Source organism: Amblyomma mixtum, chromosome 1 (genome assembly GCF_055824585.1).
Source record: "Amblyomma mixtum isolate Tamu chromosome 1, ASM5582458v1, whole genome shotgun sequence".
Taxonomy (NCBI): domain Eukaryota; kingdom Metazoa; phylum Arthropoda; class Arachnida; order Ixodida; family Ixodidae; genus Amblyomma; species Amblyomma mixtum.
The window spans coordinates 677,792-821,246 of NC_143012.1; the positions used below are offsets into that span (position 1 = coordinate 677,792).

At 49.2% G+C, this 143,455-nt stretch overlaps 4 protein-coding genes and 1 long non-coding RNA gene across 6 annotated transcripts; 3 read left to right on the forward strand and 2 right to left on the reverse strand.

Moving 5' to 3' along the window:
* Positions 1–1,219: 1,219 nt before the first annotated feature.
* On the reverse strand, positions 1,220–2,852 carry LOC149365196 (U3 small nucleolar RNA-associated protein 15 homolog). The gene has a single exon (XM_089588239.1). The coding sequence runs from the start codon at positions 2,827–2,829 to the stop codon at positions 1,303–1,305; it is 1,527 nt and encodes a 508-aa protein (XP_089444365.1). The 5' UTR covers positions 2,830–2,852; the 3' UTR covers positions 1,220–1,302.
* A 7,870-nt stretch (positions 2,853–10,722) lies between these two features.
* Positions 10,723–102,850, forward strand: LOC149365197 (uncharacterized). 2 transcript variants are annotated; one of them, XM_089588251.1, is made up of 4 exons: positions 10,724–10,967; positions 36,426–36,884; positions 51,819–52,092; positions 91,779–91,963. In XM_089588251.1, the coding sequence occupies exons 1-4, from the start codon at positions 10,895–10,897 to the stop codon at positions 91,822–91,824; spliced, it is 852 nt and encodes a 283-aa protein (XP_089444377.1). In that variant the 5' UTR covers positions 10,724–10,894; the 3' UTR covers positions 91,825–91,963. The 2 variants fall into 2 exon arrangements, with proteins under 2 accessions (XP_089444384.1, XP_089444377.1); XM_089588258.1 differs by lacking the exon at positions 51,819–52,092 and having other exon boundaries at positions 10,723–10,967; positions 91,779–102,850.
* On the forward strand, positions 69,484–72,561 carry LOC149365198 (uncharacterized). Its single transcript, XM_089588219.1, has one exon. It carries the CDS (start codon positions 70,101–70,103, stop codon positions 72,363–72,365), a length of 2,265 nt encoding a protein of 754 aa, XP_089444345.1. The 5' UTR covers positions 69,484–70,100; the 3' UTR covers positions 72,366–72,561.
* Positions 102,851–104,155: 1,305 nt separating the features above from the next.
* LOC149365199 (uncharacterized) lies at positions 104,156–115,084 on the reverse strand. The gene is made up of 2 exons (XR_016292805.1): positions 114,971–115,084; positions 104,156–104,424 (listed from the first exon to the last, which is right to left on the reverse strand). It is a non-coding gene; the product is annotated as an uncharacterized LOC149365199 (long non-coding RNA).
* On the forward strand, positions 106,994–109,430 carry LOC149365200 (uncharacterized). The gene has a single exon (XM_089588232.1). The coding sequence runs from the start codon at positions 107,497–107,499 to the stop codon at positions 109,414–109,416; it is 1,920 nt and encodes a 639-aa protein (XP_089444358.1). The 5' UTR covers positions 106,994–107,496; the 3' UTR covers positions 109,417–109,430.
* Positions 115,085–143,455: the final 28,371 nt, after the last annotated feature.

A 143,455-nucleotide genomic window follows, 5' to 3' on the forward strand; every position in this document is an offset into this window, starting at 1 on the left:
GTTTCTAAATAGGCAAAGTCCTGCCATCGTATGACGAGGTGCCAGTGGAGTCAGACCAATGGAAGTTTTGATATTATATAGTAACGCTAAGCCGGGAAAATGCGCTGCTCAGTTTTGTACTGCCTCTAATGCCTGCATTGGGTACTCTTGATGGGAGTTCCAAACACATCTTAACCTCATGCATTCTTCATGCAGGCAGTGAACTTTGTCAGCCCATTTTTAGGACTATGCACTTCACGATTTCCTGTGTTACATCATTACTTGCAGATGCACCTTAGCACGCATTTAATGGCCGCATTTTATGTTCTCACCTTTTTATTTCTTTTACCTTTTTTGCACCACTCTCCTTCTGGCTTTTATCTTCCAAGTTCTCTTCCCAACACAGAGTAGCATGCCAGCGATTTTTAAATGGTTATGGGGGAAAAAAATTCCTGATTTTTAAATCCAATTTCTTCAGCAAATGAGTCTTTTGCTGTCAGAAAAATCGTTAAAGCAAGATATCGAGTTTTACTAAGAATAAAAATTGGATGTAGTAGTCTTCAGTATCCTTTCAAACCCCCAAACGGACACATTTCCTTTCAAAAACAGTACCACAATGGTCATTTAGCACCGTATTGCTATCTGTCAGCAAACCAAAAAATGCTTTGGACAATCCCTACTCGCCTTAAAACGGGCAGGGTGCCAGAAAACACACAACAAGAAAACAGCACAGCCAGAAAACAACAAGGCAGTCTCGTTGTAAGCCAGAAATGACAATTGGCTTATGATCAGCTTGGCTTCTCCACCACCACAAGGGGGTTAAAAACAGTCACTACCTTCTTCATCTCATGTTTCCACTAAAGATGCAAAACTGAATTAATTCTGCTCCTCCCAAAGAAAATGCTTTAGAAAGCAGCCTTGTTTCCTGACGAGCACCCGCCCAAAATTAGTAAGCAGTGTGGCGGTCAGCACAGAACAAACTAGCATAAGCAGTGCTAGCTTCATCGACGAAAACGAGCTAGGTGGCCAACATGTCATGCCTTATATGTGTGCCAACGGACTCCATGCTAGGCACTCACAGTACTGTCGCGGATCACAGCAGATCACCATGTTAATTTCAGGAGGTCTTTTTCCCTCACTTTGCCAATTTCTTGGTGTTCCCTGTTTGCCTCAGGCCCTGCTAGCTTTGCAAATTCCTCACAAATCAAGCACTTTACGTCACAAATTCACAGACACAAAATGCAATGAATGGAACTGAGATGCTTTTATATATACACGAGGATGACATTTCCCCAAAACCAGTGCACTTTCACAACTTGGAGTTCAGTTTGGTTGGACGCTGTTTCTCTCTATGCTGCAGCTGGAATTTGCCAAAAGCATTTCGATAGTTCCTTTCAGTTCCATCATTGCTTGCATGTGTTTTGTTTCTTGCTCCATTACTTTCTGCAAGATCTTGAACCTGCGATGCGTTGCTTGACACGTCGTGACCTCGGGGTAGTACACTTCAACCATCAACGCGGCGACATCCAGCAAGATCCTGGCAAAGCGAGGGTCCGTGAGGTTCTTCGTGACGAACAACATGAGGTCGTCCAACTCCTTTCCCGACCGGCCCGCCATGGCCGATCTGAGGGCTCGCCTCCGGATCAGCTCCTGCATCACGGCGACGGCAATCTGCGGCTCCCTCGTAAACCTGGCGTCTCGCAGGGCGCAGGTGAGCGCCTTCGAGACCTCGAACTTCCTAAGATAAGTGTTGTACTTGGCCATTTTCTGCATCGTTCTCTCTGGGACGACGGCGTCGCCTTCGCGCGGCACGTAGCCCGGGTCACCGTGAGCCGCCGTGAAGTAGGAAGACACGCGCCTGCGCTTCGGGGGGGCGGCTTCTTTGGCGATCTCGTTCTTTCTCCTCTGCACCGAAATGAGCCCCGACGTCATGCCGACCACGAGAACCTTGTCCTGGGGCGAGATATCCATCGAAAGGATGGGGCAAGGGTAGTCGAGCGTGTGAACCACCTGATACGTGGCCACGTCGAACACCTTAACGTGCCGGTCGAGCGAGCCCGAAAGCAACCGCTGCCCGTCGCTGGCCAGCTTCAGGCAGGTCACGGTCTTGTGATGCTGCGTCACCTGCGCGAGCATTCGACCCGCCACGACATCCCACACCCTGATGTGGGGGCCTCCGGCCGTGAGGAAGACGCCGCCTGTGGGAAACATGAGCACAGACTCGACGGGGGCGCCGTGGTTGACGTCGACAACCTGGTCAGCGGTCCTCAGGTCAAACACCTTCGCGTGATGGTCGTACGAACCGGAGAGGACGATGTCCTGGTTCGCCTTGCAGACGGAGCCCGAGCGCACGTAGTCGTCGTGCGCGTCGATGGACAGCACCTTCGCCTGGCCAGGGATGTCCCAAAGCGCGACGGTGGAGTCGTCGGAGAAGCTCAGAAGCTGCGTGCCGCCGCGGGCGAAGGCGACGCGCTGTGTGGGGCGCTTGTGACCCGCGAACTGCCTCAGCAGGGCTCTCGTCTTGACGTCGAAGAGCTTCACGGCACCGTCCTCGCCTCCGGCAGCGATCAGCTTGCCATCCGCACGAAATATGCCGCCGCAGGCCGCTTTGGAGAACTTGGCGAAGCGGCTGGTGATCTCGCGACTGACCGGGTTGAATACCTGCACCCTGGAGGAGCAGGTGATCGCGAATGAGTGAGGCTCTTCGGTCAAGATGTCAACGTTGTTGATGGCTGCGATGTCCTTGATAGTCACAGGCAGAGACAATCGCTTCCAGTAGAGAGTGTCTTCGGTTACTTTAACGCCCGCACGTGGGTAAGAATAAACACGCACAGCTTTGAAATCCGCCATCTTGAATAATACGATTTGGATTTGGACAACGTCTTGGCTGGTCCTGGCCCATCATGCGGCTGCATAGCTGAGAGCAACGCAGATCTGGTGGCATGTTTTCTTCGCTACAATGGTGCGGAAGATACTGATGTGCGTGAATCACCATAAGGTATTCACCTACGACCGCTAAATAATTTATTATAAAATATTATGTAATAAAATAATATAATAGAATTTCTCTGTCACGCTATGTCGGTTTCGGTTTCAACCAAGACCTACTGAACTACAGACCTGCACAGATCAGCAAACTTCCATGTCGGCAAAGTGTGACGGGCGCTGTATGCGCGCCGTGCTTGGGAGGCGCACGAAACCACGGCCCATAGTTCTTTCCTTCCTCCATGCCACGGCCCTTTCTCCATGCCATGGCCGGTCTCGAGGGGGGCATAGAGTTTCTTACTATTACCTAGAGGGAAAGCTGGCGGCGCTGCACTTCAGGCACCATGGACGCCCAAAGCATCATGGGGCGGTGAGCTACTTGTTGCGGCACAGTCGTAATTTTTCGGGAACCCGGAGCGGCACTACTAAGACGTTTCATTTCGAAAACGCTGTTCGTGTGTGCGCAGACGACTTTCGCGCGAACGCAGTGGGCAAAACCCATAGTAGTGAAAACGCGACGATCGACACACGACGCCAATAAAAGGTTTCACTTTCCCGAAATGCCATTAAAAAACCTCTTATAGTATTTAGGCAACAAAATCTTTTTTGAAAACATATTTACTTTTAAAAACGCGCCTGTTAATTACGAAATATTAGTTTTTATAGTGTTCACTACTTGGCCAATAGGAGAGCGAGTCGTCTCTTATTTTGGGCAAACTTTGCACTTAAATGCTTTTCTGCTCGTTTGTTGCAATCATTAGACAAGATATTGAATGTTAGGACGTTTGTAGTTATCAAACAGCCTTATTTTTTGATTATTTTTTGGCCAAAAGTTGCAGTTCCGCAACAAGTAGCTCACCGCCCCATGATGCTTTGAGCGCCCATGGTGGCTGAAGTTTTTTTTTCCTCCATGGCTGAAGTGGTCTCGAGGGGTCGCCATGCAAACTCCCATAGACGGGCTGCCAGCTTTCCCTCTAGGTAATAGTAAGAAACTCTATGGAGGGGGGCGAGCGCGCGCCCCCCTCGAGTACGGCCGTGACGAAACGCGAGGAAAACCATTTGAATCCGCTAGGGGCGCTGCAGTCTGGAATAGAATAGAGTTTAGAAGGGAGCGAGTTGGAATTAAGCGGCATCGGCTGCGCCTGGGGTACTGCCGCATGTCAAGTGCGCAAGTGCGCCCCTATCTACGAAAAGACAGCAGTGCTTTTTCGCCACAAGGACAAGTTGACGCGCGAAGTCATGGAAGCGTATTTTATCCACAATCAAGGAACAAAGTGCGTCAGCCACCCTTCCTTGACATTATGAAAGAAGCCAACAGCCACAGAAACCAAGGCCTTGTGGCGAAAAAGCACTGCTGTCTTTTCGTAGATAGGGGCGCACTTGCGCACTTGACATGCGGCAGTACCCCAGGCGCAGCCGATGCCGCTTAATTCCAACATGCCCCCTTCTAAACTCTATTCTATTCCAGACTGCAGCGCCCCTAGCGGATTCAAATGGTTTTCCTCGCGTTTCGTCACGGCCGGACTCGAGGGGGGCGCGCTCTCGCCCCCCTCCATAGAGTTTCGATTGACAAAGAAGACTATCTTGCCTCCCACATGACATAGTTTCTTTTGAACAGGTTTTTTTTTTGTTTTTTTAAAGCATGAAGTGCTTTTAACTCCCGTTGTCGGTAGTGTGGTGACGTCACGCCGAGACCGAGAGCCAACATCCGGGCACTGAATTCACTCATCCGGGCACTGAAACCAGAGCATCCGGGCTATCCGGGCACCGTACGAGGTTTAACGAGACTCTCCAAGAGAGAGGGCCGCGCTTCCGCGCCGTCCCCAAGGATGGCGCTGCGGTCCCACACTCACGCATGTAAAAGACATGAAGGTTCCCCCTTTTTGGCAGGAGAGAGTATTCGAACGCGCTGCAGATACGTTCTTGTCAGGCCTGCGTCTCGTGGTGTCCGCGTACGCTTCTGCATCGTCCTGCATTTAATTGCCGCCACTATCACAGCTGCTTAAGCAGAGCAATGGAGCCTGATGAAAGGAGAGATAGGAAGCGTCTTGCGGAAAGCGATCGCTTTGCGAGTGATACGCCACAGCAGAAGACTGCTCGCCCCTGCCGACAACGCCATGATTATGCGGCCGCTCCCGAAAGCTACCATGCCGCCACGGTTCGCGGCTGCTTATCTAATGGTGTCTTCGACTGGTCGTTTCAGATCGCTCTAGAGCGCTCTGAGATGCAGCCGCACGTTCGGCTGGTCGAAATCAAGCCCTCTACATTCGGCTGGTTCTTTCAGAGCGCCCGCCTCCAGCTCAGAGCGCTCTGAGGCGCTCCGAGAAAAAAGTCGGAGCGGCCCCGAGATGTGTTCACGTGACAGAGCCACTTCCGCCGGGCAGCGATACAGGCTACAGATTCGGCGGCGTGGGCGGTGCAGACTGCGTGATTGCTGTCGTTGACACCAGCGGCAGCGGCGGCGCCACTGCGGTATGGCGGTTCCGGAAGTTACGTCCTTTTTCTGCTTCCTGCGCTTTCGCTCTGAAAACTTGCTGACCATTCGGCTTGACTAAAGTCACTGGAACTCAGAGTTCCAGTGACTTTAGGCTTGACCGGTCTCGCTATGCGCTCAGAGCTAGAGCGGCTCTCACTTTGCCAAATCCGAACCGGATCGTGGGAGCGACCAGTCGAAGACACCATTAGCCTGCACTGTTGCAGGCGATCGCTTCGACGCAACAAGAAGAGTGAGGTGTGGTGTGGTGTCTTGAACACTAGACCCATTTCATGATTTTGACTAGTACCATCTACAACCAACGCGTTATGCCCGTAAACATTTCATGCTTACTCTACTCTCGGTTACGGGAGAGGCAGAGATTTTTTTCCTGCATATATTCCAAGCTCTGTCTTTCAATAAAATGAGTTGCTAGTCAGCGCTGTTCCCCCTAAGATGAAAACAGCTAAATTATGTTGGCTGCTTTTTTTTTAGTCTGTTATCCTGAAGTGAATCACAACTTACTGACTCAGAGTATGAGAAAGGCGATAAATAATTATTATCGCTTTCTAATGCGATCACCTTGTCTATCAGCCTCCCTCTGCGCACACAGGAAACGAAGAAGCATTACTGCAACATGTGGGTCCACACAAACAGGGAACTTGAATGTAACAGCATGCTTAATTATAATTTTCCACTCTTGCTCGCTCATGTCGACTAGTCTTCTGGTGACAAGTGTTTCAGTTTGGGCATGAAATTAGCGATTATGTTCTCATATAACAATTTATAACTCTTACAAGTGCTCGTAAACGTACCCTGACACTGCGACCATGCAGAGCTGTGCCAGCGATCGAACGAGACGCCGCCGTACGTGGCCGTGGTGTCGCCGTTTCGGCAGCTGACGGCAGTGACCATATACGCCTTAAGTGCTAGATATGCATTCCAGTGAGGCTATAAAAATGATCGAGCGGGCAGCAAAGTGCGCCCCCTCTCAACCAGCTCCGAAAAGCCCCTATAGCTACCACTCTGACAACGACCATAACAGAACAAAGATCCGAAAAAGGGTTACGTGCGCGGACAAGCGGGGCAGGTCTCCACAAACGTAGCCATGAAGAAGTTTATGCAAGAAAATTATATCTGCCCTCACAATGACAATTATGAGAAGGGAGCTGCAGTGAGTTAGTCCGTCAGGAACTGCAGAGCTAGAAGTTGTGCAAGAAAACCGATTTTGAAATAATGCGTGATGGATGGATGGATGGAAAAACTTTATTTTCGTCAGAGAGCATGTGTGGACGATTCCGTGTTAGATGGCCATCAACCCGTGGCTGACGGCGACCTGGGTGGCCCACTCCACGGCCCTGGTCTGGACGACCGGGTCTGAGCTGGCCAGCACGGCCTCCCACTGCTCGAGGGAAGGATCACGCATAATATCCGCCGGTGGCGGTGCTATGCTACAGCTCCATAATACGTGGTCATAGGTTGCCAATTCGTGACACCATTTGCACTCCGGCTGAATGTCCGGGTAGATTTTGCTCAATACGTATGGGTTGAAGAAACATCTGGTCTGCAATCGGCGCCAGACACATTCCTGCGCCTTCACCAATTGCTTGTCCGGGGGTGGGTAAATCCTCCGGTTAAGTCTGAAATGAGTAGTAATGTCATGAAAGGATACCAGCCCATCTCTCGTGGACCTTCCCGGGACGTCCGGCTCACCTACTCGGCTGACGAAACCTCGAGCATTCATGTGAGCCGTCTCGTTCCCAGGGTGCCCAGAGTGTGCAGGTACCCAGACAATTTCCGCCTCTGTAATCCCTCGCTCCGTGGCCCGATTCAACAACCGCGCCGCTGTGACAGATATTCTGCCCCTCGCCAAATTTCGGATGGCTGTTTTTGAATCGCTGAAGATCAGGTCAGCATTACTACTAGTCATAGCTAGTGCTATTGCCGCTTCCTCTGCAGTTTCTGGGGAGCGGGTTTTGACTGATCCAGAGGCGATCAAGTGGCCCCGCCCGTCCACCACCGCAATTGCAAATGCATCCTTGTTCTTATACTCGGCGACATCTACATAGACTGCCCCGTTGTACTTCCCGTACTTAGCATGTAAAGCTTTGGCTCTTGCCTTCCTGCGGTCCTCGTGATGTATTGAAAACTTGAGCTGAACTCGGTTTTGTCACAGTTCTGCTTGCAACTGCCATTCAAACAACAGATGCATACTCCAAAAAATTGGATGATGGTTTAGCATGGTTAAACCTGGTAAAAAGCGATAGCTTCATCTTCCGTCTCTTCTGCACTTTGCCGCCACATGATTTCATTTCAACGGCGGTCTCTGGCTTACTTCAGCCAAGTCGACTCGTCCATCTCTAGCCGGGGCTCACACCGTGCCGGGGCTGCAACGCCAAACGCCTCTTTTATACCGCCTGTTCCGTATTTATCTGTCCGTGTTAGAAAAAATTCTCCTGCGCAAACTACTGGACTATCTGGGCTCAAACGTCGACTACAAGGTAGCTTATGATCGTCTTCGTCTTTCGATAAGTAATTTAACATCTAAACTTGCCTGTATTTTCTGGAATCGGCGAAAAACTGCATTCGACTGCGGCAGAACTTTTCGTCCAGGCGAGCAAAGAAGCCAGTTTGACAGGCTGCGCCATCTGGCGAGCGGTGAGGGAACCGATGTCACGGCTTGGGGCAGGAATGGCTTCGAAGGTGCGTGTCGCCAGCTCGTTGAAATTATTACGATCTTGCGCAGCAGCGCGGTTCCCTGGGGCACAGCACGAACACAAACCACAGGGCTAAAAGGAAGCTCCCGTAACGTCCGGACCGAACCATCGAAAACAGACAGCATTGAAAACAAGATGGAAAACAGAAGTGACCAGCTCCCGTTTATTAGTGTCTTGGATGTTGTTGTAAACATTGTTCTGGGTTATTTTTAGAAAGAAGAATGATATTTCTTTCCGATCGTATTAATTTCAAGGAGCAGACGACACGCACATTCGAAGAAACCGCGCGAGGTGCATTTCGCCCCAAGCCGTGACATCGGTTGCCTCACCGCTCGCCAGATGGCGCAGCCTGTCAAACTGGCTTCTTTGCTCGCCTGGACGAAAAGTTCTCCCGCAGTCGAATGCAGTTTTTCGCCGATTCTAGAAAATGCAGACAAGTTTAGATGTTAAATTACTTATCGAAAGACGAAGACTATCATAAGCTACCTTGTAGTCGGCGTTTGCGCAGGAGAATTTTTCGTAACAGGGACAGATAAATACGGAACACGCGGTATAACCGCCTCGCCTCCTCTCCGTTGTATTGCGCATGCGCAGCTGGCGGAGCGCGGTGCCGACACGGCCGCCGCAGCCACGCTAACAGTACGAAGTGCCTGGAAGAACGAGGCCACGCCCCTCATCCCAGCTGCGGCGGTGCCATGACAACGGCTGTGCTCTTCGGCACCGACACGGCTGAGCCGAAGCCACGCTGACGGCTTGAAACCTGTCGCGGTGAAGCTCTCGCTTCAAAAGCGGCGAGCATATGAACAGGTAGAGCTTTAAGACCTTTTCAAAAAGAGGTCCATGGGCGCCGCCCTATTGGGTACGGGGCTGTGCTCGTAGTACAGGAAAGAGTTGGAGATGAAGCTCCCCCACGTTCTCCGCACAATCCAGAGAACCGGCTTTCCCGAGGGTCGTGAAAAGGAAAATAATGTAGTGTATTTGAGCTTTAGGTCGTGCGCTTTTTTCTTTTTCATCATCATCGTCATCATTTTATTTCGCGAAATCAATACATCAGAACTTGATTGGACCCATAGCCAGCTCGGCTGGTGAAAGGTCCAAATACAAAATATTCACAAAAGAAATGGCAGACATTCAAACTACATGTACAAAAGGACGTGACGTGTTGTCCTGATGTTAAGGCCGGGCACGCCTTGTTTGTCTCTGCAGCTACTACGCCTTGTGGTGTTTGTGCGGTTGTGGCTGAGCATTCTAATCATTCAGAATAAATAATTGAGCGTGTTATGGTACGTTTGAGCCGACACAGAATGATCCGACGCATTCAGAAAACAGGACATGTGCTGACCTATGCTCTGTATACACTTGCTCTTTTCGGTCTTGTGTCATTTTATTAAACCATTAACCAGCTATGCTACAAGTTCTGAGCCGACATGTCTGTTGTTTATTTAAAACTTTTTGGTATGTGAAGTTCTTATTTGTGATGGTCATCAATGCTTTTTTTTGGTTGTCCTCTGATTGTCCTTTCAGGGAATTTTTTCTGGAAATTTGATGAGTAAAATTTGCAAAAAGAGAATTTTTGTGAAGATTCAGAGAATCTTCTCAACAGAAAGGGTCACTTTTTCCAAATTGACAAAGTTTTCAATCTGCTGCAGGGCAAAAGGGCCTGAACTATAGGAATTAATCTTCAGGTCTGACTGAAAGAATTTTTGGTTACAGCATGGGATATCACTGCATTTGCAAGAAGTGACAGTGCCTTGATAGTGACAAGGAAAAAAAAAAATTCAAGTTGTGAAGTGACAAATTCCAGCCGGTTGTGAGCTTCGGAGACGGGGCCAGGCCACCAGCTCAGAACCTTACCGAGAGGATACGGTAATCATACGCGCTGTCTTGTACGTAACCGGCTGAGGATAATGTGCAGTGTCCAGAGACCTGGGCATCTGACATTTCTATGTTGTGTAATGTATGTTTTTTCTCTATATGTCGTACGCACTTCAAACAACTATGCATTTAACTTCCGTTTAAACAGTAAGGCAGCAATGTATGCAACATCTCAAAGTCTGCATGCACAGTATTTGCTGCTTTGTGACGATTAACGACGCTGTTAAAACTTTGAGCTCTTATCATGGACTAACTGTTTTTGGCCTTGAGCATTCATTTGCGGGGCACGTGCAGCAAGACATGTGGAGGAGGCTAGTGCGTAAGTTGTAAGGGACACGTTGTAGGGGTCCCTGTGACTGAGAGAAGAGATGGAGGTGGAAATGTGGTGGAGAGAACCGCAGGCGCATGCCACGCACGGTGTGCGCTACCGTACAAAAAACCAAAAGTAAGATGGAAGTATATTTCATGACTATGGTATAAAGTTATCAAACAGCAGTTCGAGGAACGCGCCAGCACCGAAAGAGAATTGAAAGGCAGTTCTGGGAATCAATAACGGCAACATTACGCGCGGAGCGAAAAAAAAAAAAAAAACTGAAAACGGTGGGCGGCTACCGCGCAAGCGCGAGCGCTCTAAAACAAAACCAAAATTCGCAGAAGCAGCCTCGAGAAAGCTGGCAACCAGCGCAGATACTAAACTGCGCCCTCGCGAGCGGCGGCTGGCAGTATCGAAAACAACATGGCAACGAGGTGATAGAAGCCGTTGGCGGCTGCTCGCAACCTCCCAGAACGAGCTCGAAGAACCTGTGCATCGCGTCGTCGGGGGTACCGAAATGCTATCGGTCCGAACTTGGGTTCAACCATCAGCATGGCTCGCTTTTTGGACTTTGGACTGTCAACGGGATTACTTCTTTGCCTCTCAACTTGGACGAGCGCTCTTGGTGAGTGTCTTTTTCGTTTTTTTCTTTTTTGCTCTACTGCGTGGGCAGCTGACCTCCGTGCCGGCGGCCCGTTCTACGAGTCATTAGCCTTGCATTTCGGACTGGAAACGTATCGGCGATCTCTTTCGTCGCTTGCGCGAGTCGGACGGAGAAGAGGAAAACGCGGCGCGTCTGCTCTTGCGCCTGTCGCGCGGGGTTTATTTGCGGACCGCCGGAGGCTGGGTCGCGCGCATCGACACGTGACGGGTGCGCTCGCGTTATCAGATTTCATTATGTGGCAAAATTTATTTCATCAGACACGCGTCGTTCATCGTTTGGGCACGGCAGTGAGTGTTATCGGTCGGCAATGCCGAAAAAGGCAGACGCGCGCCGTGCGGCGGGCCGTCTGCTGTCCAGAATGAGCGAGCGAGGAAAATATCAAGAGAATCGTGTGGAAAGCATAGCTTACGCTACTTTCGTGGCCTGTCACCCCAAAACATGCCAAGTTTCGTGCTCAAGAACTTGTGGCGAAGTGGCGCTGCTTTCTCGTGCTACAGTAAAGTTTAGGGAGAGTGCGATTACGTCTCACGCCACTGCCCGCACCATGTGAGTGCTGTCAAGCAGAAGTTTATTTTATTACAAAGACTCTTTACAATTTGGTTGGCCGTTTATGGTGGGCTGGCTTGAGCCTTTTAAAAGTTGACGGGCGCAATGGCCCTGCCGTGTCTTTAAAAGAGTTCCTCACTTGACAGCGAACTGCAGATGTGATAAGAGAAAAAGAAAAAATTATTGCTTCTTGTCAAGAGTGGACGCAGTGGCTAGGACGAACATTTTATGCTTCTTTTTCGGTGTCCTTCGACCTTAGCGCATACGCGGCTCACGGTAGTGTTGCGAGCTGCTTGTCGCCCTAGCAACCGTGTTGTGTCATCAACAAGTAAGGGGTTTGGCTGTTTTTAGAGATGGAGGAAACGCGCCTTGAACGACATGTCGCTCCGATCGGTTGCAGTTTGTTCTCATCGCCTGGTGTTCTATTCTTTTGTCGCTTTTTTCTCTCCTCAACAGCTAAGCTTCACTTTCCTCCAAAGTAGTTGTGCCTTTATTTTCCTCGGACCCGCCTTATGTCGTACATTGCGAGCTGCAGGCAAATCGTCAAGTTTTATACACATTTTTTTTTTCTTTCACGGAGTAAGAAGAGGGGCCGGCGCAAGCAGCGCATCCAGCAGCTTTGCGTGCTGTATTGTCCGATTTAGCTGGCTCACAGACGATCCTGAACAGCTTCTCATAGCACTAAACGAATTTAAAGCAACACTGGAGAAGAGAAATAGCTAAGTTCGTCATTGTAAGTGCTTGTCTACAGAGCCGCGAGGAGGAGATGGGGTTAGGAAAACTGTTATTCTCTATTTATAGTGAGAGGTCGACGAGGCGAGCCGGAAGGGCTCGCCCCTTACAAACACTAGGAGGGATCCCTAGTCCAAGATCCCTGTAGCTTCCGCAGCGGCCCGTGCTCTACCTACCAATGCCTGTTGAGCTTGGAGTTCGGAGCAGCCGCGCAGGGCAGCTTCCCAGTCCTCTCTGGTGGGGTGGGTAGGTAGGATTGGAAGGGCATGCATGCCCACACCATGTGGTAGGTGTCCGAAAACTCCTCCTCACAGTGTGGGCACGCGCCCGAGAAAGAAGAATTGAAGTACTGCCGGGCACAATACAGTATTGGTATAGAGGCGGAGAAGCCAGCGCTCCTCCCCCCTGGTGAGGCCTTTACAGGGAGGGGATAGATGCCATGAAAGGTTTGATAAAGAGAAGTGATCTCTCTAAAGGTGGTGGCCGGATTGAAATTGAATTCCGGATCTGGCTGCGGATGAGGCGATGCCCGGTGAGTAAGCGCGCGGGCGGCAGCGTCGGCCGCCTCGTTCCCCTGAAGACCCGCATTAGCCGGAGCCCGCACGATGGTACGATGGGTCGGAAACCCTGTGTACTCGCATGCGTAGAGGATTTTGAAAGCACGGTCTGGAATGTACCCTTGCTGAATATTGCGGCAGGCGCCCCTGGAGCCCGTGATAATGACTCGGGACTCTGGATCTGCGGCGGCCAGTGCAATGGCGATCTCTTCCGCAAATGTAATGTTTGGGGCACGGAAAGTAAGGCCCTGAACTATAGTGTTTTGGTGGTTGACGGCCGCCGTGTACCAACTCCCATCGTGCCCGCCCGCGCGAGACGGCGACCGTCATGGGTGTCTGTAGTCATGTTGTTCGGAAGGGGTCGCACCTGGAGTGCAAAGCGCCAGGCTTCAGGGATGTCGACCCGTTCTTCTGTCTGTGTTGCTTAGGATATGTGTAAGCGCGTAAGAAGGCGTCTTCCCGCAGGTGTTTTGCTCAGGCGCATGTATTGATTATTAAGATGAGCTTCTCGTAACTCCCCAAAGGTGTTGGTCATCCCCAGACCGAGGAGATGCTTGTTGGACGTCGTTATGGGGAGGTCGAGTGCTCTCTTATAAATCTTGCGGAGAACTACTTCCAAGGCGTTCTCATCGCATTTGCGTAGGTGGAGGTAGGGAGCCGAATATAAAATCCGGCTGGTTAGGAATGCATTGGCCAGCCGCAGGGTATCTTTGCATCGTAGTCTCCCCCCCCCCCCCCCCCCTTTTATTGGATACCCGGCGGAGCAACCGACCCACCTGGTCCCCCACCTTACGTAGCTTGTTTAGGGTAGTGTCTATCTTGCGCCTATGATGAATGAAAAGCCCCAGTACCCGGATCTCCTCGTGTTAGGATATCGGCCCGCTAAGTAGGGAAAAGGCAATTTTGGTTGTGCACTTTGAGTTGGGGCGTATGTGCACAATTTCCGATTTGCTCGGGGAGCATTCAAGACCAAAGCGACGAGCGTATTCGTCCACAATAGCTGCCGCTTGTTGCAGGTTGGTCTCGATGTCTCCAACCGATTGTTGTGTTGCCCAGAGGGTGATGTCCGCATACAGAGCGTGCTGCACGCCGGCGACCTCAGCCAACTGGGTAGGGAGCTTCATCATGGCCAGATTAAATAGTAATGGCGAGATGACAGCTCCCTGTGGGGTCCCTTGTGTGCCAAGTTGATATGGACCATGTTCTGTGTCTTGTAGTCGGATATAGGATTGACGATCTCTAAGGAATTGTTTGATATAATGGAAAGTATTGCGCCCACAGTTTGTTTGCGACAAGTGGGATAAGATGATCTCGTGGGTCACATTGTCGAAAGCCCCCCGCAGGTCAAGTGCGACGACTACTTTATCATTGCTGGGGTGCTCGGAGGGGTCGAGAATCTCTTTGTGAAGTTGCAACAGGACATCTTGTGCGGACCGGTGTGGGCGGAAACCGTACATGGTGTCTGCGAAAATGTTTTGCTGTTCCAGGAAAGCCGACAATATGTCGCGGACCATAGTTCCATCAGCTTCCCCACACACGAAATGAGGGTGGTGGTGAAAACTTTTAATTGATGAGATAGAGTTTGGGAGCCACAGAGTGGCCCCGCTACATGGTCGGCGTCCCTAGTCCGGCACACCGCATGACAAGGCCCCGTCTCTCGCCCGTTTCACCAGAGCCCTTTGGGACTCAAGCGAGGAGCAGTTGAGGAGGGCACTCTCCCATGCCTCTCTGGAAGGGGTAGGGGAAGGGGGGAGGTGGGGATTTTTAGTACATGCCCACACCATGTGGAAGATATTACAGGTCTCCCCACAGTGAGGGCATCGCCCATCCGTGTTAGGATCGTAATGTTTTATGATTGCAGGACAGAGTAGAGTACCTGTCTGCAGGCGCCTTAAAGTTCGCTCCTCCGTCTTACTCAGCCCCTTTGCAGGGGCTGGGAAAAGGCGATGGTTGTCGCTATAATGCGTTATTGTTTCCCTGAGTCGCAGCAGCGGCTGGTTAGTCTCCGAGCCAGAAGAGCTGGGATGAGGAGCCCGATAAATAAGCGCTCGGGCAGCCGCGTCAGCGGCCTCATTACCTCGTAAGCCCTGGTGGCCAGGAGCCCAAATGATTATTTTCGCTGTTGGATCAGTGGCAGTCCGTCTTCGAATGCAAGCAGCTAAGGGGGAGATCTCCTCTGCCAAGTAATGATCACGTGCTTTTCGGGAGTCCGTAACGATGATTCTCGAATTGGCGTGGGCGGCAGCAAGCGCTATCGCTACTTCCTCGGCTCGTATTGAATTCGGGGCTCGAAAGAAGAGTCCATCAACGTGCATTTCCTGGTGAACGACAGCGGCCGTGTAAAATCCCGTGGGCGATGGCCCTGCTACGTCTACATAATACACACCGGGTCGGGAGCTGTGTTGTCTCTCAAGAGCCCGAGCCCGCGCTTGTCGTCTGTTTTCGTGCCTGTTGGTGTCCATGTTACGGGGGAGCGGGGAGACCCAGAGCATATGGCGCCACAGTACTGCGATACGCTCCGCCTCCTCTGGAGTGCAGTCGTGTTGGATGTGTAAGCGGTTTAGCAGGCGGCGCCCAGGGGCCGTCTGCATGAGCCGCGTGTATTGGTTCACGAGGTGGGCCTCCCGCAGCTCCTGGTAGGAGTTTAGCACCCCCAATGCCTTGAGTTTGGCATTAGAGGTAGCCACCGGGAGATCCAGGGCTCGCTTAGTTGCCTTGCGGATGACGGCGTCTATTCGCGCCTCGTCTTGCTTAGTAGTGCGGAGATATGGCACGGCGTAGAGGATCCGGCTAGTCACGAAGGCATAAACGAGCCGAAGCGCGTCCGTGCCCCGCAGACCGCCCCGCTTGTTGGAAAGACGGCGGATCATGCGCCCTACCTGTTCGCCTACTCTCTTGAGTTTCACAATGGTGAAGTCCGGTCTGAGTCTGTGGTGAATGAAAAGGCCCAGAATACGGAGCTCCTCCACCTCTCTAATAGGACCTCCTGACAGAGAGATGGGAATTGGTGTCCTATCCTTTGGGTTCGCTCTGACATGCAGAAGCTCTGATTTCGCTGGAGCACATTGGAGCCCACAGTCAATAGCATACGCATCGACTATGGAAGCGGCCTGCTGAAGGCGGGCCTCCATGTCCCCAAGACTCCCCTCAGTGGTCCAAATTGTATTGTCATCGGTATATAACGCGTGTTGAATGCCTTCCACCCGGGCTAGTTGGCTTGGGAGGCGCATCATAGCTATGTTGAACAGGAGCGGTGATAACACCGCTCCCTGAGGGGTACCCCGTGTTCCCATCATGTAAGGGCCGTATTCCTCGCCTTCAATCCGAATAAAGGCCTGGCGATTAGTCAAGAAATCTCTTACATACGCGTAGGCCCTAGCCCCACAATCGGTAGAACTCAAGTTGGCCAGGATGCTTCCGTGTTTAACATTGTCGAAAGCCCCTTTCAGATCAAGGGCGAGGATGGCTTTGTCATTGTACTGCATAGTTGTGGGTCGTATTACATCCCTGTGCAGCTGGAGAAGGACATCTTGTGCAGACATGTGGGGGCGAAACCCGAACATGGTGATTGCAAAGAAGCCCTTACTCTCCAGGTATGGAGAGAGGCGATCCCATACCATCGTCTCCATAAGCTTGTCCGCACATGATGTCAGTGATATGGGCCTCAGGTTGTCCATATTCACGGCCTTACCTGTTTTAGGGGTAAACGTCACAAGTGACGTTTTCCACTCGGGAGGGAGTGGACGCCCGCCCCAGATCTGGTTGATGTATTCTAATAAATGGAGGTAGGCTGAGTCCGGTAGGTTCGCCAACAGGTTCACTGTTGGCGAACCCCGCCCGTATCCCGGCGAATTTTTGCTAAGGCCGCCTGAAGGTCGTGCAACTCAAAAGGGGCATCAAGTGCCCCATTAGGCCTGCCAGAGTACATGTACTCAGATGGGCCAGAGGTTGTCGCTGTTAATGGCTTGGAAATGAAAGTTACTGGTGCTGTTTTCCAATCTATGGGGAGTGGTGTGCCTCCAATCCAGATAGTGTTGAAGTAATCGAAGAGAGTTTCGTAGGCGGGATCTGGGAGGTTGGCAATAAGCTTTACCGTCACCTTGTCCCGACCCGGGGCTGTACCTCGCTTCATTTTAGCCAGGGCCGCTTTTAGGTCATGGAGCTGGAACGGTTGATAAAAATCCGCGTTCTCGGAACCTGCAAACGAGTACGCCTGACCACGGGGACCCTAGTGTATGATCAAATATTTGTCGCGGAGCGCATCGGCCAGTTTGGCCGTGTCTCCAGTGAAGTTATGTATAGCCCTTTGAAGGTGTTTTTGTGTCTCAGTACGAATGTGCCGGATCAATAAGGGCGCGGAAGAGTCGAGTCGCCCCGTACTCCTACTCGACGTTTGCCGAGCTGCAGTGTTGCATCGGTGCACCCAATTCGAGTCGGCGAGTTGGGCCGCCTAGAGAGCCGCCTGTTGGGTGATTTCCGCGATGCGAATTTTGAGTTTCCGATTGTGTGTTTGACGACGCCAGCGGCGGACTAGACTGTGTCGTGCCTCCAAGAGGTGGAGGAGGTGGTTATCCACCGCCGGGCTAGCCTCTTAGAGTTGAACATTTTGCTCGACTGATTTCACGTGAGATACAAGGTGTTGGGACCACGTTGAGTATCCTTGGTCCATTATAGACTGAGGATTAGTGTAGCTGGTCCTAAATTTGGTCCAGTCGGGTAGTTTTGCATGGGCCTGTGGTCTTGTGAGTGGCTTGGAATGGATTGTGGTGGTAATTATGCAGTGGTCGCTACCGAGGGATTCCTCGGTGTTGCTCCAATCTGCATAGCGAATATTTTTCGTAAAGTTGAGGTTGTGAGTTGCGCGGGATCGGTGTGAAGAGTGAGGCCCAAAGTGGAAACAAGCTCCGCCAACTTGCGCCCGCGTTTCTCTTCTCGTGTGTACCCCATAAGGGGCTAGGAGCATTAAAGTCCCCAACGATTATGAGGGGATCCCGATTCGCGATCTTCAAAGCCCGGCTGAAGATATCTGCGTATGTAACATTTGATAGCTTTGGGGGACAGTAAATGTTGAGTATGTGCAATGGGGGGTCCTGTTTGCGTAGCGGAAGGATCGCCACCTGTACATAGGAGAAATTAGCGCTAAGATCTAGGTCAACCTGGAAGGCCGCGTAATGTTTATGTACGCAGAGGCAACTCTGCGCATCCTGCTGGTGCACCGTGTAATTGGCGAGGGTGGCACCCTTTCCTGGCTCCTGAAGGGCCACCACAGCAGGTAATTCTGCGAAAGTTGTAAGGAAAAGGCGTAGATCGGCTCGCTTGGTACGTGCCTTGAACCCGAGGCAGTTCCACTGTACAATTTGAATAGGGATCGAATTGGTTCGCGGATGCTTCCTATTTCTAGGAGCGCCCGCCATGATCAAGGGTAGAGTTGAGAGTTTGGAGAGAGGAGGTTTGAGAGCCAGTGGCTCGAAGGAGAGGAGCGTCCTCTATACTGGGGATGGCACAGGGGACCTCTTCCTCTTCTCACGCGATCCGACGCCTAGACGCTTTGAGCTGCTGGCCCGACGCGTGTCTAACAAAGATTGCAAGTGTGCTGGACACCTGCTGTCGGTGAGATGAAAGGGTTCACCGTTCAAACAGCGTATTTGAGACCAAAGAGGCTGGTGAACACGGCGCTGTTTGTGACGCAAGAATTTTTCTGGTTATTGAGAAGGAGAAAACAAAGCGGACGGAAGTGCGAAACACTAAAACCTGCGTGTGGAGACTAGTCCGACCAGGGAAGACCGTTGGTCAGGTGAAATTAGCCAGCTCCGATTGCAGGACGACTGTTTCACGAGTGCCATTTCACTATGAGGTGCAGTTTTCAATGTATTATAAAACAGCATTAAAAAAAGCGCTCAAGAGAGCTACACCTGTATCATGCATAGTATCGTTCTTTGGTCGTCCATGTTGTTTTCAAACTGGTTCAGTTCTGCACCTGAAAAAAAACAAAAAAACATGCATACATTTTCTGCGGATGCATATGTCGTTTCTTTCGTTCTTGTATGCTGTTGTACTTTCCTATTAAGGTGTCTTCACGATAGCGGCTAGTCGCTTTTCGAGCTCTGTTGTGCAACGTTGTCAAATGTCCGTAAACAATCGCATTCCGCTGCTGTATGGAAGGAAGGTCGCAGGTTCGGTCGCGTCCTTGGCGGCAGCATTTCGCTTGAGCCGAAATGCAAAGAACTTCCAGTTTCATTGCACGTTGGAAAACCACGGCTGATCGAAATTAATCTGGCGCGTTCTGTGCCTCATAGCCGACAGTGTTACAATATTGTCTTCTCACGAATAAATGAATGAATAAATGCGAAGTGCTTTGCATGCGCTGTGCTGCGTAACACGCTGAACTCGGCGAAAGCTGTGCTGCGGCTGTCTTTTGCTAATGTCCCAGACCTATTTGAGTAAGTAAGCGCCGCCGCGGTGGCTCAGCGGCTATGGTGCTCGGCTACTGACCCGAAAGACGCGGGTTCGATCCCGGCCGCGGCGGCTGATTTTCTTCGGAGGAGAAATTCGAGGTCCGTGTACTGTGCGATGTCAGTGCACGTTAAAGAACCCCAGGTGGTCGAAATTTCCGGAGCCCTCCACTACGGCGTCTCTCATAGCCTTAGTCGCTTTGGGACGTTAAACCCCATAAACAAACAAACTATTTGAGTAAGTAATAAGGGAGTAATTACTCATTGACGTCCACCCGAGCGCAGCCATACGGCTACAGAGGAAAGCTATACAGCTTTCTCAGAAACTTCGTAGTTAAAGAAAAATTCGTCCTGGTCCGGGGATCGAACCCGGGACCACCGCTTCACCGGAGCAGTCGCTCTACCAATTGAGCTAACCGGGACGGCAAGCTTATGGTAGGGCGAGAGCGAATTGATCAATAACTCGAAGTGGGAACTGTGTTGACCAAATGTTTAGGGGAATCCCCCAAGGTGGAGTAGATTTGTAATAAGGGAGTAATTACTCATTGACGTCCACCCGAGCGCAGCCATACGGCTACAGAGGAAAGCTATACAGCTTTCTCAGAAACTTCGTAGTTAAAGAAAAAATTCGTCCTGGTCCGGGGATCGGACGCTTTACAGAAGCTTTACAGTGTACGAAACTCTAGTGCAGCTCCTGCATACTCACTTCGTAGGGAAACATTACGGCCACCCAAAGTAAGGACGAATTATGGGCGACAACTTATTGAATATCAAACAGCTAACCTTCTGAACAAAATACAAGAATTAACAGATCTGAGTGCTAATGTCTCTAAGAACACGCTTAAAGCTCTGCTGCTCGAAAATAACTTAGAATTCAATTAATCTGCGATGTTTCTGTCCATAGTTTTATTTTCTGGGAGTGCATTATCGTTTTGAACCTTGCTGGCTGTTGTGTGTTGCTATTATGATTTTGCTATCATGTTGCTAAACTTGCAACAACCATGTTTCAGAATTGTGTACTTGCTTGTGCTTCTTTGTACTAAGTATTCTGTGTTGGCATGTGCGGTCTATTGTTTGCTACATACGCGATTTTTTTTTCGCATAATTTATTTACCCTTTTTTTCCCTCAGTGCTGTGACTTTTTTCTTATTTCCCCCCGAAGACCTTGGTGTGGAACTTTTCGTGTAAAACTATGTTAAATGAGTGTTTGTGCCAAACTGTATGCGGGGCAAGAGCCTACGTCAGGCGTTCCGCCTTTTGCTCTTGCTCCTCTTTCTGTATCAGAAAGGAAACAAATAAATCAAATCAAATCAAATCAAACCCGGGACCACCGCTTCACCGGAGCAGTCGCTCTACCAATTGAGGTAACCGGGACGGCAAGGTAAGGTTGGACTTTGGCAACCAGGGCTCGCTTGCACGAACCCGACTTCACCTTATTTCGTGTTCTTGGCATAAGTGGTTTGTCCAGACGCGTAATCAGTCATCAGCTTATCCGTCATCTTATTACAGAAGCCTGCGCACCATTGCAGACGCACGAATTGGAGTAGGGAATATAAGTTGAGGGGCCAGCTTAAAAGCCAGCGTGGTGGCCACGAATTACAGATAGCAGCGCCGATTCCTCCTTCAGTTACGTTCATAACGAATGGTGTACGAGCTACTGGTCCAACATCACGCCTGCTAGGGAAGGTGGGCTTATGCATCGTTGCCTGTCTGCTGCGCGCTTTACTTGGGTCTTCGTACACCGTTTCTTTGCTGTTGTGACATGTTAAAATTGGTTGCGCTGCTGGTCAACAATGGTAACCGCTGCGCTGGGCCAGTGTACGGAGAACAGAGAACTTATTTTAAATTGTTTCATTGACACATATATCCTTCCCGTTACTTTCAGTTCTAAAAGATACTTCAAAACATGCACTATATGTCTACGTTACAGCATTCTGTACAATGCAGACAATGTGTATCGACGCATCAGGTTTACCTAAAATGCCGCAGCTGACATTTTCAGTGCATAATTTCGTGCATAATAAACGCTGTACATAGTTCTTGCATACTGTTCACGCAATACAGAAGGATCAGTCTGTGCACAGGGAGTACACGCGGTTTAATGCATGCACGATGTATGTACAGCCTTTGTCAAAAGTTTGGAGCCCAGGGGGTTTTCTTTTGAGCCACACTGTGTCGTTCTTAATGTATCTCTAGCGCTCCAAATTTCCTGGTCATGAGAAGATATCTGGTACTGCCTCCTGCAATAGGTAGGACTTCCATGAATGCTCCTGGAGTCCCAATATGAAGCTTAGAAGTGAACCCCCTGGGCTCTAAACTTTTGACAAAGACTGTACCTTACAATCATAGAAAATTGAATTTTTTTTTAGTATTTATGTAAACGCGTGAAAGCAAACCATTATCATGCTATGGCCTTCACTGTCCATGCTAATCTAATATATGCGACACCAATAAAATTCATTTAACATACAGTTGTATAATCCCCGATCTGCCAACTCTTGTTCGGACGAAACCCGATGACTGTTTCGTCAACAGCAGTGGCTAAACCATTATTCACGATCCACGGTGCCGAAATAAGCGGTGGCTCCCGAGAAAGCGAGCGGTTCCCGTCCTATTCGTGCGGGATTCGCTGCACTCTTCGCAGTTTCGCACGTCACGAGCACAAAACCAAACAACACCGTAGTTGTCGCAGCACCAACATCATACGACGCCAAAGTGGCTGTGACCGGTGCCGCAAAGCAGGCGACAGCGCCCTAGATTACGCGACTGTCGCAGTTCGCGAAACACGCGAATGATGCGCGGCGCTTACAATGGCCGCGTGGGTCAGACATTGAAAAGAGATAGAGAGTGAGGCCTTTTCTCCTTTCAGAACCTTGTTGCGGTTAGATCTTGTTCTTCACTACAGACGCTAGCGCCAATTCGTCCTTCAGTTGTGTTCACAACGGATGGTGTGCGGAGTTACGGCTTCAGCGGAGGTTTCGCCAATTAACCGGGACGAAAGCGGCCCGCACTTTCGATGGATGGATGGATGGACGGACGGACGGACGGACGGACGGACGTATGAGGCTGAACCCCTTAAATCGAGCGGTGGCTCAAGCCACCTAGCCATGACTCTTGAAATTTCACTCGTTTTGATTTTAGTCTCCAATCAGATAACTTTCGCTTGGTTACTTCATCATCATCATCATCATCATCAGCCTGACTACGCCCACTGCAGGGCAAAGGCCTCTCCCATGTCTCTCCAATTAACCCTGTACTTTGCCAGTTGCGGCCACCGTATTCCCGCAAATTTCTTAATCTCATCCGCCCACCTAACTTTCTGCCGCCCTCTGCTACGCTTGACTTCTCTTGGAATCCACTCCGTTACCCTTAAGGACCAGCGGTTATCTTGCCTTCGCATTACATGCCCTGCCCAAGCCCACTTCTTCCGCTTGGTTTCAACTGGGATATCATTAACGCGGGTTTGTTCTCTCACCCACTCCGCCCCCTTCCGATCTCTTAACGTTATACCTATCATTTTTCTTTCCATAGCTCGTTGCGTTGTCCTTAACTTAAGCTGAACCCTCTTTGTTAGCCTCCACGTTTCTGCCCCATAGGTGAGTACCGGTAAGATACAGCTGTTGTATACTTTTCTCTTGAGGGATATTGGTAATGTAACACGTTCTGCTGGGCCGATATTGGTAATCTGCCATTCATTATCTGAGAGAACCTGCCATATGCGCTCCAACCCATTCTTATTCTTCTAGTTATTTCCCTCTCATGATCCGGATCAACTGTCATTACCTGCCCTAAATAGACATATTTGTTGTATCGTAAGTAATGATAATTAGCAATTAAACAGTACACGTAGCCTACGGTCGAGCCGATCTGTATTCTCCTACTTCGTCGTCTTCTCTACTCCCGTGCTCGCGAGTGCGTGCAGCGCACCTGCCACACTTCATCTTTATTACATTTTCGCCGCACTTAAAAAAAAAAAAATGTCTAGTGAAAGTCATAGTCTTTGAACCATGCGGGCCGCTTCTTTTTGCGAGTACTTCGGCGAGGCGGCGCAGGAAGTGAAGCCGCAGTTGCCGCTGTGGATGTACTACATGAGGGTTGAGGAGGGGCTGCCGATTTCGGAGTGGGTGAAACCAGGTGCGATGAAGGGCCGTCGATAGGCGGCGAATTCAGCGAAAAGGGCCGCTGGAGCTGGGGAGGACAGTTGCTGCTGATTCTGGGCGAACCGCAGAAAACTTTGACGAGTGCCACACTCTCCCATCATCCAGCAGATAAGATGCAGGTCCACGCTGCTCCACAACCTTCCGAGGCTCCGAAAACCGAGCTGACAGTTTGCCTCGCACAGTGGGCTTGCGAACACGCACGTACTGGCCAATCTGAAAGTCACGACACTTGGCGCCACTCCGCTGGTCCTCATAAAGCTTGTACTGCGCTTGCTTCTCCTCAAGCCTCTGCCGCAAAAGCTTAAGCGCTTTTGTCGGATCCATTGAGAAGCACTGATCCGGCAGTCCTACGATGTTGAGTCTTGTGCGGCGCAACCGGCCATGAAGTAGGACGGCTGGTGCAATTCCTGTCGTGGCATGGGGTGTACAGCGGTAGACACCGAGGTAGTCCACAATAGCTGTACGTAGGTCGCGTCGCTCGCACAGAGCCAGCTGAATATAAGACTTAAGCACTCGACTGAATCGTTCAACAGGTCCATTAGCTTGGGGATGATACACTGAAGAGTAGCAATGGCGTATCCGTCGTTCTCGGAGGAAAGTTTGCGTGGCCATCGATGAGAATTGAGGTCCGTGGTCAGAGACAATCTCTTTAGGGTAACCCTCACGAGCAAAGAGGCCAAGCTGGAATTCTTGAACGGTTTGAGTTGTGATGGCATCAGCGAAGAAAACCTCTGGCCACTTACTATAATAATCCATGAGAGTAATCGCGAAGCGGTAGCCACTGGGAGCTTGGTCGAAAGGACCCACGATATCAATGGCAACCTTATCCCAAGGTTTTTCTGGGAAGGCGACAGGTTGCAGAGGAGCTGCCACCGGATGAGCCGATTTGTCACAGGACTGGCACACGACGCATGTCCGTACCATTTCTTCGACGTGCTCGTCCATTCGCGGCCACCAGTAGAGCTCTAGCAGTCGACTTTTCGTGCGGCTGATCCCGGGGTGTGACTCGTGCGCGATGTCCATGAGGCGTCTTCGCAAACTTTCGGGAACGACGAGCCTGTCACCTCGGTACAAGACGCTCTGCACGACGGACAGCTCCGAGCGCAGGAGATAGTATGGCCGGAGGTTCTCCGGTAGGGATTTCTTGTCCGGCCATGTCGCAGATGTAAACTGAATGGCCTGAGAAACTGCCGCGTCGCTGATGGTTGCCTCTTGTAGCTCTTCTAGAGTCCCGGCTGGCGATAGCAGGCAGACGAAATCGTCGTCACTGGCGTCGAACTCACTGGGCTCACTGCATGATGTGGTCGGTAAGGGAAGGCGAGACAGAGCATCCGCAACAGAGTTGTCATTGCCTGTACGGTACTCTACAGTGTAGCTGTAGCACAAAAGGCGAGCCGACCAACGTGAAATTCGCAACGGCCGATGACCCGTTCCTTTCGTCGACAGCAAAGTGACAAGTGCACTGTGGTCGGTGTGTAGAACAAAAGGCCCTCCCCACAAATACACGTGCCACCGTTCGCACGCCCAAACGCAAGCTAGGTAGGGCCTCACATTCGCCAACAGAGTACTTTCTTTCTTGGGGTGTCAAGGTACGGGAGGCAAACGCAACAGTTTGCAGGGAATGGCCGTTGTCTTGCTGAAGCACCGCCCCAAGGCCATATCCGGAAGCGTCAGTCGTTACGACCACAGGAAGGGCAGGGTAAAAAAAATGCAACATGTCACATGATGTCAACATGGACTTCAGTAGTTTGAAGCTCTAATCTGCAGCAGCGGTCCAAGTGAAGGCTGAGTCGCTTCCACGAAGTAGGGCGCGCATAGTCTCAACGACGTCGGAGTAATGCGGGATAAACTTGGAGTAGAAACCCTCAAGTCCAAGGAGGGAGCGAAGCTCACCGATGTTAGATGGAGTCGGAGCCTTCGTAATCGCCTCGATGGCAGAAGAAAGCAGAAACAGTCCTTCACCACTGACAACGTGCCCCAAGAAAGTGAGTTTCGGAGCATCAAAGACACATTTGTGGTTGAGCTTGAGTCCGGCTTGGGACAGGCGCTCGAGAACCGTACGAAGGTTGGTCAGGTGCTCCTGTCGGGTGGTGCCATGGACTATGATGTCGTCGATGTAGAAGAGGACACCTATGCATCCTTTTAAAATTAAGTGCATCATCGTTTGAAAAGCCGAAGGTGCCGAGGCAAGGCCGAAACACACTCGTTTGAAGCGGAAGAGGCCATCATGGGTAATGAATGTGACAATTCCCGACTCTCAGGGCTAAGTGGTACTTGATGGTAAGCCGAGGCGAGGTCCAACTTCGAAAAACGCTGTGACCCGCCTGTGGTGTGTCCGTGGATTCCTTTTTGGAGTTGCTTAAATGCTATTTGGAATCCACCGTGGTTACTTACGACAACAACCTGTACGTTCAAAAGCGAGGTACTTGCATTGGGTCCTGTGTGGCTCCAGTTCTAGCTGAAATTTTCCTGGCCCAATTTGATAGAAGGCTGGAACAGGAACTAAGCTCTGCGGATCGTGGGGTGGTGAAAATTTACAGATATGTAGACGACTTTCTGGTTTTCCTAAATGTCTCTGTTGAAGAAGCCCTGGACTCTGTTGCAGATGCGGTGGTGGGGCTGTTCATGAATTGTTCTAACTCCCTGATATTCACTATTGAACTTCCGAAAAGTGGGTGCATTCAGTTTCTTGACCTGCGGTTGTGCCTTCGGGGAGTCGACCACTTCTGTTGGGCCTACATGCCGAGGTCGAAGAAGGCGATTCTACCTTTCGCGTCTTCTCATTCCAAGTTAGTCAAAAGGAGCTTGGCGTCGTCATGTCTTCGGTCCGCCTTGTCTAAGTCGTGTCTGCACAAGGTTGATGAAAGTTTTGACTTACAAGTTAGTAGGTTGAAGGAGTCGGGTTTCCCGTTGGACCTAATCAGTGCGGTGTCTGAGTCGTTACTAAAGCACCACCGAAAGAAAAAGAAACCGGAGAGTGAGCTGGGTGCTCAAGAACTGAATCCCTCCAAACAGGCCTTCGAGGTGGTACCTTACATGCACAGGGTGTCACATAATCTTAAGAAGGTAGCCCAGAAGGCTGGTGTTCGCCTCGTGTTTACCGCACCGCATAAGCTTTCCAAGCTGTGCAGGCTTGTTGCCGAAGGGCGCACACAGAAAACTACCTGTGGGGTCAACCACCAGACCAAGTTTGTTCCTTGTGCGACAGGTGTCGTGTATCGCATTCCCCTTAGCTGCGGCCGAATTTACGTGGGCCGAACGGGGAAATGTGTGAATGAAAGGTTGCGCGAACACGCAGCGTCGCTAAGGACTGGTCATGGCTCGAACCTTCCCCTGCACTGCAAAAAATGTAAGGATTGCGAGGGCGGCTGTCTGCCCAACTTGGGTGCGACAAGTATCATTGGGCGCGGTAGAAAGAGAGTGGATAGAGAGATATTGGAGGCCTCGAAGATAATCGCCGCAGGTGACGACTTCTGTGTTAGTTCTACGTCGGTGTTTTTGCTGGAAAAAGAGCGCAAGTTTCTCGGTATCTGTTAGCAGGAGTGGCAGCGTCTTCATGTAGGTTTCGCCTTTTGCATGTGCTGTTTAGGTGCTTCGGTCATCCCGGGGGTTTAGGTTCTTGTCTTTATTCTTGTCTTACGTATTAAAAAAAAAAATTAGCTTTGTTTAGTCCGCTTGTACAGCAACGTCATGTTTTTACTTGGGTTTTTATCTTGTTGACACGTGCTGAATTTTCCTGCATGCTTACCGAGTGAGAAGTGTTTTTCGACCAAGCTTCAGTTGCTAGTGCGCTCTTGTCCTGTCCGTTCTCCCTGTGTTCTGCGTGTTTTTTCTGTGCGCCGTTTTTAGATGGTGGAGAGATCTGCGATATCTTTCACATGGTGTGGGCATGTACTCGGAATCCTCACCTTCCCCCTTCCCCCACCCCCACCCGAGAGGCATCGGAGACGGCCCTCCTCAACTGCTCCACGCTGGAGTCTCAAAGGGCTCTAGTAAAGCGGGCGCGAGACGGGGCCTCGTCGTGCGGTGTCCCGGACTAAGGATACCGACCATGTAGCAGGGTTTCTTGACCCTCAAACTCTCTTTGTAAATTAAAGTTTTTCACCACCACCACCACCGCAGAGCATTTTGCATGGTCGTGAAAGGCCGGTATGAATAAAAGGCATGCATAACGAATTGTTCCCTTTACTCGAGAATCAAAATTACGGTTGCTTTCTGCGGTTTCTCGCGCAAGAAATTCTTTACTGCGCGTCTCGTATGTAATTGCTTCCACCAGGGCTTACACGCGTCAGCGCAGCCTAGATTTACTGCACATGCTACCAGTAACTCTAGCGCAGCCTTGGACGGACGTGCGGAATGGTTGGATCGTAAGGAAAGAAAAAAAAAGGCTGAGGCTTAACTTGGTTAAGCCTGGAGAATGCGAAGCATCATCGTGTTGCGTAATTTGGAGGCGCACAACCACAGCGACGGCGCGAGGTGGGCCCTCGTTTCTCCACTGCCGTGACGTCAACAAGTCACGTGGTGTGGCATCATCGTGTCACATGATTTGGAGGCGCACAACCACAGCGACGGTGCGAGGTGGGCCCCCCTTTCTCCACTGTCGTGACGTCATCGTGTCACGTGGTGTGACGTCATGTATCACGTGATTTGGAGGCGCACAACCGCAGCGACGGCGCGAGGTGGGCCCCCGTTTCTCCACTGTCGTGACGTCATCGTGTCACGTGGTGTGACGTCATGTATCACGTGATTTGGAGGCGCACAACCACAGCGACGCCGCGAGGTGGGCCCCCGTTTCTCTACTGTCGTGACGTCATCGTGTCACGTGGTGTGACGTCATGTATCACGTGATTTGGAGGCGCATAACCACGGTGAAGGGCTGAAGTGGTAGCTAAAGTAGTATGCTTCGCATAAAATAGCGCTTTATGCCAGTGGGTACAATGTTTTAAGGGCATGGTGGTCATCGGTCTGCCTGCTTTCGAAAACACGTTAAGCGCGGCTTCGTTGATGAATGGGAGTGGTGGCGAGATAAGCTTATTTGAAGCTGCCTTTTTCACACGTCCGCTCTGTGCATGCGCGCCTCTCCTGCTGGAGAATAAAGCTTCTGCTGCGCATGCGCAGTTTAGGTTCCTTTTTACGACAGACGCAAGCGAGGTATGGCTGCAGCTGTCATACACGCACTGGCCTTTTCGCAGGCGCCAACTGGATGGTTCCACGTAACGCCTTCCAAATGGTAGACCTCTTAAATTTACTGGGTATTTTTATATGTCGGTGCCTGGACAGAGGGATCTGCAGTTGGCTTTGTCCCCAGCTTTTTTGTTTTTCCAAGTACAGAAAAATATATTGAGGTGAAACGTTGCCCACACTTACTATGCTTACTCTGCTGTTTAGTCCAACTTTAGTTACGGATAAACTAAAATATAGAAACAATAGGTACCGGGAAATTTTTAGATTGAAACTAAGGATGCATAGTCTGCGCCTTGTTTCATTGCTGGTTGGTTCATTGCTATCAACAGATAAATGCACTGCGAAAGACCAAGGACACGAACGAGAAAACACAGGACGAGCACTGCGTCGCGTGTTTTCTCGTGTCCTCGTAACATCTCGTGACAACATTCTGAGAAGCATTGCTCTCTAAAACAAGTGAAAAGTCGTGCGGTGGGTTCTGTGCTCTTCAAGATGCCCATATTTAAATCGCCGTCTGTTGCGTACACTGTAGTTTGCGTAAGAAATAAACCAGGAAGTGCAGGAAATATGGGATTTTATAGCACCTGTAGGAATGTTGGACCGGAATATTCTGGCGCCACGCAGTTGTACCCTGGGACACGACGGAAAACGTGTCATTGAGATGATTGCGCGCCGCCTTCGCATTCGTCGCACACACCTTGCATGTTTTCACTGACATTGTTCCTCCCTGCAAAAGGCAAAAAGATGAACAGCTCAGAAAAAAAAAAAAAACATTCCTTATGATTTTGTGAAAAGAACTAACCGTTCAACCCCATTGGAGAGGGTGCGCATGTTATCTCTTCGCTTGCTTTTATGTTGTTAATTCTAATAACCGAATCGTTTAAGCGTTGAAAAGAGGCATTTTTGTTAACCCAGTGTTTGGCCCATGATGACCTTTGGTACTAATCCTCCATTGAACCCTGCGTCGTTATGTAAAACGAATTATGGTATAAAAAAGGAAAAAATCGCAAAGAACAAGTAAGCCACGGCAGTTGGCAGGACGCTCCTCATATTGTCACGTTGTAGTGACGGCAGTCCAGTGGTCAGGAAGACACCAGCCAGTCTTGGAAAGGAAGCTCTTTATTTGGGCTGACTTGCGCCCGCAAAATAACTGAATCACTCGGCGGCGGCGTAAGCAACAAACGTGCTCGTCGGTCGTCGAACTACGAATGCCCGCTGCTCGCGGCATCGTTCAATTTAAAGCCGGCAAGGAAACTTCGAGATAACAGGTCGAGATCATCTAGAGTAATCTAGAAACAAGTAGATGCAGCTGTTCATGGCTGTGAACAATCGAGATTAGTCCGGTCGCTTCTCGCGTCACGAACAAAAGTGATAACAACCCTTTCCTGCAGCCTTGACAGTGAACGAACAAACACTACAATGATACGTGGCATTACCCCCCTTCCAAAGAAGCGTCGCCTCGACGCTTAAAAAATTAAAAATAAATACGGACAATGTAAACATCGAGTCCATTAGCGTTCATAGTAAGGTTTAAGGCGTACGACATGTACGACTTCCGGGCGTGTGCGTCGTCGTTGAGATGCCGTAGTGCCGTCGGGGATGACTTCATAGTCGAGGTCACCGATGCGACGGAGAACCCTGTACGGGCCAAAGTAGCGTCGAAGCAACTTTTCACTCAATCCACGGCGGCGAATTGGCGTCCATATCCAAACACGATCACCTGGCTTGTAATTCGTGTCTCGTCGGCGCAGATTGTAGCGTCGGGCGTCGGCGTGCTACTGGTCTTTAATGCGAAGCCGCGCAAGTCTTCGGGCTTCCTCGGCGCGATCAAGGTAGGCGGCGACGTCGTGGTTGTCTTCGTCTGAAACGTGCGGGAGCATTGCGTCGAGTGTTGTCGTGGGCTTCCTGCCGTAGACAAGCTGGAATGGGGTAAACCTGGTAGTCTCCTGGACGGCAGTGTTATAAGCAAAGATCACGTACGGCAGAATAGTGTCCCATGTCTTGTGTTCGGCGTCGATGTACATGGAGAGCATGTCTGCGATAGTCTTGTTGAGACGCTCTGTGAGTCCGTTGGTTTGCGGATGATAGGCAGTTGTCCTCCGATGGCTTGTCTGGCTGTAGTTGAAAATGGCTTGCGTCAGATCCGCTGTAAACGCTGTTCCTCTGTCTGTGATGAGCACTTCCGGGGCGCCGTGTCGCAGGAGAATTTGTTCGACAAAAAATTTTGCGACTTCTGTTGCGGTACCACTAGGCAGCGCTTTTGCTTCGGCGTAGCGGGTCATGTAGTCGGTGGCCACGATGATCCACTTGTTTCCTGACGATGAAGTCGGAAAGGGGCCGAGGAGGTCCATCCCGATTTGCTGAAAGGGCTTACTTGGCGGTGGTATGGGGTTCAGGAGTCCGGCTGGTCTAGTCGGAGGCGTTTTGCGTCGCTGACACTCACGGCACGTTTTCACGTAATGGGAAACGTCGGTAGCTAGCCGCGGCCAATAGTACTTCTCCTGGATGCGGTGCAACGTGCGAGCAATCCCGAGATGCCCTGCAATCGGCTCATCATGACTTGCCTGCATAATTTCTTGCCGGAAAGTTTTGGGCACGACAAGAAGATGCACTGTCCTGTTGGGCGCGAAGTTCTTCTTCAGAAGGACATTATTGTGAAGGACGAAGGACGACAGTTGGCGCTTGAACCCCCGGGGAGGCGATGCGGTCTTGCCTTTCAAATAATCAACTATGCTTCACCTTTCCCTCATTAAAATTCCTTTCTCTCTCAACTATGCTTTGCAACTCAGGATCCGAGCGCTGCTGCTGCGCGAAACTGCTGGCGCTCATATTGGCGGGCTCGGGCGTCAAGAGTTTTTTCCATCGTGGAGGCCTCTTCTATGAATTCCGCCACGGTTTTCGGTGGGTTCCGTACGAGGCCGGCAAAGAGTTGTTCTTTAACTCCTCGCATAAGCAGCTTGACCTTTTCTTCTTCCTTCATGTTCGAGTCGGCACGCCGGAAGAGACGCTTCATCTCCTCAGTGTACACTGCAACGGTCTCGTTTGGGTGTTGTATGCGAGACTGTAGCAGCTGCTGGGCTCTCTCCTTTCGCACGACGTTCGTGAAGGTCTTTAGAAGCTGCTCCTTGAAGGTTTCCCAGTTCGTGAGGTTAGCTTCCTCATTCTCAAACCAGACTTTTACTGGTCCCTCCAAGGCGAAGAACACGTACCTAAGTTTTGTGGCATCGTCCCAGTTGTTGAAGATAGCCACACGGTCGAACTGCTCTAGCCATTCTTCGGGGTCGGCGCCAGGCGAAGCGTCGAAGGTTGGTGGCACTCGGGGCTGCTGAAGAATGATTGGAGTCATCGCCTGGGGCAAGCTCATGGTAGACGTTGCTGCTGGCTTTCGCTTCCGGGTAGGGTCCGGCAGAATCCCGAACTCAGGTTCGTCCCCTTGCAGGCGTCGGCTTGCGCGGTGGACTGGACTCAGGTCCTGCGGTAGATGACTCAAAGGGCTGGCGTCACGACTTGTAGGGGGTGTCCGGAACATGGGAGGCTACCCAGCACCTCCACCAGATGTCACGTTGTAGTGACGGCAGTCCAGTGGTCAGGAAGACACCAGCCAGTCTTGGAAAGGAAGCTCTTTATTTGGGCTGACTTGCGCCCGCAAAATAACTGAATCACTCGGCGGCGGCGTAAGCAACAAACGTGCTCGTCGGTCGTCGAACTACGAATGCCCGCTGCTCGCGGCATCGTTCAATTTAAAGCCGGCAAGGAAACTTCGAGATAACAGGTCGAGATCATCTAGAGTAATCTAGAAACAAGTAGATGCAGCTGTTCATGGCTGTGAACAATCGAGATTAGTCCGGTCGCTTCTCGCGTCACGAACAAAAGTGATAACAACCCTTTCCTGCAGCCTTGACAGTGAACGAACAAACACTACAATGATACGTGGCAATATAGTTCAAGAAGGTATACGCTCCACAGATGATGAAAGACGGGGAGATTGTGTCGGCTTGTGGCAGATAGAAGCAACGTACGCCAGTGTCAAGGGAACAGTGAACAGGGGTGTTTATTGAGCGAGCGCATTTAAGCCTGTAACGCCCACATTTTGAAGACATCGGTTAAAAGTTACGAATTGTTCTTAAAGACGAGTTATGCACACATAAAAGACAGACACAGTAAGTCTTTCATATGTGCGCAACTCGTCTTTAAGATCAACCGTTCCAACTAGCCCAGAAAGAAGTTCTAAAAGATATGAAATTTCAGGATTCGTCACTAATGGTCTCTTGATTGCAAAAATGTAAAAAAACGAAAAAGCTAGATTCATTACAAAAGTGATTACATCATTATTAAATGGGAATAATTTCAATATTTTTCGAGTTCTTAAGAACGATAGAAGTGGGCGCATTTACGCTGGCGCTTGCAGTCAATCAAGTGCAAAATTTAAAACTGATTCATCACCTATAGTGTGCATGCAAGCAGACATTCTGGCGTGTTCTGCTGTTAGGGTTAGCTTTTGCATGAATTCACCTCTGAGCAGGCCTCCTGCATGCATCTCTGGCAGGTGACACCTTAAGCTTACTCTGATGAAAAAATATTTTTTGCAAATATGACAAAACTTGACTTAGCAGAAATGAAAACTGTTCGCGTTTTTGCACACCGTATATCGCGGATACGACAAGCATTCCAGGGCTCAAAGGGCAACATTGGGAAAGATGCTTTAATGCCGACTGTTCCGTCGATCAGGGAAAACAACAACAAAAAAAGAAATCCGCTCAGCTTAATGGCTTGCTTGCTCGGGCTCCAATTTCGCACCCAAGTGGCATTTGGCGGTCAGATTTTTTTTTTTACACTTCGTTTGGGTGGGGTACTTGCCTGATTCGGTCAGAATTAATGGGAAATCTCCATCGTAAGCGGTGACGGCGGACCGAAACGGCAAGCTTTCGCAGCATTCCTACCCGTAGCGCCATCTGTGCCCGCCGGAGGAACGAGCACTCAACCATTGAGGCTGCGGCGTAACGCGAGGGGTGAAAGGGGCTGCGCGGTTAGTTTGAAAGTGCTTCTTTGGCTATTTTATCAAAACTGGACGCAGAAAACGTTGTTGCCCGCAGCTGCCCCCCTCCCCGCACCTTGCGCTTCTCCCATGAAAGCTCGCTGTTTTGGCGCGCCGTCGCCACAGACGTTGAAGATTTCCGAAGATTTCCGAACAATTGGTACAAAGTTCGGATAATAAGGGTTGCGGTATTCGTCGACTGTTCCCAAAACGGGGCCCGCAGCGACGCCGCGTACTATTATGCGCCGATCGGTAGGCACTGGTTAGAGGGTTCAGCGCTGCGACGCCGTTCATTCGTATGGCAACGTTCATAGTGCTAACACATGGCCTTCGAGATTGGACGGCGTGGCAAGGCTCAGTCAGGTTCAGCAAACCCTGCTTTGATGACCCATCTCAGAGGCAATGGCCTGTACGTAATTCTCGGCCATGCCATGTATTGAAACGGGTGCTGGTTTATTCCCATTCGTCATTAATCGTAAAAGGTAATTTTCCTACACTTATAACTTGATGATCATCGAGACAATATACTATAATGACTTCGTGTTGCGACACCTGAGTAGAGATCAGTGCAGTCATATCTCCATAGTTTATAGCGCCATACCGCAACGCTGCCGCTAGCGGTTTGCTGTTTCGCACGATTGCTCGTTTTGGATGGTTATTCTTGAAAGTAACGAGTATTCTTAAAAACAGTTAGTTTTATCAATATTCGATTCAGTTTCTGGCTACACTGTTCGTATTCGATACGGCAGGAAAGGTACAAAATGCGCATTCGATCCGGTTTAGAAAAAATCGACTACATACATGGTCTGTTCTGAAAGTAGTAGGACTGTTTTTTTCCTGGGCGAACGGGCGGACGAGAGGTGGTCTGCGCGTGCAGGATCGTTGGAGGGGGATATTGGGAATGCTGTGGAAAATCGGCAGTCGGCTCTCGGCCGTTAAAAAGAGGAGGTCGCTTGTACTGTGAACCCCTGTTGAAACGTCTCGTCACGCAGAATCGTCGAGCGTTTACTGCATCAGCGATACGCGATCAAATTTTGAGTAAATCTTGGTAAAACGGGCAGAAAGACTCACAACATGATTAAGGAGGCCTACGGTGACGCTTCCATGGGTAGATTAGGTGTTTTTGATAGGCACAAGCTTTTCCGAGAAGGTAAGGAAAGAGTGGAGGAAGACGACCGCTTCAGACGCCCTTCGACCAGCAAGACCAACGAAAAAATGTAGCGAGGGAAACATTTACTTAACAGTGATCTATCAGAATGATTGCTGATGACTTGAGCATTCCTCAAACCCAAGTTTTTGGGATCGTGACAGAAAACTTACCCATGAGGAAAGCGTGCGCGAAGTTGGTGCCGGGAGTGTTGTCAGAGGAGGAAAAGGCCAACCGGTAGGATCTTCTTCGTCATCTGAATGAGGACCCCGATTTTTTGTCCCGCACAAGGCGGCAACGCTGTCTCAGCCCCCCTACAGCCTCCACTTGGCCCTGCCTACTACTTTCAGAACAGACCATGTATGAGAGCGACCTCATATCTGCGTAGCTTTGGAGCCCCCTTTAGTTTTCTACACATGCTCGCTTATCGACTCACTCTCCTTTCCAGTCCGCACCGATGCTGCCACAGATGGACATTGCTACATGTATCTGTTCTCCCTCCCCGTGGCACGGTAACTATACGCCATCCCATAACTAATTTGCAGCCCTACCAAAGGCAGATACCTCCTCAGCCAATCGGGAGTGCTCGTTAAACGTGTTGCTCCGCGCCTAGCCGTCTGTGTGTCGTCTGCTCGCGGACTACAGAGATATGGTTAGAAAAGAGTACGGAGGGACACATTCAACGCGCTCTTCTGATTGGCTGAGGAGGTCTCTGCTTTTGGTAGTGCTGCAAGTTAGTTATGGGATGGAGTATACCGTCCAGATGGTCCACTGGTAACCATCCTCCGGTTACGCATTCCTACGCTCATCCCATACCCTCCCCTCTCTAGGGTAGCTACCCTCCAGGTGGTTCCCGTGGCAAACCCCTCCCGTGGCTCACCTTCCTTCTTCCTTCCACGGTGACCACCCTCTAGTTAAGTTTCCCTAAGCTCTCGCCGTGCCCTCCTCCGTCCACAGTAATTGCTTGCTGGCGGTTCCCATAGTAACCACCCTCGGGTTATGCCTTCCTATGCTCTCACCTTGCCCTCCTCCTTGAGCCAAGGTAATTCTCCTCCTGGTGGTTCCCGTGGAAACCACACACCGTTTGCGCCTTCTTGCGCTGTCGCCATACCCGCCTCCGTTCCACGGTAACCATCCACCGGTTGTGCGTTCCTCCGCTCGCAGTAACCACTGTCCGAGTGGTTCCCATGGCAACGCGCCCACAGGTTGCGCTGACTACTACGACATACTGCTGCGACGCCAAACTCGGGAACGGCCGCTGAACAGTTCTCGCTGTAAAAAATTGCGGAACCACCTGACATCTGATATACGACAGTTCTCGTAAGCAGTTGGATTTACCCTTAATTATTACTTTAATACTTTTGCTCTAAGCCGAGCCTTGACACACTGGACAGAATTTTCCCGGAGGTTGAAAGTAATGGTGGCGGAGTGGGCAGCTCCCTATTTGAGGGGAGGGTGAAGGTTCTTCACTTTGGGCGGAGGCTTAATTTAAACAAATTTCAGGCTACTGGGAGGGGTTACAGTAGCATTGCTTTCGCACTAAATGCACTATTGGGACACCCGTAGTTCTCTAATTTTTCCTCTCCCTCCTCTTTTCCCCAAACAGTGAAAACCAATGGGAGCGAGGCAGCCCAACAGGCTGCCGCCGGTGGCAGCTCGCAGCCGTCGTCTTCCTCGTTGGCGGACCCTAGCAGCGGGTCCCTGGTGGTGGGCCTGAGCCGTGCCAGCGAGAGCTACGCCGAGATCGCCTGGCGCCTGGAGCACAAGAAGAACGTTCCCAAGGACGAGGACCACGACCTGGCGTCTCGGCTGTCGGCCTGCGAGCTGGCCTACGGCCCGATGGAGGACCTGTACCAGGTGGAAGTCATGTCCAACTTCATGCCACGCGGCCCCACATTCGTCGTGGGAGGCCTCAAGCAGAACACCACGTACCATTTCCACATGGTTTGCTACTGCTGCCTCCCTCCGCCTGCTGCGGCATCTTCCGCTTCGTCTGATTCTGGCGGGAACGGCACCGCGGGCGCTGAATCCAAGCTGACCTCGAACGTGCTCAAGTTCACCACAGGTTAGTGATTGTATGTACATAGTAGTAGAAGTTGGGACTGATGCATCAGGATTTATGAGATGGAGGAGGAAATAACTGGTCTTTGAGAATAGGGTTAGTGAAAAAAGTTTTGTGAAAAAGGCGTGAGCGAAAATATTTTACGGCGTGGAGCTGAGAAAGAACTACAGTGAATCGCCTAAAATGTACTAAAAGAGCACGGATGTACTCAAGCGTGACTAGCGATTGACTAGTGCTGGTGTCTAGTTCCCACGACTATCGCCAGTGACGAAATCGTGTTGGGTACATATTTATTTGTATCTCAAAGGTCTGCAAGGGGCATTACGTAAGAGCATCGCATACCATCCGTTCCGAAAATTTCCTGGCCCGATTCTCAGGGTCTTTGTAATGTTAAGCAACCGCCAGGTTTCGTTGCCGTCAAAAAAAAAGAAACAGTTCGAGGGAGCCAGATGCAAAGTGCTCAAAAACACTCTCATAGAAAGGGAAGTTGCTCGGGCAGGTAGGCCAGTCATTGGAAAAATGCTTTGTCGAGAGGCGTGAGAGGCGTGAGCGAGACGCTCGGTCGCATTCTCGGAAAAGAAGGGGTGCTGACAACGCACAAACCGACCAGCACTATCGGTCGCCTTCTCCTTCGCCCAAAAAACCGGCAGCCCAGAGAAAAGGCCCAGGGCGTCGTGTACAAAATTCCGTGTTCCGTCTGCCCGGCGTCGTACATAGGGGAAACGAAGAACTTCGCGGAAAGGATGAACCAACACAAAGCGGACGTCCGTCACATGAATCGTCAACGCAGCGCCGTGGCCGAACACTGTGAAGGGTGTGACCACCCAATTGACTTCGACAGCACCATTGTATTGGAAACGGAAGCTAACCCACGCAGGAGGCTTCTACTCGAGTCGTGGCACATACAGCAAACACGAGAGAATGTTAATCGTTCCCTGGGGACTCTCCCCTCATCCTATGTCCATGGGCTGCGGCCATTGACCCGCAGGTCCTCCACACAGGGGCTTAAAAAGCCAAGCTGCGCTCGCCCGTAGTCACACCGTGAAGAAGGGGCCGAGCCGGTCCCGAAACGTCGTGTTTTTCCTGTATTTTACTTGGTTGGCGTCACTTACCTTCTCCTTTGTCGAATATTTCCAATAGGACAGGCTATCCAATGCGTTCTTCATAAGCACTCTCACCGCTTCAAATCTGATGTTTGTTGGTTCACATCGATCCTTTGAATTGGATATATCTTTTTAGAGCCTCACATTGGTCTGGTCAGTAAGAAAGCTCGGATTTGAGCTGGGAAAGAAAAGTTTAACCTCTGTCTTTCTCTCTGGTCGTTTTAGAATTATTGGACGCTTCGTTTTAGAGCGCAGCTCTTTGGCGCCCGTTCGTGCGTTTCTCGGCGTCGCCGTTGACCGTCGTAACCAGCTCCTGCAGCCGGGGCAGCGTGCTGCTCTAGCTGCACGCGCTCCTGGCGCCATTTCTTCCGCACGCCCAAGCCGAAACGCATAGCCGCCGCCGTTCGCCACTGCGTGTCCTCCCACCCCCCTTCTTCCTCCGTGGCAGCGACCGCGCGATAGCGCGCGTTGTTTTCCTGTTGCCGAACCGCCGGCTCGGCATCAGCGGATCACGGTGCGTGCATCCCAAGCCGAATCGCAGATCCAGGTTCACTTGACTCGCTAGCAGCGTCAGCGGTATGCTATCTCTTCGCCGCACAACTTTCCTGTGCGCCCACGCGCTGCCTCCCGCGGCCTCCAGATAACTTAATTGCTCTCTTCGCTCCTCCTCCAATGCTACCCCTATGCGGCGGCAATCAGAGCGCTGGATCGGTGGCTGCGGATCTCGATATGTGCACCGCCCGAGCCGAAACACATGGCCGCGGCAATCAGAGCGCTGGATCGGTGGCTGCGGATTTCGATATGTGCACCGCCCGAGCCGAAACACATGGCCGCGGCAATCAGAGCGCTGGATCGGCGGCTGCGGATCTCGATATGTGCACCGCCCGAGCCGAAACACATGGCCGCCGCCGTTCGCCACTGCGAAACGCCTGCTATAAATAGTTTATTCTCTGCCAGTTCTTTCCGAGCCATGAGCATATATCCATTTCTCCGACCCCAAAGCTTCCTTCATGACAATCAAGAACTGTTAGTGTAGCGTTTCTTGAAGAAATATCTGTGAAAAATGACAAGCTGTCTGTAACTGTACATACATGGCTTGCTCGATTTTTTTGCCTCAATCTGTCGAAAATCTGAAACAGCTGATGAGCTGCGCTCAAATTTCGCATTAGGAAGTAACGTAATCGTCGGCAATTTTTTTTCGGGCCCTTTTGGCCCCATCCTCCCCGCGAGACATAAGCGACAGAATAATATCGAGTGAAATTCAACCGAGTGCAGCCGTATGCCTCTACAGATGAAAGCTATGCAGTGCTGTATTGTCAAATCTTGGCATTAAAAAAAAAAAAACTCTTGATACCATATGGGCGAAAATAATATATGTTTCTGTAATTAAGGGCCGAGAAAGGTGGGAGGGATAATTGGATATCGTTAGGAGAGGTTTGTTTGTTTCAGCAAATGTAATGTGGCTGGAGAGAAAGAACTTTCTGTGCTCGGGCTCAGGAGTGGGTTGATTGTGATTATTGATCGTCATGCCTTTCCTCTGAATTATTCATCTTGGATCAGGGGAATCTGTAGCTTCATATTCCTGTAGTCGTGTTGCGAGGAGCGCACCAATGGATACATGAAACCTCGATGAAAGCATGAAGCCAGTTGGTATACGCCTAATGTCTTCACTGGAAGTTCAGTGCGTCTGCATATAGTGCAGGCCATGGAGGAAAGAAAACTAGGAGAGAGTGCGCTCAGCCTCTGCAAGCCATCCTCCTCTGACGCCGCTGCCGAGTGCCCTTTTGCGCACTGACTCTTGGGAAATAGGCCCTCCACAGTTACCAGACTGCCAACCAGCGGTGCTTTTTAGTGAACGTCCGTGCTCCGAAGTAGCGCAGAAGCGCAGCGCCTGTCTTGCAGCTTTGGCGCAATGCGTACCGAGCTCGAGATTGTGTGAAGGCTCCGCGCCTCAAAACTTCTGTTGATTACACTCTTGAGTTTTTGGGTGCACTGTAGAAAACTGCAGGTAAACTTTTCATCAAAGGGTGCGGCCGCGACCTCGTCACTGTTCAACTGTGGTTCATAAAGAGAATGAAGAGGAATTCCTTTCGTCGTTATACACACATACGGAGCGTTTATTTCAACGCATGCTGTAAGCGGAGAACTCGACAGTAGGCGAAGAAAGCGAGCCTCTAAAAAAGGGCGCAGTGGCTTCCAGAGCGCTCACGGCGGACGGACGTGTTTAACGAGCGCTCCGGCGCGCTGCGCAAGATTCTATTTCTCGGGCAGGCGGACTTCGGCCCGCCCATGGGCCCGCCGTTCTCTGCTATTCTCAAGGCACAAGTCGCGCCGAATACGCTCGCGCACATACGCGGTTCCGAGGTGAAATGCAGCAGTGAAGTATTTCTCTCGCTGTCGAGAGAGAGTGCCAGCGGCTTTACGTCTGCCCCTACGCGGGGTCTCCCGGCCACTGCGCACAATCACTTACAAAAAAGAAATAAACTGCATGTAGTACATAGCCGCGCGCGCGTAGCGTCCTGTCTCGCACTAATCGCGCGCGCGGCACACTGCACTAGCGGCCGGGGTGGGGCGCCCGGCCGCGTATACCGTCCGATGTAGCACCCACGGAGCGTTCGTGTCACGCGTGCACTACCTGGCGAAGAGCAAGCGGGAAGTCAAGCTCGCCTGCTCGATGAACGCACAGAGGCTCACCATTGTTCTGTCACGGGTGTGCGCACTGCCGCGCGGCCACAGGAGCGCTTCGAGACTGTCCGGGATGATTCCCAGAGCCCTGTAGGCCGCGAGCATCTCGCGACGCTGCACTGCAGAAGCGGCACAGCGAAGGAGCATGTGCTCCAATGTCTCCACTGCGCCGCAGTCAGCGCACGCGTCGCTCGGGGATGGTGGCCGCTGTGGCGAGCGAGCAGTTTGCGCTCACCACGGAGTCGTCAGTGAACACAAGCAGATGGTCGCGCAGTTGCTCGTAGAACGAGAGAGCGAAACCGAAACCGAAATCCGGCTAAGAGCTACCGCTGCCTTGTTACGTGAGGGCCTATTTCCCATGATGCTTTCCATTATATTTTTTTATGACTAGGCTTCAAGGTTATGACGTCATGCTCCCTCCTAGTTTTTTCTACCTCCATGGTGCAGGCTGTCAACGCGGGATTTTGGGACCTGCCTCCAGGCAGCTCGCGCCTGCAGCACGCAGCTTATTTTTTCTTTTCCAACGGTGCAGTTGCTACGCGGCCGAGAGTCCAAATGGCCGCGTAATTGAGCACGATATTTTTAATCAGTGGAAAAAGCCAAATTTTTCCTCCTTACTAAACGATGCGCTTGCAGAGCAGCACCACATTTATGCGGCCCAGCAGCGAATTTTTAAAAGAAAAAACGGTTTTCTTCTACTTCCAAGACCTCCCACGGCGAAGTATCGTTGTTTACAGACAAAGTGTACAGATACACATACGAATACACAATATCAGCGGCATAAAACACATCAGTGGGCACAACTAAGGTTTGAACACGGGGCCACATAGTAAGATGCAAGCACACTTACCATTACACCAAAAACCGACACACTGAATGAGGACGTAATTAGTTTTAAATATGCTATCTGGTGCCAAAAAAATGACATGAATACGTGAAATGGAAAAGCGCCTTTGATGAGCTAGCACGCATCTGATCCCATGATGCCAATGACGTTATATACGGCGCATCAGGCTCCATCCATCGGAATGTTTGATCGTATAAATGTGGTAGTTGATGCGGATTGCTTGCTTTTCGACCGGCTGGTGTGCAACTTGTCCTATAGTGTTAAACTGTATTCCACTGCCGATTTCGCCGATGCGTGTGGAAGCATGAATAAAATGCAATGCCCGCTACAAGGAATTTTAAGGTAATAAACTGAACTAAAAAATTAAAATCATACTGAATGCGTATTTCTCACGCAAGTTACCGCTAAAACGCGGATTGCAATTTTTGGCACAATTGCTGCCGTTGCATTCCGCTTCATTAGTGAGCGACACTGCTCACATCTTGTATTTATAGATGAGCGTGCTGCGATGGTCAGTAGCGCTATGGTATGGTCACTAGCATAAAACTGCTGATGAAAATACTATAGATGAAAGAAATTGCAGTATTAATAGCAGATGTGTCGTGTCGCATCATGGGGAGCGGCCATTTTTAATGTAACAGCGCTAGGGAGCTCATGTCGCAGAAGATCCGACTTCGGCGTTATCGGCGTCGTTGACTGCGAGCGAAAAATCCCTGAAAAATTGCCAGAGAAGCAACCTAGGAGGTAGGTGGGCTAGCTAGGCCACGTGACCTCATGGCGTCATCACAACGTGCCCACCGAATTGTGAGGAAGCTGCCCTCCGTGGCAGGTGCCAATTACAGGGCTTTGAAGGGGCTGTGATAAAGTTGCGGTATGCCTGGAATGTTAAGGCACCCCACTTGACGAATGTTGTCCCGCAAGAATTTTTTTAATGCTCTTTGTAGAAGCTGAGTTATCTCTACTCAAAATTTGAATTTCAGCTTCTTCGCGCCTTTCCCTCTCCTATCGTCACTTTTTGCACGCTGGAAGAGGCGCTCCTGCGTCGGCCCCCACCTCCGGGGGCGGAGCTTCCTGACCCGCCAGAGCTACGCGGTTTATTGGCCGTGCCCTTGGTAGCTGCCTGTCGTCTGAAAGAATCTAACCAACAGCCACCTCTCAACATGTGCACGCAGGTGCGAGCATGATAAAGTCGCCGTGTAGTGATGCGTGTAGAAGTGTATTATTTGGCTCAGGTGTTCATGACAACACAATACAGTGATTGAGAGAGTTGATATGCTCTCCTCGGGCGGTGTTTCAGAGCCCCTTTAAATTATTGATTGGTCGCGAGAGGTTGCTGGGAAGAGCAATCTGGATCGGACAAGTCCCACTGGTAGGCGGTGTTGGTGGAAAACATTTATATACAGATACACTTAAAGAGGTTATGTACGAGCTGGCCCAGAGGGGGCCAGCCCTTACAAGTACTATGTGGAGGTCCCTAGTTCGGGACCCCAGTGGCGTTGGCCGCCGCCCGGGCTCGCGCGACCAAGGCCTGTTGTGCCTGCAGGTCAGAGCAGCCGAGCAGGGTCGCCTCCCAGTCCTCCCGGGTTGGGTTGGGGTGAGGGGGGATAGCAGGGCTGGAGGGGCAGGCCCACACCATGTGGTAGATCTCTGAAGACTTCTACGCACAGTGCGGACAGCTGCCCGAGAAAGAAGGGTCGAAGTGTTTGAGAGCTGCCGGGCACAGCAAAGTATTAGTATACAGGCGAAGTCTCGAGAAGCCGCTCCTCCGCCTTTGAGAGACCTTTACACGGGCGGGGATAAAGACCGTGGCCAGATTGAAAAAGTAAAACAATGTCTTTGAAGGTGTAAGCTGGAGGGAATTCGAGTTCCTGATCGTTGGGGTCGGAGGGGAATGTCCGGTGAGAGAGCGCGCGGGCGGCGGCGTCAGCTGCCTCATTTCCCTCAAGGCCCATGTGAGCTGGTGCCCAAACGATACGCCGGTGAGCGGGTTCCCGGTGTAGACGCTGTTTTGGAGAATGCGGTAGGCTAGGTACGGTACCCAGCCCTGTTCGACGTTCCGACAGGCCCCTCGCGAGTTGGAAATAATTGTTTTTGAAGTGGGATCAGATGCAGCCAACGCAATGGCGACCTCCTCCGCGTGCGTTATTGGTGGACGACTGCGGCCGTGTACCATCCCCCATGGGGGGGGGGGGGGAGGCATCGACGCGATCCATAGTGGCGGGTCAGGGCTTCCGCCCGCGTCAGGCGCCGGCCATTATGGTCCTCACGGTTCATGTTCGTGGGAAGAGGGTGCACGTAGAGGACGCATCTCCACTGGGATGGAATACGTACGAGGGGGTACCCAAAAGAAACCGCACTTATTTTTGTTTGAACTTAATTTTTCACATTTTAAGAAATGACCTTCAATCTCCTTCAAAGTGTTAGCAAGAAGTGGCCGGATTCTTTTGGAATAAAGAAAACAGGTTTATTTTAAAACTTAAGGATACAAGAATGAGATAACTGGATTATTGATACGTAGGAGGTTCGGCGGATCTGCAGAGTTGGGAGGGCCTCGCCGACGCGTCTCGTATCGTCGGCGCCTCTCGGTCATCTCTCTTCCCAGGCTGCAGCGGTGGGGCTTTTATAGCCTGAGGAACGGTGGCCCCTCAGAATTGGCCAATCCAAGGCAGCGCTCGACGGCAGTCCGAAAGGGCCAACCAGCGACCGCGCGGCCAACCGCTTCAAATCTTGCCGCGCGCGCTGGCGTCCGGGAGAGAAGGAAACGGCGCCTCGCTGTCTGGCCTCTTGCGACAAGTCCAGGCGTGTTGGTTGAAGATACTTCTCCTTACGACTCCGCTGCCGTAAGGCGCAGCATCATGGCTTGTCAAGGGGGACGCTCGTAGGAGAATGTTAGGATGCGGGGCGCCTCGTGGTCGCTGAGCAGGAGCGTTAAATGTCGTGTGCTGGCGTGTTGGGACCGCATGGCTCGTCAGAAATGTGAATGCTGACACGGCCTTTCCAAAATTTGCGCCTGTCCTCAGGCGCACGTTGTCGACAGCAATTCTTGGGCGAGCTGGGCGTTCTCCGCCGCGTACCTTGTGGCTTGCGTCCAGCCCGTTCTAATACGCCTTCGCTTCCATCTAGGGAGACGATGCGACTTGTGCGAAGTGCCGTGTTTGTCTCGTTCGTTTCGTTTCTTGGTACAGGGAGTCGGGCTTGTTGGATCGTTCCACATCCTGCCGTGCATTCGTCGCGGCGCTGGCTTTATGGATGAGCCAGCTCGTCTTGGCAATGGCTTCTGCATTGTAGTAGTAACTGTAGCAGATGCGAAAGGTGCGCCGTGTCGTTGGAAGCACGTCTCGTGGCCAACTCGTGTCGGTAGTGGCTGCTGCACCGTAATATCCGTAGCTGGGGCGCGGGGCCCGTCGTGTCGTAGGGAGCCCGTTCCGTGGCTCGATCTCGGTGACACCGGCTGCTGTACCGTAGTGTCCGTGGCAGGGGCGCGGGGTCCGTTGTGTCGTTGGGAGCCCGTTTCGTTATCTGCTTGCGGTGACACCGGCTGCTGCACCGTAGTGTCCGTGGCAAGGGCTCGGGGTCCGTCGTGTCGTTGGTAGCCCGTTTTGTGGCCCGCTTGCGGCGGCACCGTGTGCTGCACCGTAGTGTCCGTGGCAGGGGCGCGGGGTTCGTCGTGTCGTTGGGAACCCTTTTCGTGGCCCGCTTGCGGCGGCACCGTGTGCTGCACAGTAGTGTCCGTGGCAGGGGCGCGGGGTCCGTCGTGTCGTTGGAAGACCTTTTCGTGGCCCGCTTGCGGCGACACCGTGTGCTGCACCGTAGTGTCCGTGGCAGGGGCGCGGGGTCCGTCGTGTCGTTGGGAGCCCTTTTCGTGGCCCGCTTGCGGCGACACCGTGTGCTGCACCGTAGTGTCCGTGGCAGGGGCGCGGGGTCCGTTGTGTCGTTGGGAGCTCTTTTCGTGGCCCGCTCGCGGCGACACCGTGTGCTGCACCGTAGTGTCCGTGGCAGGGGCGCGGGGTCCGTCGTGTCTTTGGGAGCCCGTTTCGTGGCCCGCTTGCGGCGACACCGTGTGCTGCACCGTAGTGTCCGTGGCAGGGGCGCGGGGTCCGTCGTGTCGTAGGGAGCCCGTTTCGTGGCCCGCTTGCGGCGACACCGTGTGCTGCACCGTAGTGTCCGTGGCAGGGGCGCGGGGTCCGTCGTGTCGTTGGGAGCCCGTTTCGTGGCCCGCTTGCGGCGACACCGTGTGCTGCACCGTAGTGTCCGTGGCAGGGGCGCGGGGTCCGTCGTGTCGTAGGGAGCCCGTTTCGTGGCCCGCTTGCGGCGGCACCGTGTGCTGCACCGTAGTGTCCGTGGCAGGGGCGCGGGATCCGTCGTGTCGTTGGGAGCCCTTTTCGTGGCCCGCTTGCGGCGACACCGTGTGCTGCACCGTAGTGTCCGTGGCAGGGGCGCGGGGTCCGTAGTGTCGCTGGGAGACCTTTTCGTGGCCCGCTTGCGGCGGCACCGCGTGCTGCACCGTAGTGTCCGTGGCAGGGGCGCGGGGTCCGTCGTGTCGTTGGGAGCCCTTTTCGTGGCCCGCTTGCGGCGACACCGTGTGCTGCACCGTAGTGTCCGTGGCAGGGGCGCGGGGTCCGTCGTGTCGTTGGGAGCACTTTTCGTGGCCCGCTTGCGGCGGCACCGCGTGCTGCAACGTACTGTCCGTGGCAGGGGCGCGGGGTCCGTCGTGTCGTTGGGAGCCCTTTTCGTGGCCCGCTTGCGGCGACACCGTGTGCTGCACCGTAGTGTCCGTGGCAGGGGCGCGGGGTCCGTCGTGTCGGCTGCGCCATGTTAGCAAGAAGTGGCCGGATTCTTTTGGAATAAAGAAAACAGGTTTATTTTAAAACTTAAGGATACAAGAATGAGATAACTGGATTATTGATACGTAGGAGGTTCGGCGGATCTGCAGAGTTGGGAGGGCCTCGCCGACGCGTCTCGTATCGTCGGCGCCTCTCGGTCATCTCTCTTCCCAGGCTGCAGCGGTGGGGCTTTTATAGCCTGAGGAACGGTGGCCCCTCAGAATTGGCCAATCCAAGGCAGCGCTCGACGGCAGTCCGAAAGGACCAACCAGCGACCGCGCGGCCAACCGCTTCAAATCTTGCCGCGCGCGCTGGCGTCCGGGAGAGAAGGAAACGGCGCCTCGCTGTCTGGCCTCTTGCGACAAGTCCAGGCGTGTTGGTTGAAGATACTTCTCCTTACGACTCCGCTGCCGTAAGGCGCAGCATCATGGCTTGTCAAGGGGGACGCTCGTAGGAGAATGTTAGGATGCGGGGCGCCTCGTGTTCGCTGAGCAGGAGCGTTAAATGTCGTGTGCTGGCGTGTTGGGACCGCATGGCTCGTCAGAAATGTGAATGCTGACAAAAGTATTCCCCACTTGCAATGATATGCTTGTCGATTCTTTAATTCCATTTTTCAAAACATTGTTTAAATTCATCTTTTGTGATGCTTTACAGTGCCTCCGTCGTTTTTTTCTTAACCTCAGCAACATCAGCGAAACGCTTTCCATTCACATATTTTTTCATTCTAGGAAACAATTATTCTCGCAATAATTATTCTCGCAATAACTCTACTGTTTTTTTAAATCCTGTTTCAGACGACGAGGTGGTCGCGGCTTTCAACAGCCTTAATAACAGCAAATCTGTAGATAGTACAGGCATTCAGATAAAGCCAGTTAAATTTGTTATTCATGGTATATCAAGCTGTTTGACACATATTTTTAATACATGCATTTCAGAAGGGGTATTTCCACGCAGCATGCAGTCTGCAAAGGTGATAGTATTGTTTAAAAAAGGCGATAAAAACGACCTTGCTAACTATCGCCCAATCTCTATCTTGCCTACCTTCTCAAAAGGTTTCGAAAAATTAATTCTCACGCGTCTTACATCCTTCATCGACCGTCACAATATTTTAAACCCCGCTCAGTTTGGTTTCAGGAAAAACAGATCAACTGAGCTTGCTCTTCTCACGCAAAAAGAGTATATTTTAGAGAATTTTGAAGAAAAGAAACTAGTGCTAGGAGTCTTTTTAGATTTCTCGAAAGCTTTCGACAGCATTAATCACAAAACGTTACTCAATAAACTAGACCGCTATGGTATACGTGGCACAGCCTACTCCCTTATATCTTCTTACTTATCCAGTAGAACACAGTATGTTGAAATAAATGGTTTTTCCTCTGCAGTGCAGCCCGTCATCTCAGGAGTTCCACAAGGAAGTCTTTTAGGCCCTCTTCTTTTTATTCTTTACATTAATGATATTGTCAGCATAGATCCATCTGCAAAATACATTATTTACGCCGACGATACCAGTCTGTTTTTCTCTGGTCATTCAGGTATTGATCTATCGAGCCGTGCTAACACGACCTTAGGCAAAATTGATCAATGGGCATCTAAGAACAGTTTAAAACTTAATGTAAATAAAACAAAAGCTGTACTCTTCCACCCCAAAAACAGATTATTCGAGTTATCCCCACTCATACTCAACGACAGTCAAATAGAAGTTAGCAAATCTGTCAAAACGTTAGGCGTCTATTTTTCAGACAATATGTCATGGGATGCCCATGTAGAATACTTAGCCACAAAGCTCTCACGCACTATAGGTTCCATACGTCGACATCTTTCAGTATTTCCTCTCTCGATTAATATTCTCCTATACAATGCACTTTTTTCCTCTATTTTAAACTATTGCTCACTAGTGTGGGCAACCACAACTGGAGAAAATATCACTAAGTTATTACTGCTGCAAAAAAGAGCAATCAGACTAATTTCTAAAGCTCCTTTCACCGCACACACAGGGCCATTATTTGAGCAACTAAAAATTGTTAAAATGACATCCTTGTATAACTACAGACTTTCCCTACTTTATAGACTAGGCATCACCAAGAAGGACGACACGCTAACATTACTAGCGGTGCTTCAACAACACATCAATACACATAACATCCGTAATCCAGAACGTTGGCATATCACTGGCTGTCGCACAAACTACGGCAAGCAGATGCTTCGTTATAGGCTTCCTGTTTTACTCAATCAGCACTCACGCAATAGTCGGAAAGATTTTACAGTTGTTTCCCTGAAACAATTCCGTCAAATGTTTTTGTGAACAGTTTGTCCATGTCCTCATTTAGTGCTATGTACATGATGTACTTTGATTTTTCTTTTTGTGCTTTTTAACTCAAATTTCTTTCAATTTTGATTTATTGATGTAAAAATTCAATCAGTTCATTTATCCTGCGCTGCCAAATGCCGTCAGAAAGGGGGCAGTCACCCCGTCAAGCTGCTCTCTGAAGCAGCTTTTTCGTGGCTGCTCCTTTCCTTTGTAAAAGAGGAAAAATAAACTATTATTATTATTATTATTATTATTATTAAAGAAAGTAGCACGGGGCAAAGTCGGGAGAGTATGAGGGTTGAGGAATAGGGGTCATGCCATTTTTGGTCCAAAATTGTCGCAGAGACAGGCCGTGTGAGCAGGGGCATTGCCATGATGGAAAAACCAGTCACCCGACCGCCACAAATCTGGCCGCTTGCACCGCACGCACACTGTTGCCCAATCTTTTCAAAACATCCAAGTAGAAAGCCTGGCTAACTGTCTGACCCTGCGGAACAAATTCTCAATGGACGACTCCTCTCACGTCGAAAAAACAAATCAGCATTGTTTTGAGGTTTGGTTTCACCTGACGAGCTTTCTTGAGGCGAGGTGAATTTGAAGTTTTCCATTGGCATGATTGTTACTTTGATTCAGGATTCGATTCAGGAACACTTGAGTTGTCCCCATAGCATTGTCGTTGTACGTCTTTCTTAATATTTCAAGAGTTTCCATTCAACTTTTTCCGAGCAAAAATCTGAATTTCACCGGCGCACGCTGTTCACGAAAATCAGCCATTGCAAAAACGACATTCACACAAAACAGTCGTCACTGTAAAATTCTGCCTAAACTAGTCTGACCTCCTTCAACGACGGCACTCGGCTTACTGACTCTGCAATGTTCGTTCTATGCGCTCCTAGTGGCAAAACGCGGTACCACAGAAGCTTTGCCGACCAAAAAATTTAGTCCGGTTTCTTTTGGGTACCCCCTCGTACGTGCTCTTCCATGAGATTGGTGTGTTGGATGTGTAGTCGGTCGGATGTGTGTTGGATGTGTGCTCCACCCAAAAGTCGGAATTTGTTCACAAACTACCAAAGTGCACAGCCAAAATTTCATTGTCTCTTGAGACAGGTCCAATCCCTGAAAATGCTGAAGTTCCGGGTATTTTATACACCAAGAGAGACGGTCAAAAACAACATTGGCCAAACTCCGTCAGGTGGGGGACCAGGTGGGCCGCTTGGTCCGCCGGGTTTCTAACAAGCGCGGGGGGTTACGATGTAAGGACGCCTTGCGGCTGGCGCATGCATTTGTTACCAGTCGAATTCTATATTCGACTCCATACCTCCACCTGCGGAAGCAAGACGAGGATTCACTCGAAGTCATCCTCCGCAAAATTATTAAGCGGGCTCTAGGCCTCCCCGCGAACCCCTCCAACAAGCGCCTCCTGGGGCTAGGCATGGTGAACACATTTCGGGAGCTCCGGGAAGCCCATTTGACCAACCAATACACACGTCTCTCGAAGACATCGTCGGGTCGCCGCCTCCTTGCCCGACTACACATCCACTGGTAGCAGCACCTGCCATCTCAAGGAAGTGGTGCATCCCTTAACCGCTGCACCACTGCTCTAGGAGTGGTATGACCCGCAGGGATCTATGGATGTCAAGCAGAGAATGCCCAGTTCTGCATATATGGACTTAGATATATCGTGTCGTACGCTTAAGGTGGAGCTTAAGTGTCCTCCCCAATTTTTTCCTTATATAATTGCAGACCGTGCGCGTTTTGTAACGAAAACTTTTAATGTTGCCTGCATTGAAGAAGTGAGTGCAATGTTGGTACTCATGGTTTGGAATGCTTCTAGCACCGTTAAACCTGCATTTAAAGCCGTCTTAATTGTGCCGGGGTGCGTCGCAGAACTCCAGCTTTAAATAGACAAAACTGCTGCGTAAACGGGATAAGAAACGTGTTCCGGTCTAGGAGAGTTTTCTTGGGTGGTCAATGCGTATAGCGCAGTGGTGGCGGCGTCCTTCTAAACGGATCTGGTCCAAGCGCCATGCAGAAATTTCAACTGACGCTGATTAACAGTGCAGGAGTTATGTCAAGCGTGCTTTTCAAACAATGTGAACTATTTAAGCTTTCCATTAAATGACAGCTGCAGCCTTGATGCGAGCAGCTATGACTTCGGTTTGCGGCCCCATAATATGATAATTAACTGAATTATTTTAGCTGAAGTGCTAAACATCACTGACTCCAAATATGGGCTCGTTGAAATGGCGTATATAAACATGGAGAAAGTATTCGCGTCATGGGAGGTAAGTATTGCGCGCAGCGGTGGTGTCTTCAGTGTTGAACTCTGTCATCTCAGTAGCTCTGTATGACTCATTCCAGTTTATGTTCCTTTGGCAAAAATGTGTCGCACTTGCTAGCATCGTGTTACTATATGCAAGCGGGTTTGCTGAAGGTTGGCCTACTTTAGCAAGCTTCTTTGTTAAATGTATTGAGAAAAATCACGTTGTGAACATCATGCAGACATCACAAATGTAACTCCACAGCAAACAGGTTCAGAAACACCCTGAAAGACACCTATGGGTATTATAATTATTGTAGGGGATGCCATAACTGTAGTGCAAAGTTAGACAGGTTGTCGGCAGGTTTTCGTAGGGAATGTTTAGTTTCCCTCCAAGAGTGCACAAAAAAAACCGCGTCTTTTAAACCAATCAAAACCTATGAAGCTATAGAGGAGTCGGAAAAAGGGTGCAACTGCAACGATGTCACCCTTACTATGGGTGTGGCGAGCATACTTTGCACCCTTTCTGGAGGGTGCAAGCTATAGACACGGGAGTGCACCCTTAAGGGTGAAAATTTTTCTACACTGCACCTGCTGCCCCGCGATATAGTTCACTGTAATCGCGATGAGCGCGTGGAGTATATTCACCTCGTGCTCACACGAACTTGAAAGAAGAGCTGAGCCCGGCTCCCTGTAAAATGAACAAGAAACCCGTGAGTATCTTGCCTCCTCCACATAGCCCAGGAAGAGCAAAGTCACATCAGGGCTTGCGGAACCATGGCGCATTCTTTCACACAACGTGCCGACAGAACGGCCGCTTTCAGGGCGTGCGCCAGGCAGCGCTGCGTTGAGGCCAGGGCTGGACCCGCGGAAACAGCGTCGTCTCGACCGCAGCCGTTTCCCATCTTCCTCAGGTGTGAGCGGTGACCAGCAGTGGACGACGTATCAGCGCCCTTGGTCCACGCAGCAGCAGCAGCGGGACCCGTACCAGGGCTCGTACCACTCGGTGTACAAGCAGACCATCCTGCGGGACGAAGACAGCAGCAGCCGCGCAGTGCCTTCCTTCAACGTGCTGCTGGGCGCGCTAACCGGCATCGTCGGCTTCCTCATCATCAACGTCACCGTGGTGATCGCCGTGCGGCGCTGCTCGCACCGCCGCATGCGCAGGAGGAGGATACTCGTGCTCGAGTGAGTCTTTGCACCTATCCCGCCGCAGTGGCAGTTTGCACCCGTGCCCGCGTTTGCTGGACGCAGACGCGCATTTCTTTGTCCGAAGAGGGAGAGATACTGGGAATGTAAAACACGCAAGGAAATTCCGAGTCGGTCACTCAAGCACGACGCTGGCCGATTGCTGTGGTTCCATGATATTGCTAATCTTTCGGCGCTTTTTGCACTGTAGACCGTTTAGGGGAATCCCCGAAGGTGGAGTGTGCTTGTAACACGGAAGTCATTACTAATCCACCTAAGCGCTGCGACATGGCTACAGAGGAAAGCGCAACAAGTTGGGCTAGTTGGTTTTCCGTTGAAGTTAATGCCGCATAAACTTGCCAGAATGTGTAAGCAGGTCAGCGGAATTTGTGTGGCCGCATGAGGGAACACGCCGTGATGGTCAGATCTTTGGAGCGGGAAAACCACCTCACTGCCCTTATTGTTAACAGGGTGATAACCAGCAAGAACCACGTGTCTGCGAAACGTGCCGTCTGTTATCCATTGATCTCCTTAGGGAGCGCGCCGAATCGTTGACGCAAACTCCCGAACGCAACCTCACACTTCATTTTAAGGATTGCCAAGAGCGTACGTGCAGGTCATACCTGCACGAATGCAAAATTCTTATGACTCATCGCGATCAGCTGACCTGTGTAATCACCGAAGCGTTCGCAATCCGCAAAAATGGCGCATATTGCGTCAGCGCATGTTCAGTTAGCTAAAGAAATCCTAGAATCTTACCTAGAATCTCACCGCTACCACTGGCCGATATTTTCTTCTCTTTTTTGTGTGTGTTTGCAACTTTTTCCTGTATATTGCCTTGTTCAGTTATTAGTAGCGCTCATGTTGTCTGCTGTTCTTTCCTGTGTCCCGTTTTTGCGCTATATTCACTTCAAGGTTGTTGGCCGAGTCAGTCGTACATATACTTAAGCAACGGAAGTCCGCAAAAAAAAAAATAAAACGTTTATCCGTCAAAAATGCGCCCGTCCTTGTGCTCTTCTCGTCCGTGCCTTTTTTTGCGCATTTCCCTTGCTTAAGCTTTCACAGAAGCCGCGTAGACGAAGAAAAATTTCACAGCTTACATCTGCGAAAGCAGTATAGCTTTCGTTTCTAGCTGTATGGCAGCACTTAGGTGGATGCTAATGAGTAACTACAGACTAATTGGGAGTCTATTGATCACGAGTCGCGTCTGCTAGGGCGCGCTCACCTTTTGATGGGGGCCATTCTGCTGCATGCCACCTCGACTCCCCTGTGCTGAGAGCAATATGTCGCGGGTTCGCTCCCATCCGCGGCGGCCGCATTTCGATGAAGATCGAAATCAAATACACTCATATGCTGCGTTCTATCTGTGCGCGTTGAAAGAAGCCTAACGTGGTCTGAATTATTCAGCAGTCCTGCACGTACTGCAGTGTGCCAGGCATAGCGTGAAGTGAATTTGTGTAATTCTTGCGACACGTATAACGGAACCGAGGTACTCGTAAGCCGTGCCTAGGTTTCCCCGATGCTAGACTGCAGTTGTGTGGAACACGTAGCAACGTTGTTTCAACGCGACAGTGGTGAGGGTCCCGCGTCGCCGAAAAACCGGCAATTCAAGAGCGGGGGCTAGTTGGTGCTTCATACTGATCAATTCGCGCTAAAAGGCACAGACACACGAAAACACGCGCTTCGTCCGTTTGTGTTTTCGTGTGTCTGTGCCTTTTACGCGCTTCGTCCGTTTGTGTTTTCGTGTGTCTGTGCCTTTTACGCTCTTCGTCCGTTTGTGTTTTCGTGTGTCTGTGCCTTTTACGCGCTTCGTCCGTTTGTGTTTTCGTGTGTCTGTGCCTTTACGCGCTTCGTCCGTTTGTGTTTTCGTGTGTCTGTGCCTTTTACGCTCTTCGTCCGTTTGTGTTTTCGTGTGTCTGTGCCTTTACGCGCTTCGTCCGTTTGTGTTTTCGTGTGTCTGTGCCTTTTACGCTCTTCGTCCGTTTGTGTTTTCGTGTGTCTGTGCCTTTTACGCGCTTCGTCCGTTTGTGTTTTCGTGTGTCTGTGCCTTTACGCGCTTCGTCCGTTTGTGTTTTCGTGTGTCTGTGCCTTTTACGCTCTTCGTACGTTTGTGTTTTCGTGTGTCTGTGCCTTTTACGCGCTTCGTCCGTTTGTGTTTTCGTGTGTCTGTGCCTTTTACGCTCTTCGTCCGTTTGTGTTTTCGTGTGTCTGTGCCTTTTACGCGCTTCGTCCGTTTGTGTTTTCGTGTGTCTGTGCCTTTTACGCGCTTCGTCCGTTTGTGTTTTCGTGTGTCTGTGCCTTTTACGCTCTTCGTCCGTTTGTGTTTTCGTGTGTCTGTGCCTTTTACGCGCTTCGTCCGTTTGTGTTTTCATGTGTCTGTGCCTTTACGCGCTTCGTCCGTTTGTGTTTTCGTGTGTCTGTGCCTTTTAGCGCGAATTGATCAGTATGAAAAACCGGCGTCGGTGACGCGTTTCAGCGTCGTTGACCGTGAGCGAAAAATCCACGAAAATCGTGAGTGAAGCAACCTTCGTGGAAGGTGGGCAACCTAGGTCACGTTACCCTGTGACATCATCACAACTTGCCATCTTTGGCAGGTGGCAGCTAAATTAATGGTTGATCGCGAGACGTTGCTTAGGGAGAGCACCCTGTCTCACAAGCCCCACATGTGGCTGTCTTTGAAACAGCCACCTGCCGGGGAAGTGGCACTTTGCAACCCTGCACCACTGCGCCAGGAGTGATATATGAATGTGAAGTAGTGCAAGGGATTTAACAGGGTGATATGAATACGTTCTGCCCGCTTAACTGCGGCTGACACAGCTCAAAACCGCCGGACACCATCCCGTGATCGCGTACGCTACAGAGCGCACGCCGTCCACGGCGGGCCTTGGTCTGAGGAACAAAGGAACGGCACTCTGGCTGACACAAACAAGGCATTTATTGCTACATCAATAACGCCAGCGCGCAACAAATACGCTGAGAAATCGAGGTCGTCCGGTTCACCAGCATGGTTGCAAGCGAACGTTCGCCCACGGTAGGGCAAGGGGGAAACTCCGAGGCCGGACGGGATGAGCTGGCGGGAGAATGTTCCCACCACGAGGCCTCGCCCCGCTAGCAGAGAGCGGAGCGCACGACGACACGTTCGTACGCGGCAGAATCCCGATCCGAAGAGGGCCGTCTCCCCCGCGCGCACAGCAATCACGCCATCCGTGGATGGATGGATGGATGGATGGACGGACGGACGGACGGACGGACGGACGGACGGACGGACTGATAGGAGCGCCCCCTTCGAAACGGGGTGGTGGCAATTGCCACCATGCTCAGCTTTTCTTTCTTTACTATTTTTTTTGTTTACTGTGTTGGTGGCAATTCTCATTAAGATTCGCCGTCATCTTTACCTACGGTTTCCTACAATCTAACCTTATGCCACTTCTCTGCTTTTCAGCCACCAATCCTCCAATCGCTTTTTGCTAACTTCCACTGCAGATCTATTTACATGACCATTGTTATCATTAAACCCTAGGGCCTGCGACGCCCACGCCGTCCCTTGTTGGTTAAGGTAACTAACCAAGCTAAGGAGGGTGCATCGCGGGGAAGCCAACCAAAGGGGGCCGGCGAGAGCAGGTTCCTTCACTAGAGAATGACCAGTCCCGCATATATGGGCATCGACTCATTAACGCTATTGCTTCATACCCTTAATTAAAGGGGTTGTGCTTCAACGAATACACGAGCTTATGAATCAATTGAGAGAGTTTGGGTGCCTAAAACGAACCGTATATTAAAGAAATTTCAATCGAAATTGAGACCGGAAATCTCTTCCCACCGGCAGCGACTGCCATATTGAGTGCTGTCGTGACATCACAGGGGCATACACGGAGCAACGTCGTCTGTTATCGGTGCTGCAATGCGGGCAGCGAGGTCTCTTGTCCCCTGTGCTTTGGTCGGCAATCGAAGTGGCAGGCGTCCCTCATATGTGAGTGACTGTTAACATATTTTTTTTTTTTTTTTTACGATAGAGGTAGGGTCCGGTCACACTGCGCCGATGCGACGGTCAGTGTGACCGGACGGTCAGACCGGACGGTGCGACGGTCAGACGAAATCAGTTCACACCACCACTAGACCTGATGTCACTGGCTCTGCCTCGTCCGCGCACGGCACATGCTTCGCAAGCCAAAAACGGGCGCGCGGGCTGCACACTGCCGCCTGAGCTGCAGCAGCACCCTCTAGAGAATTTGAGGAGGCCTTAGTACTCCTCTCGTGACGTCACGAAAAGAGACCCAGAGTCGCCGCCACTTACGACGGAGTTTAAAGAATCGCGGCTCGAATCAACTAGCAGCAATAGGCTTCGATTTATCAATCCACATTATTCTACAGTTGAAATGCTGGAATGGAGAGCAGACACTTTGTGCGAAATTTATTTAGAGGCACTAGCCGCAAACCGGGTTTGTAAAGTTTGTTTAAGCACTGATGTTAGCAACTCTATCGCATTACTCTTTCTTGTCTTTCTCAGTAAACATTTTTCTTTATGCATTACTTGAAATAAATTCACCATTGTTTTAAAACTTTTCCGTCTTTATTTTTCTACCTAGTTTAATGGAGTGCAGCGATTATGAAAAATTAAACACATCCGATTACCTTCACAGCTGCAAGTGTATATTTTTATTGGGGACACGTGTATTTGTTCTAATATAGATTACATTTTAAATTAATACGTTCGCTTTTGAGGCAGACACATACACTGCCACAGTCTGTTTATTGATAACACAGCAAGTAGGTTTAGAAGTTGACATAAAATACTCATGCTGCTATTTACAAAGGAACAGCTGCCTTATTCGACAGAGTTTCAGCTTTTGTCTTTTTTTGACTTGGCGTTGGGATCCAATATTTTGTCATTCATCTTGCAACAGTAGTTCTTTAGCAAAATGTTTGTGCTACACTGCAACTGGTCTTTCAACACAAGTTCACACTTGTGGCCATCCTTGCAAGTGTCAGACTCTAAGGAATGGTCACCGGCGAGCAGTTCAAGCGTGAGGTCCGCTACTGAATGACACTGGTTCGACAGGCGGAGGAAGTCCTCATTTGTTTACAGTTGCTTGACAACTACGTAGTTGTAAGCGGTAACGTTGACGAAAATGTAGCTGGGCAAACAAGTCTGCCCCCCCCCCCCCCCCCCCCCCCCCCCTTTCAAGTTGCTTCATGAGGTCATACCGGCCATCGGTGTTGGATACTGATGTCATCCTTTTTTTCGCTGAGCGCGTCCCTGCATTTTGTACAGTTCAGCCACATAAACCAGCGCCAGGACAGTGTGTTTTAGTTCCAACAGTGCATCTTCGGTCACCGCTGCATTTAGGCTAGCACGTCGGTGTTCTGGTCACAAGTGAAGCTCATCCCATCGCTCATCCTTACTTATGGCTGGTAAAGTGCTTTGCAGCCTTAGCTTCTTTTCACATTCATACGCTTGCCTCATCCACGCCTTATACTGGGATCCAGCTAGCATCCTGTACCCTCCAAAGCACTTCTCCAGACTCGGTTTGGATCTTTTCTAGGAGGGCATATGATAGCTTGAACTCTTCGAAGCAGTACTTGGGAAACACCACAAAAGCATAAGTTGTGCACTCGATAGTGGCATGGGTCTCTCTTGTTAGCGTACCGCTGCCCATATCTTTTTTGCCTTTGCACTCCTCCAACCAGGCAAAAAGATTGCGCAGAAAATCAGTCATGTCATTTTCCGAAGGAAACACTGGTTCTTGGAACTTGTCTCGAAGCCTTTTGCCCTTCCAAGGGGTGTTCACATTCACCATCTTCCACCATTTTACCACCATCTCAGTGAAAGTGGCAGTCCTCTTGAAAAATAAGAGGTTGTGCTTCATCCCAAGGGCTCGCAGGGCCTGAGAAAGGTACCCATTTAAGTTTTGCAAAGCTAACTTGGCATTTTGTCGTTAAATGAACAAAGTGCTTTTCTTGACAGTCTGCAGCCATAGCTTAACATCCTCTGGCACTCCAAGTTGTAGAGGTTGCTGTTGGTAGCAAATAATGCAGAGAGCATTAGCTGTCCTCGAGTGAAGCGTTTTTTGAACTCTGGAAAATAGAGACAACGTTGCTGGTTTTTTTGGTGAAGCCAATTATTGCGTATACACTTTAGTATGTGTACCGGGTCTGTTACAAAAAGAGAGGCCTTGCAGGGTCCGATGGATGCGAATGAACAATTTGTTTAGAAGGAGGGGATGAGAAGTGAGACATAGTCCACGTATTACGTTTCTCAGCCACCGGTGCAGATATTCTGATTCAGATTTTTGGACAGGGACAATGTGAGTGACTTTCTTAAACTGGCACAAGAGGCTTTGCACCATAAAAACAAGTGCGCTCGTTGCTGCACCTGACCTGTTCAGAGCAGCACCTGCAGTATTGCCTCCTTTGTAGCCGAAATAAGGCTTGATGTGAATTTCATCCACCATCAGTTCGCAGAACGTTGGCTATCATTCAGGTGAGTGATTCATCCCGCCATGTACCGATTCCCTCTGATGTTCAGTCTGAGGATTCCTGCTTTCGGATCCGCAGATATATTTGTGTACGTGAGGCGATACAGTGAAGAGTTGACAGCGAAATATCGGCTGAGCAACGTCTCCGAACCTTGTTCAGTGAGTGGAGCTTCATGTGCTACATTGTATGATATTGGTGCTTTCATTTGTGGCCGAAAAAGATTTTTGTCCAGCAGGAGAAGAATTTGCTTGCTGATGTCTTTGTTGGCGGATTCAGGACTTCGAGGTTGGCGTTGCTTTTCTCAAAGCTCTCAAGTAGCTCCATCATTGCTACTGTTTGGATGGAGATTTCTGGTTTCCGTTTTTTTTTTTTTTGGTCCCAATATAATCTATGTTGGGTTGGAGAAATTTGTACCTAGTTTCATTATCGGCGTCTTTACGAAGTAAACTGTCATGCTAAGGTCAGCATTTACTGCAACTGAATACTTGATGCATGGAACGTCTTCTTCAATGATGTGCACTAAAATAAGGCGTTCATTCCCTTCAGTAGCATGCCAGAATGCAGTCTTCTTGCTTGCTACATATTCGGTCCAGCCTTTTAGTTTTAGAATACTATCGCTTCCTGCTCTCTGCGGAATACTTCAGCTGGCTCTTCAAGCGCTTTAGAAGCCTCAAGAGGCATGCGCTTCGAGTCTGGGTCATCTGTTGAAGTGGCTTAGAAAGATAAGACAGGCATTCCGGAAACTTTGATGGGATTGCTGCTGGGCTAAGGCGCAGATACGAAAGTCGTGGTGTGCCCTGTAGCCTTGTCGATGTGGGAGGCCTCTCGCACGATATTGGCCTTAGTCAAGTGAAACCTAGAGGGAAGTTAAAATTTTGAAGCGAAAGCTTCTCTACGGGAACTCGGGCTTCAATCGCGGGCCGTGTAAATTTGACCTTCAGCTGAATGCGAACTCACGGTATTGAAACATTACAGCTGCGGCGGAAAATTCAAAGACTGAAACTACTTTTCTTACTAAAAAACCATAAACTGTCTATGAATGCAGACCCCTTCCTCAAACCTAACACTACGCGCCAAACACGAAATCATCATACACAATCATTAACCCCTTACAGTGCTAGGATTAACGCCTTTAAATACTCATTTTTTCCACGCACCATTGAGGAGTGGAACAGGTGTCCGCCAGATCTCTTAACCAGAGCTGATTCTTTTGACTCTATGTTTTCTTCACAGCATTTAATTTGAGAGCCATTTATTTCTACGTTTACTTTTTGTATTTTGCACCTGAGCCTTGTATTTATTGCTCTATTTTGTGTTACAACTTGTATTTAACATTTTTCAATTTTGCTAAACCTGTTCTTTTTTGCATATATTATGTATTCGCCCCTCCTGCTTGGGCCTACTGTAGGCCTGCAGTATGTTCTAAATAAATAAAATAAATAAATTAGAGGTCAAACCGTGAAAAGGAGAAAAAGAAATTGAATCAATATCCATGACTGGGAGTCGAACCCGCGGTTGCGTGAACAGATCTCCTTTAAAGGGGCTGCGAAGCACTGCTTGAAGGGATGCCGGCTATACTTCGGGTGGATTCTTTATGTCACACAGATGCTAACTCAAACAGAATTGCAGGAATCGATGCATTGGGACGGGAGTTGTTCAATGAAGAAGTTTCAAAATGCAAGCAAACAAAATGCTGCCCTCAACTCGATTTTGGCGGGGCTTCCCATTCCCATTTCGCTCTCCCAATGACGGCAATGGGAGAGGACCAATCAAAACAGCCTATCTGGGCTCGTCGCGAAAGTTTGCACATCATTGTTGCCTGTTCGCTGCCACTCATTCTTGCCAAGGCTGGCAGCGTTGTTTTCATGGTTGCAACAACCATGTGGACTCCCAGCTGGCCCAGCTTTTACGGGAATTCGTGCAATGTAACTGGCTTTTCGGAAATGTGCTACTGTAGATGTGTGCCAGTGTTATATCTGGAACAAAAATTCTCCGACAATACTGACCAATCGTGATGCTTGATCGTCACGTCGATGGCGCAGAACGGAACGGTGATCAATGGCCTTCCCTGAGTTATTCAAACTCGAGCGCGAGATACTTTTAGAGCGCAGCTCTTTGGCGTCCGTTCCTGGGTTTCGCGTCGTCGTCGGCGTCGGCGTCGGCCTCGTAACCAGCTCCGCCCCCAATGTAACGCTTTTCAATTGGTCGAAATGCTCGTGACGTCACAGTGCGCGAATTTCAAATGGGGCCAATTGTACTTTGGCTAGTAACCATGCAACCAATCAAAGGGATCGTATAGTGATGCTGCAACTAAGTTGGACTGAGTTTAGTTAATTGCTTAATTAATCAATTAGCTTAATTAATATAGAGGAGAATGAAGAGGTCAGAAGAAAAGAAAAGACGCGCGCCGCAGTGACAACAGCGTCCGCGGAAGAAAACGCTGCTGAAAAAAAAACAGATAAGTACGAAGCCGCGTTCCCTCCACCACCACGCACTTCCCCACTCAGTAAGACGTTGCTCGTTTCATATACGTTGTGTCGAGCATCCTAGACAGTTCCAACAATTGACAGGTTAATGACAGAACACGATGGATAGAAATGCAATAATGTAAATATGAAATAGCCTAATTAACCTTTCTAGTTAGACCGCATAAATCTATAAAACCGAGAACGAAATTGGTCGAGTTGGGGAATCGAACCAGGGTCTCCGGAGTGCGATACGAGCACGCTAGCCACTCCGTAATGTCAGCTGAATGGTTTGGAATGAACAAAGGCGCGTCTAGCTAATACGGTGTCTTCGTTCACTCCCATCTTCCCCCTTTCCCTTACGGCGAGGTGCAGGTGTCCACCCAGATATGCGAGAGAGATACATTTCCTTTCCTCAAAAAATAAATTTACCGTCCAGCAAGGCGTACAGCCGAATTGGCGATGGCGTTCTGTGGACTCTCTGGCAGCGTTGCAAGACGCTGTCGCGTTCCACTCTTACAGGCGAAGCTTAACATGTTAACCACACATCAGTAACACACGCAGACAGCCAATGGACGCGTCATTCGCTGGCAGCACTTGATTCATCATTCACAACCACATTCTTAACGTACGCTCCCTTGCCGCACATGCCAAGGACGTACACCACGATCACATTCTGCGCCATTCCTCTGTACTTTGCTTTGCTGAAACCTGGATGGATCCCGAAGAGCCTCTCGAAATCATAGATTTCCTATACTGCTGTGGTGCTCGCAGAGACCACAACAGAGCGGCGGGAGTCGCTATCTACTTGCGCACAGGTCTCTCTGCAATACCAGTCGAAATGTTTGGCACGCCACATGAACTTGGCGAACTGTGCGCCGCAAAGTTGCCCAACGGCTTGCTGGTAGTAGCTGCCTACTTCGCCCCTACCGCACTCACGAAAGACGCCGTGCACTTCCTGCAACTCGCATTAACCGTCCATCGATCCACACCGATGTTAGTAGTGGGGGACTTTAATGTTGACATAAAGACAAACACCAATTTCCTAACACTTATGCGGGAGAACATCCCGTTCCTCTCGCTCGTAACGCGTCCCACGGCTGTGACAACCTCGCGAGGCACTTGTATAGATCTCGTCTTTGAGAATCAAGCATTGGTGTACCAAGTCGAACATATATCAGTCTATTTCTCCGACCACAAAGCTTCCTTCATGACTGTCAAGAACTGTTAGTGGAATCTTTGTTAAAGAAATACGTGTGAAAAATAAAAAAAAACTCTGTGATAGCGCATACATGTGTTGCTCGATTTCTTTGCCTCAATCTATCGAAAAGGTGAAACAGCTTTTTGCTGCGCTCAAATTTCGCATTAGGAAGTAACGTAATCGTCGGTAATTTTTTTTAGCATAGCGCGTGCCGCTACCGTCCCCGCGTACCGTGCTCTGCCACTGCCCGCTGATGACTAAAGCCCCTCGAGGGGCTTTAATGACGGGAACGTGGCGCCATCTGGCGGCCGTGCCCGGTTATCCTCCCTAACCTGCCTATGCGCACTGGTAAATGTGAAACGAACACCTTTTTTCTTTGTATCCTTTCTTGGGACCGGTACGAACGCTTGTAGAATGCAATAGCTCGATAAAGTCGATTCCGCCAAGCCGTTCTCAGATACGTATTTCATAGATGTGTACAAAGAGGTGCAAAGTCCTTCGATGCAGAACAATAGCCAGAGCCTCTGGTGGTGTTTTTTTTGCTTCCTTTGAAGTGCTTTTACGTAAGGCAAACATGCTGGCTTTGTTGATCTAATACAAAATCCAAAAACAAGGCAAAGCGTATAATTATTTATTAACACAGTTTGCAGTATATTTACTGTTTGTCCAATCATCAAGCTCCCGCCCAGTGATGTCACATCCACTGCTGAAAACCACCACTGTATGGTGACACCATCAGCGCCATGAATTTGTTTTTTCGAACTGATTAAAATATTTTAAACCGGAATATGTAGCGGTACGACCAATCCCAATAACATCAGTATAACTCATTCTATGCAACCAACGGGCAAAACAATGCATTAAGAATGTGTTTCGTGGCCCCTTTAAGGGCCACTCAGCGAGACCACTGGGCTATCGCCGCAGCCAACACGACTCGTGTTAAACTGCACCACACTTCCATCTGCTCCGTCCCGCGGCACTGCCTGCTCACCGTCGTCTTCTACGCAGGGTGTCGAACCGGAATTTTTTCGGGTTCGGTTCAGGTTCGGGTTCACGCCTTTCGGGTTCAGTTCCGGGTTCGGCTCCGGAGCGACATTCCGTTCCGGTTCGAACCGCTCCGGATAGCGTCGAACCGGTTCAAACGGGTTCAGACTATAAAAAATGGCTGAGGCTTAGCTAAGGTTAAGCCTAGTCAGATGCGAAGCATATTGATGGCTAGGCTTGGTAATACATGGCTTTCCTTGGTTGAATACTTGGTCATTTTAATACAACCACTAGAAGCCTTCGTCGTGGGGGAAGACAACGGCATGGCTACAGCGGAACGCCGACTAACCCCGAGACGCGCGTTGGGTGAGCGCCTGGATTGCTACGGAAGCCGCGTCTGCCTGCCCAGTGGAGCGAGCGTTTCACCTACACCGAGTGTGAACGCGCGTTCGAAATGCGCGGGAATGCCGCTCGAGGACATTCCGGCGTCTGTGCGATGGCATCGTTCTCCCACTCCCAGCGCGTGACGGCGATCTGTCGGAAGCAGTGTCGCGCACAACCACAGCGACGGCGCGAGGTGGGCCCCCGTTTCTCCACTGTCGCGACGTCATCGTGTCACGTGGTGTGGCATCATCGTGTCACGTAATTTGGAGGCGCACAACCACAGCGACGGCGCGAGGTGGGCCCCGTTTCTCTACTGTCGTGACGTCATCGTGTCACGTGGAGTGACGTCATGTATCACGTGATTTGGAGGCGCATAACCACGGTGAAGGGCTGAAGTGGTAGCTAAAGTAGTATGCTTCGCATAAAAATTCTGAACGTAGGTTTTTATTCAACCTTGTTTTTCTGCTTACTTTTCTTTGTGAAATCAACATATAAAGCAACACTGCAAAAGTTACTCAATGCGAGATGTTTTACTGTCCGCGGCTAAAGGATTTAAATTTACTCAAGAGCCGCGAAATCAAATGAACTCAGAATTAGTGTACACTGGCTTTGTGAACTAGACTCTATCTGATGAGCTACATAAAAAAAAGCTGATGGATTTTTCATCTACGAAACTTTTAAGCTTCAGCAGTTTCGGAGTCCCCGTCAGGCGAGTAATGGGTCTCTCTTGAAGCTCGTGTCAATTGGGAATTTCTCCGCCGCAAAATGCTTAAGCGGGCGCCGTCAGGACCGCTGCATGCGCCCACTATGAGCGGAAGTTGCCTTGTATTTGCAGGTATATACAGTAAAGACACCATTTTGTCACCCCAAAAGGGGCTTGCCAGTCACCCCCCACTCTGGCACACCTGCAGCATACATCTAGAGAGTTTACCAAAAATATTTTATTTTCATCACCTGCCTTCCCTTCAACTAAGGCATTGTGGCTTTAAATAAACGTTTTCATCATCATCATCATCACCTGCTCTATATCGCCTTTGTAACTCGCATTATATATCTCGACCACCTATAGCTCGTTTCTTCAAAAACACAGCTAATCGTGGCTTGTCGCTAGTACAGTGTAAAATTAAGATTTTAGCCTATGCTGATGTCGCCGTCTATTGCTCTGATGAAAAGAGCATGATAAAAAGGCAGGCTTGCATTGGTTGAGGACACTTCGTGTCTGCACGGACACAAACATGCGACGTCTTCAATGCGACGTTGCGTTGTGACAATGCAGCGATTGGTGCATTGCGAGAGGAGGACCGTAAATTCGTTAAAATAGAATTTTTGTTACTTTTCTGGGACGTTTTCAAAGGCAGCCCATGCGTGGACAGATTTCCATGCTACCTTGATACAGATGGTGAGTGTTTCGTGGAGTTTTTGTCCACTAACCTGTTTCATGATTTTTATTTTCCGAAACCGATAACCACCGCTTCCTGGCAGCTGTGCTTATTAGGTGACTAAATGCTCATCTGTCTTTTATGTACATAGCCGTGAGGGAATTTTGCGCTGACACACTCGATTTCCTAAATATTCGCTTTTCTTTACAATACCTTCACGGCTTCTCCAGAATACAGCTGACAAAGCTCCTGATCGGTCATTACTTCCTCTACGTGCAGCCTTACCTAGCCTTTCTTGACGGCCTTATATTAAGGCGAGTTCAGAGGATGTACATTCAATGGGCCCCAAGAACCTTTCTTAGACTTCAAACGTCGACCATACGTGTCAGCACATGCCATCGAGCCAAGGGTACGTTTGTGCCATGATCAGAGAATTGCTACATCTGCAAGCAAGGAGGGACAATTGAACAACGAAATTATTTGAGACGCTATGTTCGTTTCAGACATAGCTCGCTTCAGCAGCCTCTTAAAAAGGACATTGAGGTCATGCCTTACACTATAAGATTTGTGCCAGTAATGAAGGACACCGGAATTCCGTGTGAACTTTTCCTGTTAATAAGACTGCTTATCGTGTGAATAAGCTGTATGCTTACGCACAATTGCCACTTTCGGCCAGGTCACTGTTCAGAGAACAGTTCATTTCAGCTCAGAACGTACATGCTGCGAAAGTTCAACCTCCTGACTGGTAGCCCTTTCTTGACGTGTGCGTATTCAGGAATTTTTATGTGCAGGCAGAGCAAGGGAGTGATAGTGGCATGAGGCCGTATGCCGACGTCGCGGAATTCGACCCAGTCAAGTAAGGCAAGACGAGGTCAGGGAGGTTTCTATATTCTATGCGGCCACAATAAAAAGAATCTTCAAAGATGGCCGATTAGCCTAAGGCATCAGTAAACGAAGCTTCTCTGTTGCGGCCGCCGCCACTGGCTTGATTCCCACTTAGCGTTAGAGTATTGTATGTAGTTGGTTTCTTTACTGCGTTAGCAGTATAGTCTCCTTTCTCAAAAATTCAAAAATTTCCGTCTGTCTGTGTGTGTGTGTGTGTGTGTGTGCGTGCGTGCGTGCGTGCGTGTGTGTGTGTGTGTGTGTGTGTGTGTGTGTGTGTGTGTCAATGCATGCGTGCGCTTAAGCATGTGTTTGGTGGGCGCACATCCGGGCACTCACTGGCAAAAATTTGACAGACAGTTGCAATTGTCGGTAATGCGAAGTTTAAGCGCAACTCATCACACGCTACCTGGCATGTGGCGTACGCTGCTAGCCACTCTTGGGGTCTTCCCGTGGCTCTGCTACTTGGACAACCGGCTACGCCGACTACGCCGACTACGACGCGCAACTGGGGAATGGACGCATAATAGCTGCGGTCTAAAATGCCCCATCTACCTGCAGCCGATCTACCTGAGGTGGAATGCTGTGAGTGCTGCAGGTGTGCCGTCGCAAAGCGTTCTACAAAAGAACGCGAAAACGCTAGCGAATCCTGCATCTGTGGTGCAAAAACTTGTCTTTGAGTCGTCGCGGTGGTGAGCGGCGAGATTACAATAAGTTGGAAATTTTCGCTGGGACGCGCCGCTCAGTTGCCCATTCGCTTGCATGTGAACCAACCTTAAGCCTCTCTCCTCAGACACAAACAAGCCGAAGCGAGGGTTCTCGCACAGCTCCCGCCCTCACCGTTCGACCACGTTTTTTATGTGGCACTCTCGGTAAAAGAAGACGCATTGCGTTCGCTGCTATTGACGAGGGTGGCGCTGGTGAACTCTCTCATGGTTCGGTTTCACTGCACGTAAGTACCCCTGAAAGCCAGAAATATAAGACAATCGCAGCCGCAGCGCGGAGGTAGGCAGACAACTTAAATTTCCTCACTGTGCGCTTTTCTGTACAGCCTCCACAGAAGAAGGCAGACGACTCATGTACTTACAGGGTATTTGTTTCCTCTACTGTTGTACCGGCAACCTATTCTGGAGTTCCTTAACACCAGTGCTTTAAAACGTGTTAAGTGAATGTACATTTATTTCTTCTGCTGCAAAAACGTTCTTCTCTAAGCTTCATACACCGACGCTGCCTGTCAAGGCATTACTTCATGCTGAGGAGATGTTTGTGTCATGGACGGTAAATTACCGCCTGCTCAATGCGACAAAGACCATTGACCATTGTTTTATTCTGCGCAGTGATGCTACGTTCTTCTGGGACATAATTACGGCGAACGTACACTTGAGAAGGGCATTGAAATCGCACGGATTAGTACCCGTTTTTTGCCAGTGGAGAAAAACTGTGTTTTGCCGTGTGATTGACTGTTTAGTCTCAAGAACCGTATGATTGATCGCCGCCGAATCACCGCCGAATCACCGCGGTCATCGAAATCTTTGTTCCGTGAGCAGTGCGCTTTGGTGAGGGGAGTATATGTTGCCCTGGAAGGGCCGCTTTGCTGGCGCTCCTATCTATATGCATGGGTGTGCCTCTCAGATGTTCAGGGAGGTGGGGACGTGCAGCGGTGTGGTGGGCTCGTTTTACACAGCCTGGTGTTTTGTGGCATGGGCTTACTCCGATTTTCCTTTTCGGCACTATTTCCATGCAATAAATAAAAAATCGTCGCCGTAGCTCAGTTGGCAGAGCACCGAACACAAAATTCGGAGGTCGGGGATTCGGATCCTATTGGCGGCATGTTTTTTTTCAGTTTAATCAATTATCGTTAAAAATAATTACTCTTTAAGCTCCTATTGATGAACACCGCAAATTACTTTTAAAAAAGTACATCCCCTATGCTCCTTGGTTTCGGTTATTGTTGGCTTCCCTCATGTGCGGCAGAGAGGCAGATATAAGCCGCACGTCAGAGAATTCAAGATGCAGCAGTCTGAGGACAGCGTGACGAAGCTGCCCGCTAGCGATTGATATTTTTTTTTATATAAGCAGAAGAATTTCAGTGCATCGACATAACAGAAAACCACTTCATCACAGTTACATTTCATTTCAGTAGCCCCTTTCTAGGCGTTTATCACATCTCAGCGAGCGCATGTATTTCCGCATGGCCTCTTTGTGTAATCACTATTTTCTTTTTCTAAGTATCGTACCCCTGCTACATGCCAGCCTTTCATTGCTTATTTCCGTCGCGTGCCACAAAGAATGTTCGGATTCTTTAAAAAGAAAGCGCATATGTATATTTCTTTGTTTTGTAATAATAGTATTATGTGTGTTCTGAGTCAAAGCGGCGCGGAGTCTATCAGGAACGCTGTAGTGGAGGACTCCAGATTATCGTAAACCAGCAGGGATTCCTCAAAGTGCACTCACATCGCACAGCACACACGCACTTTTTGCATTTCGTCGCTATCAAAATGCGACCTCGCCACCGGTATCGAACTCGCGACCTTGACATTAGCAGCCGAGCACCACAACAACTGAGCCATCGTGAGGGGTCTTATTCATTATCTGCCATCTGAGACAAAGAATGCCTCAGAAAGTAAATGTTGCACAACGTAATTGGATCATTGCGCCTATGCTTCACATATTTATGGTACTCGACACAAAGAAAAGGAAACCATTCTCACTCAGTGCTTTACAAGTTAAAGCTGTGCTAACAGTTCGAGTAAAGCTGTACGTAAGCATGTGAAAGGGGGATACTATAAAATATAACATCTCACGTCAATCTGGCGTAAAATGCTTTAGAATTAGCAAAAGCACATTGCGGAAACGCCAATTAGCTTTCTTCCTAGACACGAGACTTCTTTCAGTTTTTTTGTCGAACTGGATGCAATTTCGACTGGATGCCATTTTCTCACTGCATAGCGCCGACAGCTTTCGCTGGGTAAATCTGCGTGCTGGCATATGCCGTTTGGTCTGAAAAAAAAAAGAAAAGAAAGTATGCCGTGTTGCACAAAATGTGCGGCTGAACCGAGTCCCGAACCGGTTCGGAACGGTTCCTTTCAATCGTTCCGGTTCGGGTTCAGTTCCAAGATGGCGAAAAAAATTTGGGTTCGGTTCGGTTCCAGTTCCGGGCAAAAATTCGGGTTCGGTTCCGGTTTCGGGTTCAGGTTCGGTTCCGGTTCGACACCCTGCTTCTACGTAGCACAAATCCGTGCTTTCGCTTCGATTCGAATGCAGTAAACATTCCCTGTTGTGTTTTTTTTTTATAGTAGCTGTAACTTGGCAAGACAGTTTTCTTTAAAGCCCGCATTCGTTACTTACAATGCTAGCCAGGTGCCTGGTTTAAATACACTTTTTTATAATTCGGCGCTTACTTTATCGTATTTTTCAAAAGTAGCTTTTCTTTGAAGAAGTTTCGAACATCTTATCCCGGAGTGCGGAGACACAACGAAGTTCGCTCGTTGTATTGCCCTAATCAAGGCGTTCTGTTCTTCTTCATTCCTGGCAAACTTGAAAACGTGGCTTTTGGGACCCGATTTGCAATTAGTCCGGCCACGGAACACTTGCTATTTCATATCGGAGCACTTGTTAGGCGTATCCTGTCAGAAGCGTGATCCACATTCCACTCCAGTGATGTACACAGTACCACAAGCGCAGCACAAGGTGTAGACTGCATGCACAACGTCTAGAAAAAAAATTCGCTGTGGCTTAGCTTGGTTAAGCCCGGTAATTACGAAAGCAATATCCCAGGGTGCGCACAGGTCCTTGAAACCCTTGAAAACCCTTGAATTTGAAAATTGCGTTTTCAAGGCCCTTGAAAGTGCTTAATTTTTTTTTAACCCTTGAAAGTCCTTGAAATTTCCTGTGCGAGATGGAAATCGCGATATACACAAAGAAAAATTGGTGCGAAACCCGTGCATAAAGTGGGAAAATGATTATTTTCTCAGCGCATAGTTTTCTACTGACCGTTACACGAAATTTCTTGAAATTTTAACAAGTTTGGTGGAGCCCGTTAGACAGCTGGCCACATTGAGGTGGCGTGATCGCCCGTTCAAAAGTGAACGGCCGTATCGCCATCGACATCACCGGCCGTTGGTTCGGCGTCTCGTGGTTTTGCGTTGCACGTGCGTACGCTGATGTTTACTCTGTGCAGCCGTGCGTTCAGACAGTTCTCTGCGTGTGACTGCAGCAATACCGCGATCCGCAGAAATGCCCGGAAAGTGCAAATTTCAGAGCGCGTGGCTTAGTAACAGCGCCTACAAGGATTGGGTGGCACCAGATGCTACGAATCCACATCGAGCAAAATGCAAGCCTTGCGGGAAGTGCTTCGACCTGGTTACTATGGGCGAGTCTGCACTGAAAAGCCACATGAAGAGTGCAAAGCACAGCGCCTGTATGAAGAGAGCAGCGGCAGGTTCGGTGCGCGAGTATTTTTCCGCTAGCGCGAGCGCGCGACCCGTAGATACTCCATCGCAGTCGTCTGACGTCAATATCGCGTGCAAGGTAAACGAGCTGGTGACAGATGCGGAAATTTTATGGACGCTGAAGTTAGTCACATCCCACTGCTCCTACAGATCGTCGTCGGAAGTAGGCGAGTTGTTTAAACGCATGTTTCCGGATAGCGAGATCGCTAAAGGCTTCTCATGTGGCGAGAAGAAATGTGCTTACATAACCTGCCACGGCCTCAGACCTTTTTTTCTGTCATCGCTGCAACGAGATATAGAGCGGTGCGAGAACTATGTCGTACTTTTTGATGAGTCTGCTAACGAATGCCTTCAAGAGAAGCAAATGGACGTGCACATAAGATTTTGGGACGCGTCCAGAAAGGTGGTAACGAAGTACTACACATCTGTTTTCATGGGGCACGCAACGGCTGAGGATATTAAAGACCAACTTTTGAGTGCACTAGAACCGTTGCCACTGGCGAAGATTCTTCAAATCTCAATGGACGGACCCAACGTGAACCTGAAGTTTTTCAAGATGCTGCAATCTCACCTGCAGGAGAACTTTCAAGTCCACTGTCTTGACTTGGGTACTTGCAGCCTCCACACTGTGCACAATGCTTACAAGGCAGGCGTCATAGCGAGCAAGTGGGGACTCGACACCCTTTTGTCCAGTCTGAGTGCACTGTTTGAGGATGCCCCTGCAAGGAGGCATGATTTTTCAGCACTCACTGGGAAGGCAGTATTTCCTCTGAAATATGTTGCCCATCGATGGGTTGAGAATAAGGCTGTCATCGAAAGAGCTCTGGAACTCTGGAGTGATGTGAAGAAGTTTGTGGAATCCGCAAGGAAGAAGCAAGTGAGTCTGCCAAAGTGTGTGTCTTTTCAGAACATTGTTGAATTCATTCAGGACACATTAGTAGTGGCAAAGCTGAATTTTGCTCTTAGTGTTGCTGCCACACTGAAGCCATTCCTAATGGAATTCCAAACTGACAAACCGATGTTATTTCTTCTGGCAAGAGACTTGGAGACGATAGTCAGAAAGTTAATGACAAAATTTATCAAGTGTTCTACATTGTCTTCAGCAACGGGGATCACTGGCATGCTGCAAATTGATATAGAGGACCCAAAGAATCATACACCACTGGAAAAAGTGGATGTTGGTCACACAGTCGAACAAATCCTGAAGAAGAGCAATGCAAGTGCAAAGGATATATTTCAGTTCAAGATGGAGTGTAAGCAGTTCCTAGTCGCAGTGACGAAGAAGGTCCTTGAGAAGAGCCCCTTGAGGTTCCCAGTGGTTAGAGGCCTTTCCTCGCTTGACCCTCGACAAATGTGCTGCAGGCCTAATGAGTGCCTGGCAGGCCTCAAGAAAGTGTTGGAAGCACTCATTGCGGCAGGGAGGCTGACAGATCAGCATCGAGACTCTGTACTTGCAGAGTACACGGAGCTGTTGCAAGAAAAACATCAACTGCGACTTTTCGAGAAAGCCACCAGTCTGGACACCTTTTTTAGTGAACTTCTGCAGTTCAATGCTTCTTATGCAGAGCTGTGGAAAGTTGTAAAATCTTTGCTTGTGCTAAGTCATGGTCAGGCAACTGTTGAGAGAGGCTTTAGCATAAACCGACAGATCTCTGTAGAGAACTTGAAAGGCCTCTCTTACATCTCGCAACGAATTGTGTGCGATGCAGTGGAAAAAGCAGGTGGTATCTTTAACATTGTCATCACAAAAGATTTGAGGAAGGCGGTATCAGCTGCAAGGCATCATTATAGTGCTTACTTGGAAGCCCAGAAAAGGCTGGAACAAGAACGTGTCAAGCTTGACAGCCTCAATAAAAAAAGGAAGATACTGGAAGCAGCTATTAGCGATCTGACTGCATCAGCAGACGACTATGCTGAAAAGGCGGAAGCAGCCAATGACCTCACTTACATAATCAAATCAAATTCTATGAGAAAAGCAGCAAAGGCTAAGGCTGAGCAATTGTTAAACCTGAACAAAGAGATTGAGGCAAAGCTTCAGGAGGTCTCTTGAACTTTCCTTGGTGTGTCTTGACAGATATGTTATTTTACATTGAGTGCAATAAAGATATTTATTTTTTGAAAATACTTTTGTGTTTCGAAACTACGAAATACAGCTTCGTAGCAAGTCCTTGAAAACCTCCTAGAAGGGCCTTGAAAGTCCTTGAATATCCTTGAATTTTTTTCTGTATAGCTTGTACGAACCCTGATATCCGTACCTACGCCATGGTACAGCTGGTGTGTAGCTGGTGGTGGTGCTTGTGGTTAGACTTGTGGTGATGCATCGGTCATACAATCCAATCTAATCCAATCCAATGCAATCCAATCCAATCGAATTCAATCCAGTCCAATCCAATGTAATCTACTGTAATGTAATCTAATCCAATACAATGCAATCTAATCCAATCCAATCCAGTCCAATCTAATCCATTGTAATCCAATCTAATTCAATCCAAACCAATTCATTCCAATCCATTCCATTCCAATGCAATCCAATTCATTCCACTCCAATCCAATACACTCCTATCCAATCCAATCTAATGTAATCCAATCTAATGCAATCAAGGTCAAATGAAGGTGACCCCTGGTGCCCTCCATTTAACGATAAGCAATGTAGACAAGTCTGTTTAGCGTTCAACAGCTCAAGGTCAAATGAAGGTCAATGGTGGTCACCGCCGCGGCACGATGGTGGTCACCCCGCAAGGTGCAAGTAGCAGTGCTTTCGCAATAAAAGTGCGTCCGTAAGCATGCGCGGCACTTTCCCCGAGGCTATCAAGGGAGTCTCACGTGTTTCCGGAACCGATCGCATTGTCGTCGTCCCCCGTTCTGACTTCCTCGTGTAGGTGGGGTTAACCATTGTGTACCTTCTTGACTTCACTGCCTGCACTGCACCTTCCTGCATGAAACTTATATGTGGGCCTCTTTTGCGTGAGGTAGAGAGTACGTACTAACGCACAAAGCAGTACGTTAGTACTGGAAGCGAGCGCAGCTACCGCGCTTGTATATTCCGCGTTACGTGATCAGGCGAGCGGCGAAAACCGGCGTTATGGCGGCCGGCGTAGCTTCCACATAACTGCAGCGTAAAAAATGAACACAAAGGAAGGAACACCTACGGCACGGACAAACGCTTCGTGCCGTAGGTGTTTCTTCCTTTGTGCTCGTCATTTTTTTACGCTGCAGTTATGTGGAAGCAAAGTAACCAACTTGCCCAAAAGCTCGTTTTACCGGTGCAGCTATGGCGTGTCACGTGGTATGACGTCTGGCCACTCCTTCGGTTATGAGGTCACGGCGCAACGTTCATGACCTTCCAAGTTGCGGATCGGAGAGTAAGAGCTTTCGCTCTTATAATCTTTTCGACCGACCGCCGTCCACGGTGTGCATGCAAGCACCTCAACGCAGCCAACAGCGCTCGGCAGAGGACGCGCGGCGGGTATGCCCCTGTGACGTCACCGATCAGGGGTTGCCAGATGAGCAAGAAGTTCACAAAATAAACGAAAAAAAAATTCGTTTAGAAATAACTGCAGCACAGAATCAACTGAAACTTCGGGGAATTGTAATTTAACGTATAGGGAATGGAATGCAATACGCAGGATATACGCGAAAATAGGCTCTTATGGCCCCTTTAAAGGGAAACTGCATAGGTTCTAGAAATGAACGAGCTTAAGAGAATCGAATGTGTGAAACTTGCAGGTAAAGCATACGAAGTCTTTTTGGGCTCGCACTTGAAATAGTGAAGTAATCGCCGATTAAAATCCGGACGCCCTTCAATCTTCTCCGCAGCGCACAATGCCAAGTGGGGGGCTCACGATGACGTCATCGCAGGTATCGGTACATTTTTTCGGCAACACAGAGTGGCACTATTAAGTTGTTATGCGAAGCATACTAAAATAGCCCAACCCAGCTCCTCGAGCGCGGCGGTGTCGTTACCATTGACCTTTCGTGACCTCCATGTCATACCACGTGATGCGTGACGTCACAGCAGATGAAAAACGGGGGCCCAACTCGCGCCGTCGCGCGAGGCGTCGTGACCAAGGATGACCACGTGGTGCGTGACGTCACAGCAGATGAGAAGCGGGGGCTCAGCTCGCGCCGTCGCGCGAGGCGTCGCGGCCGAGGAGGACCACGTGATGCGTGACCTAACGACATAGGAGAAACGGGGCCCCAGCTCGCGCCGTCGCGCGAGGCGTCGCGACCAATGTGTTTCCTGCTTCTGCCGCTAGGTGCGCTGTAGTGAACACGTGATGCTGGAGCGGCGGTATACAAGGGGGTGCGCCTGCCTCTGCTAGGCGTACACGGGATAGAGATGCCTCCTGGAGACAGGGCTGCTCGTTGGAATGAGAAGCAAAAGTTGCGGCGTGCTACAGAGACTGATGAAGAGCGTGAAGAACGTCTAGCCAAGCGGCGTGCTCGATATGCAACTCGGCGACAATATGCTTCGCATCTGACTAGGCTTAACCGAAGCTAAGCCTCAGCCATTTTTTTAAAACGCTGTTCTCCGTGTGAGAGAAAAGCGAGAAGAGCCGCCAAATGGCGCGCCCCGCACGCAGACGACTTCGGCGCAAACGTAGTGTGCAAACGCCATAGTAGCGAAAACGCAACAGCACACGACGCCAATAAAAGGTTTCTATTTTACGAAATGCCATTAAAAAACGTCTGAAAGCGTTTAAGCAACAACAGTTTTTTTAAACATATTTATTTTTTAAAAGTGCTCCTGTTAAGCACGAAATATTATAGCATCCTCGATCACCCGCACCGATGCGCACCCACTGTCGAAGATGGATGGATGGATGGATAGGAGCGCCCCCTTTGAAACGGGGTGGTGGCAATTGCCACCATGCTCAGCTTTTCTTTTTTATTTTTTTGTTTACTGTGTTGGCAATTCTCATTAAGAATCGCCATCATCTTTACCTACGGTTTCCTACAATTCTAACCTTATGGCACATCTCTGCTTTTCAGCCACCAATCCTCCAATCGCTTTTTGCTAACTTCCACTGCAGATTTATTTACATGACCATTGTTATCTTTAAACCCTAGGGCCTCGGAAAGAGTGACTGCGCCTGCATCGACATCCGGATGGATACCGTCACATTTGATTATGAGGTGTTCAATTGTTTCCACAGATCTACCACACACTGCACATGTGTCATCTTCTTCGTTAAATTTCTTTTTGTAGCTGCGCGTTCTAAGACACCCTGACCTAGCTTCAAAAAGTAGGGCACTGCCTCTTGAGTTTTCATAGAAAAATTTTTTCCTGATCTGCCTTTTCCAGTATCGATATAGTTCTACACAATGTTTCTTTTCCATTGAATTCATCCAATTTTTAACTTCCGCGTTTTTAACCTGTCGTTTAATGCTCTTTCTTTCTCCGTCCTCATGACCTGCATACTTACTGGTTAGTTTTCTAGTTCTTTTCCGCCACTGTGAGTCAACGCTCTTTCTGTATAAATATTTAAATACCTTAGCTCCCCACCTGTTATCGTCCAATTTCCTCAGGCGTTCTTCATATAGTATTTTACTCTTAGCTTCCCGTGCTTCGAACGATGCCTAGCCCATATCCCCTTGTAGTGCCTCGTTTGTGGTTTTGCCGTGGGCACCTAATGCTAATCTTCCAACAGCTCTCTGATTTACTTCTAATCTCGACTGAACTTCTGCCCTTAAGCACAGAACCGCATTGCCGAAAGTAAGTCCCGGCACCATTATTCCTTTCCAAATACCTCTTAGTACTTCATATTTGTTGTACCCCCATAATGCCCCATGTTTCATTATCCCGGCGTCTCTTCGTCCTTTTGCCCTAAGAGCCTGTTCGTGCTTTTCCGTGTATATCTGCCCTTCGTTTAGCCATATCCCGAGGTATTTGTATGCGGCCACTTTGGGTATTTCGTGGCCTTGTATTGTAATCACCTGATCAGTTGTATCGTTAAAAACCATCACACCTGATTTAGTTGCGCTAAAACTGAATCCTAGAGCGTCTCCTTCGTCTCCACAGCAATTAACCAAAGTTTGTAAATCTTCCTGGCTATCTGCTAACAGTACAATATCGTCCGCATACATTAAACCCGGGAGTCGCTGCTCAACTACATTTCCGCCTAATCTGTACGACAGATTATAACCTAGATTACTTTCTTCTAGCCTTCTTTCCATATTTATCACGTAAAGCATGAACAGCAGCGGTGATAGAGGACAACCTTGCCTTAATCCTTTGTGCACCCCCAGAGTTGTGGTACTTTTTTTTCCCTTCCCATGCAATTTCAACTTCATTATCTCGGTGATTTCCTGTAGAAAATCAATTACGTCATGACCGATACCTAAATCTTTCAATATGCTCCACAGGAGTTCCCTGTTCACGTTATCGTATGCACCGCTTATGTCCAGAAAGGCTAAAAACAGAGGTCTGTTTTCCGCCTTAGCTATTTCTATGCATTGGGTAAGCATGAACAGGCTATCATCTAAACGCCTACCCCTTCTGAACCCATTCTGAAGTTCTCCGAGTATCCGATTACCTTCTACCCATGCCTGCATTTTTAATTTCACCGCCTGCATGGCCAGCCTGTACATAACAGACGTAATCGTAATCGGACGGTAGGATTTGATGGTCATCTTATCTCCTTTCCCTTTATAAATCAAATTCATTTTACTCTGTCTCCAGCTGTGCGGAATTTGCTGATTTGTTATGACTGTCTCCAATGCTTTTATCAGCGCTTCCTTGCTTCTTGGGCCAAGTTCATTAATCAGCTTAATTGGAATTTCGTCTATCCCTGCGGATGTGGTTTTAGGAATATTCGCTTCCGCCTTTTCCCAGTTAAGACTAGTCAGTTCTAAGCTGTTCTCTATTGTGCTGTCCTGTGTTGCCGCCTCACTTGGGGAGATTATCCCATTGTCGTTGCTAAAAGATGCAGCTATAAATGATGTAATGTAGTTTACAGCATCGTCTCCCTCTAAACATTTTCCCTCAGCATCTGTAATCTGTTCCTGCGTTCTTTTATTTGTTTTTCCCTACCAGCTTATATGGTTCCAGAATTTTCTTGGCCCCCCTTTATTTGCCTCGCGAACTTCAGCCAGCCATTTGTCAGAGGACTGCTTCATTTTAGCCTGGACTAGGACGTGAACTTGCTGTTTCTTTTGTCGATAAGATTCCCATTTTTCGCCTATTTCCTCTTCAGATAACTGCGCCTTCTTTGCTTCTCTGTGTTCCCTTGAAGCCACCCGTCGTTGTTCGATGGCCTCCTTAATTCCCATATTCCACCAGCTTCGTGGCTTCCACTTTCCTCTCCAGCGGTTTACTCCTTGTCCTCGATCACCGGAAGCGCACCCTGCCGGGTCACTTTTTCGTTGCCCCGTCTCGCACGCGGATGGGATTGGAAAACATTTATTTCATCAAGAAGAGCTTGGTGATTGGAGGGCCGTGTTAGGTGGCCGCTAGTCCATGACTTTGGCGACCTTGTTGACCCACTCGACGGCCCGGACTTGCGTCTTCGGGTCTGAGCTGGCCAGCGCAGCCTCCCACCGCTCGAGAGAAGGGATTCGTACTAGCTCCGCCGGAGGCGGCTCTTCCCTACAATCTCATAAGATGTGGTCGTAAGTGGCGCGTTCGCCACAGCGGAAACATTGGGGTTCGTATTGAGAGGGGTACATGATTGACAGTTGTGCGGGGTTCGTCAGGGAGTGCGTCTGAAGCCGTCTCCACGTGGTTCCTTGTGCTTTGGACAGTGTTTTAGTCGGAGGGGGGTAAACTCGCCTGCCCAAGGTGTGATGATGGATAATACCATGAAAAGAGGCCATGCCGTCTCTCGTAAACCCCGGATGAATAGGCGAGCTCCCTGCCCGGTTGACGAAACCTCGGGCTTTATTGTGAGCTGCCTCGTTCCCCGGATTGTCCGAGTGGGACGGCACCCAAATCAGTTCGACCTCTCTGGGAGGTTAGGCTGTTTTTTCAAGACTGCTGAGGGTGGTGGGTGCTATTCGGCTCCTCGCTGAATTGCCAACGGCGAATTTTGAGTCGCTCAAAATAATATCAGTGGTGGTATTAGTTATAGCTAAAGCTATTGCCGCCTCCTCCGCGATCTCAGAGGAGCTCGTTTTGGTAGTCGCGGCTGCGAGCAGTCCATAGGGCCCATCCACCGCCACCAATGCGTAGGCCTTGTTGTGTTAGTACTACTCTGCAGCATCCACGTACACCGCTCCCGAGTGCTGTTTGTACTTTTCACGCAGAGCGCGTGCTCTGGCCCAACGTCGTCCCTCGTGGTGCACGGGATGCATTTTCTTGGGGAGGGGTTTTATGAGCAGGCTCTTCGTAATATGTTTTGGTAGCTGAGTTTTCGCTTCTACTCTCGGATGCGCGTTGCCCATTCCTAGTCGGGAGGGAATGGCTCTGCCCGCACTAATACGAGTGAGTCTCGCAGCTTGTGTCGTGAGGTGTGCCTCGCAGAGTTCATCTAGCGTGTTGTGTATGCCGAGTCCTAAGAGCCTCTCTGTTGACGTGTAACGCGGTAGACCGAGGGTGGTCTTGTACGCTTGTCTGATGATACTATCTCCGCTGCATAGAGGCGGAAGTAGGGGACTGAGTATACTACTCTGTTTAGAACGAAGGCTTGAACCAGACGACAAAGATCCTTTTTTTGACGACCCGTCTGCGGTTGGCTATTCGTCTGATGAGTCTCGTCGTCATACTGACTGTAGATTTGAGTCTGTCAATAGTTTGGGTGTTCTTGCGGTTGGTTTGCATGTATAGCCCTAGGATGCGTATGGTGCATACCTCCTTCACTGGCAAACCTCCTACGCATACGTTTAAGGGAGGAGGGGGAACGTAGTTTTTGAGGTGTATGCCTTTGGTCTTGTTTCTGAGTGCAAAGAGTTCAGATCTTTGATGCGAGCACGAGAGGTTCGCCGCTTGGGCGTATGTTTCGTCCATGTAGTCGAGGGTTCGACGGCGTACCGTCTGGTCAGGAATCATGGGTTGATGAGATTCACTGGTCACTGACCATGGTCAAACATAAATGACGTTTCGGGAGCGCTACGGCTCCCTTGTTCACAATGAGCAACCGGCTGGACGTCCCGGGCTTTTTGTAGCGGTTGGTACCGTTTTTAGACATTTAGCATAGACAGGGTGCAATGTGCCATCATTCTTATTTATTGTGTTAGGAGTAGTCTGGATGATTAGTGACTCCAGATTTCGGCGGGCTGATACATTCTTTTCTGTTGTCACTATATCTGCTTCGTCCCAGTTAATTTCATGGCCAGTCTCTTGCGCATGCTCCGCGATTGCGTTCGTTGTCGCTTTTCCTTTTCGTACGCCGTACTGATGTTCTTTCAGGCGTCTCGTGAGATCTTTCGTTTCGCCTATGTGAACTGATGAACAGTCGGCGCAGGCGATTTTGTAAACCACGCCGGGAAACTTGGCAAGAGGGAGCTGATCTTTCACGTTTACCAGCTCATTTCTTATCTTGCTTGTTGGTACATGTGCAACATGGACGCCGTGCTTGCGGAACATCCGCGCCAGCGCCTCGCTGATCCCTGATATATGCGGGATAGGGGCTCGCTTCGGTTTCGGTGCGTCGGCACTTTCGTCTTCCCTGGCAGTAGGCTTTCCTCGATGGAGCCAATCTTCTTTGCCTGTTCCGAATGAAGGAAAGCGTGTAGCCGTTTCTTTTTAAGTCATTTTCCACGGTCTTCACTGTAGACTTCCCTGGCGCGGTTGGTTAGAGATGCAACCACTGACCGCTTGCGACTGACTGGGTGCGCTGAACTGAAATTTAGGTATCTTCCAGAATGCGTCGGTTTCCGGTAAACGCGAAAACTAAGACCAGTCGGAGTACGTGTCACCACAGTGTCAAGGAACGGAAGGCAGCCGTCGGTCTCTTCCTCAACAGTAAAGCTGATTGTGGGCTGAATGGCGTTGAGGTGATGGAGAAAATACTTTGCCTCGAAAAATCGATCGAGAAAATGCCTAAGAAAAGCTTTGGCCACCTTCCAACCGCGACCAAAAGTATTTCTTAGGTATGTGGACGACTGCTTCTTCGTCATAGACCGAAAGCACACGCGCATTTTCCTCGGTCACCTCAACGCCATTCAGCCCTCAATCAACTTTACTGTTGAGGAAGAGACCGACGGCTGCCTTCCTTTCCCTGACACTGTGGTGACAAGTACTCCGACTGGTCTTAGTTTTCGCGTTTACCGGAAACCGACGCATTCTGGAAGATACCTAAATTTCAGTTCAGCGCACCCAGTCAGTCACAAGCGGTCAGTGGTTGCATCTCTAACCAACCGCGCTAGGGAAGCCTGCAGTGAAGACGCAGCCCTAAGCCACGAAATGAAGACCGTGGAAAATGACTTAAAAAGAAACGGCTACCCGCTTTCCTTCATTCAAAACACGCAAAGAAGATTGGCTCCATCGAAGAAGCCTACTGCCAGGGAAGACAAAAGTGCCGACGCACCGAAACCGAAGCGAGCCCCTATCCCGTATATATCAGAGATCAGCGAGGCGCTGGCGCGGATGTTCCGCAAGCACGGCGTCCATGTTGCACATGCACCAACAAGCAAGATAAGAAATGAGCTAGTAAACGTGAAAGATCAGCCCCCTCTTGCCAAGTTTCCAGGCGTGGTTTACAAAATCGCCTGCGCCGACTGTTCATCAGTTTACATAGGTGAAACGAAAGATCTCACGAGACGCCTGAAAGAACATCAGTACGACGTACGAAAAGGAAAAGCGACTACGAACGCAATCGCGGAGCATGCGCAAGAGACTGGCCATGGAATTAACTGGGACGAAGCAGATATAGTGACAACAGAAAAGAATGTATCAGTCCGCCGAAATCTCGAGTCACTAATCATCCAGACTACTCCTAACACAATAAATAAGAATGATGGCACATTGCACCTATATCTACGCTAAATGTCTAAAAACGATACTAACCGCTAGAAAAAGCCCGGGACGTCCAGCCGGTTGCTCATTGTGAACAAGGGAGCTGTAGCGCTCCCGAAACGTCATTTGTTTTTACCATGGTCAGTGACCAGTGAATGTCATCATGTTTCAACCATGTCTACCGCTTGCTGCAGTGTATTCTCCACTTGGCCGTCACTCTTTGTTGTTACCCACAGAGTGAATTCGTGCGCGTAGAAAGTATGATGCAACCCGGGTATGGTGGCGAGTCTTGAAGGAAGTTTGATGAGGGACAGATTGAGCAGAAAAGGCGAGAGGACTGAACCTTCAGGTGTTCCTCTGCTTCGAGGGGGATGGGGTCAGATTTGATCTCACCCACTGCGAGCTCCGCGGACCTCTCTGAAATGAAGGAGCGGATATATGTGAATACCCGCACCCTGGGATTATTGTTACGTTCGTGAGAATAGCCTCGTGCGCGACGTTATCGAACGCCTTGTTCAGGTCTAGCCCGAGCACTGCATTCGTGCCCGTCCCTCGAACGGGTCTATGATGTCGGACTTCAATTGAAGCATGACATCCTGTGTAGATAGATGCGCTCTGAAGCCAATCATGGTGGGGGGAAGTAAGTCGCTGTCTTCCACAAACCCTTGTAGGCGGTTGAGGATTACGTGTTCCATCAACTTGCTTATTTCATTTCATTCATTTATTTGTCCCTTAAAGGCCCGAAGGCATTACATAAGGGGGGGCGTACATACAGGTTGGAGGGTAGTGGCAGAGAACACACAAAAAAAAAGAAAGGGGGAAAAATACACGGGGTACAAAAAGAGTACAATAATATACAAACTAAAAACAAGAAATAAACATACAAAAAGAAAACAAGGAACAGTTGGCACTTCGGTGTCGCAGTATGAATATGTTTATGAGAAGTAATTAGCCAGTTTCTCGCGGAAAAGGCGGCGATCGGAGCATGTTATTATGTTGTCGGGAAGGCCATTCCAGAGCACTATGGAGTCGGGAAAAAATGAACTGCTCATTGCGGAGGTGCGGGTTTTAATGCGTGCGATTGGGTTACTGTGGTTTAGGCGGGATGACGTACGTGGGGGTGGCTGCAGCAACAAATGTCTTGGTGAGCGATAAAAGAAAGAGTGAAAGAGGCATAGACGGGAAATAACACGGCGAGTTGCTAGTGTTTGAAGGCCGAGGGATCGTTTTAGTAATGTTACGCTGGTATTTCTTGAGTACTGCGATGTAATGAAACGGGCGGCGCGATTTTGAATGGCTTCAAGGTCTGAGATGAGATAAGATTGTGATGGATGCCAGACAGATGACGCGTACTCCAATTTAGGATGTACGAATGTTATATATGCCAACTTTTTTACTTCAGGTGATGCAGATTTTAGATTGCGCCGGAGAAAACCAAGTGTGCGTGATGCTTTGGAACAGATGGTCTGAATGTGTGTTGTCCATGACAGCGATGATGTGATGTGTACTCCTAGGTATTTATAAGATGATGTTCTGGTGACGGCGACCGATTTTATGTTGTAAGTGCTATCAATAAGTGTGTTTTTGCGGGAGAATGATATGGATTGGCATTTATTTAGATTAAGAGGCATGTGCCATTTGTCACACCACGCTGAGATAGTGGTTAGATCCTGTTGAAGAGCGGCAATGGCGCTAGCGCCGTGGATGGGGCTGTAAATTACGCAGTCATCTGCGAATAAACGTAGCGTGGATTTTATGTTAATCGGTAGGTCATTGATGTAGATGAGGAATAAAAGAGGTGATAAGCCTGCACCTTGAGGTACGCCGGATGTTACGTCGGTAAAAGCTGAGCGACAGTTATTAACACAGGTGAACTGCTTACGTCCTATAAGGAAGTGCTCTAGCCAGGAGAGCAAAGTTTGTGGAATGCCGAGCGATGACAACTTAAAAAGAAGAAGATTATGGGAAACACGATCAAATGCTTTTGAAAAGTCGAGAAAGATAGCGTCGATCTGGACAAGGTTATCTAAGTATTGTAGAATGTCGTGGGTGAATTCGGCGAGCTGGGTCTCACATGACAGCTGCTTGCGGAAGCCGTGTTGATTCGGATAGAAAAAGTTCATTGATTCTAGGTGGGTCATAAGATTGGAAAAAATGATGTGCTCAAGTAGTTTAGACGGTATTCTAGTGAGGGAAATGGGACGATAGTTGTTAGGGCACGTGCGGTCATCCGCTTTAAATATGGGTGTAATTTGAGCTTTTTTCCAATCGTCGGGGACAACCCCGGTATCTAAGGATTGCGCAAAAATTAGATGCAGTACCTGGCTAGACAATGAAATGGTATTTTTTAGTAGCTTACTGTTAATTTGATCGCAGCCGGCAGATGTAGATAATTTCAGTGAGGCAATAAGCTTTGATACACCATCAGGGTTAATTTCGATTTTAGGCATTTCTGAGAGTGAGATTTCTGGAATGTGCTCATTAGCAGTAATGTTAGCAGCGGAAAAAACTGACGTAAAGTAATTGTTGAGCGCGGTCGCACAGTCATCGCTTTTGATTGGTTCTCCATCAGCATCTAGGAGTTGTACATGGCGATCTTGTGGCTTATTAGATAGCATGCGCCAGAATTTGTTGGGGTTAGAGTGAAGGATTGATAGTAAATCTTGAGAGTAAAATTTATCTTTAGCACTTGTCAGTTCTGTGGTATACTGTTGGGCGCACAAGCGATATTTTTTCCATGCTAAATGACTATTTTGAAGCTTTGCTGTTCGATACAGGCGCTTCTTTTTGCCAAGGAGAGACTTCAGGCGTTTGTTAAACCATGGATTCTTGGTATCTGATTTAATAAGTAGTGTTGGAACGTGCTTACTTTCCAAATGTAGTAGGGTGTCTTTGTACAAATTCCAGTTTGAGTTAGGTGTGCGATTTAGATAAGTGCAACGAAAGTTGTCGAAAAATTTTGCAAGATCGTTGTTCATAGCATCAAAATCAGCCCTTTTGTAGTCTTTTATCAGTTTGCTGGTTGGTGATTTCTTTTTTAAAGGCAGTGTCATGGAGATGTGAACAAGGTTGTGGTCGCTTAATCCAGGAAGTGAGTGATATGGGTCCAAGATTGTCTATAGAAAATTTCTTGCCCGGTTTGGGAATGAAGGTGACTTTAGCGTGTCTCCAATCCTGCGGTATTTTGCCTTCGCGCCAATAGGTGTTCATGAGCTCTGAGATAGCAGCGACCGAGCCGGCATCGAGGTTTCTAAGCATTTTGTTTGTAACTCCGTCCGGTCCGGCCGCCGAGGTGGTGCGGAGTTGACTGAGGGCGTACCACACCTCGACGTCCATGGTGCCTGCATCTAACTCGTCGTTGGGGAGCCCCTGGTAATCCGGGAGTGGGTTACCCGGGGCAGTGTTTAGGTATCGCCTCTGTATGTCCTCGAGAAGCTCTGTGTTAGTGCCCGTGCACTGGTGTACCAGTTGCGTAAGCTGACTACATTGGGTCGACTTGGTCTGTCTGGAGTCTAATAGGTGACGCAGTAGCTGCCACGGCTGTTTATAGTCCATCTGGAAAATCGGCGGTTCGCAAGGGTGCAATCCCGGGAAGCATTGCGTGACGCGTGCTGCGAAACCGCTTTGCCCATACACGGTGGCCCATACTATCCTGCTCGTGTCTGCGCACAGTCTTACGCGATGGAACAGAGAATACGGATGGTTGCCGCCATTGATGAACTGCTGTCAGGTTCGTCTGATAGCGAATTTGACATGATAATCGACTTGATACAGCCTAAACACGGCGATCAGCGCCCGAAAATTCGTTGATCGGGTCGTCAGGCGCCTCGCCGATACCGGAGTGAGCGTCTGTTTACATTTCGTTGCTTGGCATGTAGCTGTGTGCATGGCCTTTGACATGTGGAATGTGTGATTTATTTGCAGTTCCGAAAGCATTTCCGGGTGATCAGGAGCGTGTGACCGGTGTTGTGGTTTACAGTGAAAGGCACGCGCCAGAAGAAAGGCACCCTAAAGGCGGCGCTGCGTACACGCCCCGCGGGGTGCATCTTGCCCTCGATGTTGACCCTCGCCGGGGCTCCACCGCCGCAGTGCGCAGGGAACCGCGCTGTTTTCGGGGCGCACCCGGTGCGAGGTGATCGAGAATGCTATTAGGTTTTGTAGTGTTCAATCCTTGGCCAATAGGAGAGCTAGTCATCTCTTATTTTGGGTAAACTTTGCATTTGCATGGTTTCCTGCTCGTTTGTTGCAATTCATAGACAGGATATTAAATGTTATGGCATTCTTGATTATCGAACAGCGTTTATTTTTTCATTATTATTTGGCCAAAAGTTGTGGTTCTGCAGTCGGTAGCTCACCGGCTCGTGATGCTTTGAGCGTCCATGGTGGCTGCAGTGGTCTTGAGGGAGCTCCACGCAAACTCCCATAGGCGGGGCGCCATCTTTCCCTCTAGGTAATAGTAAGAAACTCTATGGCTAAAGCCCCTAGGTGAAAGCTGATCTAGGGACTTTAACGTGGGCCCATAAGTAGTGACACACGGATCGATGCGTCGTCTGCTCTCGTGCACATGCTATGCATAGCAGGGCCTTTCGAAATGCCAGCCGGTACTGCGATATGCTTAGCAAAGCCAAGCGGCCGTAGGTCAACATCGAGTTCTGAAATCAAGCAGCTCGTTTGGGTTTGATCTCAGTCGGCATGCCGCGTATGCCAACGTGTTTCCTGACGTTGTATTTAGCTTTGCCACACTACGCCGACGCTCGGCGGACGTCTGTGTCGGCGGCCCGTAGCCGACAGCGTGTCAGTCGGTCGATCGCCTGATCACATTACGACACGACGTCTCACTGTTCGTGGCGGTCCGGTACGTATGTGTGGAGCGGGGAGCCCTCTTCTAAAGGACTCACCTACTATCTGTTCGTGCCGACCAATACCCGTCGCTATCTTCAGTTCGCTCCGCCAGCGCAGCCGCACTGCCAGACTGCTCCGTATGGCTGTTGATTACGACATCTGCTGCTCGCTTTTTCCTGCTTCTTGTTTAGCAAACAGTCCGTCCATTCGCTTAATAAATGCTTCGAGATAATTCTGCAGGATTCGGCACTTACCGCGCGAGTACGGAATTCCCCCAGGAATGCGCCCGTGATACACCTCAGCGATACTTTACATCGCTAGTTTACATTGCTGCCTAGGCAGCAGTCGCGCGTTCGTTCGACATTAACTCTAAAGCTACGTTCTACTTAGGGGGAACAATCTCTTCTTTTTTTGCGCCGGTTGTACGTTTACTTGTTTACGCAGTGCAATATAACTGCGCAAGAATCGCCGATGAAAGCGAGCGCCATCCTTCATAGATTGCTGACACCGCGTAAGTCCGGCGTTTCTCGCTCGTTGTAACTTCTTTTTCCGATGGGTGCAATACTTGACTTTAAATTGTTGTATCTAGGAGAATGTTCGATTTGTGATAACTAAAATGGGCTAATTTGTTGTCCACATGCGACGCCGACGACTGCTGCCGGGCGTCTGCAGCATTCGTCGACAGAATGGGTCACACCGGCTATAGCAGCGGCTCTTCCTGCTCGTTGTATTCGCGTCCTAAGATGTTAGCAATCCTCGATTTCCGATGACTGTTGTCAAAACTGTGCTCGATGACCATCTGTATTCTCTAAAACTTGTGGTCAACATCGCACATACGAACCCCGCGGACTCGCTAGGCCTGTTGGTACCGCTGGTGAGTCAAAGGGCGAACATACGAAATGTAGTCGCTCGTTTCGCTTATTCTTAGTGCGGAGAAGGTGTCGACAAGGGCAACTACGGTCATCGTCTTATCCATATGAAGGTTTCGCTCGGCCGCCGATGCCGGCTGGTGCGTCAGCGACGGCGTATTTGTCGATCAGCACACTGACCACTGAGTCACCGACAAAACGTACGTCTGGCCGATGTACGTCGCGCGTTGCCGTTAATACGATCCCACGGCTCTTCGTCACCAACTATCCCGCTAGCGATGGGTCTCGTTCGTGAGAAATGGCATTTAGGGATTCTTTGGAGCTGAATTAAAATATATTTTAAGTGTTTGTTGCGTCAGCACTTCGCCGTGGTGACCCTATACGTACAGAGGAAGCCCATAAAAAGCTTTCTATGGCCTCAAAAATTGATGTCGCAACCCCTTTAAGTGGCCCCTCTGCAGTTTTTTTCCTTTTCTGCGCGGCAAAAAAAAAAAAAAAGATCATTTCGAGGCTTGCAACTAAAAAAACTCTCTTGCATACCTCTCTTCGCCCTCATCGGGGAGGAGTAAGAGCGTTGTTTTTACAGCGCCAAAGCCAACATTAATCAAATGACCACACAGGGCACATCCTCACCGGTCAGCAAGTGGGTGTCGGTAGTTTTCTGTCACGACGTATTATGACGTAGGCACCAGTTATCCTTGAGAAACTCTCGTACAAGCTCTGGCTGTAAAAGCGTCATGTTTAAAAAAAAAAAGTAAAAATGTCATGCTTGGTAGCATTCTCGCGAAATTGTGGCGTCGCGCCCTGAGGCGGCGCCATTACCGAGCCTGTCGCATCCAGACGTGGGTTGCGTATTTATGATTAATTGCTCGCCGCCGGAGAACCATCAAGCGCCGCCTCGCGGAGATATGTGATCACGTGCAGTTGCGGTGAGAAGTCTCTGCAATCGCCAACGCTCGGAGGTTTTTGAACGCGCTTCGGGGAAGTCTCGTTCGGGACGCTCTGGTAAGGGGAAAAGCTGGGTCGTACATCACGGCTATCTTCATGGAACGGTACGTATGTCACAAAAGCATCGCGCGCTCTGCGAGAGGTGGGCTTTGTCTAATTCTCTTTTTACTTATGGTTAAAATTCTCCCAGAAAGAGAGGCAGCTCGCGGGAAGTGTCGTTTAGGCGCGCTTTGGCCCTGAACGACGGGCATTGATCACTCGACGTAGCGGTCACGTAGGGGTTCGTATGCGACTTGTTCCACTAGTTCGGTGCAGCGTCATGGGAGCTACGTAGCCGGCCGTAGCTATAAAAGAAGCTGCTTGCTCTCGTGTGAATGCTATTCGTGACATTCGGTGGCTTGTCATTGGGCGCTTATTATGATTGGCGATCGAGGTAGCTTCGTGATCTGGACCTCTGGATCGACTTCCTGGTCGACCATTTCCAGCTTTACCGTTATGCGCTGTACCTTTCCTGGCCGTATCCTACCCAGTTCTGCCGTACCTGTATCAAACGTTCAACTCTGCCGCACCTTGCTAGACTGTATACGTCTGTTCTGCCGTTCCATTTCTCTACCTTCCGAGCTCTTCTACTGTTACTAGTATCATTATGAGGTTAAAAACAAACGAGAAAACGCGTCCACTTGCCAGCTGAACACTGTTTTAATCGTATAAATCTGCACTGCTTGGAGCAGCCTGCCGCCTTGTTGATCCAGTGTCGACTGTGAGGATTGGGTGCTTGTTGGATGCTGTTGGGACTTTGGGGCATCCCACCGCTGCCACCACTGTTGGGACTGGGCCTCCGAGCCTGGTCACCACGGTTGTGACTGGAGCATCTCAGCCTGCTGCCTCTGTTGCGCAGAACTGAGCCAAGAAACGGTCGAGGCGACGGTGAGTCAAAGGACATTTATGTACAGTATGTACAAGGGCCGAGAGCACAACGGGCTGGCACAAAGAAGTAGGGCGGCCCCGGGAGAGCGTAGCTCCAGCGTGATGGCTCGTCTGCTGTCCGTGTGCTGCTCGGGCTCAGCGCGGCTCCGTTTTTGCAGCCGCCGGCGACCGTTGCGGCAGCCAGCCGTTCAAACCCTCCAATCAGGTCACGGCACTGGCCACCGCTCAAATTAGACGAATGGTCAAAAGGGCTGGGCCGTTGAAGGCTTGCAGACTGGAAAGGGCGGCCGGCGAAGCGTCGTAGGAGTCTTGAGCCGACAGTGAGGAGGAGGAAGGGTCTGCGCCGGCGAGCCAGGATGATTCATGCTGCAAGCCGCGACATGCCCGATGAGGGTCTGGGCTTGCTTTGCTCGACGGCGGGCGCACTGCGCTGGTTTCCAGAGAGGCCAGCGCAATGTAGGCTCGAGCACAGCAATGCTTTGCCCGATCTACGTTCGCTTATACTGGCTGCAAACGAGGACTGTCTTGGAAACGCGAACCGCAGAATGCAAAAAAAAAAAAAAAACAGAAAAACAGTGCGAGATGTTTGTTGCCAACTTATCTTGTTTTCATTTCTTGCTTGCGTGCGTGTGCTCGATTTTTTCCACTCATTCCCAGAAAGCGTGTCGGTCCGTCTTCGCTGTGATTTCTCCCGAATCTTTACCTATGTACCCCTTCTCTCTTCTTCCATCTTCTTTTTTTTTTGTAATTCGTTCACTGACCGCTTCCCTCCTTTGCACCGCAGGCCTTCGCTGGCCGCGTGAAAACGGAGAAAAATAAACGAGCGATGGTGATTACTGCCATTCCCCGTAGCGTCGTTTATTCGCCGAATACCGCGCGGTGGACAATTCCTCAACGTCCCGGTGGGCTGCTCGTTTTTATTTCTGCATCTGTCTGTGCATGGGCCCAACGTCCTTAGATGGCTCCTTGGTTTTTAATTTCTGTTTGCTGCCTTTGTTGGATATTTCTTTGGTACGTACCTCGGTGCGTCTTCCAAAAGTTTGGTTCTTGCGTTTACAGCCTTTTCACTATCATCTGTTTCTTTCATGCCCCGATCCTCGTCTTGCAATGTCGTTGGGGAGAGGTCTCGGTTGTCACGGGGCTTCACGGTGAATATAGGCGCTTTCCGAAGGTTGGAATTGAGGAAAATAAGGAGAGAAAGCGCTCGACCCCGACAGCTTTGCGCAAAGTCCCGTTACTGCACTATTACGGCTGCGAATCCCTTGATATTGTCCGTGTCCCCGTTTTTTGTTTGGCATTCTTCGATCTCAGCTTCACGAAGACGTAATGTGTGCCAACTAGCCCAGACCAAGTAGACTGTGCAGAAGTTTTCGGGACACTACCACGAAATCATTTAATCCGCTTGGCCGGTTAAGCATGCAGCGAGATGTGCCCGCACTGGCCTACAGACAGCAATAACCGTCAGTGTCAAGTGCCAGGCGGCGATGAAATGACGCTCCTCTGGCGTATTCTTCGGCATTTAAGAGGCTGCTTCCGGTTCTTCTCCCAATGGTCGACTGCCACTCGACATGGCCTGGAAGTCACGCTAGTGGCGTCGACGCGCACCAAACAGATACGGCCCAGACGCATTGTCGTTGCGGCGCGGGCGGCTTTTCATAGGCAAGAAATGCTTTGGCGAATATATAAATGTCAAAAACCTTATCGTGTGCTTATTTTATAATCGTGACTAATTGTTTTTAGCTGTCGTGCATTTTTATGTTCGATAAAACCTGTGAGTTTCTTTTTGCGTTTGTTAAGAGATGCACGATTACGAGCAGCCAGCCTTTCTTGAAATCCTATTGGTTGACGGTGCGGCAGTGCGAAGTCTGTCGCAAAGGGCTTGCGACGACACTGACGCGCTGTTCTGTCGACAAACGTCGGAAATCGTGCAGCGCTCCGGCTACAATCGCGCCATGTGAAACAGTCCCGGACTCGAGCAATTTCCGCCTAGCTTAGTTCAACCTGCAGGGCGGCATGCTCAGAGCAGCCTGGCTGTTCTGATTGGTGTTTTGCGAAGTCTGTCACTAGGGCGCCATGCCAGAAGTAGTTGGAATGACCGACCTACTGTTTGCCTCCTCGCATGTGTAAAGTAGCTCAAAGGAAGCAACGCAGGACACATAGTGATGGCGACAGTTTGCGGAGTGCTGATTCGCGGAAAACAGTTTATTTCTGCTTTGCGTCTTTACTCAGTGAGCTGACATTTTTCGTGTGAATGGAGCTCGCATGTCCCCTCGTTATTCAGTGCTTTAAGGTCGTTGATGGCTCATACTGTCGTCCGCTAACAAAGCGTCTCACACACGTTTAACTCTGGAACTAAAAAAAATATAGAAGAAAATCAATGGTTGCTTCAGATAGAGGAGGCAAAAGTGAACCTAACAGCCAAGTTTGATGACTGATTAATTAGTTAATTATGGGCAAAAATGCCGAAATTGCGTTGAAATAGCGCGGACGTTGATATAGCCACGGGAACGGCGGGACGTCACATCCACCGGAAGTCGTCACGGCTTAGTGAAAATTGTCACAGAATGGTCGGAAAAACGTCGGATTTGTGTCAGATTAGATGGAAGATTGTGTAATTAAGGGTAATGAACATTTAAGATCCCCAAAAGATGTATAATTTGGGTATTGATATAGCCACGGGAATGGTGTGACGTCACATGCACCGGAAGTCGTCATGGCATAGTGTCCTCGGCTTTCGCCTCTCAACACTTTAGTTGCCACAGTGTCCTCGCAATTTTTCATAGACCTGCTTTGCATAGAAACGAATTTTTTCCCATGAATATGCATTGTGTAATTTTTTGTCCATGACTTGCGTACGTTGTTTCTTTAGTGCCAGAGTATATAGTTCAGTCTACAGTTTGGTATGCCAACAGACCTAAATTTACCTGCGCAAAAAAGCTGACAAGTTTTTAATTTTCTGTGCTTCTCTCTTGTATCGTTTCAGAGATCGGGACAATGAAGACTTCCCTTATCTTCGACCTTTGGACTAAGGTTGGTGTCTGTGTGAACATCGCAGTCCTCAAGCCTTGTTTTGTGCTGACTGTCTTCAAGGGACTCGTGTGTCCGGCAACGAATGAGAATCAAGCATCTATACCGACCACCCGAGCAGTCCCAGAGACATCGACAGCTCATTAGCTCTCTGCATTCGTCACCTTGACACAAACTCTATTGACCACCTTGTTTCTGCCTGTTTGTATGGACAGTGTAATTTTCTTGTTATGTATTGTAATGTGCTGCCTGTGGGCGATTCAAAGGGAGAGACAGCACGCCACCTGTTGTATGAGATCAGATGTCTTTAATCATGTCAGCTCCGAAACTCACTCGTCAGACATGTTCGTACCAGCATACAGACGGGATCACAAGAAGGATTATGCGGGGCAGCACTGGACTAAGAAATGAAGTTTAATTGCCAAGTTGCCAGCTGAGGATACCAAACGACGCAGGTGTATCAAACAGGCCAAACAGATGGGGTGAGTCACCACTGCACCGCAGACGCATTCAGACTTATTCGGCACACAAACGAGAAATGACTGATACTTATTGTTCTTCCTAACTTGCACACTGTTGTTTGGTAACTGAAATTCTTTATTCGTGAACAACAGTCACGGCACACTGATTCACATGTTGATACCTTGCACCCTGATACTATAGGCTTCCGCTAGCTCCCTGTTCTTTCTTTTTCGTAGTACTAGAATTTTTTAGAAAGCTGGAAGGTGGTTTTCACACTGTCTGCAGAGACGAGGGAGCATGTTCTGGTCCGACACATTTTGCAGTGAATTTTTATGTTCGCGTGCATGTTCATTCAGGCATCTGGCACTTCTACCCGTATACACCCTACCAAAGGAGAGGGGTATCTCATAGACGACATGAGCGGCACGCCAGTGAACTTGATGTGTTTGATAGTGCGGCCATTGGATGCTTGTTTTTCTTCTCTGCTCCTTTCAATTATTGAACAGACAGCTTACAGGGTACAGAAAAGACCACCGCCACATGGTGCCACTGTGCCACTTTCTTTACGTTATGCGAGGTGCCTTGAAGGTAGGGCAGTGTCTTGACTTTTTCCCTCTCCACTATTTTACAAGCTCTGTCTGGTGTCTATTTTTTTTTTCTGCAGCAGCGACTCGACAGCTGCACTCAGCAAGTCAGCCTGGCTGGCGAAAGCTGCCATTCACAGCATGTGAACAGTTCTTCTCCAGTGCATTGCTCGCAAAGGCTGGATATCTCTCTATAGCTTATTAGAGTGTGAGGAAAATATGGCAGAAACTCTTTTTTTAGTTTTAGGTGAGTAACTCCAGCAGACGTGGGCCTCGTTATACGTTAGCATTAAGTCTAAAAACTGTATCTCATTTCATAGGTAAAATTCAGTGCACCTGCGTGGTCATGGAAAATTCAACACGCCACTAACGACGATTCGAAGCTTCAGACTAATTAAAAAATGAACATATTTAAACACACTAAGAATGCGTCTGTCACGCTTCACCGAAGGGAGCTGTCAAACCTAGCCAAAAAATATGGCACACCAGAGCTACGCTAACACCAATGCAAATACCGTTCTTTTGCACATACTGGTTTCCTTGAAAGTCTACATTACTTGGCAACAAATAAGCGCTAAAAGCTGAGTGAAAGAAGTGGAATGGTGTGTACAATTCCTCAATGTGAGAATGTAGAGATGGCACCCACAAAGCTTTCCTTCAGTTCCCGAATCACGCTGGCAGAATTATGGACGATATAAGGGTCATCCACCATCAGCGTGGTGTTGTTGGCCCACCAGCTTCTGCCAGGATCCTTCCTTTGTGATGATAGCTCCGAACGGACAGTCAACCTAGTGTGTCTTGACTGAGAAGGAATCCTATCCCGCTGCGCCTTATTGACCGCCTTCTCCAACCTTGGCAGGCTGAAATCCTTGAGCAGTTGGATAGCTTTCTGTTTCAGGCACGGAAGTCTTTCCTTCGTCACCATGAAGTTCTTGTACACTACTTTAGCCGCTTTTTGAGAAAACGTACCCTTGGGCAGCACCACAAGCCTACCCTTCTTATCGGATAGCAGGATGCAAAAAGTGTCTGACCACTTCATCCATTTGTCGTTTTCCGCCCTTACGAGATACACGCTCATTCCTTAAAAGGCAATCAATCGCTTCAGAGAGGCATCTTGACCTTTCATTGATGGGAGCCTTATCCTAAATGGCGATCCCATGGCGACCCCATCTGTTCGCTGGCCCCAATATGTTTGACTAGCACCAAGTGGCCCACATGTTTACCTGTTAAAATTCCCTCATAAGATCCCGTGTTTCCGGTTCTGGCTCGTTGATTTGCCCGAAATGTGTGCGTCTACAGATTGTTGCGCCACTCATGGTTGACATTATGAACTATCATATGATGCTGAGAAGTTGTAGGGTGCAGCCCACAGCTTGTGCTATAGATTTCACTGGTGGCACACCCGTCGGCTGGCTCCAGTTTTCGGCAGCCAGCAGTGTCCGTAGTGAGTGCCCAAAGAAAAAACTAGTTTTGTGGAGTCTGATCGGAGAACTTGGCCACGAAAGTCACCCGCGGCTACATCGATTTCTCCATCAGGACTTTCGATCGTTTTCGCATAGCGTCCGGTTCATTTGGCGCATTGTCGCATGCTCTTGGTGAGCGTTGCATCGAATGAGTTTAATACAAAAACTTGTATCCCGTGCGCTGGCTTTCTGCGCCCAGCGCGACGTGTGTCTGGATTTTATGTGACCGCTTCCGGCACGCCTGAAATTTCGGCTCGACGAAACAGGTTATATCTTACGGTGGTCGCGGGATGCCAGTCGGCCATGCTGCCGAACCACCTCGAGACCGCCTCTAGCTTACCGACGCCTGTGTTAGCTCCCATCGTGTTGGTTCACGTCCATCCGTAGCTTCAGTACGGTTTTATATGCCACCGTTGACTGCGCTAACCGTAGCGACAGCTCCAGGCGAAAGAAGAAGCCGATTAACACGAACTTCTTCCGCATTCGTAAGATAATCGTAGGCATGCAAGTGCGAGCGCTACAAGGCTCTCAGTACGAATCGGCGCGGGCCGTGACTGGCTCGCATCAAGCGAGACGATTTGCAACCCGACAACTTCAATTTACTTGTGTGCGGAGCGCATTTTGTGACAGGTAAGATGCTTGTGACGTGAATTAAATGTTTGCGAAAAGAGGGAAGCAAGAACTACGGCCTGAAGTGAATGTTGCTGCTTTGATTGACGCCATCCCATTTTTTTGACAACACAAATCCAGACTGGGTCCCGCGTAACTGCATCTTGGCTACAGCACTACGCCAGCCAGTTCGGATCGCCACGACCGCAGCTAGCAATGATGGCAGAGAAAGCGGCGTGACCGATGCCGAGCTTTTCGTCTCGTAGGCGCATCGCGGACAGGCTTCTCACCCACGTGCTGTAGAAAGCCTTGTGTCCTCCAATTATTTGAAGGCTTTCATTTCTTTCAACGTCACAAAGCTGGAAGAGTACACGGTATCCCCGTGGGTCACTTGGGAACACATCAACGCCTATCGCCATGCAGACTCCCGGTCGCAGCATGTACGGACCCATATCGCCGCAAATTTTCACTTTGTCTGCGTAGCGTTAGGGGCGCCGATCAAATAATTTTATCATAGCAGCCTGCCTTGAATAGCTCATTGCTCTGTGGAATAAGCGTAGCGCCCGAAAGGATAAGAAAATACTCCAAAGCGTCCCAGGAGCGGTCAGGCATCACAGGGCGGTCGGGCGGGGACGCCCAGATGGTTCGGCAGCATGGCCGCCAGCGCTTGATGGGGGCGGAAGTGACGTCACGTACAAGCTATGTATACGAAGAAAGAATGACTGAGAAAACGAGTGGAGCTAACCGGAAACCGGTCGCTATGGAGGCGTATGTCCTAAGATTTTTGTGTTGAGGCGTCACAGGTCGTGACGCTTTCAAAAGGCCCCGCTGGTAGCTTCGCAAGGAGGCTCCACGTAAGAGGCCCGTCTGCGTTCGCTAGTGCGATTGCTGGCTTTTGGCTGTCGCTGCAAAAAGCATGCGCAAATACTTCGTTGAAATGTGTGTAAATTCAGTGGCTTGCCTGAATGCATCTCCAGTTCTTCGTTCTCTGACGGCGCAGGGATTGTTGGATGTGGCGTCACAATCCCCAGATGGCGTTTAGAGAGGAAACTTTGCTTATTTCTTGGACATTCACTCCTCGTAGGTTGCATGGTCTCGCCATTCGAGTGTTGTTGAGCTTATCGATGAGTGTGCAGGAGGTAGTTTGTTGTGCGCACAGTCAGTTTAACGGAACCGTTATGCGTATGTAAGCGGGATCTGAGGGCTTTGTTTTTATAAGGGGATGATTGCGCTGCTTCTCATAGCCGTCAAATATGCAACCGTGCTTAAGCAAAGGAGCGCGTCGGACGCTAACAAACTTTTCTTGTAGTTGAGTTCGAGGCAAATTGTGCTGGTAGAGGAGAAACAGCAACATTGACTTTTGTTGGCTTTTAGCTTAGCCAAACGCGAGCATCAGGAACGGTTTGCGTGTACCTCTGCGTCTTGTCGATTATTCGGGTCATTTTATGGCTTCAGTTTCATGCCCGAGGGCATTGGGAGTGAATTTCACGAGCACTGTTTCACCAGCACCAATCAAGGATTTGCTGTCCTGCGCACAATGTGGTACAACTGAGTTAAGCCGCGCCGAGCCTTCTGAGCGCTGCTTGAGTCAAGCAGCGAGGTGGACACAAAATCGCTTTGGAATCAGTTAACTTATGCGGGCCACCTCTTTTTCTCGGCTGTGAGCATCGATGGCCGCCTTATATCTGTCGGTTTTTACCGGTTGTCCAATCGTGACACGGTGTTGTCTGCGTTTAAACATCCCATGCCAATGCTAAATTACAAAGTGGAGGGGAATGAAGCGTCGTTGCCGGCAGTCCTTAAATGATTCGTTTTACTCAAGTGGTACAGCGTAGTCTTTTGTGGTGTTTTTAGCCGTAGCGTGTGTAAGTCTATACTTTAGAAGCATAAACCCTTCGTTTGCCAAAGAGAGAGAAAAAGAATAAGTGGTATGTTTTAATCCTAGTACTTTTTACAGTAATTATCTTGCAGTACCATGTTTGTCTGCAACTGAGTACCTAGTCGTTCAAAAATGTTTATGATGGAGCCTATATTCGCTGGGGAGTACTCGCATAGCTGATGAGTCGGTGTGCGTAAATGCTGCCAGGTGCGTCTCAGCGTGAATAAATACATTTAGACTTTATCTTCACGAAATGAACCACTCTAATTGCGATGCTTCGCTCATGCTGTATGGCCGAGTTCTTAAGTGTCGTTATACTCGCGGAGTATGGCTTTTTCCTAAAATAGCAGCGCGAAAAAGTGCGACGAAGGGTAGAAAAACACAGGCCAGCGCTTGCCCTGTGTTTTTCTACCAATAGTCCCCGTTTTTCGCGCTGTTATTTTTGGAAAATGTATCACCAACTCGCCCGCCTAGCTATCGGGGAGTATGGCTGTCACAGGAAATAAAGAAAAAGCACGAAAGAAGGGTCACACATCCGTCGTTATGCATCGCGAGTCTGTTCTCCGTACATCTCGTATTTTTTTTCTGTTTTACTTATCAACTCGCATCTTTTTTTATTCTGCTCGTTTTTATCCCAGAACTTGTGTCCATTCACTGTACTTCTACGTTTGCTTAATATCTGCGTAATATCCACGTGTTTGACATCTGCTGCTTTGTTATTTCTCTCATGCATGCTACGTTGTTAGCGTGCTTGCATGAATGTGTCCGCGCGGCATCCCGTTGTATCGTGTGAGCACTGTGTTATCAATTTTGCCCTGTCATTTACGTGGACGACGTTGTTGTTGGACTATCATAGTTTAACTCTGTAAGCTGAAGGACTCTTAGCCCACGAATGCTTTATTCGTCTTTCGCACACTTGTTGTTCAGGGACCAAACCTGTGAGTGAACGACGTCATCTAGCCTAGTTATTATTTTTTTTGCAAAACTCCACGCTAGTTACGCAGCAGCGAGATAATTGGTCTCAAATCACGCTCACTTTTTCATTTAATTAGGCAGGAATGAGATAACTTGTCGTCAGTGGAACAAAGAGACAGCTTGAAAGAGCCGAGTCTGCTTTCTTGAAATCCTTATTTACTTGCCGCTGAAAATTTATCTTTTCTTTGATCATTATATTTTTACTGACGCCACAACAAACGGCGTGCTAGTTCCAACAAAGTTGGCAATGAAAGTAACGTAGGAAGGGGCTCTTGCGAGTTGTTTTATAGGCTCATTTGAGCTATAGACCAATGGCAAGGCCTGCATTGGCTGCACCCAGAAAATCTGGATGTAGACCTGTGAGCTAGACAGCCTTCCTATCCCACACGGAACTCTTACTGGCTACCTTATGCTAGGAAGGTGAGCCTACTGCTGCCCGTATAATGCTCCTTTCTATCTTCAGCGTCTGACGTTTTCGTCTCGAGCTTGAAGTCCGATAAGCAAAATACAAAGAGGCCTGTCATGCTGCTTTTTGTTACTCCAAAGTTTTGTCGGTGAGCTCGTTTTGCTCGTAGCGACAGAATCGCACTCCGCAACCTTTCGTATACTCTCACCATCTCTGACGCGTGTAGCGATACAACGAAGTACTCGCAGTACCACGGCAAAGTAAATCACTCCTGTTGCCGAATGCGTCAACAAAATGCCCACGGCACTCTATTGGTGGCGCCTTCTGACGGTCACATTGATTATGCAAACTACTACTGGCATTAACACGTAACGTTCTCATTTTTTTTTGTTCGCTTCCTCGCCTACTTTATGTTCGATCGATTTTACCGATTGTAATGAGTGTAAAGCGTGTGTCACGCCACATGGAACTCCTTCGCGGTATACCCTTAGGTCACGTATTTATCGTTCTCGTGTGCAAGCTTGCCAGACATATCGCGGTGTGCGCCTCATTACGGCGCGCAGTATCACATTGCATGTCGTCGTAGTCTCGAAGCAAGTGTGGCACAGCTTTATCTGTCCTTCCTCCGTGGTTAACAGTGGATAAGTGGTGCATTGAGCTTACGTTTCTCAACAGGGCTTGCTATGCGCGCGGTCAAAGTAAGCTCGCGGGCTGTGCGAACTGTCCTCATATATCTCCTCGCTTGTGTTTAGCACATCGTTGGTTAGCGATGCTTACAACAACCGCACACAGGGGCAGGCGCTTGCGCCGCGACAGGGCAGTGCGTCGACTTTCTAGCGAACTCGGTCGTCTCTGGACTTGGGCGTGATCTTTCCGGAAACTATCCCGAGCCTTCTCCAAGACGTTGGCACAACATGCGGCCAAGCAACTGAAGTCGCTCGTCTGCGGCAAGGTTTTCACTTCGATAACTTCCCTGCTTTGGCCAGTAGGGACTCAAGAAAGAAACGGCGCTCGCAGCGCTCCTCTGCATCTGTTGCCTCTCTGCATGCCACACTTGGCGTGTCGCAGAAGTTCTGCGATGCATGTCGATGGAGGCAAAAGACGCTCGTGCGATGTCGGTGCGCGTCGAAGCTGGTCTAAAGTGATCAGTAGCCCTTAAGAATGCATCAGTGTCTTTCAGCCCAAGCGTTTTCTGACATCTGTATTTTTTTTTTTTTAGCGCCGGTTCGCTACGACATCTTTGGTCGCAAAGGTTTTTGAAGGCATGCACTGTTTTTCCGAACTGCGAACGGCGCTGGTGTAATGTTTCAAAAGTGAGCACTCTTAGAAGGAACCTCAGCTCAGTGTAGACTGTTTCCGGAGGGGGGCCTACTCCGGGGTCGCATCGGTGTCTTGTCCATGCTCTGTATCTTGCGTCACAATTGTAATCCGTGCGTAAAGCTACGCTCATCGTGTCAGCCGGAGCGCACTTCCAGTCCCATCACTCTTCGAGCTATACATGCTGCGCGAAGCGTTTAGCCTTACTTGCTCCATATCTTCCATGTTATCTTTTCCCTCGTAACCGGTCGTCGTATTTTACAAAACGGGTCGTGCAACCAATTTCCCTTCCTGTGCCACATTGTACATGTTTTCGTGTTGGAAAGGGTGCCACCCTCTTTGTCGAGTGCTCTAATTATCATTGTCGTAATTTCGTCCACATCCTTCGTTGCTCCTGTCTTGTTTGGCAGCGCAGGATCCCCTACATAATGCTCCATTCTGGAGCCTGTGGGCATTATAATTTAGCAAGTGTTTAGATAATACTTTATTGAGCTAACAGTCTGACTGTTTACTAAAGAATAATAAGCCAGGACTCCAACAAGCGGCCAGAGGGTCGTCAACTTGGCAGTGCCGGAAAGCACTTTCGTGTGTGACTTCCCCGCTGCCGGTGGTGGCGTTGCAGCCGCGAGGCCACTTTTTGTAAATACGCTGTGTGTGTAGATCGAGTCTCCTCCTCCTCGAAGAAATTGGCATCATGTTGCAAGCCACTTCTCCGGTGATTGCATGTCTCGTATACGTGTTTGTAAAAAGTGGTCCAACATTCAAATATGCAAGGAAGAATGCATCACCGGTGTTCCGCATTTGACGCATAATCATGTGTGTCGTCATCTGTGTTGTCCTTAGGACTTTTCTGTTATTTGCAGTGTGCGTTTTGCATGCCTTATAGAAGCTTGTAGATTAGGCATAGGCCTGCCGGCCTAGAAACCGTAGACAGTGAGAAGGATGGATCGCAGTTCGAAACACGTACGATAACACATTCCAGAATCATCCCTCCACTCATCCTCGATGGTCATATGCGACAACAACGAAAACGACTACAATAATGATACCAGAGATTGCATATTAGGCAAGTGATGAAAAATATATCTGGGGTGTTAACTAGCGGCCGTAGAACAGTTACGAATTTGTGTTGTGTGTGCGCAGTGCCGTAAACTGATACACCCTGAGCAGGATGAGCTGTACTGGCTAGGAATTGAGGAGTTTAATGGAGATACAAATGTTTCTTCAACATATCAGTCGCTTGTGACAATGCCGCGCTAAAAGTTTTCAGCTATACCGCGGAAATTTTCCTAAGTTCTGCACCGTTGTGCAGTGCAGCAGCAGACGGCAGGAAGGGTGTAGGAGATAAGATGTCGAGACACTCCGAGAAGTTATGCGAGTTTTCATGGCGGTCGGCTGGGCCTAAGTTTTAATATGCGTCTCTTATTGTTTGCTGTGGCAATGTTTCATCGAGGCTTGTTGTAATTTCGTCGCCTCGCGGCATTTTTCCGGTAGCCGTGTTCTAGTGTGGCGAGCCCGCAAGGGTTGGCCTTCTTCAGGTCCAATGTTTGCGTGGTCAAGGCACAGTGTGCGATTTCATCCGAGTTAGTGTCTACTCCTTTCTGCCTACTCTACTTCTAGGTAGTAACTGCCTTCGTCGTTCAAAATATCGTTCATTTGTTTTCTTTTGAGTACTTCTTGTGCCGCCTGAAAAGGGCAGGATATGCGTAATTTATTTGCGTTTTATTTATTTGTCAGTGTTGCTCAGTTTATGGAACAACGGTGGGGGCATTGCCAAGCATTCACCGAATGAAATTGTATTCCACTTGTATTAGTGGGGATATATGACAGTCGCGTACTTACGCTTGGTCGAACACTTGAGATATTTGGGAAAGGCACCACGGACAAACTCCTTAGAAGATACTGTGAAATGTACAGGAGTGTTACGCTGTGTCGGTTGATCGACTCCTCTTGGCTGCAGAAATTGCTAACATCGCCATGAAGCCGCTCAGAGCTAACGTCACGTACTGCATCTACAACAAAAATGAGAGGAGTGCCGATATCTCGGTGCTCTTCGTGTGTTTCTCGCGCTCCGTGGAGTGTCAAGAAATAATCGTTTAAAGAGACATCATTAAACGAGTGAGGCTGAGCGCCCTGGGACCAGAAGTCTATATTTGCCTTTGCAGTACTGGTGTCTTGCGTCCCACTCTCCTTGTTTTTAAAGGCGGCTACTGTGTGGCGTTACTTGTCTGCGGTATGTACCATGTTGTCTTCCGGAAACGAAGGCACCCTGTCGCTCGTTTTGCCTCTTTCGCGCGAGGCACCACGTGACGTTGCGTGAATGTGCACCACTTTCATCGAGTGATCCTTCAGCGGCATAGTCCCGTTTTGATGCCCTTCCAGGAGGCGTTTACGCCATAACTGCGGATGGCATTCGCTTATGCACTCTGCACATATCTCGGGAACATAAGAGTATAGTAGTGCTAAATTTTATTTTCCAGCTCTGGCTTTACTTTAGCGTAGTATTAGGTGTCGTGTTTGTTTTTCTTTCTTGCGAGATTCCATGTAGTGTCCTGTCTTCAGCCTTCTTCTAATTCCTTTTCTCGCACGCATAAATTTGGTCAGCCTAGCAGAGCGTGTAGTGTTTTGCTCGTTTTAGCAATGATCCTTGTATTGCCCACCTCATGTAGTTGGCTTGTAAATCTGTAGTGGAAAGGCGCGAGGCACAAAAGAAGTGATGCGAAAAGAAAACCAGCGTTATTTTTTGCGACCTTCTTTAAGAGTGGTGCTTCATCTCGAACTGCGTATGTGATCCAAAGTTTTTCGTTCTTTAGGCCGCATGTCTGTGAGTCGTTGAATTGTGAACATTGATGCACATACTTTTCAGACAGGTAGGACGTCTAATCCCTCTCTTAGTACGTTACATTTGTTTTTACTCAATGCGAGCAGATTAAACATCAGAAGTGTTTGTCGTTTCAGCTGAAAATCGGAACGTATGTTGCTGTCAGCTTGACTTGTGTGTATATAGAGACGAAGAGTATAGATCTTAGAGGCGAGCCTGTTTGTACCTTATAACCAACGCATGCAGCAATACTTACGTGACTGTTCATCACAAGTTTTAGCCGTAACGCCTCGTTAATTCTGCTGTGAAACTGTGCGTCGCACAAGCGCTTGTGCGAAGTCGTGGTCAGATTCCGAAAGAGGGTGGCTGGAACGCGACAAGAATAACGGCTGCGGCGCCTTTCAGCAGCGCACAAGGTTTTACGGCGGTGCAGAATTTGCATTCGTTTTCAGATCTGTCTGTTGCAGTTGGCATGCGCTAATTTGTACAAATAAAGCGAATTCTGAACAGGCTGTGCTGTGCTCACCGGTATATTCGCATGCACAGACGGGTTACTGCGTGCGGTATGTAGTACGTCTGGCGCCGCACACTGTTGGGACACACGGTCTGCGTAACACTGAGACACAACGCGAAGCTGTTGACATTTGTACAGGGGTGATCAAAAGTTCCTAAACCACTCCGACCGAGCGATTGCTCGCGCGGCGCTGCAATCGCCGGCTTCGCTGAGAGAGCGTGAGATCCTTCTCAAGGCTGGGCTAGTCCTTTTCGCTCTTCGAATTTCGTTATGGTAGAGATCGTGGCGTGGCCGCCAGCATGGTGCGTTACTGTGCGGAAAACTACATAGACTTTTTCGGAAAGTAACGCACCGTGCTGGTGGCCATATTCACTTAAGGCGCGTTCACACACGCCCAAAAATCCGGCGAGCGAAGCGGATTCGGCCGCTTTTGACGCCGAGCGAGGCGGAAAGCGGAGCGGCGACGCCGATCGGTCCAGACCAAAGAGGTTATATATATATAACCTCCTTGGTCCAGACCGATTTCCGCCGCGCGGCGACAAACATGGCGGCGTCCTGCGAAGCCGTACTCCACCCTCGCTTCGGACTGAATTCTCGTTGTTGCTGCCTTTTTCAGTGCGTTCACTGGTCATAACTGGGGCACCAGTCTTTCGCTTCGTCTCACCTTGCCTTTAAGAAGACGTATAAGTGATAAATTTGCTTTATTTTTATTCAGAGTGACGGTTCTGTCGCTTCCAGGCTTAAGAGGAGAGTCGGTTTGTTGCCAGTAATGAGTCACGTCCTGACAACCAGGTGGCGCCACTATAGGCTGAGTTTATTTTTGCGTCTCTGCTAGCAAACACTGAACTAGAAGTGGGAATGCGCCTGAGTTTAACGTACGTAAGCATGCATACACTTATGGTACGTATACAGCCTAAATTTATGCTCTAATTTTCTCACTTATCTGTGTGTGGCGCCAGCAGCGACGTGGTGTGGAAAAGCTAGAAACAGCAGCGGCGCGGCGGTTCCGCCTTGCCCGGTCGTCAACAGATGCGAACAGGTCCTAGTTTTTGCGGCGAGCGAATCCGTGCGAAGTCGCTGTCTCGCTGGAGCATGTACTGTTGACGCTTTCTCTAATCGCTTTTCTACGCTCCTATGCAGAGCGTTCGATCTATTAAAGCTATTTCTTCGGCGCTTACGCGACTCCCTCTGTGCTCACGAGTCGGAAAACTCATGCGCCACAATGTCAGGAAATAAGTGCCCAAAGAGTATGAGCTTCATGACCGGCCATATCATATGGCCAGTTAAGTGTTGAGACTGCGCGTGATGTTCTTGTAGTTGTTCTCTCGCTTTATTTTTGCGCGCTTGTCGTGTGATCATAGAGAAACATACTTGGTGTCGGTGCCGGAGAGCATAGCCGTTGTCATGGCAACCGCCGCAGCTGGGATGGTGTCTCGCCTTGCCTGGCACGTCGTGCGGTTAGCGTGGCTGCGGCGGCCGCGTCGGTGCCGGCGCTCCGTTAGCTGCGCATGCGCGTGACGTCCCGATACACCGCGGTGGTTGTGTCGGCACCGGCTCTCCTCCAGGCTCCAGCTGCGCATGCGAAATAGAGCGGAGAGGACGCGAGGCGGTTGTATAAAAGAGGCGTTTGGCGACAACAACAACGGGGTGGACGCCGGAAGCGCAGCAGAGTCCCGAATTAGACTTGTACATTAAATCTGTCTCGAAAGAAATTATAGACCAAACAAAGCAAGCTCGAAAACGCAGAAACGTCACCCCAACAGAACAGGCTACTCTGAACCACTTAGCTTCTAGAACCGATATAGTCATTAAGCCTGCAGACAAAGGAGGTAGCATAGTTATCCTGCCGGCCGAAAAATACAAAAAAGAAGCTTTTAGGCAACTCAACAACCCTTGTCATTATAGGAAATTAGATTCAGATCCCACTTCAGAGTTCTGCAAATTGATTCTGAACAAACTGGCAAACTTATTATCACGGGAACTAATCACGCAGTCTGACTACCACTTCTTAAATCCGCTAAACAAACAGGCAGGACGCTTTTACCTACTTCCCAAAATCCATAAGGTTTCCGCAGAAAACTTGTTTACCGCAGATATCCCCGGCAGACCTATCGCTTCAAACAATAACACGCCCACAGAGAACTTATCAATTTTCCTGAACAACTATCTTGCAGATATTCCTACCCACCTCCCTTCCTTTGTCGAGGATACACCGCACTTTCTCCGCATAATAGAGTCTCTGAATCAGGCTTCCATTATCCCAGCAGATAGCATACTTGTCACACTTGACGTCGCCGCTTTGTACACAAATATTCCCATAAATGAAGGTATCGACGCACTCTCCAAAATTCTAACTCAAAGTCCTCACCCGCACGAAACTGAAGTGTACCTCACGCTACTTGAATTGGTACTAACACTCAACTACTTTGAATTCGATTCTTCTTACTACCTTCAAGTATTTGGAACAAGCATGGGCACTCCCTTCGCACCCACTTACGCGAACATTTTTATGGGGCTACTAGAATCTCAACTTCTAAATTCATTTCTAAAAAAACCACTTATATACCTGCGTTATATAGACGACATTTTCATGATATGGGAGCATGGGGCTGAGACCCTAAAGACATTCGTCACACATTTCAATTCATGCCACTCTAGCATTAAATTCACCTTCAACTCCTCGAAAACGCAAGTCAATTTCCTTGACACCACTGTCCGTTTAGAAAATAGCAAGCTCAAAACCACACTTTACAGGAAGCCCACTGACCGACAACAATACTTAGATTTCACTAGCCATCATCCAAGACACTGCAAACAAGGTATATTCGTAGGACAGGCAACGAGACTAAGAAGAATATGTAGCGACGACGACGACTACCTGAAACACCTACACTCGCTAAAAAACACACTGATCACCAGAAACCATCCACAGACAACCCTCAATAATGCGTTCCAACGAGCAACCACTTTGAAACGAGATGTAGTTCTTAAAAAACGAACAAAAGCTAACAGTCAACGACCTCCTGCACTTATAACGAAATACTCAAACGCGCTTCCAAACATAAGCAATATCCTGCGGAAATACCACCCCATTTTAACTGGTAACGACCGTCTTAAGAAAATATTTCCCGACGCACCAAGGGTAACATACAGACGCAACACAAACCTGAAGGACATCCTGGTGCATGCTAGGCTCGGTAAGAAACCACCACCGACAGTAACTTCATGCTCTCGACCTAGATGCAAGACATGCAAACATTTACAAAGGGACACTACGGTTAAAAGTACGGCAAACGATTTCAGTTTCGATATAAAGACTAGTTTTGACTGCACATCGTCCAATATTATCTACATGCTCCAGTGCTCCTTCTGCCAGAAACAATATATCGGGTAAACCGGGCAAACAATGAGTGCCAGATTAAACGGGCACCGGGCTGACACAACACGGAATGAACAGAAGGCAGTGTCGACCCATTTTAATCAACGCCATCACAAATTCGACGAACTCAAATTGTTCATTCTTCAGTCAGGCTTCCAATCGACTAGGGACAGAAAATACAGAGAAGCATTCCTAATCCACAAATTTAAAACACTGCAACCAACAGGGATTAACATGTCTAGAGGAAACCTGGAATCTCTCAGGTACATTCCAGGGTTAGCATAATTTTAAATTAACAAATGTCTTGCACGTGCTCAGACCATTTCCTAGAACCTCGCATAAGTATATTATCTTTTCAGGAGGATACAGGGGCGGGATGGGGGGCGCGGGCGTGGAGGTAGACAGGGACAAGGGCTTGTCCCTGTCTGCTTCTATGTCTGGGTCTTTTGTTGCGCCCCTGTGTCCTCCTGAAAAGTTATGAACCAACACGGCCAAATACAAGTACTTCCGAGTATACTATCGCTCTTTGCACCCTTCCCACGTCATATCTTCCACCACATTTCCGGCCTTCTCACCGTCTCCCTGTGACTCACCCCCCCCCCCCCCCCCCCTTTTTTTTTTCTCCTAATCCCCTATTATCAGTTCTCGGAAACCATGACATTCCTGTTACCCCCTCCGCACCACCTTTTTGGCTTTCTCTGAACTCGAGCTATTCCCCCCCCCCCCCCCCCCACCCTGCCTTGCCCTTCCTTGGAAATGCCCCGCCTTCCAGTGCCGGCCTATGTTGTTTGCCTTTTTCTCATTTCCCTGTACCACGCTGACTAATCCTCTTATCTGAGTTTTTCAGGTCCTACAGCGCCTCCCCCCGTCGCAGCCCCTTCAAAGCCTTTGTTCATTACACACCCCCCGGATATAAGTTTTTCCACTATTGCAGCTTAACGAATCAAGGTTCACCTCCCTCCCCTTCCTGACATGCATTCCCTCTCACGAACACCGGCACCAGGACGCGCGCCGAGCGTTCAGCAGGTGCGCATCGGCTCTGCCGATTCTCGGCTGGAGCCCCGGATTTTTTCCACCCCGGGCCAACAACACCTGCACCACCGTGCTCCGGAAGTCACAGGGGATAGGCGGATATCTTTTTTTCCGAGGTGAGATCCCCTTTTACAAATCCTGGCAAAGCGAAGTTTCGACCACGCTGGACGGCGCCGCTAGGCCTGACAGCGGCGCCAACGCCCGGCGCGGCGGAGCCCCTGCTCTGCGATAATATGGCTTTCCAACAAGCCACCAGCCAGGGATATGACCCGGAGGCGATGGCGTGGACCACCGTTCATCCCCAGAACCTGGGTGAGACAACAGCAGCAAGCTTCAAGAGCGCCGCGCTCGCTGCCGCGGTAGCTCGCCGAGCGCAGGGCCGTGCCCTAAAAGCGGCGTCCGTCGACGCGGCCACCCCTGCCGCTCCCGCCGCTGGCGCCAGCTCCGACAACTTCGCTCAGCGCACAGCGGGCCGGCCTCTTACGACCTGGAGGCCGCAGCCATTACCCAAACCGACACCCGAAGACTTCGTGGTAGTCCTCAAGCCGCGAACTCGAGTATCATTGCAAGAGGTATTCGAGGAGAACGGATACGGGCGGGCGTTCATAGCCTACCTCGGACCGGACTGCTCGCAATTTTTCACAATTCTTCCGGTACGCGACCAAAATTTAATCCTAATTTACACTTCAAAAGCTGAAATTGCAGATAATATTATCGGGGACTTCGAGATAAATCTGCAAAATAAGAAAGTCCAACTTACAGGCCACCTAAGGCAAGACGGTGGTAACGTCTGTTACGGCGTGGTAACAGTACGAAATACAGACACAGCGGAATCTCTCCGCTCAAGTCTCGAGTGGCGCCATGGCGAGATTCTGGAGATACGCAAATTCGGCACGTCAAACAAGGCGCGAATAACATTTTCCGGAAAGCTGAAGCCGCGCTACGTACATTACGAGTGCATGCTCATCCAAGTCCGTGAATACCAGCGCACCATCCCGGCCTGCGGTCACTGCGGTGTTGTCGGTCACCGTATGGACGCCTGCCCCGGCCCAAGACCGGACAAATGTGGTGTGTGCGGGCAAGAAGCCGAGTTCGTTGAGGGGGTGCGGGTCTCTCACGAGTGCGTTCCAAAATGCTCTCTGTGCGGCGGAGCCCATACCACGGGGGCCCGCGGGTGCGTTGCAAAGTATCGAACCCCCCAGCCCCTGCGCCCGGAGCGGGGACCGACGCACAAGAAGGGCCGCCGTAAACGCCGGAAACGGCGGCCCCGCCAAGCCAAGGACAAGGGAGCCAACCAGCCCCCGAGCAAGCCAGGCGGTCCGTCTACCGGCAAGCCAGGCGGTACATCTACCGGCAAGCCAGGCGTTCCATCTACCGGCAAGCCAGGCGTTCCATCTACCGGCAAGCCAGGCGGTCCATCTCCCGGAAAGCCAGGCGGTCCATCTACCGACAAGCCGGAGTTGCCTAAGGCAGTACCACCGCCACCCCAAGCCGACGTGGAGAAACGAACGAGTACCCCCCCACCAGGTTCTTCGCGGACATGGGCGCAAGCCGTCATCCAGGGATCCCAGGTGAGCAGCAAGGGCAGGGCAGCCCCTCCTCATACCCCCCCTTCCAAACCGCCGACAAAAACGGCCGAGCAATCCCAAATTTCCGCCCTCAAAGAGGAAATCGCTAACCTACAGAAGCGTCTTGCCCTCACTGAGGCGCGCCAAAATTTTCCAACCCAGAGGCCCACTCCCCCCGCGGTGGAGGAGATGGATAGCGACACACCGGCGAACGCGCAGACTGCAACCGCGCAGTCTGCGCTTGAGGCGAGGGTTAGCGCACTGGAGGCCCAGATGAACTCCGCATTCTCCGCCTTAGAAATGCAAATCGCAACCACCATCAAGGCGGCTCTAGACAAAATTCCTACCATTATAGCCGCACATATGACGAAACAAACTCTAACTACCAGGCGCTCCGGCCAACTCAAGCGTATAAGGAGCCCCAATATTAAGGCTGGTAGACCAAAAGTCGCACATGAGGAACAGGAGCCCGCCCTCAACCTGCCCAGCGTGACGCAACCTGCTGTCATTGGGGCACCCGGCTCAGAGGCGGGCCCCTTCCTAGTAAGCATAAATTCTAATCATAATCATGGCGGACATTCATAAACCGCGATGGTACTCACGCAGCAATTCGGCCCCTGTCCAAATTTTACAGTGGAACTGCAGAGGTTTCAAGGCCCGTACTAAACGGGCCGACCTACGGCTTTTCCTAACAACGTTCCCCAGTCCTCCTGCTGTAGTGGCCCTCCAAGAGCCGGGGGACGCAGCCACCCTCACAAATTACTCGGTGTATCAGCAGGATGCGCAGAGCTGCCTCTGCGTACATAAAAATTATACGGCCTCCCCGGTGGACCTGGATTACAAGGCGATTTTCTCGTATGCGATGGTGACGATCCTTCCGCTACGCAAACAGGACCCCCCATTACACGTACTCAACGTTTACAGCTCTCCCAAACTTCCAAACGTCACATTTGCAGACTTATTCAGTCGGGCGTTAAAGGTGGCGAACAGGGACCCCCTCATAATCGTTGGGGACTTTAATGCCCCCAGCCCCTTATGGGGATACATACGTGAAGAAAAACGAGGGCGCAAGCTGGCGGAACTTGCGTCAACGTTGGGCCTTACTCTTCACACGGACCCTGCACAACCCACTCGCATTGGGAACTCCGTGGCACGCGACACGTGCCCAGATCTCACCTTTACCAAGAATATTAGATATGCAGAATGGCACAACACCGAGGAAACCCTGGGTAGCGACCACTGCATTCTTGCGACCACAATCCGCACCAAACCCCTTACAAGACCTCACACTAAAGCAACCCTTCCAGACTGGACCAAATTCAGATCCAACTACACTAACCCTACCCCTATAGCGGATCAAGGTTACACTACCTGGTCACAACACCTCATCTGCCAACTCAAAGATACCGAACACCACGTTCAGCTCTCAGAGGCGAACCCGGCGGTGGACAACCACCTCCTTCACCTCTGGGAGGCCCGGCACAGCCTCGTCCGCCGATGGCGCCGGCAGAAGTACAATCGGCAACTCAAAATCCGCATCGCGGATCTCACCCAACAAGCGGCAGAGTATGCGGCCCAACTCGCCGACTCGAACTGGGTAGACCGATGCAACACCGCTGCTCGGCAAATGTCGAGCCGGAGCACGTGGCGCCTTTTCCGCGCCCTCATTGATCCGACCCAAACCCACACCGAAACACAAAAACATCTTCAACGAGCAATTCACGCCTTCAACGGAGACACAGCCAAACTGGCTGACGCGCTCCGAGACAAATATCTGTACACAGACCAGGATTCGCGTGGTCCGGCGTACTCTTATGCAGGTTCTGAGAACGCAGAGCTGGATCGAACGTTCCAGCTTCACGACCTTAAAGCGGCCCTGGCCAAAATGAAACGAGGGACAGCCCCGGGCAGGGACAGGGTAACTGTGAAACTTCTCGCTAACCTACCCGAACCGGCCTACGAGCGGCTGCTCGAATACTTCAATGCCATCTGGACGGGAGGTACGCCTCTCCCAGTGGATTGGAAGACGGCTCTCGTCACATTCATACCCAAACCAGGCAAACCTCTCAACACTGACAACCTCCGGCCCATATCTCTCACTTCTTGTGTGGGGAAGTTGATGGAGACCATGGTCCGTGACAGACTATCCACCTACCTAGAAACGCACAACGCCTTTGCAGACACCATGTACGGGTTCCGCCCACACCGGTCCGCACAAGATGTGCTGCTGCAACTTCATAGAGAGATTCTTGATCCCGTCGAGCACCCTAGCGATGACAAGGTGGTCCTCGCATTGGACTTGCGGGGGGCTTTCGACAATGTTACTCATGATATCATCCTCTCCCACCTGTCCCAAGTGAACTGTGGATACAACACATTCCAATACATCAAGCAATTCCTCACAGATCGGCAAACATATATTCGACTCCAAGACAGTGAACATGGCCCGTACCAACTTGGTACGCGAGGGACTCCACAGGGAGCAGTCCTCTCGCCTCTTCTCTTCAATCTGGCCATGATGAAGCTCCCTACCCTGCTGGGTGAGGTCCCGGGTGTGCAGCATGCCCTATACGCGGACGACATCACCCTCTGGGCAACACACGGTTCGGTTGGAGAAATCGAGGCCAACCTGCAGCAAGCGGCGGCTATTGTGGACGATTATGCACACCGCTGCGGCCTTGAGTGCTCCCCGAACAAATCGGAATTCGTGCACATACGTCCCAATCCAAGGTGCACAACCAAAATTGCCCTCTCCCTGCTTAGTGGCCCGATACCTGAACACGATGAAATCAGAGTATTGGGACTCTACATACAAAAGAACTGCAAGATTGACACCACGCTGAAGAAACTCCGCAAGGTGGGGGATCAGGTGGGCCGTATGGTCCGCCGGGTATCAAACAAACGAGGGGGGTTGCGATGCAAAGACGCCCTGCGGCTGGCGAATGCATTCGTAACCAGTCGAATCCTGTATTCGGCACCGTACCTCCACCTGCGCAAATGCGATGAGAACGCTTTCGAAGTGATTCTCCGAAAAATCTATAAGAGAGCTCTCGACCTCCCAATTGCAACATCCAACCAACGTCTCCTCGGCCTGGGGATGACGAACACCTTTGGGGAGCTGCGCGAGGCTCATCTCAGCAATCAATACTTGCGGTTAAGCAAAACACGTGCGGGTAGCCGCCTACTGACCCGCCTCCACATCAATTACACAACCCAAGAGGAGAAGCGTGTATCCATGCCCGAGGCCTGGCGCTTCGCACTAAAGGTTGGCCCCCTCCCCAATAACATGACAAAGGATGCCCATGATGGCCGCCGCCTCGCGCGAGCGGAGGCCATTTCCAAGCAGTACGGTGCTCGACCAGGGGTATTTTACACGGACGCGGCAGGTCCACACCATGGCGATTGGTACACGGCTGCCGTTGTCCACCAAAACAACCCAGTTCAGGGCCTCACCTTCCGTGCCCCCAACATTACATTCGCGGAGGAAGTTGCTATCGCACTTGCAGCTGCGGATCCAGCGTCCCGAGTCATTATCACCGACTCAAGAGAAGCTTGCCGCAATTTTGAACAGGGCCAAATTCCAGATCGTGCTTTCCAAATTTTACACAGTTGTGAGTACCGGGATTTCCCAACCCGGCGCACCATCATCTGGGCCCCAGCACATGCGGGGATAGGGGGAAATAAGGTAGCGGACACTACCGCCCGCGCGCTTAACCACCGGGCATCGCCTCTCTCGCCGCCTGATCCGGCTACTGATTTTAATCCGGCTATTACTTTTCGGGAGATCTCTCTCCTGTATCAAAACGCTCACGGCCGATACCCACCCCCCTGTAAAGGCCTCAAGAAGGCAGAGGAGCGTTGGCTACTTCGCCTCTACACCAACACGGTACTGTGCCCGGCAGTGCTCAAACATTTCAATTCGGCCTTTTCGGGCGAGTGTCCACACTGTGGGGAAGTGTTTGCGGACACGTATCACATGGTGTGGGCATGCCCTGCCAATCCTGCTTTCCCACCCCACCCCCACCCCACCCGAGAGGGCTGGGAGGCTGCCCTGCTCGGCTGCTCAACTCTCCAGGACCAACGAGCCCTGGTGACAAGAGCCCGGGCCGCCGCGGAAGCCACAGGGGTCCCGGACTAGGGATCCCTCCTAGTGATTGTGAGGGCCGGGCCCTTCAGGCACGGTCCAAGCAATACCTCTGTATATAGTATACATAAATGTTTTACACCACCACCATCCCGTCTCACACCACTTTCCTTCCCCACCCCCGGGGCCTTCCTCCTCGGAGCGAAGGCCCTATTTAATCCCTGCCAATGATGAACGCTTTGCCCAGACGAAGACAAGTCCCCTTGTCGAAACGTTGGCTCAAGCAACCTGAGGTTTTCCCCTCCCTTGTTCATTTTAGAGCGCAGCTCTTTGGCGTCCGTTCCTGGGTTTCGCGTCGTCGTCGGCGTCGGCCTCGTAACCAGCTCCGCCCCCCTTTCATCCGCAGCTGGGGTTGACTCACTATCGGCGTCAGCGGCATCAGTCAGTCGCTGCTATCTCTTCCCTCCTCCCTTTATCGTGTTGTCCGCTTGCTGCGCGCGCTTCTGCCCCCATCGTTTGCCGCTGGGTGTACACGCCGCCCCCCTCCCCCCTCTTCCTGCGAGTCTCCGGTTGTGAAAGCGCCGGCTCGAACTTAATTCCTTTCTTCGCTCCTCCTCCAATGCAACCCCTGTGCGGTGGCAATCAGAGAGCCAGATCGGTGGCGGCGGATCTGTATATGTGCACCGCCCGAGCCGAAATTGCCGCTGCCGTTCGCCCTGTGCGGTGGCAATCAGAGAGCCAGATCGGTGGCGGCGGATCTGTATATGTGCACCGCCCGAGCCGAAATTGCCGCTGCCGTTCGCCACTGCGAAATTATCTGCCAGTTCTTTCTGAGCCATGAGCGAGACGACCGATGGAAGTCCTCCGTCTGCTAAAAAAAAAAATTCTGTGATAGCGCATACATGTGTTGCTCGATTTCTTTGCCTCAATCTATCGAAAAGGTGAAACAGCTTATTTGCTGCGCTCAAATTTCGCATTAGGAAGTAACGTAATCGTCGGTAATTTTTTTGTGATCGCAAAGGACCATCAACCACACCCTCTCTTTACCATGGCTTCCTTTGAAGGTGGAACATGCGTCGAACGCTCTGCGTTTTTAGACAACGCACGAACCGTTCCTCGCTCGTGGCTTCGGACAAAGCTAAGCTTTTCGTTATTAAACGTTTTCTCGTGTCTGGAGAAATACAGGTCTGCGTAATCTGCCGCCACTTGTACGGTTTTTACATCTGGCCTGTCCTGAATCCAATCCTTCAGGGCTGAAGGAATAGAACAGAAAAACTGCTCAAGTGCAATCTGCGCTAGCACCTTTTCGCGGTCCTCATAAGAGTCTACACCGCGGAGCCAACTCTCTAGAAAGCCCATTAACTTGTAAGCGAACTCAGCATAGCTTTCTTCCGGCTGTTTCCTTGCCTCTCGAAACTTTATTCGAAAAACCTCAGGGGACAACCTGAACTTCTTTAGTAGGCAGGTTTTTACGGACGAGTAATCATCCGCCTCTTTGCAATCTAACCTTGCCAAAACGTCAGCCACTTCCGCTGGCAGCATGCTCAGAAGCCTTTGTGGCCAGCTGGACTCCACGAAGCCCCCTTTTCTGCACACCCGCTCAAAATTTACTGAGTAGAGTCCTATGTCTCCCACGACGCAAAATGGCTGCAAGAGACTTCGCATGTCCAATTTTGTCGACATATCGACCGCCATGGCTTCCTCGTCCTTCTTAACCTTTTGCTTAAGCATTTCTAGCTCAAGTTCTTCTTTCTTCCGTTTCCTCTGCACCTCGGTCCAAGATTCTAAAATTTCATCGGCGTCCGCGCCACACTTTTCGATGGCCGAGATGATCTCGGGCTTTCTCATGGCTTTCGCCACCTTTACGCCCAGCTCTTCGGCTAAGATCATTAATTCGGGCTTAACAATCGCACCGAGATCCATCTTGCTACGACCGAAAACTTTACGAGGAAAAAAATCTGGCTGCTTTCCACCCACTGCCCTTTCTAGTCAGTGACAGTCTATTTTCACCTTTCAAGCTACCTGGTGAACAAAAGAGACCTCTCAGGCACTCACCGACAACCGCCGCGGAACTCGTAGTCGTCGAACCCCACCGCTGCCTCCACCTGTTACGTTTCGGGCGAATGGACGAACGACGAGCAAGCGGCGACACCTAAGGTTGTCTGGAACGCCTTTATTCCAACTTGGCAGACGGGCAGGAAAGAGCAACACCTTGTCTCTGCGCCGCTCTTTCCTGCCCGTCTGCCAAGTTGGAATAAAGGCGTTCCAGACAACCTTGTCGCCGCTTGCTCGTCGTTCGTCGATTCGCCCGAAACGTAACACCACTGATTGCAGTGTGCACACGAAAACATTTTGCTCCCACACGGGCCACACTGCATGCCCCACACTTGCGGCGTCCCCGATGATGCTGCGAACGGCAGCGCCGGCTTGTCCAGAACCTAAGGTGGCCTTCAGGTCGATGGTTTCTCGTCGCTTAAGCACCACAATGATTTCGTCTTTCCCGATGCGGGGCGTGTGTTGCGGCCGCCACCGGGGCTGTTTTGCTTGTTGCGCAGCTGCATGTTGCGCGTTCTCGCCCTGCACATGTACAGAGCGTCCCGCCACCCGTTGCTGGCCGGCGTCCATGTTGGCGTCCCTGGAGGCCTTAGTCTTCCTGCGTCCGCGCCATACGCGGACCATGTCTTGGAGATATTCCTCCTCGCTGGGAAGAGGCTCTTCATGTTGAACGGTTTCCATGTTAACGATCCCTATGGAGGTGGGATCGTATCCGGTGACTTGGCCTTGGACCGCCATAGCCGTGGAATCCCAGAAGAATCTGAACGAACAAACGTAGCGTTTAAACAGGGCACAGAAAGATGAGGACAGGACGGGGCTACAACTTACAACTGAATGAAATCGATAAACGAAAGACACATCCCTTCTCGAGCAAAGACACGCATGCGCAAACTTGAAAGAATGAAAAAACTGTGATAAACTAGAAAAATCCGGTAAAAGAAAAAGCGACGAAAAGGCGTGGAATAGCCACCGGTCGTGAAACTGTTTACAAACATTAAGTGCGTCTTAGAAAGTTTCTTTCTTTTTCCATTAGATAAATAGATGGTGTGCTAATGCACGTGTCACTACCGCGTGTGATATTTCATGAGCTTCCAGGATTTCCCTCGCCAATTGATCTTTACCCCTTACTAAAATCTTCGTGCGGTTCAAAGAGGACCCTTTGTACTGTGGACCCTTTTAAAGTCGCCTCCTCAGCCGTCTTAGTTGACATCCTACGGAGTGACGTGTGCGGTGCAAACTCTGCATTTTCAGTGGATATAGAGGAACTTTTTTACTCGGTGCCGCACGATGAACTGTTCATTGCTGTGAGAGAGTGTATTGAAGAGGCGGGTGAGGTGTCTTTTCAGAATTCATGTGGTGTTAGTATTGAATCATTTCTGGAACTCTTGGCCCTGTACCTCAATTCTACAATCATAAGCCACAAAGAACATTTCTATGTCCAGAAACGTGGGATATGCATTGGCTCAAGTGTCGCCCCTGTGCTATGTGAAATTTTTCTTGCCAAGTTTGGACGTTTGCTTCAGTCTCAGTTGAACGATGAGCGCGTTGTACGTGTCTTTAGATATGTAGATGATTTCCTTGTTCTTCTCAACCTTTCGTCTAGAGATGACTTGAGTGTAGTTGCAGACTCGATTTTAACCCGATTCAAAGGTATCATGAAGTCACTGAATTTTTCCATAGAACTTCCGGCTCACGATTCCATTCAGTTTTTAGATATTCACCTGTATTTTAATTCTGTTGGTCATTTTTGCTGGGCTTACGAGCCACGGTCCAAGAAAGCGCTACTACCTTACGACTCTTCACATTCGAAGCTCATTAATCGAGGCATAGCAGCCACATGTCTCAGGTCGGCGCTCCTCAAGTCATGTCCGCACAAAGTTGGTAGTAGTTTTGACAACCAGGTTCGAAGACTTAAAGAAGCAGGCTTTCCTGGCGATGTTCTTGTGGCTGTCGCAGAAACTCTAAAGAAAAAGTTGCACAAAGCAAGAGAACACATACAGTTATCTAAGATAAATGTACCCGGACAACAGAAAAGGAAGATTGAAGTTATGCCCTATGTACACAGGCTTTCGCACAACTTGAAGAGAGTGGCAGCAAAATTTGGTATTGATGTGGTATTTTCAGCTCCCCTCAAGCTTTCAAAGCTTTGCGCTCTGGCAGATCATGAGAGCGTCAAGAATTCAGGGTGTAGCACAAAACACAAGAAGCCGCACGTCTCATGCGCCACAGATATTGTTTATCAGATCCCTCTACGCTGCGAAAGTGTGTACATTGGGCAGACGGGCAGATGCCTGAACGTGAGGCTGAGTGAACACGCGTCTTCGCTTCGTCAGCAAACTGATGAGCACTTGCCAAAGCATTGCAAGAGCTGCCCAGGTTGCTTTCCCTCTTTGAACCGCACGAAGATTTTAGGAAGGGGTAAAGATCAATTGGCGAGGGAAATCCTGGAAGCTCATGAAAAAAATTCAGGGGGCACTTTGACTGTCTAAAGTGGGTAGAGGCGGAAGCGTTTTCCGCACCACCTTCGCTGTTTCTGTGGCACTGGTGGCGTCACATATAATTGAGTACTAATTACTAAGTGATGGCAAATAGCTAATGAATTGTTAATTACTGATTAATGCCTGAATACTAATTAACTGCTAATTAATGACGCTTAAGCTTCGCCTTTAGGAGTGGAACGCGACAGCGCGTTGTGGCGCTGCCAGGGAGTCCACGGAACGCCACCACCCGTTCGGCGCGATGCCTTGCCCTTTGAACGCAACGCTTTTTGAGGAAAGGATATGGCGCAGTAATTCTCTGTCATCGCGGTGGACATCTGAACCGCACCGTAGAGGAAGGGAGGTGGGAGTGAAAGAAGATAGATAAAGGGGAGCCGTAATGAAGAAAATGAAAATTGTATTTGAGGAAAGGAAATTACGCAGTAACTGTCTCACATATCTCGGTGGACACCCGTCAAAATTCAGGGGGGGCACTTTTTTGACCTAAAGTGTGGTCACTGATGTGTGGTTAAGATGTTAAGCTTCGCCCCTAAGAGTGGAACGCGACAGCGTCTTGCAACGCTGCCAAGGAGTCCATAGAACGCCATCGCCCATTCGGTTCTACGCCTCGCTCGTCGGGAAATTGGTTTTTGAGGAAAGGAAATGTATCTGTCTCTCATTTGTCGGTGGACACCTAAACCTCGCCGGAAGGGAATGGAGGAGGATGAGAGTGAGTGAAGACACCGTATTCACTAGACGCGCCTTTGTTCATTCCGAACCATCGAGATGGCATGGCGGAGCAACAAAGACAAAAAGATGGCATGGCGGAGTGGATAGCATGCTCGTCTCTCACGCCGAAGACCGGGGTTCGATTCCTGAGCTCGACCAATTTCTTAATCGGTTTTATTTATTTATATGGCCTGACTAGTAAAGCTAATTAGGCTAATTGGGTAATTAGCAATTAACTAAGCTCAGTCCCACTTACTTGGAGCATCACTATACGATCGCTTCAATCGGTTGCATGGTTACTAGCCAAAGTGCAATTGGCCCCGTTTGAAATTCGCGCACTGTGACGTCACGACCGTTTCCACCAACTGAAAAGCGTGACATTTTCTGTCGACAACTGCTGCTTACAACGATGAGACATTAAAGGCTTCCGCCTTAATATCACAACGCGGTAGTGACACGTGCATTAGCACACCATCTATTTATCTAATGGAAAAAGAAAGAAACTTTCTAAGACGCACTTGACGTTTGTAAACAGTTTCATGACCGGTGGCTATTCCACGCCTTTTCGTCTCTTTTTCTTTTACCGGATTTTTCTAGTTTATCACAGTTTTGTCATTCTTTCAAGTTTGCGCATGCGTGTCTTTGCTCGAGAAGGGATGTGTCTTTCGTTTATCGATTTCATTCAGTTGTAAGTTGTAGCCCCGTCCTGTCCTCATCTTTCTGTGTCTTGTTTAAACGCTACGTTTGTTCGTTCAGATTATGTATGACCAACTGGCCCCACAGTGTACTCTGTTAAAAAATCCCAGAAGAAACCCCGAACGCAGCCGGCGCAGGCCTTGCCACCGTTAGACTTAGCGCCGCAGAGATGGGGCGAGGTCTTCAAGGCACTGAAAATGGAACAAAATTCAGCGCACCTTGGCAAATGTGGTGTCCACGGATGCCGCTTAGGTTGCCGGAGACGATGGTGCCAAGCTTTCTACGGGAAAGAGTTGAGGACCGCAAATAGCAGCGATCATTGGTAGAGCCGACGTGGCATGCGACCGCTCGCGCTGCCTGTCACCGGCGTTCCCCCTGCTTGGCGGATCCGCCCAAAAGCGATCGTACAACGTAAAAATATGTAAATTGGTTTTTGAGGAAAGGAAATGGCGCAGTAACTGTCTCACATATCTCGGCGGACACCTGAACCGCGCCGTAAGGGAAGGGAGGAAGGTAGCCATTACCTGTTTTATTGCGAAAGCAATACCACTCGCACTTTCAAGCCTTCGCGTGACCCGGCCGCAGTTACGTTTGACCTTTAGCGGAGTGAAACGCTCAGGGGGCGCTTTGACTGTCTAAAGTGCGTAGAGGTGAAAGCGTTTTCCGCACCACTTTGCCCCCTACTCCCCGTCCCCGGCACGCAGGTCTTGGTGACGGGGTCCGGGACCTCCGCGATTAGAAAGAGGCGAAGAGGTCTTGATTCCTCGCGGCTTCTTCCGCCAGGCGGATGGCTTGATGCTGTGGAGCAGGGGCCTCGCTCCGCAGCAGGGCTTCCCAGGATTCTCTACAATTTGTTTTCTTTAGCCCCTGGGGAGCTAGCGCATTCCCATATTATGTGTTCGAGGGTCCCTCTCGCCCCACAGTGCTTGCACTTATCGTTTTCTTTACCTGTATGGACATGATATGCCCAGACCGGGTTTACGAAGTTCCCAGCTTGGAGGCGTCGCCATGCGATTGCCTCCCTATTGTTTAGACTTTTGTCCGGTGGTGGCACCAGTCTCCTCTGTAACCTATAGTTTTCAACAATTTCCGGGTGGCGTTGCAAGCAGCCGTCTCGAACAGACGCACGTTCGCATCGCTCCGACTTTTTGAAGCTTTTTGGCCCGGACGTTTTTGGGCTAGGCTCCCAAAAATGAATGGGTCACCCCCATCGTGTTCCTCGCCACCTGTAAACGACGATTTCAACGATTCCGCGTCAAAGACTATCCCAGGAAACCATCCGGATGCATCGGATACGCCTACCGCCGAAGCCGCCAAAATGGCTTCGCAGCAGCCTCGGCAAGACGCCGCGGTAACATCGCTTTGCAGCGGCACAGATAACGCGGCCCAACCTGACGCCGTGCTCGGCGCAGACGAAAGCATGGCGGATGACGAAGCCTTTGAAGTGGTTGCGACGATATCTGTCTCCAACCCATTCTCTGTTCTTTCCACGGAAAACAAGCCGGGAAGCACCCATTCGGAGGTAGGATCTTGCTCTTTTCCGTTTTCGAAATTTGCCAAGCAACCTAGAATGGGGTCAGGCACCTCGCGGACGGCTCAAGAAAGCACTCGCTTTGAGAACAAACGACACGGCTTAAAACATGGGTACTCGCAGATAGCTATAAATGCTCGCTTCGCGGAGGCGCATTATCGATCGCTAGGCTCTGCCTCAGCGCCCATAGTCACCCCAATGGGCAGAATCGATCACTTGACTGATAATGAACATACTGAAGAAGATGATTGGCAGCCTGTTAAGCGAAAGAACAAGATTCAGGGGGCACTTTGGCTCTCTAAAGTGCTCTAAGGCGAAAGAGTTTCCTGGCGCACTGTTTGTTTTTCTTTACTTTTTATTTTTCATATTTTGTTTTCATATTTTTATTTTATATCTTATTTTTATTTTGTTTTTATTTTGTTTATTGTCTTGTTTTCATTTTTTCATTTTCATTTTCTTGACTTTATTCCTTTTATTTTATTTATGAAACCCATGCATTCACTATAATAGATGCGCCTTTATTCATGCTCGAACCTTGAGCCTTCGTGACGGAGTGGTATAGCGTCTCCGCTTCAAATGCCAAAGGCCCTGGTTCTTTTCCCACCCTCGGCGCAGTTCCTTTTTAAATAGTGAGCCGAAAGGCGGACAAATCTATCGACACGGCTGCCGACGCGTCTGATAACGACAGTATGAGGCATTAAAGGCTTTCGCCTTAAAAAGGCGCGTGATTAAAGCGTGAGGAAACGTAGCGCAGAGACGCGCACTTGACTGCTTGGACACATACGTCGTTATTTCAATACAAGTGCTGATAAACACTCCTATGTCCATGATTTACTTTGTTCGTTTACGTTTTCGTATCAGTATCGAATTTAAATATAAGCTCATATTCTGTAGATCACTTCCAAAAGTCTCTGTTCATCGTGTAAATGCAAATTTCGTTAAAATATATTCTCAGGGTGTGGTTACATGATGCTGCAGACATTTTCAGAATAAAACTATAAAAAACTGCAGCAATATGGCATTGGAATTCGTACTCAGTCAGATATTGGAAACTCTGCATCCCGGACCCTATCACGTCTGTCTTTTTGACTTGTGCAGTTTACTCACAATAAAGTCATATATCTCAGTAATAGCGATAGTAGTACCGAAATGATCGGGGTCATACAAGCGTAGCACAGGCCGGAGGAAGCGGGCGCGAACCGGGCTTTCGCCGGTGGCGCCAACGCTGCATCGTGATAAAAGGGCGCGCGCTTTCCCCGCCGGTCGGCACACACCTGCCCATGTGGACGTCATAGCGCAGATATTGCAGCTACACTCTGCAATGACAGATCAAACGACGCTACTGAGGCGCGGTATCACGCGCGTCCCTTCTCCGCCGACGTTCGATCGTGAGCAAAAATTCAGGGTGCACTTTTGACTGTCTAAAGTGGGTAGAGGCGGAAGCGTTTTCCGCACCACCTTCGCTGTTTCTGTGGCACTGGTGGCGTCACATGTAATTGAGTACTAATTACTAAGTGATGACAAATCACTAATTAATGGTTAATTACTTATTAATGCCCTAATACTAATTAACTGCTAATTAATTACGCTTAAGCTGCGCCTTTAGGAGTGGAACGCGACAGCGCGTTGTAGCGCTGCCAGGGAGTCCACGGAACGCCACCACCCGTTCGGCGCGTTGCCTTGCCCTTTGAACGCAACGCTTTTTGAGGAAAGGAAATGGCGCAGTAATTCTCTGTCATCTCGGTGGACACCTGAACCGCACCGTAGAGGAAGGCAGGAAATGGGAGTGAAAGAAGATAGATGAAGAGGAGCAGTAATGAAGAAAATGAAAATTGTATTTGAGGAAATGAAATTACGCAGTAACTGTGTCACAAAATTCAGGGGGGGGGGGGCACTTTTTTTACCTAAAGTGTGGTCACTGATGTGTGGTTAAGATGTTAAGCTTCGCCCCTAAGAGTGGAACGCGACAGCGTCTTGCAACGCTGCCAAGGAGTCCATAGAACGCCATCGCCCATTCGGTTCTACGCCTCGCTCGTCGGTAAATTGGTTTTTGAGGAAAGGAAATGTATCTGTCTCTCATTTGTCAGTGGACACCTAACCTCGCCGGAAGGGAATGGAGGAGGATGAGAATGAGTGAAGACACCGTATTCACTAGACGCGCCTTTGTTCATTCCAAACCATCGAGCTGGCATGGCGGAGTGGATAGCATGCTCGTCTCTCACGCCGAAGACCGGGGTTCGATTCCTGAGCTCGACCAATTTCTTAATCGGTTTTATTTATTTATATGACCTGACTAGTAAAGCTAATTAGGCTAATTGGGTAATTAAGCAATTAACTAAGCTCAGTCCCACTTACTTGGAGCATCACTATACGATCCCTTCAATTGGTTGCATGGTTACTAGCCAAAGTACAATTGGCCCCGTTTGAAATTCGCGCACTGTGACGTCACGACCATTTCCACCAATTGAAAAGCGTGACATTTTCTGTCGACAACTGCTGCTTACAACGATGAGACATTAAAGGCTTCCGCCTTAAAATTGATAGGCGCGTGCCGAGCCGGACCAAACTAAAGTCCCTGAGGCCAAACTGCGTTTGAGCGCCGCCTGACGAAGCATTCGTGGTATCTCGAGCAGAGCAACGCTGCGCCAGCCTCGGCAGCAGGAGTGATTCGTCAGGCGGCGCCCGCATGCGCAGGAAGCTGAATAGAGGCACCCAAGTTTCGCCGCTCGCTCGCAGAGTTTCATAGTACGCGTGCCGCCTACGTGACACCTTCCGGGGGTCCCGTTGAAAGTCCACGGCGGTGCCTGCGTCTGCACCGGACAATCACTGGCAGAACGGATGGCTTGCGTGGACTCGGCGGTCTGGGGAAACAGCATCGTTTGGAGGCGACTGGAAACGTGAGTGCTGCTTACTCCGCGACTATCACTCGGAAGGAGCCCTTATCCACCAGCGCTGTCAGGCGAGGACTGAAGCTACACACTACTCTCATTGTGTTCTCACTTTTGATAAGCTGGGGCTTTTTGCAAGGCACCCGTTACAACGAGCGGTGGATTCTGAAGCTAGGTCGATATCTTTTCTTTAGTGCAAGCTTTTAAAGCAAGAAATTGTAATGAACGTCCTAAAGCGTCACGTGGGCTGTCTTTTAAAGCAAGAGGAAACCTGACGCGAACCGCCTTCTTTTGCGCTTAGTGAAAATAATTGCTACCACGTGTCGGGATCGAAATAATTGTTTCGGAACTTTCCAACTGTCCGGGGCACCTATTCGCGATATATATAATATATAAGCAGGGGGTCGAACCGGATTTTTTTCGGGTTCGATTCGGGTTCGCGCCTTCCGGGTTCAGTTCCGGGTTCGGCTCCGGAGTGACATTCCGTTCTGGTTCAAACGGGTTCAGGACACTTTCTTGCAAAGAGAAGTATGACATGCGTTTGTGCCGCATGTATATATAATTTATCTTGGGGAGGTGCATACACACACACAAAAAAAAACTATAAACACCTTGGGCGTGCGGGAGATTGCGCCAGGAGCGCGCGCAGCTAGAGCAGCGCTCTGCCCCGGCTGCAGAGCTGGTTACGATGGTCAACTGCGACGCCGCGAAACGCCTTTCCGTCCATTCTGTCCATTTAGGAAAAATGTTTCGTATGAGGGAAGTGTGAACACATGGTCGTTCACATACCATGCCATGGATATGGTGAGTGCATCAAAGTTGAAACCGAAACATGCCAGTAGTGTAGAGAATTCGTCAGATTTGTTGCAAAGAGATCAGACATTATTATGAGAGCGTTTCAACGGGGTGTCATAAAGGTATTCGATTCCAAGGTCTGTTTTTAAATCCTCTGTAAGTAATGGGACAGGAATGTTGGTACTTATCGAGGTTTTCGGCATTTGCCACACATTTTCGCCTCATGAGGAGTCTTCGTTTGCAGGCGTCATAAGATTCACATCATGCATTGAAGTTATGTGCAGAGCAGTTGGCGTTTTACTTTTCCCTGCATGAATTTTTCCATTGCTTGTCCAAATGAACTTCCAGCCTGCTGTCTTCTTATGAGAAGTGGCCGCACCATGCGACTGCGTATATCTTCGGGTCGGATGTTTGTTAACAAATACTGGCTTATTTTGGCCATCAGATCCAATGAACTCAGTTGTCGGGCGTGTCTTCGGTGCTTCAGTCAGGATTGAAGTTCAGAATGGCGCAAAAGACACAACACAAGAAAAATAGGGGATGACACAATTGGGATGACACACGTATCTGATGATAACAGCGATATGTGAATCTCTGCTACAAAGAATCAAGGCCACTTCTAGCGGTGATACGCAAAGCAAGCAGGAAGACAAGAGGCCTATGGTGGTAATGCCGTACATGCATAAGATAGCGCACAATATCAAGAAGGCAGGGGGTCGATATGGTGTAAATGTGTTGTTTTCAGCACCATGCAAGCTTGCAAAAATTTGCTCCATGATGAACAGACGACCCCGAAGATGCGCTATCAAACATCAGGTACGGTTCACTGAATGCAAGTCCGAAGTCGTATATCGCATACCGCTCAGCTGTGGATCCGCCTACATTGGCCAGACTGGCCGGTGTTTCAACGAGAGAGCTAGCGAGCGCAGGAGAACAATTAAAAACAATGACAGGGGCAACCTGCCGGATCACTGTAGGGAATGCAGAGATTGCGGACTGATACTGGAAAAGGCAACGTTTATCGGCAGAGGCAGGGAGCGATTTGAAAGATAGATTATAGAAGCATACCATATACAGAAAGCTGGGTCCACGTGCATTAGCACTTCATCGATTAAACTCTGCCGCCAGGAGCTGGGTTTCTTAGACGGCCACGTATAGTTCTAGATTCTGTGTTTTTTTTTTGTTGTTCTTGTAGATTTTTCTTTTGTGCCGATGGTGTTGCGAAATGTGAATTCAAACCATGAATATGTGTTTTTTCTGCTCCCGGTTCGTGCTTGATATGTCTTGCCTTATAAAAGAGGGTGTTTCCGCAATAAATTCAGTTGGTAGTAGGCGCTCTTTGTGTCATCCCCTATTTTTCCTGTGTTGTCTTTTGCGGCATTCTGAACTTCAATCATGAACCAACTAGCCCCAATGCAAGCTCTTCTTCAGTCAGGATGCTGTTCCGCTCTGACTAGCTAGTGAAGCGGATGATTACGTTCTTGTTTTTGCATTTCGCACTTCCAACTTCGTGGCAAACGTCATCGTTGGCATCAGTAAATTCCACGCCTAGTGTCGTAACTGTGGTCTTTAACGGCAGCCACCTCTTCGCGCACTTATGCGTGAGTTCCCAGACACCCTTAGAGCGTGTGGGGGCAGCGGTCTCGGTCACAAAGGAGTTATCTTCGACTCAGCATTGCAAGCTTAGCCAGAAACCAGCTACCAAGCGAGAAGGGGGGCGGTCGTTTTGTGCCCAGCTTTCGCCGGTCGTAAGCCAGAGACTAGTTCGGAGCCAAAGGTCCACAAACAAAAGAAAGTTTATACAGCAAAGAGACGATACAGAGGATCTCACAGTCACTCGTACGAGCACACACAAAGTGATTTACAATACAATGCAACTCGCGCAAAGTAACAGGCTCGAGAGATTCGAGCAGAGAGCAACAGAAAAATCCGTGCCCGAAGATATGGTGCTAGAAGCTGCGCACACGAAGTTTTTGAGTGCAAAGAAAGGGGATATACCCGCAGTTTATGACAACCAGTCCAAGGACGTTTACATCTGTCACCAGGATGTGGCATGATATGCGGACAGTCGCTCCTCTTACAATATCTTTCCTACCAAAGTGGTGTTGCAGAAAAATTGAAAGAGCGAACATTTCTAAATGCACTTTTTTGTTCCTGGTTCAGTTTACTCCTCGTATCCTGTCTTGAGCTGTCTCCTCTGACATCTTTACCTGTAGACGACCTCCGCCAGTCGTTTCCAACTCAATTTCGGTCGTTCCGTTCATAGAGTGCATATTACTACTTAGGTGGTGGTGGTGAAAAATATTTATGGGCAATTAAATTTTTACAGAAAGGTGATTGGGGTAGGACCCTATTGGCCCTTTCCCTTACAATACTAGGTGGAGCCTCTATTCCGGTGCCCCATTGGCAAGCAACGCCGCCCGCGTCCGTTGAACCAAGGCCTTTTGGCTCTTTAGGTCTTGACAGCCGAGCAGGGCCGCCTCCCAGTCCTCTCTGGTGGGGTTGGGGTTGGGGGGGATAGATGGGTTTGATTTACACGCCCAAACCATGTGGAAGGTGTCAGCCACCTCCCCACATAACTGGCACGCGAAATCAAAGGATGTATTGAAATGTTTAAGCACCGCCGGGCACAGTACAGTGTTAGTAAGAATTTTGATGAGGAGGCGCTCATCAGCGCGATCCAGACCCTTACAAGGGCCCGGGTAGCGCCGGTGCTCCTCCTTGTAGTAATAGGTGATTTGTTTGAATGGAAAGGCCAGATTGTCTGATTGGGAGTACCCTTCCAAGGACAGGGAGATAGCCCGGGGAGAGAGTGCGCGGGCGGCCTGATCGGCCTGTTCGTTTCCCTGGAGCCCCTGATGACCGGGGGCCCAAATCAGGTTGCGTGGAGTTGGATCTTCGCATCGACAGCTATATTCCAGTATGCGCCAGGCAAGCGGGGGAGCCCAGCCCAACTCGTAGTTCCGACAGGCCTCTCGCGATTCGGTGATGATGTGTTTTGACTTGGGATTCGTGAGAGCCAGAGCAATGGCAATCTCCTCCACGTGTGTTGCGCTGTAGGCTTTGAAAGTGAGCCCGTTAACTGTGTTTGTGTTTTGTACGACTGCGGCCGTGTACCACCCCCCGTGGTGTGGGCCGGCAACGTCCACGTAAAACACGTGTTCTTGGTTACCATAGTATCGCTCCAACACTTCCACGCGCGCCTGACGACGAGTATGCACCTACCTAGACAGTTCCGTGCATACTATTACCTAGAGGGAAAGCTGGCACCCCGTCTTATGGGAGTTTACATGGAGCTCCCTCAAGGCCACTTCAGCCACCATGGGCGATCAAAGCATCACGAGCCGGTGAGCTACCGACTGCAGAACCACAACTTTTGGCCAAAAAATAATACAAAAATAAACGGTGTTCGATAATCAAGAATGCCCTAACATTCAATATCCGGTCTATGAATTGCAACAAACGAGCAGAAAAGCATGTAAATGCAAAGTTTACCTAAAATAAGAGAGGGCTAGCTCTCCTATTGGCCAAGTATTGAACACGGCAACAACTAATATTTCATGCTTAACAGGCGCACTTTTAAAAGTAAATAGGTTTTCAAAAAAAAAAAAATCTTGCTGCTTAAACATTTTAAGAGGGTTTTTAATGGCATTTCAGAAAATAGAAACCTTTTATTGGTGTCATGTACTGTTTCGTTTTCGCTACTATGACATTTGCACACTACGTTCGCGCCAAAGTCGTCTGCGCGCGGGGCACACAATTTGACGGCTCTTCTCTGAAGCAGCGCGTACGCGCGCACACACGCATTACAGCGTTTTTGGAATAAAACGACTTAGTAGTGCCACCCTGTGTTCCCGAAACAATCCGACTGTCCCGCACCAAGTAGCTCACCGCCCCATGATGCTTTGAGCGTCCGTGGTGGCTGAAGTGCAGCGCCGCCAGCTTTCCCTCTAGGAAAGAAACTCTATGGCACCATGCACCCTTCCCTTCGATGCAGACGTAGTCTTCATTCCTCCTCATCACGTGATCAGCCAAACCGAGACGGTGGTGCCTCGCGCGGGGAGTCAAGCCAGTTTCTTTGGTCTGGGATTAACGCTAATCCAGGTCATGTCACTGTGTGTTCAAAAGCAGTCGACTGAATCAAAAGCAAAACGAAACAACAACGACGAAATACTTCAGGCAACTTGGCGCCAACCTGGCGACGTGGGACTGCTCGCCACCGCGTCCAAACGACGCCGGGCTTGCAGTTTCTATAGGACAACAACAGGCGTGCAGGCAACGACTCGGCATCGCCGTGTTTCGTCGGGAGGAAAAGGTTTAATGATGCGTCCGTAACGGGTCCGAAGTACGCCGGTTTTTCCTCGCAGCAGCGGTGGCTGCTTTTACGGTTGTCCGTGGCGTTTTCTCTGCTTGGACGCCCCCGGAGGATGAATTTTGTTTTTCCATTCGCGCAGCGTGAAAGTGACGTACGGGGTGGTGTTTTTTGAAAAACATTGTTCGGTCTGAGATTTCGTGCGCAGGCAAGTTTTCTGGGTGATTTGTTCCGGAAAGCTGGGTAGCTCTGCTTCTGGGAGCTTTGCAGCATCAGGGGCTTTCTCCCAGGTGTATTTTGGAGTATGTCGTAACAAGAAACACGCGCCTGCATTGGCAGCTCGAAGACGACGTTGCCCACGTGGCCCTGAATCATGAGCCCAACTAACTTTGATTTATTCTGTGCATTAAATGTTTTTCACGCCCACACTCTTATCCATGAGGAACGTATGTCGGCAGTGGGGAAGACGCTCAAGAGAGCGTGGCGCCATCTGTGGTACTGTCTTGAAGGCGTGCTGGAGAGGGGATGTACTCACGGGGAGGTTGATGATCAGGTATGGTACAGCTATGATTGTTACTCCTTCGGATGAAGAGAGAACAACGCGCTCACTGCGTCGTGTGTCGCCCTGTAGGTCGCGTCATTTATCTGTGCTTTGAGGCCACGAATGCTGCGTCACATGATGAAGCCATATTGGTCAGATTCCATTGTGAGGTCTAACCAGGAGGAGCTCACAATAAATTCTGTCCCACGGCTTCATCGTGTGACGCAGCACTCGTGGCCGCACAGCATTAATAGGTAAATGACACAACCAACCGGTGAAGCACGACTGGTCATCTCTGAATGCTCAAACCGGCCAAAATTGGGGCAAGAAAGAAGCATACCAAAAGAGTAAAAAATAATTACACTTATCTCTCTCTCTCTCTCTCTCGTATCTCCCACGTCGATGTCACCGCCAGTCGAGGAAATCACAACGATCTGTTCTTAAAAAAAATGTCTGCCTCTCCCGTAACCGAGAGTAGAGTAAGCATGAAATGTTTACGGGCATAATGCGAAGCGCTCGCGGACACGACGAGACGCAGGCCTGACAAGAATGAATATGCAGCGCGTTCGAAACTGTCCGAAGTGCGTAGAGGCGAAAGCGTTTTCAGCACCACTTTGCGTATGTGACACTGGTGATGTTACCACTGGATTACGTCACACATAATTCATGACGAAGTAATGACAAATTACTGATTAGTGTGTAATGACTGATTAATGACTAAATACTAATAAACTGCTAATTAATGACGCTTAAGCTTCGCCTTTAGGAGTGGAACGCGACAGCGTGTTGTAGCGCTGCCAGGCAGTCCGCGGAACGCCACCACCCGTTCGGCGTGATGCTTCGTCCTTTGAACGCGACGCTTTTTGAGGAAAGGAAATCACGCAGTAATTCTCTGCCATCTCGGTGGACACCCGAGCCGCACCTTACAGGAAGGTAGGAACGCCACCACCCGTTCGGCGCGGTGCCTTGCCCTTTGAACGAAACGCTTTTTGAGGAAAGGAAATGGCGCAGTAATTCTCTGTCATCTCGGTGGACACCCGAACCGCACCATACAGGAAGGGAGGAACGCCACCAAACCGTTCGGCGCGAAGCTACCGGCGCTTTTACGCCGGTCCTGTAGGAGAGCTTAGAGAGTCTCGTTAAATCTCGTACGGTGCCCGGATGCTCTCGTTTCAGTGCCCGGATGAGTGGAATTCAGTGCCCGGATGTCGGCTCTCGGTCTCGGCGTGACGTCACGACACTGCCGACAACGGGAGGTAAATTTCTCTAAGCGGCCTTCTCTCAAAGCCCCTAACAGATCACGTATGACAACGAAGTGTATTGTGGCATCTATGTGCTTTTTGCACGCGTTATTAGAAATCGGAAATTATAATTCCGTGCATTATCAAATGCACAGCTCGACTGATATCTTGATAAACATTGAGAAGACACTGGAAGCAGTTATTTTTTGTGACTCTTTTGGAAAGCAACCGGCGCTTGTATGCCGGACCCGTAGGAGGGCTTAGAGAGTCTCGTTGAATCTCGATAAGTCTCGTACGGTGCCCGGATGTTCTCGTTTCAGAGCCCGGATGAGTGGAATTCAATGCCCGGATGATGGCTCTCGGTCTCGGCGTGACGTCACCACACTGCCGACAACGGGCGCTAAAAGCATTTCATGCTTAAAATGATGGTCGATTTGCGTAGTGAGGCCAAATGTTGAATAGGTGAGCTAGCAGTTCGGTTTTCCCTTCGGTCCTAGTGTTCAGATCCTTTTTTCACGGATGGCAGTTGTTCAGATAGCGATAATGGGCTAATGCCCATATATGCGGATTTCCCTTCGCCTTCGCATTACTTGCAAAGGCGAGATAACCGTTGGTTCCTAAGGGTAACAGAGTGGGTTCCAAAAGAAAGCCAGCGTAGCAGGGGGCGGCAGAAAGTTAGGTGGGCGGATGAGATTAAGAATTTTGCGGGAATGCGGTGGTCCCAACTGGCACGGGCCAACGTTAATTGGAGAAATATAGACAGGCCTTTGCCCTGCAATGGGTTTAGTCAGGCTGATGATGGTCATGATGCGGAATTGGCCATTCTCTACATCCTGTGATCCCTCGGAGTCTTCCTACCACTCCTGGCGCAGTGGTGCAGCGGACAAGCGATGCGCCACTGGCCTTCTATGGCAGATGCTGCCATCGGTGGGACTTGGGTTGTGTTGCGATCCAGGTTGCTCTTCCTGACCAGCCTCTCACGATTGAGCTGCCGCCTGACACGATGGGCAGGGAATCAGCCTTCTACAAAACCGGCTTGAGACAGACAGACAGACGGACGGGCGGACAGACGGATGGACGGCTAAATGCGGTGAATAAGTGCTAGCGCCCTAAAAAAATGAATGAACACGGGAACGAGAACTTGGGTGAGAGGTGGTGATGGGGAATTTTTGACGATACAATAAGCGTGATGGAACAGAGTAAGCGAATGCGCTGATGGAATGTAGCCTCATTAAATCACCTGACAACTTCATCTTTCTATTTAAGTTACTTTTGTTCGGGGACGCCACACTCTTCGGAGGATATTGCCTAATGGACTAAACTAGATAATCAAATGAATCAAAGTAATAGTCATTTTGTTTGGGGTATTAAGTGTACTGTCAAATAAGTTTTACAGTGAGATCTGCTTATGTGAGCCTCTCCGTGCTGGTGCCTCACTGAAGCCAGCACTGCGACTCCTACTGGCTGCTACTGGCGCTCCTCACAGCTGGTTTTAGTTGAGTTGTCGTACCCAGCAGTTCTGGATGAAAGGATTTTGGAGCGGGAAACCGCTGGTGAGCTCAATTTCAACATATAGTGTAAGATTTTATTTATTTATTTATTTATTTATGCAAAATACCCCTAATGGCCCTCAGTTCGAGGGTATTACATAGGGGGGTGCAGGAATGTAATCAAAAGTAAACAAATAAACGACAACATCAAGAAACTACAATAAAGCGGATAAAAGCACATGAGTCTTTGCAAGAAAAATACAAAACGCAAAATTGAACATTGAAGCATAAAGGGGAAAAACAAAAATATGAACAGAGCAGCAGACAGTAACATTAATGCAAGTTGTGCAGTGTCTCAAAAACAACGGCGAAAATAAAACGAGAATCATCAATAACAGAAATACAAGACAGAAACCTAACGCACTAGTAACTATAACACTATAACTATAGTCACTATAGTCACTATAGTCACTATAACAATCGACATATTCGCTGATCACCCAGCGGCAGCCTTGAATTTTCTTTCTCTTAGCGTTCTTGATATCGTCAAAAGTGTTCCCCATTGGTTTTCTATGGCAGTCTTAAAGATTGTCTATTTTCCAATCCGCTTATTTTATTTATTCACCATATATACAGCACAGCAAAACCTGTTGTGCCTATAGCCGAAGCTAGTTTTGGGGCCACATTATCATACACACTTGGCAGCAAAAAATAATAGTGTTAAGAAAAAATAGACACAAAGTCAGGCTAGTGAGACGCAAACGGACAAAGATTGGGAACCACGCATGCCACTATACATTATCAAGAAGAAATCGTTTCACAGAGTAGTCAGTTTCTGGATACTTTGACGTCAAGCGGAATAGCATTCCATACTTGTGTACCATAAAGCTGCATTAGGCGCTGGCCATAGATGTTGCGCGTAACAGAGAGATTAAAATTGAGGTTGTTTGCGTTCCTGTAGTGTTAAGAGTTGGCTGAGTAAACACATTGATAGTAAGGGGGTGGCTTTTCCAAATAATGTTATACATCGTTATAGACACCGTTAATTGAAACAGATGCATAAATGGAAGTATTTTCAGTTCTTGAAAGAGTGAATGGCTTGCCTGGCGCCAGTTGGAAGACGTGATAACTCGTAAAGCCCTTTTCTGGGGACGGATAATTAGATCCAAATGTGTTTTAAACGTAGAGGCCCATGAGTCACAACAGTGCACAAAATATCAATGAAATATGGAGTAGTTAATTATTTTCAGCACAGGTATACCAAACTGTTCTCTACATCTCAATAATGCAAAGCATGATGATGCTAATTTTGAGCACCAGTTGCTAATATGTATTTTCCAATTAAGGTTATCATCTAACACAAATTCTTCCAATGTGCAGTCGTTGAAATTAATTCATAAAAACTGCGTATCTATGCATCTATGGGCAGAACAAAACACTATGTGTTTTGTTTTTTGTGCTGTTTAGTGTAAGCTTTTTCCACAGCCAAACTGACAAGTTTATTAGTTCATTGTTATCAATAGCTCCTATATTCTCAAGTGTTTTACCAGAAAAAAAATGAGGGCAGTATCATCAGCATACATAATGGTTTTAGTCCACCTGGCGTGCGGGAGGTACGGGGTTCGATCCCCAGTGCCGCCGGGTACCCACTGGGATACAACGGATACAAGCTTTCCCCTTAATCAGGGTGAAATGCTTGGGAAATGCGTCTTTCAAATCGAATCAAATCAAATTTATTTTCAACATTGATACAATGTTGATGGCTTCCGTGACAAAAAGCTGTGAGGACAGCTTGACTAGGTCAGGGAACCATTTTGGCAGCAGCGACTTCATATACACTTTAATAATTCAAATACAAATGTAATGTGCAACAGAATACATACAGTGTCCTACTTACTGAGTACAATAGTTAAAATGCAAGTGAATATTGTAATGGAATACACGGACTTCATTCATCAACTTAACTACGCCACAAAAGAACAATGTGCACTACAATAAAACTACTCAACAAACGAATAAGATTAGTACCATAAAGCGTTTTACACGTGAGATCCCGATGAGAAGGCAAACACACACACTCACTCTGTATGCCCAATTTCACAATTAGCACTCAAAATCATAACGCAGTCTTAGAAAATTGCCCAGAAACAAACATGCTGCGCAATGCGGTGCGCGTTAGGGCAATGGAACCAGAAAGTCGTGTTTTAATCTTGTTTAATAGAAATGATACGTTGTACGTTAATGTTTGCCGAAGATAATTAGTGCGTGGCCGCGGTACAAACCATTCCTCAGACGACCTGGTTCGATATGTGCGAGTTTGCAAAGTAAGAGTACACAGCTCCTTCAGGAACTGCTGGTAAGATACACTTGAGAAGTACAGCAGGTATAGTAGACGGTAATCGTAAATCTGTTGTATACTGACCAACTTGAACTGAGTAAAGAGGTCATGAGTGTGGTGAAAGTATGAAACATTAGCAATGCAACGAACAGCTTTCTTTTCGAGCCTAAGTAGTATAGTTATGTTTTTTTAGTAGTCGTGGCCCAAATTAACGTGCAGTAGTTAATGTGGGACCGAAAGACGGAGTGAAAAACTTGAAGTTTAATGTTAGTTGGAAAAATATCTCGAGATCGACGTATTAAGCCAACAGCGGAAGAGAGTTTTTTCACCAGTTGCTGTATATGCGCATCCCATGTCATACGGTGCGATAGTACCACTCCTAAAAACTTGTGCTCTTTTACTATATTGATTGTAGAGCTGCCCAAGCGGAGCCCGCCAATCAAACTTACTGGTTTGTTTTTTGAAGCAAACAGAATGGCTTTTGATTTTTTAGCAAAACCACCTTGAGCAAAACGAAAATACCTTGTGCCTTGGCGCTTTTTTAGCCCTTGCGCTATAAAAATTCATTATCATCATAATGGCGTCAGGTACACTGGTACTTTGTGGCAGGTCATTAACATAAAGAGAAAACAAGATGGGTCCTAGAACCGACCCTTGAGGGACTACTGTTGAAACTGTATGGTATGAAGATGAAAAGTTGTTTACGCAAACAAATTGTTGTCGGTTCTTCAAATATCTAGCGAATATATCGAAAGTTGTTCCCCTAAAGCCATATTGCTCCAATTTTTGCAGCAAAACTGAATGCGCGACTGTATCAAATGCCTTCTTGTTGTCTAAAAACAAAACTACTGATATGTGACCGTTAGTAAAGGCGAGTGGGTCGTTTGCGTCAGTTCCAATACCGCGGTGGACGTCGACTTCTGGGACCTACATCCATGCTGTGAAGGTGTAATTACATTGTTTTCATTTAGATTAGCCGTAAAGCTACTACTTTTTCGAAAACAGTGTTTACAATACTATAACCGATATGGGTCGGTAACTGCCAGGGTCGTTCACATCTCCTCCTTTATAGGGCGGGATGACTTTTGCTATTTTTATGATTTGATTTGATTTATTTTCCACAAATAAGGAAGTACAAGGTTGTAGTGGAAAACAAGGGGAAAACGCTGCAAAGAAGGCAGCTTGACTAGCCCCAAGTTCCGCTTACAATGTCCGGGTATTCACACTGTTCCATAGCGTGATTAAATAACGTTGCCATTATCGGTGCTAAAAACTGAATATTGTCATTTAGAATGTTTAAAGTTATACCTTCACATCCAGGAGCTTTACTGTTCGCCAGACTAAAGACCACTGTAATAATTTCCACATCACAGATGGTATCATCATCATCATCATTTCATCATCATTTATTTTCCCTTAAGGACCCCTAGGTGGGGCATTACATAAGGGGGAGCAAAAATACGAAATCACAAACAATAGGAACATTTGAAATATAACAGTAAAGAAGGCAAAACAATTGTTAAAAGAGCATTGAAAAATGAAAAAGGAACAATCACAGGTACACTGTGGCCATCACGCTATACAGGGTGTTTCACCTAAGACTTTCTGCAATTTTTAAAAATAAGCTATTTGAATTAGATGCGCGCTTTTTCTGGCATAGCATTGTCAGTGGTGTAGTACATCATAATGCAGCTAAGATGTGCTAACTAGCAGGCTTGTTAACCAATATTTAATAGTTAACTTTTAAACTATTACCGTTGGGCTCTTTAATTATTGAGAGGCATGTAGCCCACCGTAAGTGATGTCCATATCCGTTTTTAGAATTTCGAGAACGCGATTATCCTCGGCGCTGTGGCCCAACAAATTTTGGCTATTTCGACGAGTTACGTGCACTGGAGAGGTTGCCTTGCCTGCAAGCTTCTCAAACCGCATGTATTTTGGCGCGATGTTGGCTAAATTTGTTGGCCCAAAGCGCCGAGGATAATCGCGTTCTCGAAATTCTAAAAACGGATATGGACATTACTTGCGGTGGGCTGCATGCCTCTCAATAATTAAGGAGCCCAACGGTAATAGTTTAAAAGTTAACTATTAAATATTGGTTAACAAGCCTGCTAGTTAGCACGTCTTAGCTGAATTATGATGTACTACACCACTGGCAATGCTATGCTAGAAAAAGCGCGCATCTAATTCAAATAGCTTATTTTTAAAAATTGCAGAAAGTCTTAGGTGAAACACCCTGTATATACAGAAAGAAAACGGGAGCTATTTTTAAAAATTGCAGAAAGTCTTAGGTGAAACACCCTGTATATACAGAAAGAAAACGGGAGCACTGATTAGCAGACAAGGGTTCAAAAATTTAACATGTGCAGAGGTGGTACTGAAAATTGTCGGGCATTACACTGTAAGTGCGCTAACGAAAAGGATGAGATAAAAGCAGGGTTTTGAATTTATTTGCATCGCGCTCAGTTACAACTGACTCAGGCAGCTCATTCCACTGTTCAATGGCGGATGGCAGGAAGGATTTTTGAAAGGCATTGGTGGAACCATGTAAACGCTGTAGGCTAAGGCTGTTAAAAAGACGACGAGATGTTCTATTGGGAGGGAGTAGAAGTGTGCAGTGCAGTTGAGGAAAACTGTAGTATAATTTGTGTTAAAGGCAGAGTTGGGAAATTTTACGGCGAAAAGACAGTGGCGGTATGTCAAGCGATGATTTTATGCCAGAAACACTGGTTCTGCGATCGTAACATGAAGTAATAAATCGGGCTGCACGACTTTGTACTGATTCTAATGCTTCAATTAGGTATGACTGGTGCGGATTCCAAATGGGTGAGGCATATTCTAGTTTAGTACGAATGAATGTTTCATAAGCGAGTTTGCGGATGAATGGAGGGGACACGCCTAGGTACCTTCTCAGTCTGTTGAGCGATTTTGAACTTTCAGCTACTATGTTTAAGATGTGCTCGGACCATGAAAGTTTGCTAGTGATTGTTATTCCTAAGTACCGGTAGGACTCGACTTGTGTTAGGGGGATTGACCTTAAAGAATACTGGTAATTTAAGCTATTGCGTTTATGTGATACTGTCATGTACTTTCATTTTGAAACGTTTAATGTCATCAGCCACCGGCTGCACCAGTTGGTTATTTCGTTGAGGTCATTTTGGAGGAGGACTTGATCGTTGTTTGATGATATGCGTCGATACAGAATGCAGTCGTCTGCGAATAGGCTAATTGACGATGATATGTTGCAAGGAAGGTCGTTAATAAATACCAAAAAAAGAAGAGGGCCGAGCACAGAGCGCTAAGGAACACCCGAAATGACGTTTGTAGCTGAAGAATGGTGGTTGTCTATTACAGTGCGTTGCGAACGGTTAGAAAGGAAGTAGTTTTGTGCTTGTGCACAAAACTACTTTGTGCTGTGTCAGCATCAGTAACAGTCTCAGTTAAGGCTTCCGGGCTATCTAGTTGTACTCCGATGCTCACGAAGTGGCTATTAAATTCTTCAGCTGTGTTAGCATCAACAAAATCAGCAACTGTGAATTGTCGAGGTGGTTCCCTTATTTCGGTATTAACAACCTCCCACACTTTTTTTTTTCGTGTTTCCTTAAGCCTGCTGTATCAGTGAGGTATTAACTTCTTTTTTTCTTGTACGTATCATAGCGACACTCTGTTTCTAATAGCACGAAACTGCTGTAGGTAAAAGCTATTAGTTTTGTGCGCTCTCCACATTTGATACCATCTTTCTTTCTTTTTTATCTCGTGAAGTATATTTGTAGTCATCCAAGGACAAATGGGGTCACTACACCTGTGGTGATTATATGAGCTACAGCGTGTTATTACTTGCTTCAATATAGAAACAGAGTTCGAAAATTCAGTACTAATTTCATTGGTAAAGACAGAGCTTTATAATTCATATGTTCAAGTTCGTTTCGTACTATGCTGTAATTGATTCTGGTTTTACGTAAAGATATTTTGCAGCTGTCAGCGGCTTTCCCCATACGAAGAAATGCAAATACTGGTAAGTGGTCAATGATGAATTTCCGGTCCCTCTGCTTTTTCACTTGCACATCCGTACCAAGTGGGATCTTGTTTCCTGGGTGTTGACAAACACTGGTTCATTATCGTCAAAACCCAGAGCAGGTGTTCTGAGTCTCTGTTTTTCGCGCCTTCTGCAGTATTTCGTCGCTTGTCTTCCTTGAGATGAATTTCACTATGATGTTTGGTTAGTGCTTGTTCTTTAAAAACAGAAGGCACTTAAAAAAAAGAAAACACTTTAGAAAAAGAAAAATAACTACTCTTTAAACGGAAGATTTTTGCTACATACCAGAAGAATGGACCATTACCTTCAATATTTCAATAACAGTACCTTACAATTTTCCAGTTTTCAAAAATGTTGGACATGTACCTACAGGTAGAGTTAGCCTGGCAATTACTCTGCCGCAGTTGCACCGCCGCACTTGCATATTGATTGCAAGAATTTTAGCACAGCTACACCGCCACGGACGCAAACACTCACAGTGGTTATCAATTGCTGCTCTCGTCGTTCTGCGGCCGGATCAGCGTCTTGGAATAATTTTAGAAGGCAGGATGTCGGGTTTCTGCGCGGGCATGAACCCTGTGGCACTCTCTGCTCTCTCGAGGGACGACCACCTCTCCGCGCTTCAATCTGCGCAGTTCCCGGCGCACAGCGCATGGCGGTGACGTTGTCAGACCGGTCTTAGGTATTCTAGCATAGCCCGTGCAGATTGTCTTTAGTCCCGCACAGGCGCTGCGTGCCTGGGGCGCGCAGTTTAACAACTCTGGCTGAATAATGCGCCAACCAGCTAAGCCTAGCGAAACTTCTATTTTTCTGTGACAATTAAATTGTTCCCACGAATGCATCAGCACTTCTAAGAAGCAGCCCTTTCTGCTGGGTCAGATGCACAAGTTATTTTCTGGGGTGTTCTTGTTTCTTACGGAGTTTTTTGTTGCCGTTACTCATCGCTCATTCCTGTTTAAAAAGGAATAAGGAAAGCTGAAGCTGAGGAGGAAGCTGGAGCTTGCGGTGAAATTGACAATAAACATATCAAATATACAAGGGAGAGGAATTGTATCCCAGGGAAATAGTTCTTCGCTCAGATTAAGCTATGGCCACAGGAGTCATTGCTGGGAAGCACGCTGAGTTTGCCTTGTGAGTAATGGGCTATCAGGTTGCAGCGTCTTGAGAATACTTTAATCTTGACGCCGTTCTCAAGTCTCCCGTCGCTTGGTGAAAAAAGTCAGAGGGGGTGAAATTATGTTTATGAGGCGTCCGTTTTATCGCTTACGGAGTAATAAAAATAAAGACAACGCACGGGAGGGAATGTGTGTTTCTTGATTTACGTAGTGGACGGTACTTCGAGGGGAAAAAAAGGAAAAGTATTCTCTTGGGAGCGATATATGTTGAATTAAAAGGCATATCATTCTGAGTAGCCTAGGTGACGCTACGTTTCCAAAAAAAGAATAAACAAACTAAATGACCATTACGATTATTTGTCTGCCACAGAACACAGCAGACCTTGATTTATATTCATTGTATTCCTGCGAGCTCTCAGTTATGTCGATTTCTGCAGTAATGTCCTAAAATATATAGACATCTTTTTAGTAAAAGTGTTGCAGCCTTTAGCTGTTCGCAAAGTGTAACGCATTACCTTGATTTGCAGTCGTCGCCAGCCTGGGTATCTCGTTTCCATTTTATTCCGCGCCACTTACTGGACCAATGCGCCGACGCATGCACGAAGCGAGTTGGTGACATGAAATCACGGCAAAGTGTGCGCTAGGCAGGGACTCTGGAATTATTTTTGTCTAGTGGGAGGAGACTACGGGTTTATTTTTCAGTTTGAAAACACTTTTGACCTCGTAACCTGGAAGATGCCGGTGCATGGTGAAGCCTCTGAAGTTGGTCACGTGATGCAGGGAATAAGAGACTTTGAATGAGGGTTACCTTGGCCAACCTGGAGAAATAAAATAAATACTGCCGCTAGTGGGTCGAACCCGCGGCGGCGCGAAAAGAGCAGCTTCGCTGGGCACTGCACGAGAGCACTATGCTATCGCCGCAACTGATCACGCCTCATGTTAAGCTCCACACGTAGCGCTGTGCATTGTACGTCTTCGTCTTCATCAACTTCCATCTGTGCGCAATTCACGAAAGAGGTTAGGAAATGCGCTCAAGCGCTTTCAAGTACGTGGCGTGGATTTCCACTTGCAAAACCTTCTTTCGCAGAATATTTCGTGTTTAGCAATGTTAAACCGCAAGGAATTTTTTTAGTTATGAAAGTATTTGTACTAAAATTTGGTATTAAAATTATTTTTGTTTATATTTGTTCTTCTTTTGCACTGTCGAAATGGGTATTTCGGAATGCATATAACACCTAAATTGAAATGGGCATTTGTAAAAATGTACAAGCGAGGAGTGATCGACTGCATTAAAAAAAAATTGTTAGTCTGTTTCAATTCTCCTAATCATACTGAGGAAGATAATGAGGACCTTTGTTGGGACATGATTGCTTTTGGAGGCGTCGAAGGGGGAGGGCTCTTCTTTGTGGGGAGAAATGGGGGGGGGGGGGCGGGGGGGAAGCGACTCTTCCCTGTTCCGGAGTCCTAGAGGAAGAGCTAGGATTTGTTGTAAGTCACAAGTCTTATTTGCCCCGTTGAGCGAAAAAGTCGGCAGAGGCACTTAAGACTGCTTGCGTGTCAGAAGGCGGAAGCCAGTCTGCTCACTTTGTGAACGCAGTCGCCGCACGCTGCGGCGTGATGTAACGCGATGTCACGGAGCTGGCAATTATACCTCTGCATGTCTCTACGTAGGCACCGCCGCGGCTACGCGGAGCCATGCAAAGGTATAATTGCCAGCTGCGTGGCACCGGGTTACATCACGCCGCAGCGTGCGGCGACTGCGTTCACAAAGTGAGCAGGCGGGCTTCCGCCTTCTGACATGTAAGCAGTCTTAAGTGTCTCTGAAGCTTTTTTTTTTTGTCCGTATTAGTGACCAAAGTGCGATGTAAACGCCATGTAAACAAGGGGGTGGAAAACGTCAGGGTGCGTGCCAACGTTTAGACAGGAGGACTTGTCTCACATCTCGGCAAAACGTTCAGCTTTGCGGGTTTTGTATAGGGTTGTATATGGGGTATACAACAGCTGTATCTTACCGGTACTCACCTACAAGGCAGAAACGTGGAGGTCAACGCAAAGGGTTCAGCTTAAGTTAAGTACAGAGCAACGAGCTATGGAAAGGAAAATGATAGGTGTAACTTTAAGAGACAGGAAGAGGGCATAGTGGGTGAGGGATCAAACGCGGGAAATGGGCGTAGGTAGGGCATGTAGTGCGAAGGCTGGTCCTTAAGGGTAACCGAGTGGTTTCCAAGAGAAGGCAGGCGTAGAAGGGGCGGCAGAAAGTTAGGTGGGAGAGGCCTTTACCGTGCAGTGGGCGTAGTCAGGCTGACGATGATGATATAGGGCCTTCACTCCGAGGAGGAAGGCCCAATGAGGGGGAGGCGGGCGTAAAGTGGGAAGGGTGTTGTAATGCGCATTCTCTTCTTACGATATGCTGCAAAACAAGACTCGTTTTCAGGTGCAAATAAGCGCTTGTCAAAGCGCCATAGAAAATGTCCAATATTTGTCCAATGTCCAAATGGCCAATTATTATGTCCAATATTTGGTCAGCTGTTTGAAGGGGAAAGGGTAGAACATGTGTGACAATCCGTTCAGAACACTATGTAAATTCATCTTGCTTCTCATGTTATCAGTAAATTTTATCACTTTAAATTTCAAGTTTGGGGTGTTACCGCGTGCCTGCATCTTCTTTCTTCAGCCGAACCTTTCTTCCTTGATTGTCTGTAAACATCCTTTGTTCCTTCTTCAAGGGATATATTAGGGTAGGCTGATAGAGGTGGTGGCGACGTCAGCGGCCTTCGAATACTTTCTTGTTTCGCCTTACCTTATAACCACAAACAAGTTTTCTCATTCCGAAAGACGTCATTTTCTTTGTTTTTTATTCCTAATGGAGATATTTTTACGAATTGGGGATTACACGTCGGCAAGCAAGAGGCCGAAAATACAGACAGATGAAATGTACGAAAATAAATTGGCTTATTTCAATAAACTGTTTCATGGTTCATGTCAGAAACGTAGGTGGTTGAGGTGTTTAGGCTTTACTACAGATATCGATGCATCTACTGATGAGGCTAAACCTTCTCGCCATCTACTTTCTCGGGGGGTGCCCTGCTTATTTATGGCCGTGAGTCCCACGCACCAACAGTCAACATTCGTCAGCCTGTCGGGTTGATCGAGGAATCTAATTGGGGAACCTCGGTCCCTAGCGTCCTAAGATCAAAGCGAAATGCGGTTCTTTCAGCGGAGAGAAAAGTCGGCAGAGGCACATGAGACTACATATGAGAAGGCGCGAATCCGTCCAGTCACTTTGTGAACGATGCCACGCAGCTGGCAGTTCTACCTCTTCATGGCTTTACGCAGCCGCCCCTATTTCTGAACTTCGCGCTAATTTCATTTAGGCAGTCGTCGCCGTAGTGCGCTTCGCTTTAAGGGTATGACTTGATAGCTGATGGGTCAATGCCCAAATGGGGAGAATTGGCATTTCTCTCCTTAATAGTCACAGATCTCTGGGAGTGCGCCACTGCCCTGGGATGGCAGGTGCTGCCGCCGGTGGGGCTTGTGCGATCCTGGTTGCTATCCCCAATCATTAATTTAACCGCCACCGGCGAGGTTACATGAGGGCTCCCCCTTCCCCACGCACACGCACGCACACGCACGCACACGCACGCACACACGCACACACGCACGCACACACACACACGCGCGCACACACACACGCACACACGCACACGCGCACACACTCGCACACACACACTCGCACACGCACGCACAGAGATTGAGAGACAGACATGCAGACAGAGCTAGGGGGAGATTGAGAGACAGACATGCAGACAGAGCTAGAGGGAGATTGAGAGACAGACATGCAGACAGAGCTAGAGGGAGATTGAGAGACAGACATGCAGACAGAGCTAGAGGGAGATTGAGAGACAGACATGCAGACAGAGCTAGAGGGAGATTGAGAGACAGACATGCAGACAGAGCTAGAGGCAGATTGAGAGACAGACATGCAGACAGAGCTAGAGGGAGATTGAGAGACAGACATGCAGACAGAGCTAGAGGCAGATTGAGAGACAGACATGCAGGCAGAGCTAGAGGGAGATTGAGAGACAGACATGCAGACAGAGCTAGAGAGAGATTGAGAGACAGACATGCAGACAGAGCTAGAGAGAGATTGAGAGACGGGTTTTCGCTCAATGGGGCCAGAAGAAAATATATATACAATGTCTGGGTGTTGCTTTAGCGCTGGCAACAACAATGTTGCAGTGATAGGTCTAACGATTTGCAATGAGAGAACAACTAATATAGTTGTACCTCAAGGAT

Excerpts from the sequence above, each read along its gene's own strand:
- LOC149365196 (XM_089588239.1), bottom strand. The coding sequence starts at position 2,829 with ATGGCGGATTTCAAAGCTGTGCGTGTTTATTCTTACCCACGTGCGGGC.
- LOC149365197 (XM_089588251.1), top strand. The coding sequence starts at position 10,895 with ATGGCTCGCTTTTTGGACTTTGGACTGTCAACGGGATTACTTCTTTGC. Across the intron at positions 10,968-36,425 it reads AACTTGGACGAGCGCTCTTG|TGAAAACCAATGGGAGCGAG; the intron begins GTGAGTGTCTTT and ends TTCCCCAAACAG. Across the intron at positions 36,885-51,818 it reads CGTGCTCAAGTTCACCACAG|GTGTGAGCGGTGACCAGCAG; the intron begins GTTAGTGATTGT and ends CATCTTCCTCAG.
- LOC149365198 (XM_089588219.1), top strand. The coding sequence starts at position 70,101 with ATGCCCGGAAAGTGCAAATTTCAGAGCGCGTGGCTTAGTAACAGCGCC.
- LOC149365200 (XM_089588232.1), top strand. The coding sequence starts at position 107,497 with ATGGCTTTCCAACAAGCCACCAGCCAGGGATATGACCCGGAGGCGATG.